The 144,179-nt window shown below is 47.3% G+C and overlaps 1 protein-coding gene across 1 annotated transcript; it reads right to left on the reverse strand.

The window, feature by feature from the left end:
- Positions 1 to 554: 554 nt before the first annotated feature.
- THUMPD3 (THUMP domain 3 tRNA guanosine methyltransferase) lies at positions 555 to 98,533 on the reverse strand. Its single transcript, XM_085624481.1, has 10 exons — positions 98,405 to 98,533; positions 74,453 to 74,764; positions 74,169 to 74,246; positions 55,209 to 55,688; positions 47,379 to 47,509; positions 43,085 to 43,154; positions 40,619 to 40,734; positions 38,955 to 39,065; positions 11,906 to 12,029; positions 555 to 1,273 (listed from the first exon to the last, which is right to left on the reverse strand). Exons 2-10 carry the CDS (start codon positions 74,723 to 74,725, stop codon positions 1,082 to 1,084), a joined length of 1,575 nt encoding a protein of 524 aa, XP_085480607.1. The 5' UTR covers positions 74,726 to 74,764; positions 98,405 to 98,533; the 3' UTR covers positions 555 to 1,081.
- Between the last annotated feature and the right edge of the window lie 45,646 nt (positions 98,534 to 144,179).

Genomic DNA, 144,179 nt, shown 5'->3' on the forward strand with positions numbered 1-144,179 from the left:
TCTTTGCCATTGATGGCTTTATGGGCGATGCAGAGGTTCTTTAAGTTCAACGTCTAGCGTGGGAAACCAATGAATTGCTTCTAAGGCTGGTTAGATGTAGCTGCGTAGATAAGTGTGTAGCTGTTGTAGTGCCGAGGCTTTCAGGATTCTTTGTAATCCCTACAATACAGTGATTGAGGACTGCTCCCTTCCCCCCCTCTATAGTTTGTATAGTCAAGGCATGACAGTACAGGCACTTCCATTGTTTCTTCCCTCGTTCCTCCTTTTGCTTCTGCAGGAAACCTAGATGCAGGCAAATTTGTTTTACACTAAGCGTAGAGTAGAAAGTATTATTGTGACCTGGCCTATTTGGGGGAATGTGATATTCCAGCATGTTAAAGATACGAAAACTGTAAAGAGGTCTGAACTGGACTGGAGCGGAGGATGTCAAAGGGAGTTTTTCCACAACTCGCTATCACACCAGAAGCCACTGAAAGAAGTCCACAGAAAGGTTTGAACTGCAAAACATCGAGTGGTTGCTATTTTCTGACCGGTCTACACAAGTATACAAAAGACACGTTGCACAATAAACTTTTAATTTCAATTCCAGAACAAAAAGTAGAACTGTCTGACATACAGAACTGTACTGAAAGTCTACATGAGCCAGGGCGAGCGTTTTTTTCTGCAAATACCAGAAAGTCTACACACGAAGATGAGTGACCACCTCGTTTGAAGTTGTTTTTAAATATAATGTAAAAATTGTGTTAATCATAAAAAACGTTTTTTAAATGCGAAATCTTTAGATCACCATGAGCATGAGGTGTTTTCCTAGAGAATAACCTTTTTTGTTTGTTAAGTGTTTAGCCCCTAAAACACGTTTTTCAATCTGAAACAAAATAAGACCAAAAATAAATATTATTTGTTAAGAAATAAATGAAAATTGTAACGGCTTGCTTAACAGTGTTTTTGGCATTTAGCAACTTTTTAAACTTCCTCTGTTCTGTACATGTTGCTTTTCTCCAAATAAGTTCAGAGGATATCCGGAAAAAAGCGCGGGCCTTTGCGCTGAATACAGCAACATCTGATTTAGCACACAGGGCACCTACTCATCGGCTTTGTCACCTTCGCCATCTTGTACTGGGACCACTGGAGCTTTCTTCTCCTGCTTTCCTGTGCTGCCACCAGTGGGACTGTTGCCAGTGCGCCTCAGAAGAAAAACGCCCGCGTGAAGACCACCAACGTTCACCCAGACGGTATGAGACTTGCGCCATAAGTGTACAGTCTGGGACAAGGCCTGCAAAAACAACCAGGCGGACAGTTAGATGAAAGAAATTGAAAGAAAAAAGGCACATCACACTTTATGTACTCTTCCTCTAACCACTAGGGCTTCCCATATAGGGCACACTATCAGCATACCACAATCATGCACAATAGTAGGGTAGCCTCTACCCTCATTACCCATGACTGCGCTTCAGGGACACACCAGTGGTATCTAGTGCTGTACAAATATTACACACAACAAAACTAGTAAAAAAAAAGGATTGAGTCTGCAACCATGGATTGATTGAGGGAAATTAATTCATTATTCCATTGCCAGATTTCTGGAAAGCATCAGCCATGCAGCACTGGAAGCAACAGGGAGTTAATGAGGAAGAAGCATTGTACATACTAAGAGTACTAGGATAGTAAGAAATCCTACACGCAACTGCAGGGCACAGGTGATTCTGTAGCAGCTGAACTCCTAGCATAATAGTGAGCGTTACTAGATGAAGCGGCAGCACACCCAACAATACATTTGCATGATCTGAAGTTCTATTTTGAAGTTAGATAATTTTGTAACCTTGAATTAAAGCTTTGGCCATCTGGTCACAAAACAAACCTGGCAGGATTTGATCTTCCCTTTTCAAACTATTTGCTCTTCAATTTCAAGGTACAAGCGTGAAGATGGGAAGGCAGCAAACACTCAAGTCCATGTGCATTCTGGAATCAACTGCAATCAATTGTGCTTTGAGAATTTAGACGCGCTAGACTAGTTAAGTTGTATACCTACTATACATATGAGCAAGACGTCACCTGGAAAGCTGTATGATGGTGAAAGTAAGGTTGTGTGCAGTATGAGGAAGGTAAGGAACGAAGGGCCACCTGATCAGATTCATTCAAACTTCAATAACTTCTGTAAGAGTTAATGGATGCCTGACTTTCTCAGCGAAGCTGTTACCATAGATAAGGATTTGAGAACCCCTGAGATCAAATGGGAAAACTCCGAATAGATAATGTTCTTTAACAGTGTATCTTAAGGATCAAATAATTTACTTACCTTTATCCGCAGTTCTTCGATGTTGGTATGTTTCACAGACTTACATGTTCTGATTATTCCCCAATGTTAAGTGGGAATCCCACAGGAATATTTCCATAGCAGTTCAAAGGAATTCCTTTAAAAGCTCTCAAAACCATGACAATTTACTAGCACACCTACCTCATTAGAAAAGACCCACACTTTAGCCAAAGCGATGAGAGCGCACTAATCTCCCCTCACATTGAGGCTTTCATACTTCCAATTTCTATAGCACTAGTGTGGAAGGATACAAACACCTCCGAGAATGGAGGATTGCATGTGATTTATGAAGGATACTAACCAGTGCTTAATTTGTAAAAGAATAAGTGCTGGAGCCCAAACCTTAGCTCAGGTCCTGAGCCATCAAAAGTTGGGCTGCCAAATACCAAGGCTGCATAGTCTTGATTCTACCTCATGCCTCTTTAATCTACCACTAGAAACTCACTAATTCTTTAACTCACTCTGGCAGGTTCTTTTTCAACCATACTTTCTCTTTTGTCATTCTTTATCCATCTTTTTCTGTCTCTTTCTCCCTTTTGTATTTTTCTCTCTGTGGCTCTGGATGAAAGTTTGTGGAGTAAAAATAAGTGACAGTCCCCATAAATGTGTGCTGTGGACGTGGGCTTCTCTTGCAACCACCGGCTCAAATTGAGCACTAGCAACACAGGCTGTTGCCTTCTGCTAGGGCTACTATTTGAGTTTCAGGTCTGAGAGCCGCTCGTGGGATAAGTTCTAGCCTAAGCATCCAACCCCTGCCGTTTATGGAAGTAGACCGGTTGGCATACGCCATAATCCAGCCCACCAGCTGCACAGGGTTGGAAACATGTGTTGTTTTAGGGCAAAATAATAAACAGTTCACAGGGATAAATGATTTTATGGTTAGCAATCCAAATTACAAGCAATGTTTCCATTTACCCGCATTTTATACTGCAAGGCAAATATGTGATAATATTTTCAATGCATATTTAATTTTTTTTTTTTTTATTTAAAAAAGGAACATATATGCTTTTTAAAATTAAATAAATATATTGAACCACATTCTGCCAGCAAAGTGTTAAAAGTCAGCTTACAACTTCTTCGTTTAAATAAAAACTGTCATGCATTTTAATTTGTTCATTGTTTTGGGATTGAGACATGGAGGAACCTTAAGGTTTCGATTTATATATCTTTTCCCTTTTAGTAAATGGATCAAATGACTTTGTGTCTGTTATGATGTGCTCTTTATGAAAATACAGAATATATTGGTCTCCTTTGCTTGGTTTATTATTCATCTCACAAGGTGAGTATGTGCGTATATATACATATTTGCACTAAGTTCTCCTGGCGCTGTCTGCGTCATTTAAAGCTTTTTTTAAAAACTGTTCTTAACCAATTTTAATTTATCACTGCATAGTCCCTTACCTGGCTCCACTCACGCTGAATTTCTCTGGGGGAGCGGGGAACAGTGGTGGGTGTGTTTCAGTGGCGGGCGGACTAATTAGGCTCTTCCGAGACTCGTGTGGAGTCGGGAAGCCATCTTGGGGGAAATCTAGGTCAGCGGACTAGTTCCCTGGACCTATAAAACCCAAACGCTGGCGCGACAGCGCGCAGCTGGTGCGCCAAAGGCAAGCCCGTCTGCGCCCGTCCGCGTACCACCCATGCTCAGCGCCAGCGCCCCTGCCCGTCGCAATCCCGCAGGGACAGATACCCGGGGATACACCAGATCCCAACTCATGGGACTGAAGCCAGTTGGTAAGAGCTCTGGATGTTTTTGCCTGACATTTGACTCAAGGCCTGGGTCCACCAGGGTCACCTGCCCCAACTGTAATGCCTCTCTGCCGATATTTAGTTACCAACTCATTAAATCTATTAAAGCTAAAACCCTCAAATCAAAAGCAGAGGACAACACCACTATGTTCAAATGCATACTGCTGAACGCCAGGTCCATGGTGAAGCACAGCGTTGAATGTGCCTCACTTATAGAGGGAGAGGACATTCAAATTGCGTTTAATACTGAAACCTGGACAGATGACAGTTCAGGACCAGACATTGTGCTAGCTACCCTACCAGGGTATCTTTGCCATCACCTGAATAGACCATTAAAAAAAGGGGGGGGGTTAGCCATAATTTACCACAACTCGCTCAAGGCTTACTTTCACTCAGCCCCAATCTGGCCTGTGAGGCACTTGCCTTCAGTCTCGGATTATCACATCACCACACTTTCAAGGGCATCTTAGTGTATAGACCCCCGGGACCTAGGTGTACGGTCCCTTCCTCCATTGGGAACCTACTGGAAGAGGCCCTGTGTTCCGACTCCTTTACAATCCTGGAAGACTTCAATTACCATCTGGAATTACTGGAGGAACCTGACACAGTGGCCCTCTCAGACCTGATGAAGAGTGCGGACCTGACTCAGCAGGTGACGGGCCCCACGCACCTGGCAAGACACGCTCTAGATGGTATCTTCTCAAATCACCCGAACTTGCAGTTCATGGGCGCACTGCCTCTGACCTGGACTGACCATGTGGGAGTTCAATTTGAGATTCTCCTAGCTACCCATAACAGGGCAGATAAAGGCCCAAAAATCCAGATTCAAGGCAGAGCTTGGAACAGAATTAAGAGTACCGACCTACAGGCCGTACTCATGGCTTCTGTTGGCCTGTTACCATCTGATCCAGAAGAGGCGGTTACTCAGTATAGGTCTTGGGTGGAATCAGCCTGTAACATACTAGCTCCAGCTAAAACGCCACTGGAGTCAAGCTATCCTGGCTGAAGAGAGGTGAAACCCCGAAACCGGTCCTAGGATGCTTGATTCCGGTCCAGGGAAGACATGGCGTGGCAGTTTGGGCTGGACTGTTCCCATGAGGCACAGGGTCAAGACTGATTTGCATATGGCCATGTCTGAACTGGGGTGGCGTGGTGAGCAAAATAACAATGGATTAAACCCAGATCTGTGACTGGGAGTGAATGTTTTGCCAATGTGCAACATTCCGTCCATCCTCTTGTGTGTTTTGACATACCAGGAAGCACTCTGAAGGACAGGTACATTTATTTGAAATAAGTGTAGGGCCCACAGGGGAGAAAACAATTCTATAGCCCAGGACCTGTGAAAAAAGTGCCACTGCTGAACACCAGAAACCACCTGCAGAAATTAAGCACGGATACCAATGCTGTAGAAAATAACTTGTTTTTCTCCAGAATTGAATTTCTCATAGATTCACATGACTGACCCAGAATAACAAGCTAGATTCGGTGTATATATAATCCATATACATTACATGCATAGCATACTGTGATATTAGTAAATCGATTTTACATTTATTCAATAAGAGGATCCCTATAATGGGGATGATGCAAAGCCACCTGACTGACGATTGATTCTCGGTAAGAATCTGCATCCAAGTTTTGTAAATATGCAGTGACTCTTGCATGTTTCAGACCTGCAAATGTCTGACAGAAGAGCCCTGGCCTGCCACTGCACTAGAACACGCTGCCACACTAGACTGTAACTGATGACCAACCTTTTCGTGACAGACTACACCAGCAGCAGCACTAAATATTGCTATTCCTTGTTTTAAGAACAAAAGGCTGTGGGAAGCCAAAAGTCATGAAGACATGGTTCGACTGACAGACTTGGTGTGGCCCGTGCAAAATTTGAAGCATCTACGGATGTCTAAGAAAAGCAGTACTCGTTCCACCATTGTGATCTAATTTTAAAAGAATGCTTTGAGCATATACAGGTAATTTACATGACAGTCCGGAAGCAATTACATTTTGGATTGGTGTGCAGGCGCACACTGGCTTTACAGAAGCACAAAAACAGATTTCAGTGTGAAAACATTAAATTCACTGTCTCGTCTAATGGACGGCAAGTATTAAACTCCCTTCGGTGGGTCTGAACACCCCTCTAAGAAACAAATTTGTGATCCTTGTTGACAGCAGAGACGAAGATTCAGGAGTGGTCAAAATCTGGCGATAGCTGGCAAGTGTATCCTAATGGAAGCTTACTTGAGGCCTGACTGTGCGATGCATAGGAAATAAGATTATAGTTGATGCGGCTGAACCGATATTTGGGTGAAAAACATTTTTTCTAGGGGTAGACAGCATATGTTACCAATCAATAGAAACCTAACCTCAAAATCTGGGTATTCTGGAGCCACGTATATAAGCTCATTGAGGGTGGGTTGTGGTGCAGCATTAGACTGCTACCCTGGACAGTAGACTGTAGCATGTCCCAGAGGTATGGATGGAGCTTCAGAGCAGTGTTAAAGGTTAGAGAGACAATACAGGAGGGTCATGCAGAGCATACAAGGATCAGCCACCAGGGCTCTCTCTCTCGTCTTTACTAAGAACTCTCATGATGAAGGGAAGTGGTGTAAGGGCGTAATCAAAGTTCTTGAACCATGAGATCAATCAAAAATGTATTGGCCCGTGATCCCGGATCCCAATGAGTGCTGGTTAAATACCGGCATTTATTGTTTGACTGTGTCGCATATTGGTCTAATTATGGGTGACCCGGTTGCTAAATCTAATAAAGAATGCAAGGCTGTCTCACACTCACATGTAGTCAGGCAATCAGGCGCCTTCTGAGGCCTTAGCATCTGACAGAAATGACGTAATGATGTTAGGCTTACCATTGTTGCAGCCCTTCACCTTCACTTGAGTGGGTGCTGTAGTTGAGCACGGCAGAGGCACAGCTGCTTGTTACTGCCTCAGGCGTTGTAGGAAGAAGCCCTGCATGAGGCTTCACGTCACATATCCCATAAGCCTCCTCGCTGGGCTTCTGCCAGGCGCTGCCTTTGTGGGGTGGACTATAGTAGACAGTGCGTGTGATATTTTTGCAGAAACCGAAAACTCAATGTGCAACTGAGTACAGACTGTGAATCCTTTTGCAGGTCACATTTAGAGACTGCCTCGCTTGAACGACTTGTTAGCTGTTAAGTGAACAGCACAGAGTGTGAGTTAAATGTGGACTGATCTGACCCATCTACAGCTGGCAGCCTGTCGCACCAAGACCGGAGTATGTCAAGTATAGAACAAAAGAAAATGTTGCAACGCTGCTACAGTTTTGCCACTTTGTTGGTTTCAGCTACGTTAACCACAAGGCACTGCCCTACCAAGGTATAGAGGATTGCTACCTATTATGTTGTGTGCCCTGTGTTCCACCACTTTACTTTCCATGTGTTCAAATTATTCTTATATGTGAAATAGTGCTTTTTAATTGGGCCGGTGTACACTGCATTGGCAAAATTGATCTTAAGAGTGCAGGTTTCATGTGTTCATAGTGAAAGTACAGGATGTCTGCTGCCTCTTCACCTGCATGAAAGAGGGCTCAGACCAATAATTAAATTATTGTTGTTTCTGGAGTTAATTTTGCATTAGAGCTCCTGCTGCAGCAATGCTAATGGCACTGTCGTAAGTGCAGGTGAGGGCATGAATGTTTCTCTTGTTTAAAATTATTATTTTACCAAAAACCTCTCAAAGCTGTAATATAATGTGGTGTACTACAGCGAAACATTTACACATGTTAACAAAAGACACTTTTTTGTTGTTGAAAGGACTCTAATGTTTAGATGGTGCTTGCCGCATGATTTACATTCATAATATATTGATGGCCTGGCACATACACGGGCTGTTAAAAGTTAACAGCCCGTGAACTAGATGGCACCAATTCACAACTAACTGGTCTGTCCATTGAATAATTCTTAGAGATGTGAGCTGTTGTACATTTAGAACACACCGCTAGGAACTCCATCAGACGTTGTGTATTTGACAACTTCTTGCGCCAGGGCTATAATTTCGCTACCACAGATATGACACTTAAGCAAATCAGCCATAAGGAACTGACGCCTAACCTGTCCATTTGATTCTGCTTTGTATTTTAAATCAATATGTATGTGGTATGTTTCTCAAAGAACATTCCCTACCGGGACTGTACACTTAATGTACACCAGCAATGTCGCATGTAAATGTCACGACCGACATTGCGTAAAACAGTCATGTCATGTGTAAACTTTCCTTGTGTACTGTATACCACTCAAATTTAATCTTTTTCAACTACAAGAACAAGCACTGCTAATTTTTCTCTTCCTGTATTTGGAACTATCATTGCAGAGTCCCTCAAGGACCAATGGATTATAGTGATATACCAGATTCAGCATCTTTTTAACAGCCAGGGATACGTAGCAGCATTCCCTTTTCTCTTTGAATACACACGATTTTTACACGCTTCCATTTGAAATGCCTTCTTTTCAGTTACCGCTTAACAGTAAACATTCACGATCGTTCGCATTATCCCTTGACGTTTGCCGGCACCTCTCTGATTGGACAGCCCCATACGAGTCCCAGAGCAGCATCAAGCTGCTGTACACTGTAATACGCGCGCGCCACGCTGTCATCACTTTTAAGCATGAGCTTTGGCAGCCATATTCATCTCTGAGCCCATCGACCGTGTAGGAGGTAAGCGCTTCGTAAGCAATCCGTAATAACTGTCTTTAAAATGTTTGCTGCTATGCGACCTTTGTGGGACGTGCTGCTGAGAGCGCACTAGATAATGGGGTGATCTGGATGCCCATAGCTATCGTAATGATTGACCAGACACTCAAAGTGCCCTTTGATGTTTCTTTCGGTCAGCGCTAATGAATTTATTACTCTCATAGCGTGATCCTCGGCAGCCACATACCTGAGCCTATTAGCAGCACACAAGTTAAACGTTTTAACAGCGGCACGCAACAACTGCCGATTAATCTTATTATTAAGGGCCCTCCTTTAGTAGACGCCACTGCGATCTTACCCACAACGGGATGTTCTTTTGATATGCCGGGGTGAATGTTTTTTTAAATGTTTTCAATGGTCATCGCCATAATTTCCAATAATTATATTGTTATCGCATAGATTGTGCCGCTCAGATGTATTTTGTTAAGTCTGCGACAATTTTTATTGTACATTTGATGGTAACAGGGGTTCGTAGGCAATCGACTTGGATTACCTCCAGCTAGGCACCAGGTTTTCTCTCCTGCCCCATTGTGTGTTTTTAACATGAACACGTGGGGCATTCATGACATCACCTGCAGGCCCGGGCTCACTAGTGAGGCACTCCCATCTTTAATTTGTTTTACTTTCCTCACAGAGCTTTTATTTGACGAGCCCCTTCTTTGTATTTCCTCCTTGTATTAGATTGAAAGTGGATTAATTCCCTAACTGTCAGTGACTTGTCTTCAGCAGTACTTTTCTAAGTAAGTTTTACATTGAGTGCCACCTTCGAACTTAATGAAGCTTGTGATTAGAGATCACTGACTGTACTCTCATGTGCTTTCCCTCTGACTCCTAACAGCTACGTACGAGCCATCCGCGTCCCTGAATGTACAGCATAGTCACACTGCTGTTGCCATAAATAGGTATTATATACCATACTTTTTTAGCGCCAATCCCCTTATGTTTACAGTTCCCTCTCTCACACACACACTTTGATTATTCACAGGTGCTCATGTCCTGATGAAGACCCCATCGTGAGGACTAATCTACCCTCTACCACAGGGGTCAAAACGTTGACAGTCCAAACCTCAACACAAACTCTAAAGACAAATTTGTACAATAAACATGTTCATTAGAGTTATGTATCTATTCAGGAACAATTGACCCGTGTTAGGCCGGAAAGGTCCTATACTATGTACAAATGATGTATATATGTCACAATACCTTTTCCTTGTCCTTCACTCACATATTCACCACCTTCTACCCACTTCTCTTCCCCCTTTCCTAAAACACCAAGAGCACTGTAAATATTTTGCATCGTAACATACTGGAGCAACTGTGTTGCCACTACTGAAATGCTTTGAATTTGAATCGCATTTGAATGCCTTTGAAAATACTATTAAATTTGATTAAGGCATCAAGCAACTAAAAAGTGTTGATTGCGCTTTTCTATTTTGTTTGTTCGTAAGAAATTTCTACCACAACCATCAGTTTATTGTACTGTAATATTGACCCAGGTCGTGTAGTTTTTGTGGGCCACCCCATTGAAACTCAACACGTTAAAAGGTAAGAGCCAGAGGGAAATTGTAATGACAAATGCAACATTTTCTCTGTTACTAAAAACCCCAAGAAGGAGCCACTTCTCTCTCCATCCAGTTCCCCAAACTACCAGATATGGACTTGTTTGCATGGTGAAAACTGGGGCATGGGTTCATGCCCCACTACTTTAAAAGTTCATCAGCCACCACTGCTAGATGGAATCGCTGAACGTATACAACGCTATTTTCACATCCTTGCCCTGCCTGCCTACCTCATTTCCTTCATTCAGGGGAAGGCTGGTACAGGCCTTCACGGACAATATCTCTGCCATGTGGTATTGCATGAAACAGGGTGGAGTGGGGTCATGGACCCTTTCTCAAGAGGCACAGTGCCTCTGGATATGGCTAGAAAGTCCGGGAATTTCTCTATTAGTTCAACACCTGCCGGGCTCCCTGAGCACCAGGGCAGACAAGCTCCGCTATCGATGCCTAGTGAATCATAAATGGCACCTCCATCCAGAGGTGGCACAAGTTCTCTTCCAAGAATGGGGAGAGCCTGGTTTGGATCTGTTCGCCTCCGTTGAGAACATGCAATGTCAGCAGTTTTGCATATAGGCGTTTCAAAGGCTGCTCTCACTCAGAGACGCTTTTAGTACAACTTTCCACCCATACCACTCCTGCCCAGAATTCCAAGAAGATTAGGAACGACCAAGTCCAAGTCTTTCTTGTGGCTCTGGATTAGGCATGGAGAGGATGGTATTCCGAGCTGTTGAGCATGGGTCCTCCGATGAGGCTGCCTCTTCGGGAAGATCTTCTGTCACAATAACAGCACAGGGTTCTGCACCCCAGCCCGAAAACGCTTCGCCAACATGCGTTGATATTGAGCAGCGACAGTTGACAGCTTCTGCCTGAAGTCTGCAATGTTGGAACTCTACTATATGTTAACCTAAAAGAAAGGGAGGTAGCTGTACTGTATCCCAAGCAATATCAAATGGAGCTGTACTGTGTTTAACAATACCACATGGAGCTACAATATATACCAAAAACATAAAAGAAAGGGAACTGTAATGTATCTACACAACACAGCATACAGCTATACTGTATCCTTAGCAGTACCATAGCGAGCTATACTATAACCAAATCTGAAAGAAAGGAGCTATACTGTATCCACACAACACCGCATACAGCTGTACTTAGTCCTTAACGGTACTGCAGGGAGCTCTACTATGAGTCAACCTAAAAGAAAGGGATCTGTGCTGTATCCACACAATACCAAAAGGAGCTGTACTATATTAGTATCACTAGAAGCTGTACTGTTTGTCAACCTGAAAAATAGAGAACGGTACGGTATGCCTCACTCCCGGTTTTAGAGCACCTGGAGCAAACCAAACCTGAAAGACTACTGTAAAATAGTCAAGCAGTAACGAGAAACATACAAACAAAAAACACAATCGATGCACCTGGCAAGCAAAGGAAAGGGAAGATTAACCAAAAACTGTAAAATGGAAAACAAACCAGCAAATGTCATACTAAAAAGGGAACGTTAAAGACAGTTCCATCTGATAGTTGAATATTCAGAAATCCACGCAGGAGCAGTTACCTTGACAAAACACTTCTTGTCGTGCGTAAGCAGCACAGCGCGCCCTGTTCTGGGTCTGCAGATACGGCTCATTTCTCGGAGGAAGGCGGGATACAGGTCCCAGTTTTTCTTTTTTGATCCTACCCTGGAAAAACAATTAGACGGCGACAGGCAATTAAATGCAATTTGTGACAGAGTTTCTTATAAAATTAAGACAGCCACCACATTTTTATATGACAGTTGAAGTAAGACTGCCCTTTGTCAATAGAAATCAGTTACTGAACCGGATGTCTTAGGTTGACTCAAACCAAATACGAGAACGCACTCTTAAATCCATGGGCTGAAAATTGAGGTCTGGGCTAATAAGGTCCAGACAACTAATCAAATGATGCAATAAAGCTTGAAGTTTAGCAAGCAATAGACAAATGCCCCCCTAGATGTGTGTACAGATCACATCACAGGGCATGTTACTCGCATTATACCTGTAAGATAGCTCAGCACCATAAGAGATGCCAGGGTGGCGGAGTATTTAATCCTTCTGAGGTTTACAAAAAGAGTACATAGTATGAACTGGCAAAGAGCCTTAGATAAAAAAACTAGATCAGAAAATAATTGAATGGTTCGCTTACAAAACATTAAAGAAACTAACATTAATTAGATAATTTACTTATGCAACAATAATTTTATGTCATGACCGGAGGCGAGGATTATGCTTTCTTCATTCACATTATTATAACATTTCAACATACAGCAGCCATTTTTAATATCAACAAAAATTAATCTACTGTTCCCAGCAACACAAGGGAACCATAAAAAGTCCATTATCCATCCAGGAGTCCCAATCATAGCCCCTCTTTCTTTGTTGCTCAGCAGCCCCAGTTAAGCCACTTTTCCTGCTCTCTGTGTTTCATTGTGTAGATATTATATATTGCTGGTATAGACCTGCATGTAATAACTGTCAATGATTCATTTCCTTTTTAGATTCCTTTATTCAGGCTGCGAGACCACAAAAGCGCTCCTTACGCAACATATTTCCCGGGTTATCGCAGATACCGTAGTGCGGTCTGCCTCCTACTAGAGAGAGCTGTGGGCAGCGCGTCTCTGCGACGCACGTCTCTCACCACATTGGATTCCAATACGTTCCGCCAGAGCCTCCAGACCTGCCGAAGCCTTGTCCACCTTGCCTGGGTGATGTCCCCAAAAGGGGTCTGTATTTCCCCAGTAATTGCTCTCGGATGGCCCTCCTCCCTCCCCCGTGTCCTTATTTGCCTAATTTGTGAGGCCCTGTATGAGCGGCCATGCAGGCCAGGTTCGGGACATGGTTCCCAGGCAAGTCCTCATTTAAAATTATGGGGAGAGTGTCCCTGGAGCTGAAGCCCTCACAATTGTGGGGCCACCGGGCCACCTACATCTACTGGGTCCCCCCTTGCCACATCAGCACGCGCTGCGTGAACCTCAGACCCCTGCTATAACTGAAAACACCAGTTTAGTGCAGACAGCACAACACTGTTAAAGACCCCAATTCCTGGGCTAACATCATGCAGGCCTCCCAGAGCGCCTACCACAAGGAGGACTTCCTGTCCTTCCTGCAGTGGTATGAGGAGTTATATGAGGCAGTAGATGCCTCCATTTACCAGGCTGTCAATGAGGCCATGAGTCCCCTAGAGTAGTGCCTTGCACAGCAGATTGCGTACGAATGAGCCAAGATACCAAGGTCTGATCCCCCAACTTCGATCACCCTGCCCTAAAAGAGAAAATGTGACACAGGGGTGGATCAGGACGCGTTAGCGCGCCTCAAGAGGGCTCCATCGAAGGGCCAGTTGAGCCTCCCGACGCCTACCCAGGGCCTTCATGACAGGATTCCCCGGACCAGCAGACCAGGGGGATTCCCACAGGGACTCAGATGACAACGCAGGCCCATCCAGGCCCTGCGCCCGATTCCGTTCCAAGCTCCGAGGTCGCGTCGGACATGTGCGATTACATCATTCATCCCAGATCTGTGGGTCCCAGCAGATAAGGCTGCAAAATATGTGGCAGGGTGCCTGTGCAAACCCTTAGAAGAGGATGCCCTCAGTCATCTTAGGGCGGACTGTTCCCATCCCTCTTTAGAGGAAAGGTTGCCCTGACCCTGGCCATAGAAACCAGGATGGCCACTTTCTTGGCCAAATTTAAGAAAGATCCCAAAAAGGGCATCGATAAGTAGTGGCATTCATACCAGGGCAAATTATTAGATGCCATAGGTCCCATGACAAAGATAGTGGATATGGCAGAAGAGGCTAAGGCCTCGGGCTCCCTCATCCCTCCTGATGTCCTCTCTGGGTAGGCACAGCACGCAATTATATTCTTAGGAAATGTGAACTGCGCACTGCCCACAGAGCACCGCAGATTGTTGTTAATCAAAGCTAACCTCCAAATTAGGAGACCTAGCCTCCTCGGAGGCAGGCGCAGTGGCCCAGGGAGGACTTTGGTGACCCCTTCGTGAAGAAGTTGGGGAAATTTGTGGCCACATTTACAACACTTGACAAAGCGCAGATCAACATCAAGCGTTTCTTTAGCCTGCAGATTTCCCAAGGGGCCTGTCATGGTAGGGGCACCACAACCAGCTGTTTCTCCTCTTCAAACCTGACCAGGGGACAAGGCTTATGGCATGGTCAGTGGCAAAATAGCATGTTTCACCTCCATCTACCCCACGAGAGCTCAGTGCTTCCGCGGACTAAGTGGTTTCAAGGGCCAAGCCGGCAACTCCTCTACCAAGGTAATTGTTCTCCCTTCTTACTGACAAATGGTAGGGGGTCATCTGACACTTTTTCTCCAAGCATGGGTCTCTATCACCACAGATGCATGGATCTTGCAAACAGTACAAGGTTCATACATAGAGTTTTATGGGTCTCGCCAACATGAGTCCTGGCCGGGGCCCATCTGGTTTTACCAACACACGAGGAAGAAGAAAGGGGCCATCTGTTGGTCGGTAACTCACTCCAACTGTTTTCTTAGCAATCTTTTCCTAGTGGACAAGACCGACGACGGAGGACAGAGACTGGTAATAAACCTTGGGAATTCAACGAGTGCTGGTCTACTGCTACTTCAAGATAGAGGACATTCACCTCCTCTCAGAAGTTTTTATTTCCACCGGACTGAATGGTGCATTTGGATGTAAATGATGCTTTCCTGACAGTTCCTGTCTTTCCACTTCATCGTCTGTTTCTCGAATTTGTTTGGCATTCCCACACCTTCGATGCTACACACTCCTGTTTGGCACGAAGGTCCTCAAGCTGGTGGTAGAGTATCTTCGTGTGCAAGGGATGAGGCTCATTGTCTATTTAGATAACTTTCTCCTTTTTCCACAGCTACCCTTTCAACTCCAGAGGGCGGAGAATCTTTTACAGGGTCTGGGGTTTGTCATCAACGAGAAAAAAAAAAAACGCTTCTGTCCCCCTCTCAGAGACCGGCTTTCCTAGGGCCCCTGATCGATTCTAACATGGCCTCTCTGAGCCTTCCATCTCAAAAGATGGCGATGATCCAATACAAGTTATGTCAAACTCTGGCCAAACCTTACGTCTCTCAGGCAGATGGTGCGCCTTGTAGGCCTTCTTTCATCCTCGATGCAAGCGATTTTCCAGGGCCCTCTTTACTATTGGGTTCTCCAGCGGCTCAAAGCGCACCACCTGCGGAAAGGTCTAACCTATTTTCAGTTGGTGCCACTGTCGGATGAAGCCAAGGAAGAAATAAACTGGTGGCTTGCTCACTTGGCAGCATGGAATAGGCGGAAGATCTTTGGTTCCACCATGACTTGGTCATAGAGTCGGATGCCAGCAGGTCAAGCTTGGGTGCCAGGTGTGAGGACTTCTCCACCAGAGGAAGTTGGTCACCACAAGAACCGAGTTTACATATGAATTTTTGGGAGCTCCTTTCCAGGTCATTCGCGGTGCGGTATTTGACAAAGGACAGGATTCAATCTTGCGTCCTTCTAAAGATGGACAACGTTTCCGCAGTGGGTTATATCAACCACCTGGGCGGCACCAGATACAGAACTCTGGCAGAATTGGCGAAGAATTTTTTGCACTTTTGTGTGGCAAAGAACAAGTTACTTACCTTCGGTAACGATGTATCTGTAAGAAACATTAGTTAGTTAGATTCCTCACCTTAGAATATCCCCAGGCGTCAGACTGGATCCGGAAGATTTTTCGTCAGCAATACCCCTTGCGCGTCGCTAGGCGTCGTCTGCGGCTCCGCGTCCGTCGTCGGCGTCGGAATGACGTCGGAGTACTTAGACGCCACCCTCGCGCGCTGACGTCAGTTCTTGTACATAGCTTTCCGCGCCAGGAACGCAGAGCCATGCAAAGACCGACACTGGTGCCAAAAATAAAATCTAGGGGCCTGAAAAGGATAACCTTAACCCTAGATGTCAGTTCGCAGAACGGGGAGGATGGGTGGGTCGGTGAGGAATCTAACTAACTAATGTTTCTTACAGATACATCGTTACCGAAGGTAAGTAACTTGTTCATCTGAAAGAAACACGTTAGTTAGATTCCTCACCTTAGAATAGATACCCAAGCAATACCATCCCCGGTGGTGGGTCTGCGAACCAAGATCACACCAGAAAGTCCTGGAGGACAGAACGGCCAAAGAAGCCATCCCTCCGGACTTGGCTGTCAAGGCAATAATGCCTGGCAAACGTGTGTAGCGAAGCCCACGTCGCCGCCTGACAGATGTCCTGCAAAGGGACACCCCGTCCCAAAGCAGTAGTAGCCGCTGTGGCCCGAGTGGAATGGGCGCGCAGCCCAACAGGAGGGTCCTTTTTTGCCAAGGAGTAACAAATTTTGATGCACAAAACGACCCACCGAGAGATGGTCCGTTTGTGCACAGCCTTCCCCTTCTTAGCACCCACGTATCCAATGAAAAGTTGGTCGTCCACCCGGAACTGCTTTGTGCGGTCCAAATAAAAGGAGAGCGCACGTTTTGGGTCCAGACGGTGGAGCCTCTCTTCCTCTTTGGAAGGATGCGGAGGCGGAAAGAAGGTGGGCAAGGTGACAGACTGCCCAAGATGAAATGGAGTCACCACTTTCGGAAGAAAGGAGGGACGAGGCCGAAGGACAACCTTGTCCGGATGAACAGACAGAAAAGGAGGCTTTGAAGATAAAGCCTGGAGCTCACCCACCCGTCTAGCCGAGGTGATGGCTACCAGAAAAGCAGTTTTAAGAGTCAGAAGACGAAGAGGACAATTGTGAAGAGGCTCGAAGGGAGCGCACATCAGGAATGTCAAGACAAGATTCAAGTCCCACTGAGGCATTACAAAAGGGACAGGAGGGAACGTGTGAGTAATGCCTTTTAGAAAGCGTGTAACTACAGGGGACTTGAAAAGAGAAGGCTGATCAGGAAGCCGCAAGAAGGCAGAGATGGCAGCAAGATAACCTTTCAGGGTGCCCAGGGCAGAGCCCTGCCGGGCCAAAGAAAGAAGAAACAGTAGAACCTCAGAAAGAGGGGCGGAAAGGGGATCCACAGCCTTTGCTGTGCACCATGCCACAAATTTGTTCCACCGGCAGGCGTATACCGTCTTTGTGGAGGGACGCCTGGCTGCCAGAATGATATCACAGACTTCAGGAGGCAAGTCAAATGGCATCAACTGCCGCCGCTCAATCTCCACGCATGGAGGTGGAGGCTGGACAGGTTTGGGTGGAGGACCGCCCCCTGCTGCTGCGACAGAAGATCCTCCCGAAGGGGCAGACGTATCGGAGGATCGGTCAACATACTGAGTAGCTCGGGATACCAGTACCTTCGTGCCCAATCCGGAGCCACCAAGATGACTTGGGCCCGGTCGTGCCTGATCTTCTTCAGCACTCTGGGCAGAAGTGGTATAGGCGGAAAGGCGTACAACAGACCGCAACTCCACTCGTGACGAAAAGCGTCGCCGAGCGAGTGCCGCCTTGGAAATTCCATCGCGCAGAACTGCTGACATTGCGCGTTCTGTTCGGTGGCGAATAGATCTAACCAAGGCTCTCCCCACTGCTGAAAGAGACCTTGCGCCACTTCGGAGTTCAGACGCCATTCGTGATCCATCATGCACCGGCGGCTGAGTTCGTCTGCTCTGGCGTTCAGAGAGCCCGCCAGATGTTGAACCACTAGGGTGACGCCCTGGTGTTCCAGCCACGTCCAGAGGCGCAGAGCCTCCTGACAAAGGGTCCACGACCCCACCCCGCCCTGTTTGTTGCAATACCACATGGCGGTGGTGTTGTCCGTGAACACCTGCACGACACTGCCCCTGACAGAGGGAAGGAAGGCTTTCAGTGCAAGCCGGATCGCTCTCAACTCCAACAGGTTGATGTGGAGACGAGACTCCGCCGGAGACCAGAGGCCTCTGATCTCCGCCTCTCCCATACGGCCACCCCATCCCAGGAGGGACGCATCCGTCACTACGACATGCTCCGGTTGGGGAAGGGAGAGGCTTCTGCCCATGACCCAATCGCGGTCCGTGAGCCACCACTGCAACTGCTGTGCAGTGCCCTCCGAGATCAAGACATGGTCGGACAGGTTGCCGTGATGCTGGGCCCACTGAAACTTCAGGTCCCACTGCAGAGCCCGCATGCGCCGCCTGGCGTGATGCACTAGTAGGATGCAGGAGGCCATCAGCCCCAGAAGCCGCAACACTAGCCTGACCGAAACCCAGGATAGAGGCCGAAAGATGGGAATCAGGGCCTGAATATCCCGGACCCGCTGTTCCGGTGGATAGACCCAGAACTGCGCCGAATCGAGAACTGCTCCGATGAAGAGGAGCGTCTGAGAGGGACTCAAGTGTGACTTCGGCACGTTGATGGAAAATCCCAGCAAATGCAGGAGATCCGCCGTAGTCTGGAGGTGGGAGACGACTGTCTGGGGCGAGCCCGCCTTCAACAACCAGTCGTCGAGATAGGGGAAGACTGGAACCCCTGATCTGCGCAGATGAGCTGCGACCACCGCCATCACTTTCGTGAACACCCGAGGGGCACTGGTGAGGCCGAAGGGGAGCACGGTAAACTGAAAGTGCTCTTGGCCCACCGTGAACCGCAGGTAACGCCGGTGGGCCGGCATGACGGGGATGTGGAAATATGCGTCCTGCAAGTCCAACGCTACCATCCAGTCTCCAGGGTCGAGGGCAGCCAGAACCTGAGCCAAAGTTAACATCTTGAACCTCTCCTTCCGGAGGAAGGCATTGACGTTCCGGAGGTCCAAGATAGGGCGTAGGCCCCCTTTGCCCTTCTTGGGAACCAGAAAGTAGTGGGAATAACAACCACGACCTACTTCAGGGCTCGGAACGCGCTCGACGGCCCCCTTGGCCAAGAGGGCCGAAACTTCCTCGTGGAGAAGATTCAAATGATCCCCCGAGATACGGTGGTGCTGCGGTGGCATGGCTGGAGGGGTCGTCTCGAAGGGGAGGGAGTAGCCCCTTCGGACAATTTGCAGCACCCACCTGTCCGATGTGATGGACCGCCAGTGGAGCAGGTGATGGCGAACTCTGCCGCCCACTGGCGTGGAATGGGCCTGAAAGCTCGGACTAGGAAGGTTTAGAGGCGGATGCTGCCGGGGTGGATGTGGGCTGACCGCGTCGTCCTCCAGAACCGCCTCGGCGGAAACCACGTCCGCGACCGCGCGCAGGTTGGTTCTGCGGCTGGTGGCTAGGCGCACGTGAGGAGGCACCCCTTCCTTGGCCACGAAAGGGGCGAAAAGCGGAAGTTTGCGATCGCTGGGCCGAGAGGTCCAAGGACTTGGCCGTAGCCAGGGAGTCCTTAAAGCGATTCAGCGCACTGTCCGCTTTCTCGCCAAAAAGGCGAGTGCCATCAAAGGGCATGTCCATGAGAGTGCTCTGAACATCGCCCGAAAATGACGTGGACCGCAGCCAGGCGTGACGTCTAAGCGCCACTGTGGTAGAAATTGCCCTACCCAGCGAGTCCGTAGTGTCAAGCCCACATCGGATAGCGTGCCGTGCTGCATCCCTCCCATCGGCCAGAGCCTGGGTAAGTCGTGTCTGGACCTCCTCCGGACACAGGGGCAGCACGTCCTCCACCGCATCCCACAGAGAGTGGGAATAATGGTCCAAGAGACAGGCGGTGTTCAAAGACCGCAGGCCCAAACTAAGGGAAGAGAACAGCTTCTTGCCAAACTGTTCCAGTCTCTTGGAATCCCGGTCCGGCGGAGCGGTCGGGAAGGAGGATTGGGAGGTAGAGGCCTGGATAACCAGGCTCTCGGGGGAAGGGTGTTGGGACAGAAAACTGGGGTCGCCCGGAGCAGGGCGGTGGCGCCTGGCGACGTTCCTGTCCACAGGAGGAACTGTGGAGGGCTTGGACCAGGTGCCCTGCAGAACGTCAATGAGGGCCTCATTGAATTGCAGCAGAGGCTCAGTGGAGCTTGCTGCAGACTGAAGCACCTCAGTGAGGACGTTAGTCCTCACAGCCACGGCAGGTAGCTTGAGCCCAAGGGCTGCGGCCGCCTTGTGCAACACCACAGAGAAAGCTGCGCCCTCCTCCGAAGCCACAGTCGGAGGAGAGACGAATCCAGTGTCCGGAGAGGTATCCAGGCCACTGGCCTCCCCCAGTTCATCTGCCCAGTCCTGTGACATTTGAGCCTGAGCGGCCATAGGATCCTCGGATCCCTCCCAGTTGTTCCCATCATCCGATTCCTGGTATACAGGAGGAAGGTACGGAGCCGGGCGGTAGACATAATGTGTCTCTAGCGGCGCCGAACGCGGCGTCCATCGACGCCGTAGCGGCGCCGGGCCCGGAGCGGGACTGAACTGGGGCTCGACGTCGAGCGGAGTCGGCGTCGGGGGTGGTACCGGTGTCGACGCCGGCGGTGGAGGCGTGACGAGGTCGACCGGCGTCGGCGGGGACTCGGGAACGGGTCCCTCGGGCGCTTGCGGCGTCGAGGCCGGAGCCGTCGACGGCGCCGGAGCCGCCGGCAGGCAAGGCAGCCCTGTCGGGTCCGCGGGGCCCGAAGGCGCGCCAGCGGGCGTCGACGGCGGAGCCAGGCTCCTCATGGCCGAGAGGAAGGCACTGACCTCCGTCGGCATCGCGTTAGTCCCAGGGACCGGCGGGTATGGGGACTTGCGCGGCGCCTGCGGCTCCGCCGGAGGCGCGGGGGTGGAACCGACCCTGACCCTCGGCCGAGTCGCGCGACCGGCGAGGGGAGTCCGAAGAGCGGTGTCGCCTCTTGGACTTCTTGGAATGCTTCGACTTACCCGAAGACTTGGATCCCGACGACCGATGGTGACGTCGGCTGCGGCTCCGCGACCGATCCTTGGACCTCCTCCTGGACTGGGATCAAGAGGCGCGCGGAGCCGAGTGGCGAATCTCGAGAAGCTTACGGGACCGCTCCCGTCTAGCCTTCGAGGTCAGGGCCTTGCAGTCCGAACACGACTCCGCGTCGTGGTCGAGGCCCAAGCAGTAAAGGCACCGGCGGTGATGGTCCGTAACCGACATCAGGTGGTTACAGTCAGCACAGGCTTTAAAACCAGGCATCCTACCGGCACCAGAGTCGAGACAAGATCAAAAAGGATCGAAAAAGTTAGTCAAAAAGTGACTAAAGGGGTAGCTCTCCCGGATTTGCGCTTACTGGCGCGGAAAAAAGAAGAACTGACGTCAGCGCGCGAGGGCGGCGTCTAAGTACTCCGACGACGTCATTCCGGCGCACGACGCCGACGACGGACGCGGAGCCACAGACGACGCCTAGCGACGCGCAAGGGGTATTGCTGATGAAAAATCTTCCGGATCCAGTCTGACGCCTGGGGATATTCTAAGGTGAGGAATCTAACTAACGTGTTTCTTTCAGATTCATATATCTGTAACAGTAGAATATCTTCTAGGCCAGACGAACCAGGGGGCAGACTGGCACTCCCGACATTTGGGACTGGAGTCTGTCGAAGATGGACTCTGGTTTTCTTAATGCTCTCAAACAGGTGGGGTCCATTTTCAATAGACCTGTTTGCCTCCTGACTCAATCACCAGCTGGCCCTGTTCTTCAGCTGAAAGTCGGACCCGTCAGGTGGTGGCGATGGATGCGTTTCTCCAGGATTTTAGTCAAGAGAAGGGCTATATGTGTCCACCTTTGTCGATGAGCACCATCGCATCGGCCCAGGTGAGGCGACAACAAGCGCAGCTGGTCATGTTAATGACCTTGTGGAGGTCTCAAATGTAGTTGCCAGTTCTGAGCAAACTTTCTTGGGATTCTTCAATTCGATTCCCCCTATTTCTGAACATTCTGCTGCATGTGGAATTAGCTCCACACTGGTTGGTGATGGAGGAGTCCCTGTAGCTGATGGCTTGATGAATTACAGAAGACGCTAGATGCTCCCATCAATTTTGCAACAAGCTGAATTCCTCCTGTTCAAGGTCTGGGCTGTCGGACAGCATGACCAAACGATAAAGGTCGGCCTGGACACGATGGATGCGTTGGTCTTTGCGTCAGGGTGTGGATCCTGTGGGCACAGCTTTAGTTCAGGTGCTCAATTTTTTGTCCAGCCTGGCTGAGGAAGGGCTTGTCTATTGATTCATTAATGCCTTTCGGTCGGCCATTTCAGGGGATCATGCTCCCATCCATGACGCCCCGGTGGAGAAGCATCCTTTTTTTTGCTGGTTGCTTAAAGGAATTTGCCTTTCCCTTCCACCGGAACCCAGACATTCGACACTGTAGGATGTTACCAGGTGCAAAATCTTTTTCTGTCTTGGCAACCAAACAGATTCTTATCTCGGAAAGAGCTGTCGGCAAAATTGGCAATGCTCCTTTTTCTGGTTTCGTGCAATGTGTTTCCAATGTGAGAGACCTTGACTTTTTAGTAGGGAGTTTTCCCCTGATGGGGTTTCCTTTACTGTAAGCAGACAAACCAAATCAAACACTTACATAATCTCTTACCGAGCTTTTCAGGATGTTCGTAAATTGTATGTGGTTCAGTGTTTCAAGGCTTATGAGATGATAATGGAAGAAGTCAGCCCTCCCGGCCAAAAACAATTGTTCTTTGCACTATGAAAACAGTCAGAAAGCGGTGTTCTCTCCTACCATAGCCCGACAGGTTTGTTGGGTAATGCAGGAGACTGGTATTGATAGCAAGATATTTGGGGCACATTCAGTTAGAAGGACAATGGCTTCAAAAGCTTTTTGATTGGATGCGCATTTGGAGGACAAAATGAATGCAACGGACCGGTCCTCAGACTCCACCTTCAAGAGGTTTTATTTGAAATCCGTTATTGGATGTGGTGGGGAGTACGCTTTGAACTAGCATAATCCTCGCCTCTGGTCCTGACATAGAATGAGGCGAGGATTATCCCACCCGGTGATGAATACCATAAGCTTTCCCTTCCCGTTCTGGAGTAAATCATTCATTTTTAAGATTGGTTGACATTTATTTATGAGATTTATATACCTTGTACGATCATGTTTACTTTCCTCATAGTTTGGTTTACTCTTGTGATATGATGATGGTTATGGTTATGTTAGAAAACCACACTTCCACTCTGAAAGGGTGGTGGTGGTCTTCCGGACACACTGTGGTAGCTTGGCTCGAGTGGTCAGGAATCAGGCTCCGTGCTAAGCATACGTCATACCCAAACAATAACCATGCGTGCATCCGTTCCAAAAACGACTCTACACCGTAAAAATTATGAAAATATCTTTCTTTATCTTCTTTTTCTCTTAGTTGCTGATTGGATAAAATAAATAACAATCACAATATACAAACTTTTTAGAAAGTGCAGGTCAAATAAATACTGGCTTAATGATTCAATAAATAGGGGTGATCATAAATACTGAAGGCATAAATAAAAGTGCTATACATACAGGCAATTAAATATTCTGAGGCAATAAATACTGTAAACCAATAGATATTGTGCATCAATAAATACTGTGGACCAATAAATACAGTGCCCCTAATAAATACTTAAAAGCTGACAGTGACACTCATGGAATCAGATCACTTTTGAATTCCTAAGGGCTGATTTGGCCCAGGCACAGCTTGTGGGGATGTGGAAGGCTTGGGGGTGTCTACTCCCTGGCTTGGACAAGGCTGAGGCCTAAACGGAGTTAGATCAAGGGGGGAATACCAGAGACCTGGCTCTCTCCCTCCACACAACTTCTCTAGATTAGTCCCAGCTCACCCCTGGCACAGTCAGGTTGGTTCCAGCACCTCCCTAGCCCCTTAGAGCAGTCTCTCAGGTCTCCACAGGGCCTTAGGCGCCCTCTACTCCACTTACTGCCCTTTTTCTGATGCTCCGACGCCGCTGGAGTCGTGTCGACGCCGTGAGGCGGTTCCAGTTCGATGTCGGCGGCCTCGGCACAATGTCAGTTCTTTGACGACGCCGGTAGGCGGCTCCGGTCTCGATGTCGGCGGCCTCGGCTCGATCTCGACCTCCGATTCGATGGCGTCGGGCAGTCTTTACTCGATGTCGACTTCGGGCGGCTCCGGTCCGATGGCGACCTCTGATTCGATGACGTCGGCCGGCCTTGCCTCGATGTCGACTTCCGGCGGCTCCGGGGTGCGATCCTCACTCCCGACCTCCGGTGCTCCTCTCCTCAGGTTTCCGGCGACTCCGGAGTGCGACCTCCACTCCCGACCTCCGGTACGATTCTCACAGATTCCGGCGACTCCGGAGTGCGATCCTCACTCCCGACCTCCGTTACACTTCACCTCGGTCTCCGACGACTCCGGAGGGCGGACTTCACTCCTCCGATGACGCCGCTCACTCGACCTCGGGTGACTTCCTCCTCGACCTCTGGTACTCCTCACGACCTCTGACGGCGCCCTCTCTCGACCTCCGGCGGCTCCGGGTACGACGTCTGCTTTTCCAGTCAGCGCCGCTTCTCCACCTCGGGCTCCAGGTCTCAGGCTACTCGACGTCGGACTCCAGGGAAACCAGTTTCCAGGTCAGGATCTTGCTGTTCTCTTGTTTCTAGGGCCTGTTCCTGCTGTCCAGGTCCTTAGGATGGTTTTTCTGACTTCTTCCCCCACAGGGCTCCAGGCTGGGCTCAGTCAGTAGGGACTAGTATCAAGGGGGGGTTTATGGACCCCACTCCAGGCACAAGTTTCCACCCCTGCTGCTTCACTCCTTCCTCCTTCAGGTTTTTGCTGCTCACTCTTCACCAGTCAGGTGCCAACTGCCAGCTCCAACTGCCAACTCTCTGTCTTAGCTTCCCAACATTCTAAACCGCCTCCAACTGTCACAGGGTTCTGGAATGTTCTGGAAGGGGCTAGCAGGTTCCAGTGGATGCTGGTGATGTCACAGGTGGTCACCATTTTGTGCTCCAGGCCCTCAGACAGAAGTTTCAGGGGTAGCTAAAATGGCTCCCTGAATCTGCATCAACATGAAAAATGAAAACAAAAGAGGGAAAAAGGGCCAAGTCCTACATAACCCCCTTCCAGCCAAAAGCCAGGGTAGACCGATCAATTCCTTGATGGACTTCCCTGCTTGGGGCGAGAAAAGGTGGACGCAGGCCCGCAACGGCAGGAGCACCCGCAAGTTCTCCTCCGCTCTGGAACCCAATGGTTCCCTAACGAACCTCCCTGGACCAACAAAACCACCCCACTGGGGCTCCCTAGCTAGTTGTGGCCAGGACCGGCCCCTGGGCCGTCCAGATGTCTCTGGCCCGGGTGATCTCGCGGAGTGGGGGGCAGTAGCCCCAGGCCTGTAGTGCCCGTTGACCACTCCGGTCCTCCTCCTTGCAGTCCTAAACTGCCTCTGGTCCTTCCTCCTGGGGTTCACACCCTTAGGCTGACCAGCCTTCAGGGGCGAGGCTCTCCTCCCCCTAACTCTCCTTCTGGGGTTCCTCACCCTACCCTGCGAGGCACCCTCAGACCAACACTTCCTCCTCAGTCTAGGGCCTTGACCCCTCAACTGATCCTTCAACCTAGGGTCTAAACCCTTAGGCTGAGTCGGTGCCCGAGGCGAGACCTTCCTCCCTCTGCACCCCCTTCCAGATTTCAGCACCCTCCTAACGGGAAAAGTACCCCTGGAAGTCAATTTCGGGGGGACCCGGTTAACAGAGGCCCCACCCGCCAGGTCAGGCAACCCCTGAGCCTGGCATCCCAGCCCAGGACCTAAACCCTGAAACTGGGCCAACCCCAGAACCTCAGGCGCGCTGGTTACAGTTGCCCTGGGTCCTCCTGACACTAGGGGTTCCCCTGCACTGGAGGGCACATCGGGACAGCCTAGGCTCCCAACCTGGGGCTCCCTTGCGGAACTCTCCAGGCCCTGAGACTTCGGTTGGGGCACCTCGGGACACCTCCCCGTCTCACGCCTTCCTACAGATAGGTCGTGAGGCCCTACAACCCTCTCTCCCTGGGACCTAGCTGGGCTATCTGCCACTTCTCCCACCTCGCTGGGTTGGGAGATCCCTGCACTACCCCCTTCAGGTTCCCACCCCAAGGCCTCCTCAGACACCCTGGTGATGTCATCCTGGGGTAAATAAACTTCTAGCTCCTGTGGAGCTTCCGGTATGCTGCCACCAGTGTCCTCGCTGGACACACTCATCTGGAGGGCACGCAGCTCCAACTCCTTCATCTGAAGCTCGTGCGCCATCCTTCTCTCCTCCATCTCTTTTTCCAGCCTTGCTAAGTCCCATGTGAGCTGTCTTTTCTCCCTCCGGTCTGTTAACTCCACTTTAGACAAGCCACCGCTAGAGGCACTGCTGCCCTTCCTAGAAATGGTTCTGGGCCCTGCTGACAGGTTCCCCACCTCAGGTTGGTACATCTCAGCCCCCTCGGTGTCAGGCTCTCCATCCCTGTCTTCCTCCTCAGCCTTGCTTTCTCGGCGTGCCTCCCCCCAAGCCCTTAAGCTGGTTTGGAGTGCACCCTTCTTTGCTCCTGGGGGACAGTACACCCCCTCCCGCTGGCAAAACTCCCTGAGTTGGGCCACAGTGTACGTTTCTAGATTTTCTAGTACAAACTCCATCTCGCCCACTCAGGTTAGAGGACAGGTTTTGTGCAGTAACTATACAGGGGGGTACCTTTAATAATACCTCCTCCCACCACCAGAGTAAATTTGGAAAAAACAAAAACCCACAATTAGGAAGGCCGCTTTGAGAAAACTCCCGGTGTAGGCCTATGGACTACCCACAGTTATTGTTGAGTATACGTAGGCACAGCTCTATCCCACCACTGAACACCAATTTATGTTAGAAAACCACACTCCCACTCTGAAAGGGTGGTGGTGGTCTTCCGGACACACTGTGGTAGCTTGGCTCGAGTGGTCAGGAATCAGGCTCCGTGCTAAGCATACGTCATACCCAAACAATAACCATGCGTGCATCCGTTCCAAAAACGACTCTACACCGTAAAAATTATGAAAATATCTTTCTTTATCTTCTTTTTCTCTTAGTTGCTGATTGGATAAAATAAATAACAATCACAATATACAAACTTTTTAGAAAGTGCAGGTCAAATAAATACTGGCTTAATGATTCAATAAATAGGGGTGATCATAAATACTGAAGGCATAAATAAAAGTGCTATACATACAGGCAATTAAATATTCTGAGGCAATAAATACTGTAAACCAATAGATATTGTGCATCAATAAATACTGTGGACCAATAAATACAGTGGAACAATAAATAGGTTAAATACAATAAATACAGTGCCCCTAATAAATACTTAAAAGCTGACAGTGACACTCATGGAATCAGATCACTTTTGAATTCCTAAGGGCTGATTTGGCCCAGGCACAGCTTGTGGGGATGTGGAAGGCTTGGGGTTGTCTACTCCCTGGCTTGGACAAGGCTGAGGCCTAAACTGAGGTAGATCAAGGGGAGAATACCAGAGACCTGGCTCTCTCCCTCCACACAACTTCTCTAGATTAGTCCCAGCTCACCCCTGGCACAGTCAGGTTGGTTCCAGCACCTCCCTAGCCCCTTAGAGCAGTCTCTCAGGTCTCCACAGGGCCTTAGGCGCCCTCTACTCCACTTACTGCCCTTTTTCTGATGCTCCGACGCCGCTGGAGTCGTGTCGACGCCGTGAGGCGGTTCCAGTTCGATGTCGGCGGCCTCGGCACAATGTCAGTTCTTTGACGACGCCGGTAGGCGGCTCCGGTCTCGATGTCGGCGGCCTCGGCTCGATCTCGACCTCCGATTCGATGGCGTCGGGCAGTCTTTACTCGATGTCGACTTCGGGCGGCTCCGGTCCGATGGCGACCTCGGATTCGATGACGTCGGCCGGCCTTGCCTCGATGTCGACTTCCGGCGGCTCCGGGGTGCGATCCTCACTCCCGACCTCCGGTGCTCCTCTCCTCAGGTTTCCGGCGACTCCGGAGTGCGACCTCCACTCCCGACCTCCGGTACGATTCTCACAGATTCCGGCGACTCCGGAGTGCGATCCTCACTCCCGACCTCCGTTACACTTCACCTCGGTCTCCGACGACTCCGGAGGGCGGACTTCACTCCTCCGATGACGCCGCTCACTCGACCTCGGGTGACTTCCTCCTCGACCTCTGGTACTCCTCACGACCTCTGACAGCGCCCTCTCTCGACCTCCGGCGGCTCCGGGTACGACGTCTGCTTTTCCAGTCAGCGCCGCTTCTCCACCTCGGGCTCCAGGTCTCAGGCTACTCGACTTCGGACTCCAGGGAAACCAGTTTCCAGGTCAGGATCTTGCTGTTCTCTTGTTTCTAGGGCCTGTTCCTGCTGTCCAGGTCCTTAGGATGGTTTTTCTGACTTCTTCCCCCACAGGGCTCCAGGCTGGGCTCAGTCAGTAGGGACTAGTATCAAGGGTGGGTTTATGGACCCCACTCCAGGCACAAGTTTCCACCCCTGCTGCTTCACTCCTTCCTCCTTCAGGTTTTTGCTGCTCACTCTTCACCAGTCAGGTGCCAACTGCCAGCTCCAACTGCCAACTCTCTGTCTTAGCTTCCCAACATTCTAAACCGCCTCCAACTGTCACAGGGTTCTGGAATGTTCTGGAAGGGGCTAGCAGGTTCCAGTGGATGCTGGTGATGTCACAGGTGGTCACCATTTTGTGCTCCAGGCCCTCAGACAGAAGTTTCAGGGGTAGCTAAAATGGCTCCCTGAATCTGCATCAACATGAAAAATGAAAACAAATGAGGGAAAAAGGGCCAAGTCCTACAGTTTGGTTTACTCTTGTGATATGATGATGGTTGTTCCTGAGAGCGGTCATTTACAGTGTTTATTTCTTCATAGAAACTGACGGTTCGAAACAGGACACGTGAATATCGATCTGTGGCGTGATTCGCGCAAAGAAAGAGTGAGTCTGGAACGCAACAATGGACTATGTCTGGTGCTCCTGTTGCCTGAGTGGATAATGGACTTGTTATGGTTCCCTGGTGTTTCTGGGAACAGTAGTTACATTTTTGTTGATATTGGAAATGGCTGCTGTTTGTTGAAATCTTATGTCAAAGTGAAGGAAGAAAGCACAATCATCGCCTCAGTGTCGTTAATAGAATTTAAACTTTCTGTTACAAAAGCTAGGCAAATTTACAGTAAATGCAGCTCACTCATTAGTGGAGCTAAGTGATATCGGTGGTCCACTTGCTGTGGGTCACGTGGTGGAGCTAGTGGGGAGCTGGTCACTTCTCTGGTAAATGTAAGGACTTTTTAGGTCTAAAGTGAATGGTAAACGGTCAACATATTACATATTCTAGAATTAGCTTAACTGACCTCACCTCCTTCAGCAACTACATTCTTTTGCTCAGAAACCTTTAGCCACTGATTTGAGAAACTGTCAATCATATTTTGGATTAGTCTTTGGAGTATTTTAGTCTCATCTTAGGTTTTGCCTACCAGGTGAAAACCTCCTGTTGACCATAGCAGAAACTTACAGTGGACTTAGAACCCGCCCACTGCTTACCATTGGGTGGCCTTATTGTCACTCATTTACTTGCTTCATATTCAATGGCTTGCCTTCCTCTTCTTATGTTTGACACAGCACAGCGCTCTCATCCTTTTTGTTGGTTGACTTGTATACTGCCACTGCTCACATTTAGGGAACTACTTTTTTCATTTTCATTTAGCACTCCATGAAAGTGCATGTGTTTTCTTGCTCTCGCCCTCATGTGATGCTTGCCCCCCTGTTTAAATATCCACCCCAGCCTAATGCTGTTCCCCACCTTCCTAACCGGTCTGTAAAAGCACAGCAACAAGGATAGAGAAGTCTGAACCCACTGGAACCAATTGTATGTGTCCCTTGATGTTTTGGAGCATTTCTGGTAAAAGAGGGACATCCAGTGGCCACATCTGGTAATGCACATAGAACACTACTTCAATAATGTGTTGGTGCTGCTACAATAAGCAACGCAGTTTCTCTGAAAGAAGCCTGTCGCTTTAAGCCACAGGATTAGGGTTTTACCAATGGTAAGTCCAGTATTCTTTACAGGCATCTATTTCTAATTCTTGAAAACTGAATTGCATAAGCTTGTGAGTACTCAGCCAAGGTTATAATTCAGATGCTCATATTAAGTCATTCTTAGAGATACTGTGTTTTGTATTACGGGGATATGCGATGTTTAGTGGAGTATGCAGAAGTAGTAGGGCTTGGATTTAATCTCTCTCCAGGGAATCTGAAATAAAGAGATTGTGATAGTATGAAATATTTAGAAAGTTCTGTCTTGCTAGTACACACTTCAGAGCTAAATGGCCTACAACAGGAATTTAGGAGTAAAGCCCTGGCCATACTAAACAGTGCCTGACCTCTGGAGGTTAGGGAACAAGGAACCAACCTGCTGTAAAGGGATAAGGGGCGGGGTAACGGAATCAAGATGCATGTATAATGAAAAAAGTACCTAGGTCCCAGTGTGAAGAGTATAAAGAGACTGCAGCACAGCTTCAGGCCTTTATGGGAGGCAAAAAAAAGAAACTTTGATGGAGACAAGTGTACATAAACAAATTGTCATGGAGGGGGGGGCCCCTTCCCACCTTAACATGGCTGTAGTTTAGAATCCTGTTTCAGAGTAGGACCAACCACCACAAGAGCAATCTGTCCCTAACAGAGCCGACGGACATATCAGCAGCTTGCCCTTTAATATGTTAGTCTTTGAAGGACAGTCACTTTTGCTTTGAAGTCACCCTTACCCTTCTACATGCTCTCCCCAGGTCCTTATTGTGGCTAAAAGTGAATGACTGCAAAATGTCTTCACATGATGTCCCATTACCAAACCCACATAACTGATAGAGAGATCATTTCCATGGCGATTACTGTACCATCCGCCATACCTTTCACTGACCGCCAGTGCTGACATTTGGAGCTGGAAAATGCTTTAAAGGTTCTCTGATCATGCCATGCACTGGTGCATGTGAGCTATCCTCATTATTCGGTTATCAACAACTCCCACAGCCAGTTCATACATGTTTTTTTCTGACAATCAAGGTTCTAGCACAGCGCCAGCTTACCAACTGGGTGAGTAATGTGAAAAGTGGACAACAAGGTAGAAGAACTTCTTTATAATGTCATTATGGTCTTCTTAGTAACCAGATGGCTAGAAATGTTAGCAGTTTCAGGGGTTCTGAGTTAGGGAAAGAATACAGAATATGCCTAATCAGGCTTCGAGCAAGCAAATGCATAGCTACTTGGTCAAAAGCCACATTGCACCTAAAAGAAGTACCAATGGTCTATGTGAAACATTTGACTAACGCTCAAAGTAGTTTGAAAGCTGGATTAGACTACCGCTGGCGCTAGGTTGGCGGGTCGCGCTCAGAAAATGGTCCTTCTCCCCAAGTTATTATACCTGTTCCAAAACATTCCACTATTCCGAATACAACACTGGAACCCTGAAAACTCCACTGAAGACAATGAAGTGGCTCAGGGTCGCTAATAGCTGGTATAGGCCTTCTGGCATAACGTCCTAACGTTTGTCCTTCTTTTGCTCCCTTTTCTTTTTTAAACAGTCTACCCTCAGTGGGTGGAATTTTCTAATAGCTCTATAGCCCTTGTGCCTAGGCCTCTACTAGTTAAAGATCCTCTTCCTCATTATAGGCCATCGCTTGCAGCTCTGGGATATAACTCAGGTTCAGGGCCTTTAACAGGTATAACCTTCGACACTGGGCTATAAGGCTAAAATAAGGCCTTCTTTAGTCATCTGATTGTTACTGGTGAAACTGGCCTGGGCTGATAGACAGCCTAGGATTGCTTGGAATAAGATCCAATTTCTATGTGATAGGTAGGAGCTTTGAAGTGCTCAGTTTTGAACTCTCTAATTTAATTCCACAAGCCCAGTTTGCACATCATTGGTTCCATTCCACATCGAGATCTGGAGGCGGGCATTGCTGCTCCTATCCCGCAGAGTAGATGATAGGAAGGTTTCTGTACTAACTTGAGGGTGTGTCCTAAATTTACTATATGTAGCACCCAGGGCTTAGTTATTATAGACTCCCAAGCCAGGGCAAAAAGGGAGACCTAAATCTCTTCCGGTTGTCCTTGCAAGGCTGAAAAGCACCTTCTTCTTTCCAGGTGTTTTCCCATTGGTTTGCCTGTAACCTATATTGGCTAAATAACCGCGGTCATATCCACTTGCCTGGAAGGTTATAGGATCACCTATGACTCCCCCCATATTGGGTGAAGCCTCCCTCATATGCTTGTGAGTGTCTGGAGTCATGCGAAATGGTTGAACCAGGGCAAGAGTCCTGCAAGGCCCATAGGAAGTGTGACATGCCAGTTTTCATATTTTGTATGAAATCATCCACATGATTCTCAAACAGTGTTTGCCCATAAAAGGCCATGTCCAAAATCTTGCACAGAAATTCTGGGTGGAAGGCTCTTGAGCGAAACCACCCGAGTTGTCTTAAAACCACACCCATTGCCGGTTGGCAAAAGCCGCATTAGACATTTCCATAGCCGTATTTATGTTGCCAGCTGATGTATTCTTTTTTTTCCTAAACAATGGCCTTGGATTCCTAACTCCTGTCTTCTGAAATTAAATATATCAATGGCAAGTAGTCATGACACATTCGGCTATCGTGACGGACAACAATGGCCAACGCATTTGCAGCTTTGATGGAAACTGCCATCACAGAACTAACCCTGCACATAGGTTATGTATTCTTCAACCATTTCTGTTGGGTGGTGCTGAAGACAGTGTGATAGGATTTTTAGAACATCTTTGGGCTGCTCCCACGATGATGGAGTCCAGCATCGAACGGCCTGTCAAATATTCCCCAGACAGGACATCATTGCATGTACTGTTGCGGTTTGTGTTAATTTAAGGCCTTTGAACCTCACAAAGGCCAATATCAGAATTTACTTTATGCCTCACAAGGTTTTTCTTTAGTCATTAGGAAAGCACTGCTGCGCCACTGATGCCATGAGGAACTAGAAATGGTTGTCACCTTTTGTACCAGTACATGAAAACAGGCAAGGTTGTCCTTAGGAGACTCTGGCTGCATGCTGCCCTTCCTTGGTAGGCCATTTTCAAAGTCCTCTTGCTCATCTTCTTGTATCTCAATCTCTGCTCCATATCAAATAGTTGATTAGAATCTTCTGTCTCCTGTTCACCTGTGTCCTTAGCTGTGGAGGAAAAGTGAATGAAATCAGGGCTGTCCCTGGAAAAGACTGCAGAGGAGGGACCTTCAACATCGGAGGAAGTGCAGGTAGCATTGGTATGTCTGCTGGTGGTGGTGGCGTGGGTGGTCCAAGAGGTTGGCAAATTGAAGGATGTTTAGCATGCTGTTGAGGAAGCAACTTTTGAAGAGTGTCCATCTTTTATTGCAGTGCAGCTATGAACATAACAGGCACTTGCACAGCTTCATGAACTTTACAGTAGTGTTGAGAGCTATAGGATGGCTCATAACCTGTAGGAGGATTTACAGCTGTAAAAGTAGGAGTATATCCTTAATATTCATCCTTGTAAGCCTCCACTTCAAATTATGGCACGTGGTGCACAGTTATGCCGAGCTATACACGGCATCTGAACCATGCTCCTGATAACTAACGTCAGCGTCTATTGCAGACTCCAGAGTTTAAGAAGGCAAGTGAGAAGTCATGTTCAAGAGAATGCAAGAAGTGGAATTTCCATTATCAACGAGGTTGGTCTTAGAGTTGACTGTGAAGAAGGCTCTTCATTGATTAGGGTATGATGGTTGACGGTGCCTTCCTCCTCAAAGAGGGTCTGGCTGTCAACGGTGTTCTTTTGGCTGCAGTTGATGGAGCAGGTACAACGGACTTCAATGTCACTGTCGACAAACAGAAAATGTAGGACTTCCACAGAGCAGGGTTTTTGTGAAATTTTTCAAAGAGATTGATCTTTGCCCTTTTTGAAGCGTTTTCCAGAGGAAACACCAGATCTTTATATTGAGGAGGTGAATGCAGGTACTCCAGATGAAATGTCCAGCTCAGGAACAGGTTTCCTTTTCTGCATTGCCTTTGTAACAGTTCTTAGTGAGATACTTTCCACAGAATCACCCCCAGAGAAAAGGGTTTCCTACTTCAGGTAAAAATTGCCCTAAATGTTTTATAAGTAAGCGACAGATGTAGGAACATTAGCAATAGCGATGACCAAATAGCGATTTTATGCAAATTGCAATTTGGTAATCACTATTACTAATGTACTAAAGTGGAATCTGGCCATGATTTCCAAATTAGCGATTCCAATGGGAAGCAAATAGACTAAATTCAAGAATATTTTTGAGGTAGGTCGCAATTTGTGACCTACTAGGATACGCTGCCATCACATTGACCACCATGTCTGTGATTGCTTTTAAATAAAAGCAACCTCCCCCTCCTCAAACACACATCAAACGCAGCCCATTTTCCTCAAAGAAAATTAGGATGTGTTTCAAAAGAAAAATGAAATGTTTTATTTTTTAAGAGAAGGCAGTGGTCCGTGTGACCACTGCCTGATCTGAAAATATATTTTTGAAACCTTCTCAAAGGGAAAGGCATCCCACGGGGATCCTTTCCCATTTGCAAATGGGTTACCACCAACTTTCAATTGGTGGTAACATGCAAATGTTTTGTAACTGCGTTTCAGTCGCAAAACATTTGTACATACCATTCTGATTCCCTATTAGGAAGGGACTCCGAAAACATGCCCCTTCAAAATAGCGATTCTGTTTTTGTTCGCAAATCCAAACTATGATTCCGTAACCGTACACCGCAATTTTGTACATTACACAAAGCATTTTTGCCATCGCAAACGGCCCGATTCTGTGAATTGGGCGATTTGCGACAGCAAACATTCTTTTTATATCAAACCCTAAAAGTCTTACAAACCCAGATGTCTTCTGAGCAGGGTAAAGACAGTGAATACATTAATCATTAGGGTCATCAGTGTATATCTTCTTTTGCCCACAGACAGATTTGAAAAGAGATCTCTTTTCTTTGTCAGTTGGTAACAGGAAAGGCTCCCTCTAGCTAGGAAAGTGGTGATGTTCCCCAAAACAAATCCATGAAAACTTGAATTACCCTGAAAGCTGAAGTTAGGGCTCACTGAAGTTCAGGAAAGAAGCAAGAAATATCATAATGAAGTCAGGATGATAGTTACACACAAGGCAGAGCACAGCCCGTCTCGGGTGCTCCCTCACACCTGACATGCGACAGGAAACTGGTCTATGGTGGTGCAAGGAAATGGCTCTTTTTGCTTGGACTGACATAGCTGGTTTTCCGTCTCGGAGTCCTGCTAACCAGACCACTGTGTCAATGCTCTGACCCGTAAAAGTGTATGTTTAAGCGGCTTATAACCAACTGGATTAAGTTAACTTACTTACATGTACCTAGTATATGGAGCCTGGGTTACCCCTGGCCTGTAAGTTAAAGTGTCCCTCAGGGACTGCAGCACTTATTGTGCCACCCTGAGTGTGACAACGTAAAACTTGTCTGCCACTGCAGACTGGTAAAGCAGTTGTAAACTGCTAACTCGACTTTGCCATTTAAAACAATGACTTAGCCCAAACCTCCCCTTTTAATATATATGTCACCCCTACAGCAGGTCTATCGAGTCCTAAGGCAGGGTGCTGTATATTAAAAAGAAGGACATGTGTTTTTTGTGTCTTAATGGTAGGAACACCAAACTGTTGATGGTACTGTGGAAAGGCTAGTAGCCCTATATGCAATGGCAGAGTTACACGCTGATAACTCAGATGTGCTAACTTCAGAATGGAACAACTAACGTTTGTACTTAAAGGTATGAAAATAATTGTCACATTAAACCCGACTTGATGCCCAAGTCGAATTCAATGTAACGTTTAAGCAAATGCAACTTTTAGAAAGTTGGCACTCTGGTGCCAAAGCTTTCCAGTGGCCATTTGCAAATGCTGCCCACAAGACAGCCTTCTGCCCTTCTGGGGAGAAGTGGGACCGACTCTCAGGAAAAAGAACAATAGAGGCCTGCTGTTGGAAGAGGTGGTACCTTTCCCTGACAGGAAGTCACACATGGTGTGTACCCAGTAGGCGAGCTTCAAAGGGGAAGCCGCCTATGAAGGGTAAATGGTGGACACACATGAGAGGGGTTACTCTTTTGTTCTGGTAGATGGTTGGTGTTGGGGATATCAGTTGCCAAACCGTATTTTTCTGTGGGCATGTAGCCCCCAGGCAGCCACACCTCTAGAGTGGGATACCCAGCTCCACAGACTGAGAGAGAGGTTCAGCCATCTTGGGAGTGAGTGCACTTTGGGTTAGTTGAATGCCACACACTGCAGGAAGTTGTCATCAGGCGAGAAAGGGTCTGTAAGCACATTGACCAGCAACCGCCACATTCCCAGAGGGCACATTCTGAGCATAAATATGGCACCCAGACCTCAGATCTCATCTGGAATGGAGAGAATACTTGAGAGAGGACTGAAAAGAAGACTGAAGAAGGACTTCCCTGCTGTTCCCTGGACCTGGCAAGAGAAGCTGCACCGAAGTCTGGACTGCTCCTGCTGATCCTTGGGCTAGGAAAGACGGGATTGTGCCTTTGGTGCAGAAAAATCTCTCGTAAGCCCCAGAAAGAAGAGGTGACCGCCAAGAGCTTCCGGTTGCCGCTTCAGGGCCACAAAACCTAAAGCAGCCTGCCTTGGAAAGTCAGTAGCCAAAAATGCTTGACCGTCACTGATTGCTGACTGGGAGCTGAAGCTCAAAAACGTGCACTCAAATCTGCTGGACCTGGAAAAGTCATGGGAGTGCAGTTTGTTTGCCCAGCATAGACACTAGCCTTCACCAAAGGGAGACGCAGGTTTTGTTGTGACTGGAGACCAATAGTTCAGTGGCAACTGGACTTTTTCTGGACCCACCAGGAGTTTGAGGGACATCGACCCCTGTGGCTAAAGTTGCCCCACCAAGACACCAAGACAATGGACCGAGGTATAGCCCTAGAAAGACCATCGTCAACTGGACAGCATCCTCAGCATTCTGTATGCGGTGCATCAGGACCAATCCATTGGTGTTTAATGCGGTTCGCCCATAGAGCCTGGACTTAAGGCAGCTGTTCTACAAACCCTTACTGGCCCCCTTGACCTGCTCCCTGCCGAGTTGGCCATCCAAAGTGGGCTAGAGTACCCAAACACAACTTTACAAAAAGTTTCCATTAAACACTGTAGTTACCAATGCTTGTTGACTTTTTTGAGTGAAAAGCAGTGATGTATCTTTTATTTAAAAATCCATATCTCCTGAACCCTCCGGTGGATGTTCAAAGAGTCGCAAAACTATGGTCTATTTTTATAAAATGTTGTAGGATTTCTTTTGTGTTGTGTGACTTTCTAACTTCGTTATTTTGGTACTTCAAAATGCTTTACACTTGTTCCTTTGTTTAAACCTTACTGCTCTATGCCACAGCTATCCAGAGATTAGATAAAAGGTTTACGAATGAGACTGACTGGACCCAAGATGGTGCTGTGATTGTAGTACGAGGTGAAGTCTCATGATCACACCATTATAATTATATACCACTTTCCTCACAGGTGGCCTCTAGAGGGAGTAGGAGAGCTCAACACTCTAATCTACTGGCTGAAGTTGGGTTGCTTAAAATGAGCTGGATGTGCTGCTAAACAAACCCTATTGTTGGGCCTATGGCCATTATACCACTGATTACAGGTATTTAAAGTCACTAAGGATTTCAAGTCTGAAGAAGTGGAATCATTCAAACCCGTGAAAATATGAAAGATCCAGTGCTGCAGAAACACACTAGTGCGTGAGCCTAGGAAGCGGAGAGGGTCCCTGGAACAGGGAGCTGCATCTCTTGCCTCCAGCAATAAGTATTGCTGAGAGCACTCGATAACTAGTCTCTCTCAGCAATCTGGAACAGTTCCCATACAGTTCCTGTTCCCTCTTGTACAGTAACAGGATATCGGATCTCTCCGTTAACTCACATGAACTTATGTGGAAAAGACACAACACATACAAAGTAGGTTTCTGTTGGCAGGCCATCATGAACTCCTTGGTGTATAGAATGTGCTTTCTGAAGCTTGTCCTACATGGCTCGCACCGCAAAAGAAGGCAGGTTCTTTGAAGAAAAACAGGCACCTTCCAGAAACAGTAGACAGTGAAAGAATATACACTAGCATGCAAGAAAGGGAAAGCAGAGAAGCTAATCCCTTAGCCCTGCCCAAAAAGTAACAAAACTGGGAGGGGGGGGGGGGTGAAATGGTGACACACAGTAAGGGGTGAAGCTATCACATGTAGAGTGAAGTTCAGTAATGGAGGACTCCAAAACTGTTTAAAGCGACAGCTTTCTTTTTAGAGTAGCTGAACGCTGGCACATGCAATTCACAATAATCTGGGAAGGAGGGGAAGCAGGATGCCAGAATACATGGGGCTGCCACTTTTGTTGACACCTGAATGCCAGCTGAGATGGCTAAGGCGAAAGTCAATATGATCAATTTTGGCCCAGTCCAACTGCACAGGCACACAAATGATGCATCTGGGAAGAAGGTTTGGGGTATTATCCACAAATCTACCTGAACCTTCACTGTCCAAGAACAAAAACACTGTTCTGCTTAAGAGTGCTGAAGTGTTGTAAACACTACTATCAGACGTATTTCATAAACAGGGATGCAAAAATCCATCAATACCAAGCATATATTTTAAATAAATAAAACTCACTATTGCAACATTGGAGTGACAAAACAACATTGACTATAGAACCGCTTTGGATAAGAATTGAAGTGAACACTAGACATTTAAAATTGGTTAAATGGCTCCAACCTCTTGCCGAAGGGCATGTCCGTCACAATGACATCCACAGATCCAGTCCTTAAGGGGAGGTTGAAAATATCCCAGTGTATTACATCAATTGGCAAACCCCACGAAGTCTGACTGCAAAGTGAGTAAAGAAATCAAAAATGAGTCAGACAAGCTGTAGGATATGTTGGAGCCACCAATGTGCAGTAACAAACACTGAAGCTTACATGTTTTGCTACAAGCTGTAGGATATGCTGGGCCACCAATGTGCAGTAACACAAACACTGAAGAGCTTTCTCAACTTCTCATGCTACATGTGTTGCAACAAGCTGTAGGATATGCTGGGCCACCAATGTGCAGTAACACAAACACTGAAGAGCTTTCTCAACTTCTCATGCTACATGTGTTGCAACAAGCTGTAGGATATGCTGGGCCACCAATGTGCAGTAACACAAACACTGAAGAGCTTTCTCAACTTCTCATGCTACATGTGTTGCAACAAGCTGTAGGATATGCTGGGCCACCAATGTGCAGTAACACAAACACTGAAGAGCTTTCTCAACTTCTGATGCTTCATGTTTTACTGTTAACATCCAGAGGTGGTTCGCATTATCGCCCCAGGCAAACCCATATCAGTTTTGCATTCAGACACTTTCATATTCCCTTAATGAGATTGGCACATTTTACAGTATTGTTTATTTCAAAATTATTACCTTCACTTACATACATGTGGGTGCAGAGATCGGAAGTGTCACTAGACCATGGGTCCATGGGATATCTGGAATGTAGCCTTAATGCGGATTACCGCCCTACACAGGTATAAGATTAATGGCTCAATGCTCTAATAATGTTAATGGGCATGGACATTAATGTCGCCTTAGAAGAAATGAATGCCCTCATAGAATGTCCATATTATGTAATGTGCATTAATGTCCTCAGGCAGCAATAAACTCAATGATCATAAGGGAAAGGAGACGATAAAGGCTCCATAGCCCTAGGCAGTACCAAGCAACACAATGTTCAAGAAGCATTAATATTGACTCAAGGCAAATCAATGTTGCTAGCCAGTCATATGATTAATATGCTTGGGCTCTTAATATGCATCAATGATCCTAGGCATGAATCTGCATCAATTACCTCACGCAGTAATGAATATCAATGGCACTCAACAGCACCATTAATGAGCTTCAATGGCCCAGCAATAGTGGCCTTAAGGACCTCAAGCAGTACTGAGCATGTATGTCTCCATGGAGTAATGAGCATCAATGGCCGCAGTGAGTAATGAACATCAATGGTGCCAAACAGGAACAATGTAGAAATGCGGTAGCATTGATGGGCTTCAATGGCCCCAGCACCAGTAAGCCTTAATTGCCCCGAGTAGTAATGAACATGACGTGCTCTAAGCAGTAAGGATCATAAACTGCCCAATACAGTATCCTTCTAGCCTGGGAAAGGCCTGGAAGGGGACATTTTCTGTCACCCTGCCCCACTCCAACTGTGCCTTGTCTAATTTAGGGGTAGGGAACTGCAACCTCCTCTCATTCCTCGCCCAAGGATATGATGATTGTCCCTTACTTGTTTTAAGTTGGAAAGGCTGTGCTCCATTACCCCATGCCAGCAAATAAAGACCCCTTACATAAATGTCTCATTTACCGCAGAACACTCCCAGTGGGTTGCTAGTCTCTTACCTCTCTTTGCTCTGACGTTTTCGCAACAGGGACTCTATGTTATGTGCTGTTCTGTTGACGGCTGAAGGGTTGTTGTCCGCAGCCATATGAAAACAGGCAGGCCATTCAGAGACTCCCTTAAAAATGGAGGCCGTTAATTAGGGTTTCATGGAGGATAAAGGGGCACAGTAAGAGAAGAATGCATGAGATATATATAACAATTGAGGGAATTGGCCTCACAGTCAGTGAACATGAGCTCTAAGCACTGGCCCAGGCTGCAGGGCCAGCAAGCGATGGCGGTTTTTCTTACTCCTGGCTGAGCCCCATGCCCTAGACTTCCAGTTCGCCCATTAAAAACGAGAGGCAGAGGCATGCCCACCAGCTACCACTGCCAACATAATCACCCTAACAATTTACACAGTTAAAATAGAAAGAAGAGATAAAAACCAGAAACATCTGACAGGCCTGAAAGGCAGCAAATGTGTTCCTGAAAATTATAGAGGTTGAACAAGAACGAAATTGTTCATCCATTCTCTTAGCAGTAAACACATAATATAGGCTGATTTAGAGAAGGACAGTTACACCAAACCTGGAAACAAATTGGGCATAACCAAGTGACTAACTGTTCCCTCTCTCACTGCAACGCCACTTGCGGGGACTTAATCAGCGGCATTGAGATTCTGAAACAACCACCAGATATGGTGGCAGATCAGACATGCACCTAGAGTGGTGGATTCACCAGGTGGGGTGCAGGCAGCTTTGTTAAAGATCACCATGGAAATAATGGCAGAGTTTAACAGAAATATGTGTACGGTGGCCCTAACAGGCTGGAGGCTTTCCTCTAACAGGTCAGAGAGACGAGGTATGCCTATTGTGGTGGCAGAAATTCCACCTTAGGGACAGGCGCTTGTGGATTATCTGCTATTGGCCTGTCTTATGGCAGATCTCCCACTTTGGTGAAGGAACCTCTGGTACACTTTTACCACTGCCTTGGTCGGTGTACGACTCCTGCCCCATGTGGGCCGAAAGTCTGCAAAACTCTAATTAAGCCCCTTAGCTGTCTGTAACGCTAGGAAAATGAAAGTTCATGAAGAAACGTTTCTCCATGGATCTAAAGAGCTAAAAAAACAATAACTAATGTCAACGTACCTCAAGCTGAGAGACACCCTTTTCAAAAGCTAAACAAGAACTGGCAAAACCAACAGGCCTGGCTTTAAAAACACTGCGGCAGTGGAAAAACACAAGTCTTTGTTATTTCTGTATACATTACATACATAAAATTAAGCGATGAATGTGTGATGATTCAGAGAACATTTGAGATGATAAAATAGTCCCTCATTAAATGCAAATCATGCACTCTGGAGGAGTCAATAATATGAACTTCGAAAGAAATACTCTTAATATATTTTGAAGAATTTGTAACAATAGTTTGAATGGACAAGAGCGCTGTCAATCCAGATGCAAACAGGGTATAGTCATGGGTCTGTAGATGTAAAGTCTATTATTTTGGCGGATGTCACAGTTTAACGTGTACACTAAAGGCAATCCTTTGCATAGCAAGCACCTGTGGAAACATGCTAGTGATTTCATACTGGAGGACATTCTTGGCATGAGGGGCACCCTTGGCAAAATGTTGGTTGTACATTGCAGGTAATTCTTGTCACAAAGGAGGACAACCAAGACATCTGGAAGGGGGAACCATGACAAAAAGCTGTCCCTGACAATCCAGGGGACAATGTGGACCTAAAGGTCACTTCTGATATATGCATGGCATTATTAGCAAACTTCTTGACATAAGGGGCATCACTGGCATGTGAGTGGCACCACTGATACAATGCGGGCCCTGGCACACTGGAGGTCATTTGTGACAAATGGGGGCATCCAATTCAGATTTTGAGCAAAACAATTGGATCAACTCATTGTGGGTATCTGGTTTCACAGGCTTGGTAAACTACTGAAAGGACTTGAATATTTAATCAGTGCCCTTTCAGAGTATACGGAGTTTTAGTACATTTATGTGAAAATTACACTTTAAAATCCACTGTTTAATCCCATATTTTTCAAAATGTTCTCGCAGAGAGAACCACTCAACCACCCTAGAAGAAGTCTGTCTCAATCGCTTTACCTGTTCGCTACAATTTAGGGCAAGTATTGGCCCTCACCACTACCAAAAATCATGTCAGTACCCTAATATGGGGTGGTATCTTAAACAGACATTTCTCTGTGATGTGAAGTTATATTAATCGTGCTGTTATTATATAACTTTACCAGTGTTCATTTTAGTGCTGTCCCCAGGTTTAAAGTACTGTGACATCACTTCCTGGAGTCATAATATGTCACTTCCTGTGATTCCATGTGTGATGTCACCCCTCCGCCCCCCACCACACACACACCTCTGGCATTTTGGCCACTCGTGGTCCATGTTAACATGTTAGTCTTTGTTGAAATGAAAGACAGGATTTGAGAACTGCTCAAGACAGTACACACCTCAATTGGTATCGCTCCAGTACCACACATTGGATCAATGATGATATCAGCAGGTCCGGGATCGCAAAGCCTACAGAAGAGGGACAAACGCATCAAGATTAGCATTAATAACAAAGCAAACACTCCTAGTAGAGACAGACATATTTACTTACCGGTAAATCTCAATAGGACTTATTATCTACGGGCTTACTGGTAATACTTCTTCAACGCAACATCGCCATCTAATGGCTGACTGCTGTGTAAATGAAATCAGTTATCAACAGGAAGAAAGAAATGTAATCTCAGGCAGTAGGTGGATGGATTCCACCTCTGCCTTAGAAGGTCAGATTGGGTTCTTACAGCACACACAGATAATATAATCACCCATGCATGCTTAGTGCCCGAGCAACAAAGTCACAATAAGCATACAAAACAGTGATGGGTGGAATGCTTGAATTAATCTCAGCCACTGGCAATCACTGAGGCCGCAACCCAATCCATTGATATTTTGCACGCCATACCACCTCAGTTTGTACCCAGCCATATGTAAAGTCTTGATCCTGCTCCAATGGCAACTGTCCTGCCTGAACTGCCAGGCCAGGTCCTCCCTGAACCGAAACACAAGCACCCAGGACCGGTTTCACCCTTGTTATGGGCTCATCAGCTGAGTACAGTTTAGTTCCGATGAGGTCAAGCACCAAATCAATTTGTGCAAGAAAGGAACCAATTTAGTTTTAAAAACTATATATTTAAAATTTGTATATAGCGTACATGGGCACTTCATGTGAAAAAGTAAGCTACATTAGGTAGAAGCTGGGAGTTTTCAATTTTAAAATCAGAAATAAAGCAGTAAACAGTACGTTCTGGAAATAGTAATCTTGGGAGGATCTAGTTGGAAGTCAGTGTAGAAATTTCTGGAAGAGGTTTATGGAGAGATTATTTCTAAGCAAGGACTATAATCATAATTCCAGGGCAGAGCATTTCAAGCTGTGGCTGCAGCGCCGGTGAGGGTTTGCTTCAGTGCAGAAGAGGCTCTGAATTTGGGAACTTTGACCGACAGTCTCCCACCTTTGAAGGTCTCTCGAACCACCAGAGATGGACAGCAGATCCGGCTGATATGGGTGGTTGCTATTGCGTTTAGCCTCATTTGCAAGTTCTCCTTGATGGGGAAGCCAATGGAGGTAGCAAAGTATGGGAGTCAGGTGCTCGAATTATCTAGCCATGGTAACAAGCCTTCAATTACACGTGAGTAACTTATTTTTAATAAGCAATTGATCTTTAATATCTTACCCAACTTTGCATAGAATAAAAAGCAGTGATTATATAGGAAGGCTGGATGAAGACCCACCAATGAAAAACTACTTACTACGGCCTGCGCACTAGATTCACCGGGCTGGCATCAAGGTCAGTTTTATCACATTTCATGTTCTCTCATGTTCCCATGATTCCAGATGAATGAGTTGTGACTGTTCCTGACAAGCTCCTTTCTCTTTTCAGGTAACAGAGCTGCTAGACACTGATGTTGTCCGTGCCGAGCCTTCTTGACAGCAATGGAACGTTTATTTGGGATGTTGGTCTCCATGTTGCTATGTTATCCACATTAAGTAACCCTCGATGCTTTTATCACCTTTGCAGTCCTTCACTTCAAGAGCCTAATATATTCTTGAAAAAAATCTGACTTATTTATGAGCAACCATCATACATAGTAAGCTGCAATATTCAGATGTTCCTGACTGTCTCCCACGTAACGGAGTCTAATGAAACAACCGTGGCTAAGCTTAATGGACGACTGTAGCATAGGAGGACAACTCCGAAGACAAGGGACCTTCAGAGGACTAAGAAATCCCCTTCAAGAAATGGATGTAGGCCATTTACGTTCTGCAAAGCCAAGAGCAATCCCACTTTCAGGCGGTTCTGTAGGAAGGCGGTGATTAATGGGACTGTCATCCTCCTCCTGCTGGAAATTGTACAGCATCCAGATCTGGTCAGAAGATATCTGAAAATACGGCAAAAGGCCTGGTTCTAGTAAGTTTCTTCATGAGTGATATACCCTTTTACTTGCACCAGAGCAAAGATAAAAATGCTAAAGCCGTTGCTATGGAAACCCATGTTTTTGTCTTCAAAAGGCAAGTGCAGTGTCTTAAAACATTTGCCATCGAGAGGTTTGTGTCTGGGGATATCATGATGGAAGGAGGAAGGGTTGGGTCGTTCCGGCTCAAGGCAGAGTATACTCAAGATGACATTCATGGAGGACTTACTAGTCAGAGGTAATTTCTCTCTGCTTGTGCAAGTATTCCCCCAACTGGGATGTTGTTGCACTTCATAATGAAGCACTCAGAGCAGTTGGTGATGGCCAGATGGAAAAAGATGAAGATTGTGCTAGCTGACAACTAACTCCTGACTGACTCGTTCTGCAGGATGAACATGAATATTGCAATGTTTAAAGAGGTAGTTATGGGTTCCTATGTTTGCGATATAAAGTTTGTGCCGGAGATGTCAGTCCAAGAACTTGAGCTGTGGCCCAGCTTTTATGGGGATGCTCTAATAAGCTATTGGCTTTTTACCAAAAAAGGGAGTTGGGCATCATAGGGTAGTGGAATATGTCTAACCTGGATGGCTCTAGGAAACCCGGTGCATCTAGCCAGGCACGGTGCCACAGAACACCAAATCCCACGGATCCTGCACTGAGCCAACTGTATCACGACAATTTCCATGACTAGTCTTGCTAGCTCTACTACACCAATCAGGAACTGAGAATAAGAATCTCTTCGGTGTTTTGGCAGGTATGGAGTAGCCATCTCTCCCATCTACTACAATGTAAGACATTTAGTACCATAAAATATGCAATATTGCGCATTTTAAGAAAGAACCTGCCTGAGGCAAATCCCTTATGGCAAGAGGGGTCAATATACATGAGTGCCCCCTCTAAAGAGATCAAGGGAAAAGTTCTGAGCTTTAGCTTGTCTCATGGGGTTTGATCGAGTCTGTCATCCGTGGGATTCGAGGATGGAAAGGAGATATCGAATGGTGTTAGCTTCAGGTTCCTGGTTGCCTGCCTACTAAATGCTTGAGCTGAACGAGCCTTAGCTCACACAGATTAAATTGTCTCCAATGCAGTCAAATTAAAAGACAAAATTGGTTCACATTCATATTGGCTGTCAGGGCATCGGTGACGAGATTAGATCTGGAGTAAGCTGTATTGGCAGCTTCAGAATTGGAAATGGATAAGTTGAAGAAGTATCCAAAGGTTCCTACATCTTCTTTTTCCTACACTTAGTGAAAAAGGAAAGAAGCATCAGATCCCAGTGTTTATAAGGCAAAGGAAGAAAAGTAGCAGCATCACTGGCGCACACAAGTGATTTTCTGGTGCTCCTACTTTAGAGTAGCAATTTTAGCCTTTGCTACGAGCGGGATAGGTTTGGGCATGACGATCAAGAATTGCTCATGGAGATAGGTTGTCTCAGCATTTCTACTATTTTGACAGATACTTTAGGGTGATGTATAAACAAGCTACTTTTAGCACATTTGGCACTGATGCAGCATGACCCCTAGACAAACCAGTCACGCATCCATTCATCGTCCTAGTAGGTACCGTGCCTTGAGCAGAACGACATTTGGTAAAAAAGCACAAATCCAGTCTCCAAAAAGCACATCAAATTCTATGCTGTTATAATTCTTCGGAGCTACATTCAAAATGTAAGCTACTTAGTGTATTGAGACAAAGTCCGCCTCTATGTTTCAGCTGCAAGGATTTGAAGATCCAGTTGCGTTAACAGGAATTATTGAGATTATTGCTAATTCAAATACTATACAATAATCAAATATGTTTCTAAATGCAGTGGACTCGTGAGAGAAACAAATACTAGTGAGGGGATTCAAACACTGCAATATGTCTGCCCATGTTCAAAACTTAAAAAGGTGCCTGAAAGATAATAAAAAACGTACATTTTTTTCATATCTCGATTAAATTAGTCAATAACATATTTTTGTGAGCAAGTTTACAATAACAAATGCCACCTTGCCTCTGGGCCCTGGCACAATTGCAGAGTTAAACGGTTAGTAGAAGGGATACTGTAAGCGAGAAAACAGATGTAAATAGCCATATATGACATGTCATTAGAACGGTAAGCACTGTTGGAAGAGGCATTTAATCAGAACTCTCACATACAATAAATACCAGAGCTATCTCTCCCAGGACAGCAGCCTTGCACACAAGAGTTTGAAGAATGTGTTTACTAAAATTATGACAAGAAAGACAAGTGCATACATTTTCTGCATCCATCTGCGCACTGTAAAAAAACATACGCTTACTGACCTGAGCATCCCATATGCCAGGGTTGATCGGAGGGTGGTGGGCCCAAAATGAGTGATATTCCTTCTGTGTAGACTTTCCTCTGTCAGTGCAATTCCTACCACCACCTCATTATTGTGAATATTTAAAAGAACCTAATAAAACAATACAACAGCGGACAAAAGGAAATAATGAAAACATACGCAAGCATCAGGTGGCTAGATTACATTCTGAGAATTTCAAGAACATTTCTTTTTAATTTGCTAAAGGGAAAGAGTCCAGGGGTGGAATCAGGAGAATATTAAACTGGGGTGGAATCAGGAGTATATTAAACTGGGTTTTTAGCCTAGATCCATAATACATGAGCTACATTTATAGTAAGATAAACAGTCTATGTTTGGAAGAGAATTTCTCACTTGGCATGAGATGCAGTCGGGTTGCCAGACCAGACAGCTACTAGGCAGTATTCGACTACCGTGCCATACATGGCTCCACAGGCTTACTAAGGAATGCAATGCATGAGTTCACACTGGCAACGATAACACAACAGAACAAAAATGGTACTTACTGCTGTTTCTTAGAATTTCATGTTATTAACTTTTGTAACCCCATAAACAATACCTACTGATGTAACTGCTTGAAGACAGTGGACGTGCACATTTGCACAGATCTACCAAACCTTCACCAACAACTTTTACCCCATAACTGTTTGGTAGGAGAGTTACATCCTGCCCAGAGCTGAATCTAAAATCTTTGAACCTTTGTAAGGGGGAGCAGCTTGCGCATAATGCTGGGGGTTGTGGGGAGCTGCACGCATTCCAGTTTACTGTAATGTTGCTATTTTGCCTTCCTCTAGGATGTTGGTCTCAGAGCTGCATTTGGGCACCATCAGTGTGCACCGCAGAGTCTGGGCCTACATCAGTCAGCTGAAGGAGAAGAGGCCAACACCCATATCATACATTTTCCAGTTCTCTCCGGTATGCCCTGAAAGGGGTTCTCAGGAAGCTGGCTAAACACATACGTTTTTGCATGTGTGGTAAGTCAAGGGTCCATTGGAGGGGGGCGGGAGGGTATACAAAAGTTTAGAAACGGGTGAAGAAGCATAGGGATGCAGTAGCGCCATATAGCGGAGTAAAGGAGCAGAAAACCACCAGGTATAGGCCCAAAGAAGCCCCATACGATTATTTTTGACACCGTCGTCCTGTTATACAGACACTGGACACACCATCATTGTAATGGCGGTGTGGGGAGACAAACTCAGCGCAACACAGAGGGCCTCGGAAGAGTAGCTGCAGGTGTGCATCTCAGCAATGCTGCAGACCGCCTTCCATGTGAGTACAGTTTAGTGTCACTGCTCCTCACTCTTGGCATCCTGGACTGCCCTTTGGCAACTTACCCATCCAACACCACTGGCCCCATAGAAGGCTTGCCAGCTTTGGAAAGCCTTCTGGAGGTTCATCGATAACCATGACATCTTATTTTCCACAGCGATGAGGAGTTTCTGAAAGGTCAAGCACTGACCAAGCTGAATGAATGGATCTGGTGCACTAGTGAGCTAAGAATGGGAGCCCATACCAAAGCATTCTTTGACTCCCGCCCAATGGAACTCGTATATCACATTGAGTCCCCACACAGGTGATGGCCATCTTTCCAGCAGAACTTCCCAAACACTAGACCACTACTAGAGAATGCCCACAGCCCATGAAGATCTCATTTGAAATCTTGTGCGATCGACTGCAGACATTTGTGGGGGCCTACTAGACGACAGACTTCTCGGCAAACTACAGATCAAGGCTTTCTTCATCAACCAATGGAGCTATATCCCGCCCGAGTTTTTTTAAATATTAAATGTATGAGTTGATTTCATCCCATCAAGCTCCCGCTTGATTACTTACCTCTTTGTTCCTACCTGCGCCATGCACACTGCCCAACACCAGTGCCTGCTCATGCAGAACATTAGAGGGTACCAGCCACATAAATTTACTTCTGCTTCCTATGGAGCCCACCGTTGGCATTGGCCACAGTGGGGCAGCTCACTAACCTTATTAACTGATCTTACCCAAATATTATCCCCTGTACGTTAAAGATTGCGCTCTTACCACCGCCTTCTGCACAACAAGCAGTCAGCAATCCCACCCTACATTGCAATAAGGAAGCTGCCTAGCTTCACTCCCCACACCCACAGAAAGCACAGTGAGTGCTAGGGGAACCAACAGACTCCATTTACTAAGCGTAGATCGGGAGAGAGTATCCTTCACGTACTCTACAACCTCAAACTACAAAAATGTCAGAAAAAAGTATGACTCTTGAGATCTAACACAGAAACCATCAGTCTATACAACTCGAGGACAAAATTGCACAAGCTCGACTTCCTCTTCTTCACCACTAATCCAGAAGCCAGGTCCAAACACCTTCAAGTCAGACTGTGCATAAGAAAGCTCTGAGAAATTCAAGGCGCCAAGGGCTTGACACCGACCCTGGAAACTCACTATCAACATGTTCTATAATGACACCATTGTGAGACAAGACAACAACAAGGACTTGTTAGTTTTCCAAGTGATGTTCTACAGCTTCAAAAATGTTAAACAGTGCATTGTTGGATCAACCCTTCCGGCCAAATGAAACCATTCATCAGTTACTCACCACACCTCCCCCAAAATCAGGAAACTTTGCACTGTTGAGCACTACAGTACAACCCCTTGTCCCATTAACACCCCTGCAGCAAACCTTCACCAATTAGCTTCCCAATAGCATCCCTGGCCCGCTGCCACCAATCATTTCTAACTGCTCGTCCCAATCTGACCTTTATAGAACCCCACAAAGCGGAGGCTTTGCTGCCTGGACGATGCAACTCTCCTCGACCTGCCCCATGTCTAGTCCTCACACTTTAACTTGGACTAATGAACATACATTTAGCCCTGAGGGGCATCCTTGGTATCGATAAGCTTGTATCTGAATCTTACCATCAAATAGCTTCCTTCTCTGAAACACGGTTTGGAGACAATACTATCAACTTCCTCATAGATCTCCTTTCTCCACCACAAACTATTACTGAGGTATAGAGAAGGAAGAAGGTGGGGTTGAGCTAGCTGAACCTACCAAAATGTCTTGCTTGGCAATTCCCAACATTACATTACTATCATTTGAATGCATAGATACCAGTTGTACCACTAACCCCAATAATTCCTTCATCGCAGTAGCCATCTACTGTGCCAATGATACACCCCTTCCTTACAGAGTGAATGTATTGAACTCTTCTTCATCTAAGGTCCAAAGCTATTAAAGTGCAGAATATGGGCGACTGTATCCTCTGGGGCGACAAACTTGATGCCAAATCTGCTATAGCCCGCCTCAACAACATGCAAGCCCTCGGCTTCAACCTAGTGATGGGCAGCCCTACAGATACAAATGGGCGCACTATGGACTTCACATTCAAACATGTAAAACTGCTGACTTAACAGTGCAAACCCAGATATTGCTGGATAGGTCCTTTGGTTCTAAGATCTTACACACCTATTACCCACTACCAGTCACAGTGGTTTAGCACCCACTACCAGTCACACTTTCCCTACCCACATAAGAAACATTAGAGTAGAGGTTTTGGGTCAACCTTTATTAGCATCAAAAATAATCACTCCACACCAACCGACTTAGAAACACTACTGAACAATATCCACTTCAAAACAGACTCTGTTCTAGATAGTCTAGCTTCCACCAAATCCAGAAAATCAAAGATGGACCTTGCCCACTAAGAATGTTTCACTGAGGATCTTGCTGAATAGAACTCATCAACCCAAAACAAGAGAAGCAATGGCATTCATCACAGACTGATGAAAAAATCTGTTACAAGAGCCATAAACTGATGAGGACAAAATGTTACATGATAATACCATTATAGAGCTTTCAATGGAGACAAAATGGTCTACTTTGCACAAAACATGCAGGAGGCACAGAATCAGGCGAAGGATATATTCATCCTCTACCAGGACCTTTCCAACCCAAAATGCCTTAAAAGTGATCCTTGAGTTACTTGAGGCCCTGATCTCTAAAGACCACAAGGCCATTGTCTACCCCCCAGAAGGACCCCTACTGCACCTAGCTAACTACAGTCTTCCTTCATACTGATCAAAACTAAAGAGAGTTTGATTTAGGCCATCAAAACAAAAATATATAAACCACATAGTCAACCATGCCTCATAATTCTTTCAACCACTTGCAGACACAACAAACCCAATCAATGCATTCATTCTCTCTGGCATACTTCCTGGTCCTCTTTAACATGGCATTTAGCCACCCCGCTGATGCCCCACTCCCCAAAAAACATATACTGACCAAAAATCCTAGCCTACTACTAATCTTTTTCAATTCTCTCATTTATCAGTAAAATCATCGGAAGAGAGGTGACAAGACAGCTTCAAGACTTAGAGGTGGGGAATTCCTTTTGTCCGATGTACAAGACATTTTGTTTGTGGTCAAGGACAACACGTTTTCACATTTATTTGATTCTCTGGGCAAGTATGCCCAATCTCCGGCAGCACAATCACTTTGACAACTAGGTTACAGTACCACATCATGGATCTGTGAAAGAGGTCTGTATGTCGTTACGCCAAGGTTTGCATCCATATGTATAAACTGTCCAAACCTGTATATGATTCATTAATGCACAGCCTTTTCTGTTAGGGAGAGCCCTGTAATGAAATGGTGACAGCAGATCCAGTATAAACATGTGTACACATGTGCATACTGCTTGTTTAGTCAACCGTTAAAAATACTGAATACCATACAATCCTGCTTGGCTTAGACACTGGGCAAGCATACGTTGGCCTACACCTCAATAAGCCCCTTTGTTTCCAACCAATCAAAGCTAAAGAGTAAACATAGGGTAATTTGATTTATTGACACACCAGTGTCTTTTGTTATCCTAAGGAATCATCCCTTTTGTGCTTTTTCTGTATGCTCCAGGACTTCGCTCCCAAAGCAGTACGAGGTAAACTTCCAAAGTTAAGCCGGCGATACACAACTCCACAACAACCTGGAAAACTGACCAGACATCAAATCCAACATCACCTCCTGCCTGTACCTCATTTCCCACTGGAAGCAGGAGAGCTTACTGTGCAGTGGATGGTGACAAGGCTAATTATCCAGAAACATGAAATCCCTAGTCAGTCTCACTACCATTCGACTTACCCTCAAGTCTTGCAAACCTTTTCACTTCACCGAAAGTAAATAACCTAGGCACTGTCATAGCTGGTGGCCTCTTGTTTGCTTCCCAAATCAACACTGTGGCAAAGTGCTTAAACAAGCAGTTACGTCTTCATCAAGACAATTCTCACTCCATCCCACACAAACCAAAGGCTAACTGACGACGAGCTAAAGACCTTACATATTGTAAAAGAAAGTTAATCGTAAAATGGGACTCCAAGAAGGATTATATGCTTGCAAATTGTTGGCAAGGAAGGTAATCTCCATGCTTCAGTAGAGTAAGAAGTTGGTTGAAAAAAGCCCACTCCTCAAGATAATTTGCTGACTACATTGCCTGTATTGGGCACCATTCGTTTTGATCCAAGGCTCCAGAAGCAATACAAATATATAAAAAACACCAAAGTTAAATCTCAAATTTGTGATGTCAAACATTTTAGGTGCTGCTGGCCTTGTAATTCCCACATTTTGTGTAGGCTTCCCCCACATTTCTAACTGTAGACTTGCTGATAGTTGGTTGGCCAGCACCCACCTATGAATGAACAATGGAAGGTCGACCATACAAAAGGGGCATTTTTTTATTCCGGAATGTTCCATCAGAGGTTTTCACATTCTCCAAACCTTTCCCCTCTATGTTCCTAAAACCTCCTCTTACTTGTACAGTTTTAGTGCATACCTGGTACATATAACTTTTCCATAATTGCATCATTTGGTCTGTTTCTATTTTGTCTTTATGTTTATATCTATGTTGTTCTTTTGTGCCCATGTGAGCGCATGCCAGTTTGTCTAAATGCAAATAAAACACTGCTATATCTTTCAAAATGCTAACCCTGCTGAAGTTATGGTGGAATGAGTACAGCATTTTAGGTGTTATGACAGTAAAAAAAGAATTTCGAATAAATGAGCAATGGAAGCTTGAGAAACATACATGTATTGAGTATTTTCATTAAAAGGCGTGAGAACCCTGAGAAATTTAGCACACAATGTGGTTTAGGCAACACAGTATCTAAGAACTCCAGAATGAGAAATCCTTATGGATTTAGAGTGAGGCTTATGGAAAAGAGACCGAAGCAATGGTCTGAATGATCTGGAAATGTTAGATACCTTTGAAATGAAGGAAGATTCAGTGTTTTTATGAAAACCACTTTACAGTTCACAAGCAGAAGGAACTAAGCAACCTATAAAAATAATTAGTCTTCAATTACAGAAATACTCAAAGCCCAAATACATAAAATGAAGAGCAAATTAACTACACAGAGCATGCACAGCAATAATAAGGGATACTGATCAATGTTATGAGTTGGTTTCCATATTTAAAGTCATTTCTGCCATTTGTGAATATTTAATTGAATACACCATTTTAGTACCTCTCCTTGTGTGGGTCCTTGATGTTCCTTCTGTACAGTTTGTTACTACAAAGAACGTTCTGAAAAGGTTCACCCATGGCGCCCTGACACTATTGCGCTGGAGACACACATCGTAAACTTCATACCCCCGCTCTCGGAGACAGACATTTCACTATTGACAAGTACGACACTGCTTAAGAGATAAACTCAGGCGGGATCCGACTCATCTCCCGGCTTTGCAGATTCTAAACTACCACAGGTTGCGGGGCTTTACCAAGGGAGGAGTGTCAAACATGTAACAAATACTCAATGAAAATCTCTACTCACATGATACCAGCACTGTGGCTAAATCCTACTAGCAGGAGTGACTGAGTGTAGAGTATTCGGAGGGCGACTAGAGAGAAATCCTAGAGTATCATGATTGCTCGCTCAGAGAAGTGCGCTCAAAGTACGCCTGTTTCGAAATCCTCCATAATTGGTATTGATCTCCTTTCGAATTATATTAGGCACGCTTGGGTCCTAGTGCGGTATGTAGGAGGTGTCTAGATATTTCATGTGATTTGTAGCAGACACTTTGGTCATGCCCTGCATTGAATATCTATTGGTGCAATGTATGGGAGATGCTACGCTCAAATAGTCATTCCTTTTGAGGAGTCGGACAAGCTGGCTGTGTTGCATGATTTTGTTGCTTTGGATAGTGCAACAAATCATTGGCGTAGATGGTGTGTAAGATCTGCATATAGTGGCACTGGTGTACAGCACAGGTACCCTCACATCAAGAATGGCTAGCCGAACTTTACCAGTTAGCTACATATAAACGCAGGATTTACAAGGTTCAAGATCAAATACCAGGTATTCAATGAGATTTGGGGTCCATTTTTGAGCCTATGCGAACTCTGTCTTTATCTTGCAATGAAGTATACTACTTAACTGTGATGGTGAGTGAAGTGTTTTCATCTGTGATCTGAGTCTGGAATGAACCGTTTGAGGCTGGTGACAATTTCTTTGCTTTTAGGTTGTATCTTTTGTGTAGGAAAAGGTTACCTCAGGCATTGCTTAAACTGTGTTTGTTAAGCGAGAGGGCTCTTTTGTTCCTTAATGGCTTTTTGTTCCTTTTTTGGGATCTTATTTAGTATAATACTTTTGTCAGAGTGGAGTAGTTGGTATTTCATTACACCAGTTTCTCACGTATAATGAAAAGAAATATATATTTTTTTAAATAAACATTTGGAGGAACCACTTCCATCAGGAGTTTGTTAGCAATATAGGTGCCTAATCATGATGTACACATCACACTAACGTTTCTTACCTCCACATCAAACTTGGTCATGTCTGCCTTCCACTGAAAGTGTTCTTGTACTGCCCCACCAAAGTCCCTAGCTGCCTCGTTGGATGAGAAGCTGTGTTTCTCCCCTACTCGGTTGCAGGTGACACGAAATTTGAGCACTTGGGAATTGGTGTCACCTCCTTCATTCTCTTTGGTTTCCTCTTCTTCACCTATAATCTCTGGCCCTTCATTCAAGTGCAATGTCTCTTCCTGAAGTTTGCTTCCAACAGGCACATCATCAACAGGTATATTAAGTGTAGTGTCACCTTGTTCAGCAGTTTTCACATCTGATGATTCATCTTTTCCAGGTTCCTGCTTGCCCTTGGCACAGTCATTACCTTGGTTGGGCTTCTTACGCCTGGTTTTCTTTTTCTTTACACTGTTGTTGAGCCTCCAGACTTCCAAAGCTCTTTCCCAAGGAAGTTTGCTGGCCAACTGTTGTAGATCCTCTAATGCAGCTTCCTGCCAACAGAAAACAAAGTAGGGCATAGCACAATGGGAGCGAAGTTGAATTTAGGAAGTAAAAAAGATTGTTATATGAAAACATTGCAGACCAACGTGTAGCTTTTATATGCAATCCCATTTTCAAATATATTTTAAATGTTGCTCCAATCAAACTGCTCAAATATAATGTGCACTTAATACCCCACGGTCCACAGTGTTCACCCTTCACAAAATTCAAGTATGCTAGATTTGTTCAAAACCAAAAAAACTCCACTTGCCGCCACAAACTCTAGGAACAGAAGTAAAATATTCTGAAATACAACAAAAATATCTTGCCATAACACGCTGAACGTGCAAGTGTTGCCCAAAATACGTTCTATAGATACCTTGTTTAGAACCATGAGAAACCATGTTCTTACGAGCTAAGCTTTATAGGTAACTAAATGGAACCCTCTTTGATTGTTTAATACCCCAATAAAAGGTCTTCTGAATGCAAGATAGGTGGAACTACTGCAATCAGATTGCAATTTCTGCTTGCAAGGTTTAGTAGTCACAAAAATGAGTGTATATGGAAGCGTGCCGGATAATGAAAAATGTGTTGCTGGCACATCGGCCTCTAAGAGGAGGGTTACATGTATCTATTATCTGGGATATCATACCTAAACTGAAATTATTTTAAGGTTACACACAAAGGATTACCATTTTTAAAGGTAAGACTCATTTCACTTTGACAAACATAGTCTTGTCTTGGGAGAAGAGAGCAAGGAGGTTGGAATCCAGCTGTAAGGATTTAATGAGGTTTTGGAATGTATATTGGTCATCAGTGACATATGTGGGATCTGGAATGTTGAGAAGACAGAAGGTGGACTGTGTCAGCTGGGGATGCTGTTTGAATTCAACCTGGAACATTAAATTTGGATTTGAATTCAATTTATAAGAGTATTGACCATCTTTACATTGGCGACGAGTTGAAGAACAACAAAAGAAGATACTCAAGACTTGACTGTGCAGGGAACAGTATCTGCATCCTCACCCTGGAAAACAATGGTGGAAAACAATTGTAACGAAGCGAACAAAGAAAAGGAAAAGACGAACTAAAGCAGCGGAGGGAAGCGGAGGCAAGCGGAGGCACGTGAAGATTTATGCTGATTTCAATTGACATTTTAAATAAGCTCTTAATGACTATTTTCGTATGAATTTAAACGGATGAGCGCGTGGTCTTGAGCTAATGCCGGCGCATGCGAACTGTTAGCGCGTGACTGCCACCATCTAGAATTCTGAACAGCGCGTGTTCCTCAATGGATGCCAGCGCGAGATAATTCCCAAGTGAATTATCTAGCGCGTGACTGCCACCGTCTGGAATTCTCTGATCAAACACGCGCGTGCGAACAGCGCGTGTTCCTGAATGGATGCCAGCGCAAGATAATTATCAGCTGAATTCGTCATAGTACAGAGCGCGTGTAGCTGAATAGAGAGTGCTTGTTAGCACGAAACTATTTCCAAGCGAAATCGGCATAAATACAAAGCGCGTACAAAGCGCGTAGCTGTAGTCTGTGCAGTGAACTGCAAACAAAGACGCGTCTCTGTAAATTAATGAAATAATGTGGTCTCCAACACGTATATATGCCTGAAAGAAGAGTTTATTTTAAGTAATTCTGCTGCCATTGAGCACATGTGAAAATTGCTGCCTCCTCAGTGATGAATTGTTAAGCTACTGCCACAAGGTACTGCTTTCATAAATAAATAAATAAGGCACATACCTGTCATTAACAATTCCAATACTGAAGCAAATCAGAAGAAGCGACCAAGGGATCAACTCAAGAAGACACGTTTTCAAGAGGAAAATTTAAAAAAAAAAAAAAACTTTGCGGAGAAAAGATTAGCCAAAGAATATAGATCATGGGTGATCAAACAATGGCCTCACCTCCACCTTTCTTATCATCTCCTGGTGAACCACCTGTACCTTGGAAGCAGTGGAAAAAACTCTTTGTGACTTATCTTTTAGCAATAGGTGGTGATCGCTACGGACCTCTCAGACGTCAAGCAATACTCCTACATCATCTGGGAATAGAAGGCAGACGCATATACGAAGACTTGCCTGAAGTATCATTGGGCATTGGCGATGGACAACCAAACAATCTCTATGATATGTCTATGCAAATGCTCGAGATTCAATTCACCCCTAAAACGAATCTAGTGTTAGAACGCCATAAATTCTTTTCTAGGGTGCAAAAACAAGATGAGGATATAGCATCATATGTAGCTAGTCTAAGAGGTTTATCCTTGACGTGTAGGTTTGAACAGTTGACTGATTCTCTAATTAGAGATCAGATAGTCAGATGCACTAATAACAAAAGAATTAAGGAAAGATTATTGATGAAAGATCCAAACTTAGACGAAACTATTAAAATTGCTAAAGGGATGGAACATACTGCAGTATGGCTTAAAGAAATTGATGGTTCTAGTGCAGAAATTAAGGAAAGTTTGGTCGCAGAAGTAGGGGTAGTACGAAATAAGGAAAAAAACACCCAAAAAATAGGATTAGAGTCCAAAATGAAACAAGATGGGCAGGTTAAACAATCTAGCCAAGAGTGGAGAGAAATAAAATGCTATCTGTGGGAGCCGGCCTCGTGGCGTGGTCCTGTTTCGCCGCGCCCAGCCGCACGAGGTCCCATGCACATCGGGGCTCCTCCATCTTGGATTGCACGTCACTCCACGTGACCACCTGTATGACCCTGCTCTACCCGGCCTCGGTCCCAGCGAGGCCAGACATCGAGACGCCAACCCCTGGCTCGGGGGATACCAAGTGAGCCCTTCCCACTCTCGGCGGAGGGCAGTATCGATGGGACCCCCTACCGTCTCTCCACACCTAGGTGTGATCACTCCACAGCTCTCTGGGGCCTGGCGCTTCTCCTGCTGGGCGTCTGGCTGCTCCCTACCCGGCCTCTCCGCCCCCTCCGGGCGCCCGGGTCCGGACATCAAAGGGCTCCCGTCCTATATCTGGGGCGGCCCGACAACAGGGCAGTAGTTGTATCCTGGAGTCAAGAGCCATGCTGATCGGATCGCGGCTGACCCTACGGAAGAAGACTCACCCTGAACCACCACCTGAGCCCTGCTGACGACGTCGCGGCTCCACCGTGCTTAAAGACCTTCACGAACCTTTGGGGCCCTGCTGACGCCGTCGCGGCCCGACCTTGTTGAACCTTACCACCAGAGCCCAGCTGACCTCGTCGCGGCTCGACCTAAGCGGAACCACCATCCGAGCCCTGCAGAGGACGTCGCGGCTCTCCATGTCCGAGCCGCTCTGAGACCAGCATCCAAGGTCTGGCGCAGAGCCTCCCGTGCCTGGCTGGCACTAAGACTGTCCCGCTACCCTACCACCTTGAACGGACACTGAGACTCTGACAGGATCCCTCGATCCCACTGTAAATATTGCACGTATTACTGCCGATAAAGAATCTAATCTCGCAACAGCTATTGAGTCCTGTGTGGTGGTGTTACTGGGCCTAGTGCGATCATAGGAGCAAGACCTCCCCGAGGGGGCTTCTCAGCGGCGCTCTGCTATAACTTTGCGGTAGGAAGGTGCCGGAATAGTCTCCCCGACTACCCGGTGGGCCTCCCTCCAACATTTGGTGGCCAGCGACGGGATCCGAGCAAACGCAATCGTACAAGCAAGTAACGCAACCACTACCTAATCAGACGAGAAGAGAAAAAGGGAACCATGGATGGCCAAGAAGCAACCGTGGCCGCAACCTTCCAGTTGGAGAAACTGGAGGAATACACCCACAAGGAACTCAAACAATTCTGCAAAGACAAAGGGATCCCAACCACAGGATTGGGCACCAAGGAGGAAATGCAGAAAGCCCTGAAAGCCTGGGCAGAAACCGAGACCCCTCCACCCCGAGCCGAAGGGACCTTGGCCCGGGACGGAAACCTGCCGACCACGACCCCGACAAACGAGGGGCGAGCCATCCCAGACACCAGCCTTTCCCCCGAAGAGATACGAGAACGGGAAAGGGCCCGGACACACGAAATGGACCTTGCCCGGCTCCGGCTGGACGGTGAGCTCCTACTGGCGGAGAAAAAGATAGCCCTGGAACAACTACGACTACAAGAAGAAATCGAGGAGAAGAAAAGACATCGGGAGCTGGAGGAGAGACGGCTAACCCTCGAGCACGAGAGGAGCCTTAAAGAACTTGAACTAAAAGCTAAAACTGGGGAGACCAGCAACCCCGGAGCCCGGGACGCTCTGCCCCCGACCGAGCCAAAGGTTCACATCCCCAAGGATGTCGTCAAGGAGTACTATAAAAATGACGACATCCAGCAATGGTTCCGAGCGTACGAAGTCGCCTTGACCTCCCATCGGGTACCCCGGAAGGATTGGGGCGCCGGCCTATGGGGGAGGTTCCTCAGCGAGGGACGGGATACCCTGCTGCAACTCCCCGACGCAGTGATGACCTCGTACGACCACATGAAGGAAGCCCTACTCACACGCTACGGACTGTCGGCCGAGATGTACCGGCAACGCTTCCGGGACTGCAAGAAGATCCCCGGTACCACGTGGGTCGAATACGTGGACTTCTTCAGTCGAGCGTTGGAAGGATGGATCAAGGGGAGCAAGGTCACCTCATATAACGAACTGTTCGACCTCATTGTCTGGGAGCACCTCGCCAACAACTGCTTTGTGGAACTAAGGCAACACCTCCTGGACAGTAAACTGACCGAGCCCCGGAAGCTCGCCGCCGAAGCGGACCGATGGGTCAACACCCGGGTCCCCCGGAACCCCGTGGGGGACTACCAACGGAGCACCACGGGACCTCCCCGCCAGCGCGGCGGAGGAGGGGGATCCCACCGCAGTCGAGAATTCCCAGTTGGACCGCCCAGAAGTCCGCCCCGAGGGCAAGCAACCAACTCCGCTTCCCCGACCCAGGGCCGAAGAGGGACCCCGATCGTCCGGTCTGGACCACGACCAACAGTAACCTGCTTCGGATGTCAACAGACCGGCCACTATGCAAGTGATCCGGCTTGCCCCGTGAACCGACGGAACGGGACCACGGGGCCACCTCCCCGACAAATTGCCGCCGCAGCCCTGGGGGAGGAAGAGGACGAGGAGGAGAACCACAACGACGGGTCCCCCGAGTGGGAACCAGCCGCCATGTCGCTTGTATGCCTAGGCTCCCGAGAAATGGTGCCCCGCGCCACCATCCCAAGCAACACCCAGAAGTACCAACAGTGGGTCACCATCAATGGGCGACGGGCCGAGGCCCTCCGGGACACTGGGGCCAGTGTGACAGCTGTCCGATGCCATCTGGTGACCCCCGAACAGATCCTGCCACATGTCCTCTGCCCTGTCAGGACCGCCGACAACACCGAGAGCATGTGCCGGATGGCCCGAATCCCCTTCGAGTGGGGAGGAGTGTCCGGCACCCTAAAAGTGACTGTCCGCGACGACGCCCCGGTGGACTGCCTCCTGGGGAACAACCTAGAAAGCTCCCCCTGGGCCGAGGTGGAACGCCAAGAGCATCTGGGGATGCTAGGACTACCCGAGTGGGCCTGCGCCACCACCCGGTCCATGACCGTCCAGCCAGCTGCGGCCCCGGCCCCCAAAGAACCGGCGGGCCCTGAACCATCCACCTCCTCCAGCCCGGAGGAACCTGACGAGGAGGCCGGGCCATTCGAACTTTCTTCCAATGAGGACGCTCCCCTCAGCGAGATCCCCGAGCTGGCCCAGTGGCGCCACGACGGGGGCCCCACCCGTGAACAATTCCAGCAAGAACAGAAGGGCGCCCGTCCCTCGAGGGGGCCCGACAGCAGGCGGCCGCCCAGGCTGCGGGGGACCCCTCGGGAACCCACTGGGTCTATTGGGACAATGACTTATTGTATAGCGAGCAGAAAGTCGCCGAACTAGGGGCCAGCCGGGTGCTGGTGGTCCCCCTCCGATTTCGAGAATTCCTCTTGAACCTGGCACATGACGTGCCCCTCGCCGGACATCTCGGGCGGGACAAGACTTACAGCCGCCTCGTAACCCATTTCTATTGGCCCCGAATGAGACGAGACGTGGACCAGCACTGCCGGTCCTGCCCGACCTGCCAAGCTAGCGGGAAGACTGGGGGACGAGTGAAAGCCCCCCTGCAACCATTTCCAGCCGTCCACATCCCGTTCGAACGAGTGGGGATAGACATCGTGGGGCCCCTCGACCCCCGAACCGCCCTGGGCCACTGCTTCATCCTGGTACTGGTCGACCACGCCACCCGGTACCCCGAAGCTGTCCCCCTCCGAACTGTGACCGCTCCAGTGGTGGGCCGGGCCCTGATGGGCATCTTCTCCCGGGTGGGGTTCCCCCGAGTAGTGGTGAGCGACAGGGGGACGAACTTTATCTCGAAGTACATGAGATCTCTCTGGCAACAATGTGGGGTCACCTATAAATTCACCACCCCTTACCACCCCCAGGGGAACGGATTGGTCGAACGGTTCAATCGAACCCTGAAGGGGATGATCAAGGGCCTGGAAGAGCCCCTCAGGAGGAGATGGTATGTCCTGTTGCCCTGCCTCCTGTTCGCCTACCAGGAGGTACCCCAGAAGTCCCTGGGCTTCAGCCCCTTCGAACTGTTGTATGGGCACCCCGTCCGAGGGCCCCTCAGCCTGGTCAAGGAGGGTTGGGAGGCGAACGTCCAAAGTGCCCCGCCCGACGTCTACCGGTACCTCTTGACCCTGCGGAACCAGACTCGAAAGTTCCGTGCCCTGGCAGAAGCCAACCTTGAAGCCAGCCAAGAAGATATGAAACGCTGGTATGACGAGAATGCCTCAGCCGTCGTTTGAGCCGGGCCAGCAAGTCTGGATCATGTCACCCGTGGACCCTTGCGCCCTGCAGGACAAGTGGACCGGGCCCTTCAAGATAGTCGAAAGAAAGAGCCCCGTCACGTACCTGGTCGACATGGAGTCTCCGAGGAACCCCCTCAGGGTCCTGCACGTCAACCGGCTCAAGCCCCATTTTGCCCGAACTGAACTAAGCTTACTACTGGCTACCGACGATGGGGGTGAGAGTGACTCCGAGCCCCTACCCGACCTCCTGGGGTCCTCGAGCCAAGACGGCTCCTTGGAGGGCGTCCACCTCTCTGCCTCCCTGACACCAGAACAGCGCCATGATTGCCAGAAGCTACTGCAACCCTTCGCGGCCCTCTTCTCTCTCACGCCCGGGGTAACCCCCTGGTGCGTCCACGACGTGGACACCGGGGATAGCCCCCCTGTACGACACCGCGCTTATAGAGTGCCTGACCGAGTCCGGGCCTGCATAAAGACAGAGGTCGCCAAGATGCTCGCCCTCGGAATCATCGAGCCTTCCGACAGCCCGTGGGCCAGCCCGGTGGTCTTGGTGCTGAAGGCCGCCGCCCCCGGCACAGCCCCCGAACTCAGATTCTGTGTCGACTACCGGGGCCTGAACGCAGTTACCAAGACCGATGCCCACCCTTTGCCACGAGCCGATGAGCTGATTGATCGCTTAGGGGCCGCCCGCTACCTAAGCACCTTTGATCTCACCGCTGGGTACTGGCAGATCAAGCTCACTCCCGGCGCACAAGAACGATCGGCTTTCTCTACCCCCAACGGCCACTACCACTTCCGGGTGATGCCCTTCGGCATGAAGAACGCCCCAGCGACCTTTCAGAGGCTGGTAAATAAGGTCCTGGCCGGTCTCGATGCCTTCAGCGCGGCCTACCTCGATCAGGGGTGGGGGAATCATATCGCCCGAACCAAGTTGTTTTTATCGGTGGGCAAGAAGATTTAATGTCTATTTCGTCCGACGGACAAGTAGACATTAAATCACGTAAATGAAACAGGCTGTGAGCACTATGGGGCTCACAGCCAATCAGAGAAGCGTGCCGGGAGCCTTTGGAGGCTTCTGATTGGCTGGCAGCCCATAACTGGGCTCTAGACAGTGATTGGCTGAGGGAGTGAAACGTCACTCAGTCTCTGCAAGTAGGAGTTTGTGGCCGCCGCGAGGTAAAATAAGGCGCACTAGCATAATGCCCGCCATAGCACTCGTAGAGTGTTCAAAAGGGTTATATTTTGCTCAGCTTGCAGATCGCTCCATAATTAGAATAGAACCGGAGTGCCTGCTGTGAGAGACCGTGTGTAACCTTGTGGTTCCAGAAAGCGCGGGCTCTCATCCCTGCTATTGGAGCGTGAGACGGAGCATAAAACGTGGGGGCGCTGAAGCAGAGGGCACAGTAAAGCAGTGCCGCAGTACCGGGGGATCCGCAAATAAATTGACATTCTGCCCCCACTTGTTTACACAAGGCCCCCGTTATGTTGCAGGACCCTGCCGCCGCCTCTACCTAGTCCTCCTGTCCCATGGGCACCCGGAGATCACTGCTGCCACCGGCTTCCGATCCTCATTGCTTCGGGGTTGAGTGAGCGAGAGCCGACTGTGGGGTTTTGGAGGGGCTGTGGCCGAAGCGCTAGCAGAGACCACTGTAAACATCACTGGTTTCCACTTCCAGAGAAGCCCGCCAAAGGATCCGGTTTACGCGGCATTTGCATCAACCACGGTAAGGTGGGAAGTCGGATCGGCCTTTCCAGCCTACAGCTCTTCACGCTGCTGCTCCTGTCTTATCGGTTCAGGTAGGAAAGTTCCATCTGTGTGCTTTGAGGCTGCAGCCCTACCCCCTGTCCCCCCAACCCCCTCTTCCACCTGGTGGATATTGCACTTCAACAGAGGCGCAACTAGAGCCAAATTTCGGGGGGGGGGGGGCTAAGAAAAAATTTCGGGGGGGCTGAAACTTTAAGCAATAGGCAGAGTGGAGCTGCAGGGGCACCTAGAAGGGGTGAAACAACAGCGAGGCCTCATTAACATGCAAATGGTCTTTTAAAGACCTGTGAATTGCTCGGGTGCGGCTGTGTGACTGCCCGGGAAGCTGTCTCATCCCGGGCTGCCACACGCGACGGGGGGGGGGGGGCTGAAGCCCTGTGAGTCCAATGGGTGTTGCGCGCCTGCACTTCAAAGATTATCGGGTTTCAAGCCTGGCTTGACCATGAACCCACTGAGTTCCTATTATTGGGGCCCAGTCACTGCGTGTTTACTATGGCTTGTGACCTTTTACCAAATCCTCCCAGCACTACGCTGCCTCAGTTTGTAGGGTTTTGAATATTAATATATAGCTGTTAGCAGCACTTTCATTTCAACTTCCCTTCCCCCCCCCTCCCGTTTTGTGCTGTTGATAACATGTCAGGAAAGAGTGTCTTTGTTGCCCATGCTGTTTGGCGTCAGTGCCCTAGCTCCGGGAGCCCCAGAATTCAGTTAATTCCACACCTGAAGTACCAACAGATGTGACCAACCGTTGCTATTGTAGCCGTGCTGTAAGTCATGCCAACTTCGCACGTTTCCATTGCTATGCAGAGAGCTGATTAGAACCCCCGGGGACCCCCTTTCACACCAGATGTGTGACACAGAATTGCCATACTGGGCAATTTCCCTCACAAATGGGCGATATCTTTCCCATTTATGAGAGAAAATGCTCAATTGGCCGGTGCCTAGTATTTTAGTGTGTATAATTAAGTCCGTTGTACGCATTTCATTTAAGCTGCCGCAGCGCTGCAGTTTCTTTCTTGAGCTGCCAGGATTGCTTAAATGCTAACTTTAACTGTAAAAGGACACTGGATAATTAATAGGTAAAGAGGTTGTCCAGATTATACAACGTTGGTAAAGCGGGGACGAGAGCTTGGATTAGAAGGCGCATTTTCAGACTCTACAACCAAATGTCCCCTCTGCATAACACATTTGATTTACAGTGCAGTGGCGCCAATTTAATAGTGCTACTTAATAAGAAAAATAAATGAATGTGACAGTCCTTGTGTAAATGTAACTGGCGCTCATGTAAAGCGCTCCAATACCTTCAGATCGAATTCGCGCTCTATAAAACCTCAAAAAAATGCCATTCTTTTATTAGCACTCAAAGTCTTATGCAAGCGTATTCAGGCCATATTAAAATTCACATTGATCCATCGGGTGAAGAAAATGAATGTCCTGCATTTTTTAAGTGCGTGCGCACAACCTAACCGTGCAAGTGGCTGTGGGCACAGGCCATCCGCTCAGAGCATGGATACCCCTTTAAAAGCAAGACATTCTTTCCCTCCTTTATTGTGCCCCAAGGTGAGAGAACCGCACAGGGGGTCTGCATTAGGGACTGCATTTCTGCAAGCCTCACCGCCCACGGGTATTTCCACAATATCTGCACACAGCAACAGAAAAGGCGAAACTTGACCCAGGCGAGAACAGGCAGCGCAATGGCTCTATTTCCATTTCAAAAGGTTGAAGCTGTTTTTTCCTCACCTTCTTATCTGTAACTCAGTGGTGTGCTGAACCTTCCCCCACCCCCTCGCTCTGTCAGCTGGAAGAGGGAGTGAGGGCTACAACTGGGCCCCTCTTAGCCTGTCAACCTCAAAATAAAGAGCAATGAATTCTACTTATGTTTGATGTGTGGACGGGAGTAGGTGGGACAAGTGGATTTTACAGGACATGTAGATCTCAGTGGCATTTTGTCCCATGGACAAGTAGATTATTTTGAAAATTCCACACCCCTGCTCGATGACATTGCTGTCTTCAGCGACCACTGGGCCGCGCACCTCGGACACCTTGGGGAAGTCCTGGCTGCTCTCGTGGATATGGATAATGTAGTCGGACTACATTATCCATATCCACAACATCTATGTATAACATTCAATTTTTTCTCTTTTCATGTTACACTGCACATTCAATTGTTTATTTGTACTCCTTTTTATTGATTGTTTATATAAAAAGATCGGTGATTTTTTCACGAAAAAGATACCCCGTGTGTGTTGTATATCTTTGATTAATTCAGTCAAATAATGTGTGGTTGAGTATCAGTTCTGAACTCATTTACAAATTAATTTTCCAAAATCTACAAAAAGATACGCTCTGAGACCAGCATCCAAGGTCTGGCGCAGAGCCTCCCGTGCCTGGCTGGCACTAAGACTGTCCCGCTACCCTACCACCTTGAACGGACACTGAGACTCTGACAGGATCCCTCGATCCCACTGTAAATATTGCACGTATTACAGCCGATAAAGAATCTAATCTCGCAACAGCTTTTGAGTCCTGTGTGGTGGTGTTACTGGGCCTAGTACGATCATAGGAGCAAGACCTCCCCGAGGGGGCTTCTCAGCGGCGCTCGGCTATAACTTTGCGGTAGGAAGGTGCCGGAATAGTCTCCCCGACTACCCGGTGGGCCTCCCTCCAACACTATCGTTGTGGTGCTCCTGGACATATTGCGTCTAGTAGCAGATGTGCTGTAAGAAATTCCATTTGCAGAAAATGCGGTAGGAGGGGACACCTTGCAAAAATGTGTAAGACTAAAATAGATTATAAAAGAATTCAAGAGGTGGGAGCACATATGACTGATTCGTGTGACGAAGGTGGTGAACTGATCTCCACTGTAGAAGTTATTTCTATGGTGGATGCTCAAATAATAAAAGAGACATGTGATATCGGTCAGATACCTAGTTCGAAACCTGATGGGGTGAAACTAGAAAGTACTGGTAATTTAGAGAAGCCACATTGTCAAGTTCTCCTTGAGGGTGTTCCGGTGAGAGTGTTGGCGGATTCTGGGAGTTTATTTACCTTAATATCAAAGAAAGTATTTGAATTATCTTGGAATATTAATTTGTTATCCAAACCCGATATTAAAGCTGTAGGGTACGCTGGGAAAAGGATCGAGATTTTGGGTATGAGATGGCTAACTATCGATTTCAAGGGAGAAAAGGTATATGGCAGAGTGTACATTAGTGATTATGGTTCTAACTTATTAGGTTGGCGCCACCAGCGTGACTTGGGCATAATCATCAACACTAATGCCCCGGAGCCTGTAATGTTGTCAATTCAAGGGGAGGTAAAGGAGATTGATCTGGCTCTAAGTGAAGATCTTATTGATAAATATTCTGATGTATTCTCTGAAGATCTGGGTCTGTTAAAGGGTTTTTCACACAAAATAATACTAAAGAGCGGAGCGAAACCTGTGGTGCATAGGGTGAGAAATGTACCTAATGCCATGAAGGGTCTCTTGAAAGTGGAGTTAGATAAATTGTTGAAACAGGGAATTATTGAACCCATCGAAGCTTCTGAGTGGTTGGCACCGATTGTTGTGGCACCCAAACCGGAAGGCAAAATTCGCTTATGCATTGATCTTCGCGATCTAAACAAAGCAATTTGGGTAGATAGACACCCGCTTCCTAATATATCGGAAATGATGACGATGAATGGTGGTGGTACGGTTTTCAGTGTTCTGGACATGTCGTCCGCCTATCATCAAGTGGACTTGCATGAGGAGTCCAGGCATTTGACTTCTTTTGTAACGCCATTGGGGGCTTTTCGTTACAAGAGAATGCATTTTGGCCTGGCCTCGGCCTCTGCAGTGTTTCAGAGAATAATGGATAATATATTTGGAAATCTTAATCATGTGTTATGTTTCCAAGATGATATATTAATCATTGGTAAGAATAATTCTGAACACGATGTATTGTTTGAAGAAGTAATGTTAAGGTTACGTAAACATGTGATGACAATAAAGAAAGAGAAATGTCAGATTAGAAAAAATGAAGTACATTATCTTGGGCATACTATAAATGCCGAAGGAATAACTCCAAAGAAGAGCATTGTCAGTGCTATTGAAAAAGCAGGGAGACCATCTACCAAAGACAAATTGAAGTCGTTTTTGGGGTTGGCAGAATATTGTGCTAAATTTGTAAAAGGATTTACAGAAGTTGTGGAACCATTGAGGAAGTTGTTAAAGAAAGGAGTTGAGTTTGTTTGGTCTAATGAATGTGAAGAAGCGTTCATAAGTATAAAAGAATGCATTAGTCATGCTCCAACACTCGGACATTTTGATGTTAGTGCAAGGACGTATGTGACAACTGATGCTAGCAAGGTTGGGATTGGAGCAGTACTATCACAAGTTAAGGAAGGAGTTGAGAACATAATTGGATTTGCCTCTAGGAGACTACAAGGAGCAGAGTGTAATTATTCAGTTATTGAGAGAGAAGCTTTAGCTTGTTGTTGGGGTATCAACAGATTTAGATTTTATGTGTGGGGTATTCCTTTCAGGTTGAGGACAGATCACAAGCCATTGACATATATTTTTAAAGGAGGGAGAGGACTGGAAGGGAATGTGACACCGCGTATATCAAGATGGTTACTGTCAGTAATGGACTACAATTTTGAAATAGAGTTTGTGAAAGGATCAAAAAACGTGGTCGCGGATTTCTTATCAAGGGCTCCTGAAGATGGTGGAGATAATGAAATTGAAGAGATATCTAGTGGTGAGATGGCTGTAATGCCGGAGGAATGGATGGCAGCTAGAAGTACAGATCAGGAAATGGATGTCATTGAGGAAAAGGTTGTGCATGGGTGGAACAAGGAGGATGAAATGAATTCTAGATTAAGGGAATATTTCAGAGTCAAAGAGGAGTGGAGTATAGTTGATGGGAAATTAATGAGAAGGAATCAATTAATACCTCCAGTGGGCATCAGAAGTAGGATTCTTAACATCGTCCATGAGGGTCATTTGGGACGTGGTGTTGTCAAGAGAAAAGTTAGACAATCGTATTGGTGGCCAGGTATGGATCGGGATGTGGAGGAAAAAGTAAAAAATTGTTCGATTTGTGCTAATAGCGATAAATCTAAACAAGTTAAAGAACCTCCGTTGGAGATTGTAAGTTTTCCAGAGAAACCTTGGGAGGAATTGGCCATAGATATTTTGGGACCCATAGTAAAATTGGGTTCAAGGAGCAGATTTATTATCATCCTGGTGGATATTCACAGCAAATGGTTTGTGTTCAAGGATGTGGGAGAAGTAAAGAGTTCACATATAATTGAATTCTTGGAGGAAGTTTTTGTAGAGGAAGGCGTGCCAAGGAGAATTGTATCAGATAATGGAGCACAATTTGTGTCTAGGGAAATGAAAGAGTACCTATCAGGTATGGGAGTACAACATGATAAGGTGGCACTTTTCAGGCCTCAGGCTAATGGGGTTGTAGAAAGAGTTAACCGATTGGTGATGAGTAACATTCAGTTGTCTCTTGCTAATCATCTTCCGTGGAAGAGGGAATTGAGAAGAATGATATGGACACATAGGACTAGTCCTCATTCAACAACGGGGGTTTCTCCTTTCGTTTCTTTGAAAGGAAGGAATCCTGGAGTGAAAGAGTGCCCAATGTGGTTAAACAAGGCGGAAACTAGTGTGAGGGTTGACAGGGAGGAGATTCTAAGGAATGTGTTAAGATCACAAGTGAAAAACATGGAATACTATAACAGAAGGAACAGTGTGAAACGTTGTTCCGTTAAACCTGGAGATTTGGTAGTTGTCAGGTTAAGAAGATTTGTTCAAAAGGGTCAGAGCAAGTATTCTGATCCCTGCAAAGTGAAGGAAGTCAAGCGCAATGTGGTAGTTTTAGAAAATGGTACCACAAGAAGTATGTGTGATGTGTGTAAACTTTAGACTTAGTAAAATTAGATGCTTTTGGTAGCACAAGTAATATGTGTGTTGTGTGTAAAGTTTAGACTTAGTAAAATATTAGATGTTTTCTAATTATTTTGGTTTGTAATGTTAAGGGGGAAGATATGTAAGGATTTAATGATGTTTTGGAATGTATATTGGTCATCAGTGACATATGTGGGATCTGGAATGTTGAGAAGACAGAAGGTGGACTGTGTCAGCTGGGGATGCTGTTTGAATTCAACCTGGAACATTAAATTTGGATTTGAATTCAATTTATAAGAGTATTGACCATCTTTACACAGACAAACACTAAATTAGCCTTCATCATAGAGCTGGAGATATTACTTGCAGCCTGCAAATACCAGAGAAACTACAGGACGCTATGAGATAACTTTGTTTTTCCCTTCTAAAGAGGTTGATCATTCCAATCACATTTTATAAAGGATTAAAACTGAAGCAAGTAAAACGCATATAAAGCAATTTCTAGTTGCAATTCTTTTTAAACAGTATCTTAACTTAATGTTAAAGCCAAATTTTGCATAATCTAACCCATGGGAAGGGAACGCAGAGCACTGGGCTCCAAGGTGGCTGCACTGTGGTGTGGCTCTGGAGGTCAGGAGGAGCAATCCATTAAAATCATTATGTAGCAGTGACTGAGCAAAGCAATATGCTGGATGCATGCACTGCAGCACCAGTGAACTCCAAGGTTGCCCGAGGCTGCACTCTCAGATATCCAGAAACCTTGTTCGTCACTGTTCCCATTTGTTTGCAGCGGAGGGTGCACACAGCTACCTCACACCGAGACCACCATCGGGTGCACCTGCACTCCAAAGAAATCACACATCTTCTTAATTTTAGACACGGGTAACTGTTCTCTAGTTGGTAAAGAGATCTGAATTATAGTGGTTCCTCGCATCAGTTCTTCCATGACCTCCTTTTTGTGGTCTAGGGAAAAAAACAGGAATATCTACTGCTGAAAAAGAAACAGCAGCAGGCAGTGATGGATTACTCCATGCCATACCCCTGCCAGACAAACTGTTACTCCAGGGTAAACAACATGGCCCGCAGCAGGCATCTACCTTTCTAAATAAGAAGGGTTTCTGAACCTAGACATGCAAAGAATTCGGACAGTTCCTCCCAAGCAACCAAATTAAGCGAAACAGAATAACCGCTGGGGCCTGGTCTATATCTGGTGTGACTCAACACCAAAATCCCTCTCCCGCCTCTCAAAATAACTACAGTCCAGTAATATTACAGACCACCTCTTCCTATATCTTGTTACCCACAATATTGTGTCCCAGGATGTTATTACTGGGAGCATGCCCCATCTAGTAATGCAATGCAGATATTTGAAAGCCAGCACTGTTAGTGTATGTAAGTTTATCTTTTCGAAATGTTGCACACATTCTGTTCTAAAGGCCACGTCTGCTTCCTAGTGTGGAAATCGCAGATAATTGCTGTTAGCATGAGCTGAAGCCATTTTGGTTGTGGCATCCATTTTGTTAGCCTTGTGATTCTTCCGTCTTCACTGTTGCATGCCTTTCTATTCTGCTTGAGTCATCAACTGTAGTTAACTCCTTCAGTACTGAGCCAGAGCACTGTGTAAGCTCAGAAAGGCCTGTAGCTGCTAGAATGCACCTGTTCAAGAATGTAACTGTCAGGCTATTTCAACTGATGTAAGCAGTTCTGTCTCCCCTCCCACTTTGCTGACTATGTGTAATTGGTCTGACCATGTTAGTCGATAGCTATTCCCGTGTATGCTTGTGCCTTCTATTCCATGCTTACTGTGAAACAAACTGGGTATAAAAGGCCCATGGTCTATGTATTCAAGTCACTACCTCCTGGAACACTTGAGGGTGTTGTATGGACGTGGTCTCACTCATGAGTGAATAAACTTGTTATTTTGAATTCCAGCTTCAGTGCCAATCTCTTCTTTGTTGGTTTAAGGACCAGTGGATAGATAAGGGTGAACCCCTGCACCGGTGAGCCCCTACAAAGGCTCATTTCCACACTAGTTGAGTGTTTAGTGTGACCCACATGCTACTCCCTCTGGGGAAAAAAAACTTTTCAACTTGATAACATTAATAATGTTCTATGCAGGACTCTGGTCTTCACTATTAAGTTTGCAGTTGTTTGGTTGTTAATACCTTTATGTGCAAACAACTCCCCAAATGTACATTGCAATACATAACAGCCACTACACTGGGTCAGAGATTATCCCCAACAAACAGGTCAGACACATTGAAACATAACCTCACTCAGATGTTATAAGAGTTGGTTTCACTGTTTTCCTCACTTGGAATACTAGGGGTTTAAACAACCCCAAGACCAGACAAGTGCTTGCCTACTTTGACAGACGCCCCATCTGGGTCGCAATACAAAGGAAATCCATCTCATCAAAACAACTGTAGCAACAATAGCTAGATGTTGGGTCTCAATTAACCATTCATTCTCATCTTACTCGGGGGAGTAGTCACTGTAGTTAAGAAGGGCCCATCCTTCCACCCTACACACACAATATCGTATGGCCAAGAGAGATTTGCCACTGTGCAAGGCACTCTCTTTAGGAAACATACAACGGATGTGAACACGTACAGTCTGACTATAGATGGCCCAATTTACTATGAAGAATTATGGAACAAGGTACTCATGCAATCTCCTCGGACAATAATATGGGTATAGCTTTAATACTGTTTAAACCCTGCAGAGCATAGATCAAACACCTCAGAGAGGCACAGAGGGTGGCTGCTACAACACGTAATGATCAACTTGAGGTGCATAAATGTATTAGATCTACGGAGAAATAGGCACCCAACAGCACGGAGAGCCTGAGTTATGTCTTCTGTGCATGTCTCCTTGTCAAGGAGGGATGATTGGCTGACCACTAAGGACGTCAATACATGGATGTTATCTGTTCAAAACTTGGCGAAAACTCTATCACACCACTCACCCATTTTGTTGAGCTTGGAGTTGCCTGATACATATCACCTTGTTCACACAGAAGTTACACACTCGCGTGCCGACTGATGCACTATTTAGGGACGAAATCAGAGTAGACAACATGTGCACAATATGGGAAGCTTAAAAAGAGGTGGTAAGAGGTGCCTTTATAGCAAAGCAAAATGGGATCCTTCAAACACTCTTAGGGCACACATGAGGAAGCTAGACCAAAAGGCAAAAACTATTATCTAACACTGACCTACATGAATCGGATTATGGACAGGGTCACGATTAAGCCAGTTCAAAATGCTTAGTAAAACATTTTTTAATTAACATATCTAGAAATATCTAAAGAAACATCTTTTCAAGGAGCATCAAGTTCACTCATAAATTGCCCAGCTGAATTCTCTCACTTCCCTATATCTATGAACATAATCTTGACTTCTTCCCACCTCTGCCACGTATGTATTCCAATTGTCAGCCAGGTTTGCACACCACCAATACGCACACACGTCTTCTGTCTGTAAATTCACAACAGTAATATATTTCAGTACAAACTGTTGCAACAGTATCGTCAACATCAAAGGTGAAGTGACTGGTGATACCACTATGACCAACTGGAACGCATGGATCACAAAAATAACCATCAGGAATAAAAATAAGTATTGTAGGTTCCAAAAGTAGGATTTAAAATATCCATGTCAAAAAACAGTCTTCTCTGGATGTCCGGTTGCCCATGTGGTTATGACTGACCTTTTGACTTTTCAAAAGGACCAAAATATAAATCAGTAATTTACTTCTATAGGCTGTTATTCATTTGAGGCACATTTCCAGCTTTTTTAGAATTCAGAAATACTTGCCGGGTATCTGAGACAGTTGCAGAATCCCAAGAGTATTTGCATGCCTAATCAGGAATGAACACAAATATTTTACACGTGTACATTTGCACAGGTGAAGAAAGATCTGCAGCAGCCCAATATGTTCCAAAATGTGAGAAGCAAAATAAAATTATCCAAGATCTACGTTTTCAGATCAGCTGCAAGTAACTCACCTTGGTATCTTTGAACTGATAATCTGTAAACTCTTCCACAATAACAAAAAGGTTATCCACTGATCTTAGAAGATGGACCTGAATAAAAACAAAATGTTTGTTTTATTTAGCGTTGGACAGTATTGTTGGTTACTCTTTCAAACAATCAGAGTCCTAATACCAGCTAATAAACAACACACAAAGAAAAAGAAATAATTTTCAAAAGAGTACAGTTCGATCAGGCAGAAGATATGTAAGGAACGACAAATCCCAAGAGATGTGAAAATAAAAAGAATCATACTAACTTGTGAAAGACTTTCCGCAGAAATGTCAAAATAGATTTTTCCTCTGTCTTTGCTGATTTTGGAGACAGATCCCAGTTTCTCCTTAACTTCTTCAGCCGCCATGCTCTCAAAGCCGGTTGGAACTGTGGCACCAATAGTGACGGGACTGCTGTGGAGGCTATCTGGCTGTTTTTCCTCATGGTTCTCAGCTGCAGGTTCAGTGGTTTCATTCAGTGTCACTTCAGCTAACACATCAGTGGCTTCTTGAATGCCAGACATTTTGACCTCACACATTCAGTTAACCTCGAATGTGCAGACACTACAAATTGGACTCTGTATGAAAAAATATAGCAATGCAAAAGCAAGACAAGTAAAGTTTATGAAATATGAATAAATATGAAATCCCTATTGCAACAATAATATTTTGCTAGGGTACTGAAAGAAAAAGAATCAGCACCTATCTGAAATACAACAAAAATCAATATTGTCTATCATTTTCACATAAGAGAACTGGAGAATACTGCAGTAATTAATAGATCAAAACGTATTTATTTCACTGGAACCTGCATCCATTGCACACAAACTTATAGTAAATAACAGATACAAAGAAAACCTCTGTAATGTCAGAGGAATGAGTGGTGGGAAAGGTGACAGATATACACATTTTAAATAAAGGGAAAATTCAGAAAAAATGATTTTCTAAATGTTAATTTGTATTTGTAAAGCACTACTTCTGTCAATGTCTCGACTTTTAGCATTGAATTGTATATTGCAAAACAGAGTTTGTGTCCAATCTAGCACGCGCTTTCTTTTTTACTAATTTTTGTGTCTTCGTGACCAATTTTTATGCTGCGCTGATCTAATGTCCCCGTCGCCCGGTCCCTGAGCTTATATTATTTTATTTAAGACTCTCAGTCTGTCTATGTCCCATGAGATGGCACTCGCCTGTCGTTGACCGCCAAATGGTGGTACGGCGTCACACGCTTATTTGCCCGTGAGACTCCACATGAACCTCGTCTCCCAGCATCTCGCGACTCCTGGCCCCCGGTCCTTGGTCCCCGGCCCCTAGTTAGGGTGACCAGACATCCCAGAACAAGAACAAAGATGGGGTGAGAGCTCAGCAGTTAGACCCTATGAGGAAGTAGAGTGGGTTGTGCAATCGGTAGACATCTTCTCAGACATGGAATATGTTTTTAATAGATCATACATCTCATCTCTTTTGAAATCAATTCCACGATACCTTTTAAGGATATTTCTTTGGTGGTCCTCCCCAAGGCAAGTGAGGTGGCAGCATCATGGCCATGTGCCTGGGTTTATTTTTATTCCAGAATCATGTCGGATGAATTCATGGACTCAGTGGATGAACTCGGAAGGTCTGGCTTTGATGTATACGATTCATTTATTTAAAGGCCTGCAGCCCTCTGCAGTGTTAGCGACTCAGGTGAAGATCCAGAGGGGCAGATGGAGGGCCTGTATTGTATCAACATATGTATGTCTTCTTGTTGGGTGGTCCAGGGCCTGTAAGTCTGTATGAAAATATTCACATAATGAAATCTGAAAAGGGAAGTCAGATTTTTTCAAAACGGAGAAAAAAAACTGTAAAATAAGACGATAATGCTTTTGAATAGATTGTGGGGGAATAAGTGAAAAAAATTGTTTTCTAGACCCCTAATTTTTAGATCCTGATGATATAGGGGTAAATTTGGTTTCATAGAATATTGTAGGCCTGAAAAGAAATCTAGAATAATTGTATGGGGGTAGAAATGCTATGATCATGGCATTGCCGGAGACGTGGGAAGAGCACGAGGTGCGGATGAGTGATTATAAAGTGTTTAGTACCGGTGCTTGCAGTAATGATTAGTGTAAAATATGAGATTGAGGAGATAATGTTATTTCAAGAATACACAAATTTCCAGACAGTTTTAGTGAGTGGAATATTACCTCCTAACCAGGGTGCAAAGGAGGCAAAAGGCTGCTCAGATTTTATTTTAATTATTATTTTCACCCAAATAAAATATTCGATAACCAGTTGAAGGAGCTTATAGACTTGATAGATAGGGGGGAGTTTAAATTTCCCAAAATTGCCATCTTGATGATGGGAGATTTTAATTGCTAAAATTCCTTTTAACTTAGTAAAGGATTTGTTTCATAGGGAGAAAGAAAACACCCTGGGAATCCCACATCATCACTTGGAAGAGATGGGGGAGGGAGGAAACTTGGCCTGTTGCTTGACAGTTTAAATTTGACTATTGTGAATGGCAGATGTGAAGGGGATCAGCCTGCTCAGTGAACCTTTGACAATGGTAAAGTGGCTACATTAAAAGACTATGTCATGTGGCTTAGGCAAGATGGCCGACCGGACTTAATTCAAGTCGGCTCCCGCGCCACCCTGGTCTTACCCCGGTTGTAGAGCTGTCCCAGGGACCCCAGGCGGGTCTTCCTACCGCCAGCTGCCGCGCCCAACTGCAGAGCACACGTCGCCATGGCCCGAACTGGCTCCCGGGTCCTCTGAAGCGCCCGCAGCCTGACGGCCGCGGCTGGTTCCCGCAAGATGGCGGCCTCCAGGGCCTGGACCACATTCCATAACGGCTGCGGACGAGTCAGCAGAGATCGGCGGGCGGCCCTGCTCCTCCCGGGGTGCCTCCATTGTAGTACGAGGGCGGAGGAGAGAGCTGAGGGCTGATCATCTGCCCGCCGGTGTTCTCCGTGGCATACAGAGCGGTGACGCGGCAGAGATCCTCACCATGGCGGCCCTCGAGGCAGCAGCTGAAGTGACGGCCCGTCGGATTATTGGCGGCGGACGGTGAAGCGGGGTCCACGATTGACACTGCGGTGGCGACGCAGGAGAGGCTGAGAGAGCGGGGCTCCCTTCCGACCACGGCTTGAACTTCTGCCCGGGGGACTGGCTGGAGGAGGCGTCCCGGCCCATCGGGTGAGTGCTGCGCCTGCCCCTGCCGAGTTAAGGAGGCAACATCTGAGAACACTCGGTCCCCCTACGCTCTGTGCCTTCCCTCGGGGGGCTGGTGGAGTCCTCCGGCGGGGGGTGTGCACTTTCCGGTCGGGGAATTCCTGGGGGGCCCTGGATCGGCGGCGGGGACAGTGGTGGGGCCCTGTGAGTACTGCGGGACGCCCGGGAGGGCCCCGGGGACCGTGCCGGTGTGGCCTTGACTTCGGCGAGGGGGCTTGCTGACGCCTGAAGCGCAACCATGGAGTGAACTGGAGGCAGGAGTTGTGCTGGGGGCCCACCGGTGATCGCACCATTCCCACCTGGAACGTTCGGTGCGCCACCACGAGATAGTTGTGCGCCCGCCGGGGGACGCCCGCTTTCGTTGGAGGGGCACGGTGCCCGGCCGGGGGGGCCCTATGCCGGCCAAGAAGGGACCGGCCAAACGAAACGCACCGGTGACCGCCTTTTTCGGCCCAGCGCAGAGGGGACCTTCCAGGGCGGCGGGTGCCCCATCGGGGGCGATGGCCCTGACCAAGGAGGACCTCCTGGCCTCTCTGAAAGTCTTCAAGGCCGTACTGCGGGAGGAGATTGGCCGGGATGTGCAGCGCTCCATCGACCAACTGCGCTCGGACATTCAGGACAAACTGTCAGGCCTCCGGCAGGATGTAGACGCAGTGGGCACGCGGGTGATGGACCTAGAGGCTCAACACCAGGACTTGGGTGGCAAGTCCTCGGACCACTCGAGACAGATCCAGGCCCTCCAGGAACAACTAACACAGACGCAGCTCAAGGCCGAGGACCTGGGGAACCGCGCCCGGCGCGATAACATCCGCGTGCGTCACCTGGAGGAGCGAGCGGAGGGCCCGGATCTCGAGGCGTTCTTGGAGGGCCTTTTCGCAGAGGTGGTGAAGCCACAAACTCTCAAAATCAAGCTCGACCGTGCTCACAGGGTGGGCTTCCTGGCACCAGGTGATAGACGACGGCCGAGGGATATCTTGGCTAAATTCCACTCCTATAAAGTCAAGGAGGCAGTCCTGACAGCGGCCAGGTCGTCCCCGGAGGTCTCATTTCAGGGCTTCACGTGTTCATTGTTTCAGGACCTATCACCGGCCACGCTGGCGAGACGACAATCCTTTAGGCCACTGACTACCAAGTTAAGAGCTGAGCGCATCAGATATCGATGGACTTTCCCCTTTGGCCTCTCTTTCGAATACAAAAACAAGCAGCGGACAGTGGTGGACCTCGCGGCCGGCCAGGCCTTATTGGGACTTTCCCCCTCAGGAGGCGAGCAGGAGGACGCTGGAGACATGGCGGCCGGCGGCCTTGGGGCAACAGCCGGGGAGTGGGCCACGGCGGGTCGCTCTCCTCCCTGATGATTCCGCGAGGGAGGCCACTTTGAGGCGAACTTAACTACAGAGGGGGGTTCTGTGTGCCGGCTGAGGACCCTGTTGGCTCCGTGTGGCGGGTGTGCGGCGGGGGGTTGCTGCTGGTAATGAGAGGAGGGTCACTCTGGGCAACGGTTTACATGATCCGGCTTTGTCTGGGACCTGGGTTCAGCATTGGTGGAAGTTTCCATCTTTCTCTTTCCTATTTTGAATTATGCAACCGGGGTGGGCGGGTTGTCACGGCCCTCCCAGACCCCTGCTCTTAGATGGGATGTGATCTTGGGGTTGTTCTGATGTTCTTTTTTCTCTTTTCTTTCTTTTCTATCTCTCTTTCTCTTTTTCTATCTAGGGGAGAGGGGGGCTCTATACGAGGGATGGAGGGGGACGGGGGAACGAGGACACGGGCCTTGAGACATGCTTATGCCGGAGGGTTGCTACCAGATCCAAGATGGCTGTGACCTTAGGTTCCTGGAATGTGCAAGGGCTTAATTCACCCCAGAAACGCCAGAGGGTGCTGAAATACATATCCGACCACCAACTGGATGTAGTTGCCCTCCAGGAAACACACCTTCGTAAGGGGGATGAACATAGGCTCAGACATAGGTCATACCCACTCACATACAGTTCCTCAGCCACCACTAAGCAGAGGGGTGTGGTGTTGATGTTCCATGGCGGGGTGAAGTTCCAGCCCTTAGATGTGCGCTCTGACAGGGAGGGGCGATGGGTGTGCTCTGACAGGGAGGGGCGATGGGTGATGGTGAAGGGGATTATCAGGGGTCAGAAATGCACTTTCATCGCGATATACGCACCTAACACGGGTCAGGCGGGGTTTCTGGCCACCGTGTGCACAAAATTGGAGCAGTTTGCGGAAGGCTCGGTCGTCTTGATGGGGGACTTTAATCTGGTATGGCGAGCGGACCTTGACAGTTCTCACGCGCAGAGGGCGGAATTGGGTTCCTTCTCCCTAGCTACCAAACAACGTTTCTCGGACCTTGGCTTATGTGATACATGGCGCACACTACACTCCTCCACAAAAGATTATACACATTTTTCCCATGTCCATCAATCTTACTCCCGTCTGGACTACGTTTTCGTTAGTTGCTTTCTGTCGGGTTCTTTGAGAGACGCGCGGATTCTCCCCCTCTCTATCTCTGACCATAGTCTGGTCGCCGTCACCCTCCAGTGGGATGGCCCACGGGATCGCCAACCCAAGTGGTTCTTTCCCGCCTCTCTCACTAGAGACATTGTGCTGCGCAAGTCGCTGCGCGAGGCCATTGACGAATTCTTCGCCCTTAATGACGCGGAGGCGACTTCGGAGCTGACACGGTGGGATGCCTTTAAGGCGGTGATTCGGGGCAAGTGCATTGCACTTAACTCTGCGCTCAACCGCCTGCGAGCGGCGGAGCGGGAACGCTCGGAAGCGGAGCTGTTAGCGGCGGAGCAGGTCCATAAGGCCAAGCCCTCCCGCCTTACCTTGCGGCCCCTTACAGCCTTAAGGGGCAAACTGAAGTCGATATACGCAAACGGGGCCGAACATACTCTCTTGCGCCTGCGCCAAACCTCATATGCTCAGGGGAACAAAATTGGGAGGCATCTGGCCCGCCAGCTCCGCGTTAAAAGGGATAAAGAATATATAGAGGGGATAAGAAACGCGGGAGATACGGTCATACACTCCGATAAGGGGAAGGCAGACTGTTTTCGATCCTTCTACAGCAAGCTCTATACTTCTGACGCTCGAGGCCTCGCTGCAGACTGAATACCTGCAGGGTTTGACGCTCCCCAAGGTTCCCGCCTCTGTCAATGCAGACCTCTGCGCCCCCATCTCATTAGAGGAAGTCACCAAAGCTATTATGGCGCTCAAACTCAATAAAGCACCGGGCCTGATGGCTTCATGGCCCTCTTTTATCGCACCTTCGCGCCGGACCTGGCTCCGCGCCTACAGTCTCTTTTTAATGCCGTAATCGCCCAGGGAGCGGTTTCGCCCTCCATGGCAGAGGCCGTCATTACGGTCATCCCGAAACCGGGGAAACGCAAAGATCAGTGTCTTCCTACCGGCCTATCGCACTCCTGAACCTAGACGCTAAACTGTACTCCGCTATTCTGGCCCGAAGGCTCAATCCCCTTATGGCAGCACTGTTACACCCCGACCAATCGGGTTTCATTCCAGGGAGGCAAACTCATGATAACACACGCCGTATAGTACATTTGATAGAAAAAACCTCTAAAAGGCGCATGCCGGCCCTCCTGGTCGGTCTTGATGCTGAAAAAGCGTTCGACCGGGTGGACTGGGGATTCTTATTCTCCACTATGCGACAGATGGGCTTTGCAGACCCCTTCATTGCAATGATTCAGGCCAACTATCGGATTCCTACCTCACACGTCCAGGTCAACGGGACTTGTTCGGCGCCTTTTACCATTTCTAGAGGCACGATTGCTCCCTTTCCCCACTTTTGTTTGCCCTGAGCATCGAACCCCTAGCGCTGCCCTTACGTCACAATCCACAGATATCGGGAATTCCGTTTGCGGGGGAGGAACACAAGATTTCCCTTTTCGCGGACGACGTCCTTCTCTCCCTCACTCACCCTTCCACGTCCCTCTCGACCCTGCATGCAGAGCTGCAGCGCTTTGAACGGGTAGCGGGATTTAAGATCAACTTAGACAAATCCTATATTCTCAACCTTACGATACCCAAGGAGGAGCTCCCGAGGCTGCAGCAGTGCACGACCTTCTGCTGGGAGACTGAATCTCTTCAATACCTGGGTGTTCGACTTACACCGTTGGTGGAGGATCTATATAGGGCTAATTCCCCCCCCCCTACTTGCTCATATCAAGGCTGATCTGGCGCGCTGGAAACCATTGTTTATCTCCTGGCTGGGGCGCATCCACTCGCTTAAAATGACGATCTTGCCGAAGCTGCTCCACTTATTTCAGGCCCTCCCTGTGGAGGTTCCTCTCTCCTTCTTCTCAACCGTGCGCTCTCTCTGTTCCCGCTATATCTGGCAGGGGGGGGGGGGGGAGCCCGCCTGTCGTATTCTCTGTTTCGGAGGCCCGCTCTGCGGGCGGAGTGGGCCTTCCCGACTTCCACCTCTACTACAAGGCGGCGCAGCTGCGGGTGTTGACTGAGTGGTCTAAAAGAGAGTCAGATAAACACTGGTTACACATGGATAGGTCGATTGCGGGACGGACGATTTGGGATCTGGTCTGGCGTCCTAACTGCGATAGGCCAGATAATACATACATTAGTACGCCCACTAGAACGACGCTACGGGTCTGGGATACTCTATCCCACGACGATCGATGGACCACTTTTCCTTCCACTCACACCCCCATCCACGGACACGCGGCCTTCCCGCCGGCGCTCACCAGGGGGCCTTTCAATGCATGGGAGGAGGGAGGATGCTTAATGGTTGGGCATTTATTCAGAGGTACTAGGTTGATGACATTCTCAGAATGTAGGTCTGACTTTAGCCTTCCGCAAACTGAACACTACAGATATCTCCAATTACGTCACTGGCTCCAATCGCCTGCCATGCAGGGGGCGATCAATAGACCCCAGACCCCGTTTGAGAAATTCATACGAGCTACCACTACCATGAAGGGGGTAATTTCTTTCTTATACGGTCATCTCCTGGCCACTGTGGTCTCCCCGACCCCACGTTTCAAGGCTACATGGGAAGAGGTGGTGAATAGGCCGATTGAGGAGCGGGACTGGGAGGCGCTATGGTCCGACATCGCAAAACACAACCACTCCATAGAACTAAGGGAAGCGCATATGAAAGTGATGGGAGATTGGTACCTATACCCAGCCAAACTGAGGCGCATCTTCCCGGGCACCTCTGACCACTGCTGGAGAGGGTGCGAGCTACTGGGGGACTTTAAGCACATCTGGTGGACCTGTCCGACTATTCGCCCTTTTTGGGAAGAGATACTGGCGCAAATAAAGACTAAGTTGGGCTATCCGATCCCCTCATCTATTGAGACTGCGCTGTTGGGCCTTCGAGACCCCTCCCTGCGCTATCAGACCAGAGCAGACAAGGCCATTATGTGGCTTTGCTTGGGGGCGGCGAAGGTGGCTATCGCTGCCAACTGGAAGAAACAGGCAGCTCCCACGGCCTCGATGTGGCATTCCCGCCTTTGGAGGCTTCTAAGTCTAGAGAGAATGGCGGATATCTTTAGAGATGACTATCCGGCATTCAAACTCAACTGGGGTCCACTGGTGACGTTCCTCTCTCGGGGTCTGCCGGCGGCTGTTTGCCCGCCCCAGATTAGGGTGTTGCGGCTGTTCCAACTGTAGCCTACTGAGGGCGCCGCTAGGGGGTCCCCCTGGTGGTCCCTTTCGGGGACACGGTGCTGCCTGGCTGAGGCATCGCCCGGCCTCCCGCCCTTGATGGATATGCCTCCGACCCTGGATCTCCGGATTCCCTCCTCAAGCTTCTCCTCTTCTTCTCTCTCTATGGTTCTTCCTTTTCTTTCTGTTCTTTCTCTCTTTTTCCTAATAGGGGGTGGGGAGGGGGGGATTTGTGGGGAGTTGGGTTTTCTATAAAATCAGTTTGATGTTCCTTGGCACGGAGACTGCGGCTGGAATGGACTCTTATTCTCTACCTAGACTGTGGACACCGGACTATTGGTCTATGGGGTTTGCCCATGGGGGATCTCCGGGGCACAGTTTTGGGGCCTGCTACGCCTCATCTTTTCGCACAGCTGTACACCTACTTTGGCATATATTACTAGTGGTGAAGCTTGCCTCGTCTACGTCCGGGTTTGGGTCTGGGTCTGTACCTTTCTCTTTCCTATTCTTCGCTTGCCGGTCCATTCCGTGATATTACCAGTGTCATGACCTGTATACAACTTTGACAACAACAAAAAAAAAAAGACTATGTCATGCTCTCTTCCGAAAGTTTCGGTTTAATAAAGGACCTAGGGGTAGGAGGTTTAAAAGGTAGCTATCATAAACCAATAACTCTGACTCTGCAAAGGGATGTATGTTTTAGGAGGTAAATGAAAAATAGTTCTGCTATATAAATGCAGGCCTTTTTTGGACAGGCAAGTTGAAAAGCTACACACAAAATAGAATTAAGGAAGTATTGCAAGTACAATCCTCTCTGACGCCACAGCTTATAGTACATGAATACGAGACACTAATCACATTCATAAGCTAAATAGCAGCAGAAGATACAAAAGGTGGAAGGGGTTGAAAGGATCCGGTGGACTCTGCCAAAAACCAGGCTATGGTAGAATTAAATAAGAACATAAGAGAGGCTTATAAAGGAGGTGGGGTAAACAGTGAATATATAAATAAAGGCTACAAGAGAACTTATAGAAAAAAGATTAGAAGAATTGCTTAGAAAGAGAAGGAGAATAGATGGATTAAAACAATAATTTTGTTGGGAGGGTGAAATACAAAGGGTTTTTGAACCATAGTTAATAGAGTGCTGGGGGTGACAAAAGGTATCGTAGCCACCACGGTACTCAAAGAAACCTGGGTAAGCTACTTATCGGAAGTGTAGAAAGTTACAGAGGCCGAAAAGGATGGGGTATGGGGCAGGTGGGTTGAGGTGCTGCAGCAAGGGGAAGAGGTTTGCCTCTGGATTCTGTAAATTATGAAGATAGGCCCAGGGTCCGGATGGCCTCTCCTCGGATACAATTAAACTTGATTTAAAATTGTGGGCTCAAGTATTAGCACCAGTTTTTGGAGCTATAGTAAACGGTCAGGGTATTCCAGCAACCTGGAAATGTAGTATAAGGGTCCCGCTCTTTAAAAAAGGGAAACAGGATCCACTGTCAAGTTATTGTATGATCACGTTACTGGATATTCTCAGTAAGGTATATGCAAAACATCCCCAGGTTTGTTAGAGAACTGGGTAAGCAAACCTACTATTCTCCCAAGAGTCCTAATTGGGTTTTGAAAAGGCTATTCAACAATGGATGGTTGTCTTGTATAACATCTTTTAGCTGAAAAATAATCCTTTTAGAAAAAGCAACTTTTGTGCATGTCGTATAATGATTTGTCAACAGCATTTGACATGGTTAATAAACACTTACTTTGAGAGAATATGGTGAAGTTGGAGTGTCCATCAGGTCTGCTAAAACTGATTATCCAAGTACATGAAGGCTCATGGACAAGAGTGGAATTGGGGGGGAAATGGTGCATTATCAAGAAAATTAGATTCCCCTAATGGGTTATGGCAGGGGTGTATGTTGGTCTCGAGATATATATATATATATATGACCCGTGATCAAGTTGCGGCTGCACCGAAACGCGTCGGGCGTTTGACTTGCTACATGCCATATTGAAATAAATTCTTTTGCGTATATGGAATTGGGCTGGATCATCCTTTTGTCACCATTGACGAGAAACTTACTGTTATATATATATATATATATATATATAAAATGCCAATTCTATGATAGAATTGAGTGTGGGCCAAGCATTTCCGTCAAAACTTGGAAATTAGGCCACTCCAGTAATGTTTTATGTCGATGATACGGTTTTGTTGGATTTGACCCCGGTGTGCCTGCAGAGACAATTGGATGCATTTGCTGAGTATAGCAGGTCCAAGTTTTTGAAAATATATAGGGCTAAGACTAAGGTAATGATTTTTTCGAAAGGGGGGGGAGGGGGGGACTGAAAAAAAGGCCTAATTGGTGGCTAAATGGAGCTCTGTTAGAGTAGGTAAAAGAATATTTCTATCTTGGCCTTCTTTTTAGATATAATCTTAATTTTACGCCGCATAGAGATATACAGGAAGGGAGGGTTAAGGCCATTGCAGGCGCATTATTTAGGATGGATGTTGCACTGGGTCATAAATCCATCGAAGTGCTCAGAGAGACATACAATGCAAAAATAGTGAGTTTGCTACTGTATGGGTGTGAGGTTTTCCCTCTTAAGATTTGCAAGAAGAATACAAGTCATCGAAATGAATGTATGGAAGAAATGTTTGGGCCTACCCAAAGGAACTGTAAACAGTGCACTGAGACTTGAATTGGGCGTAACAAATGCCCTATTTAAGTATAACCAATGGCTCCTTAGTTATTGGCTTGGACTCCTTAGAGCCGAAGAGGGTTCCTTAAGGCAAATTATAAAATCCAGCCTGCCGGAAAAGTATGCAGACAGGTGGGTGGCTAACCTACTGGATATTAAGGCTTCATTAGATGTTACAGGAGAGAAGAAACTCCCAACGGCTGTCCGTAACGCAACAGAAGCAAATAGTAAAGCATTTAGTTATGGAGGGCTCTAGGAGGAGTGATTCAGAAGATGTGTGTAAGAAAGATAACCTGTGCCATTAAAAGGATGTAAGGTATGGGGGCATATCCAATCTCACTTGTGGGATATAAAGAGCACACACATAAGGAGGTGGGCCTTAAAGGTTAGATTGGGGCAAGTAACAGCTTTTGAACCCGGGATGGAGCAAGCCATGACTACCTTCTGTTTAAGGGGACCATTGGCCTTTTTGCATTTACTTATAATCTGCTCCGGTTTTGCATCTAGCAGAAGAACATTGTTGCTACTGACCTCTTGCAAGTGGATGCTACCTTTTCAGGCTATCAGGTGACCTATGACGAATCCAAAATAATGAAAAGGTCCCTACTACAGATGCTGTCCTGTCTAAATTCAGTTTTAAGTATACCCCTGGCATGAGACACACTAATGATACTATTTGGGGACTTATACAGTTGTCAAGTCATATGAATAATGAGAAAAGTATTGATTAGTAATGTGTTTTTTCAGGCGGGAAATATGTTATCATGTCATGAAGCCCTTATAGATATGAGCTTCTGGGCGCGGGTGCTCTCAAATCACTGTTCTATGGAAAGCAAAGGGTTTAGATCTCGCTGGAAGTCTAGCACGGCTGTCATTTTACTAAAGCAAGTACTAGGTTAATCAGTGGGGCACTAGGTGGCGCACAACCAAGAGGGCCGCACGCCTGTGAGGCTCCGGGCGCTTGGCTCTTCTAATCATCATTTATCCTGGGTTAACCTACTGCTCTAACTACTGTGGGCATTGGCGGCGACTCCTGACATTTGCTGCTGCCAGGCGATGGTGAAGACGCCTTCCGATATTGCCGTCTGATGCTGCACTAGCGCTGGAGAGATCTGCCCGAGACAAGAGCAGAGCCTTGCAGTGACTGGCGGGCGGCTGCGTTGGTCAGATGAGCTCGAGGGCTCCCACGTGGCGCCTGGGCCGCTCAGCCTGCGGCTGCGATCCGCCCTTCGCCTTTCACTACTGCTTTGGGCGCTGTGCAGTGGACTGCCGCTGAGGCCGTACGCTGGAATCTCCAGGGCCGTAACTTGTACAGACGACGGGCGAGTTGCAGATCACCCGACGAAGGACTCCATTACGGTGAGGCCGCGGGCGCTCCTTCATACCTGTTTGGGGCGAAGCCCCCTCCTCTGGCCCGACACCTTCGCCGCCTACTCTCCCACCTCATCGGCAGCCGCCGTTCTCCTCAGCGTTACTCCCCCTGCCCCCAACCTTAGACTTGACGCTCCTGAATGGTCTGTGGACTTCGAGGGGCTGGGGGCCGGGAATGGACTGCAGGCGCCTTGGCGGACTAGCGGCAAGACCCAACCCTGAGATTAGCGCCATCGCTGGAGATACGGGGTGCTGGGAGGCGGCTCCCCCCCCTCGGGGACCTGTTAGTTGTGCGCAGCGGCCTCGCGTCTGGCCTGGTGAGGCGGGTGGTGTAGCCCTGCTGGACGGTGGGTCTCCAGGGAGTGTCCTACAACGTTGCTACGGCAATATCCTACAGGAGCACCTGCGTCAAGCTGTGATTTCTCCTGGGCAGCCTTCGCAGTGCCCAGCCAAGGGCTCGGAGGTGACCATTTCCACAGGAGCGGCCCGAGCTCCTTTCTGCTGCTGAGACGTTTTAATCCACACCACCATTTCTCTTGTTGAATCCCGGACCTCCGCCCCATCATAATATCCCCTTCACTCGGGGAAGTTTTGGCCTGTCCTCATTGCTCTTCTCCCCTGGCGCACTGGCTCTTCTTGACCTCTCACTTCTACTACCATCAAGCCTATTGTCACTTGCTTCACTCTGGGAAGGCGAAGACCCTCAGTGACTGACTGCTTGGCGTCATTGACCCTCTTTCACTGTTAATTGTGTCTCTCTTGTCGGAGTTGCTGAAATATCCTCCTGCGTGGCCCACTCTCTGACCGGTAGGGTCTATTCCACTCTCTCACTGTTGGAGCACCCTCCCCAGTACGTCTTTTCATCATGGTGAAATCCGACAGTCGCCAAACTAAACTCCCTTTTGATGCAAAGAGAGTTGTCACCCGCTCCAATGCTGATGAAACTGACCTGCCGGCGAACATGGCGTCATCCCTCCCACCGTCCGCTCCTATGGATGAGGTTAAAACTCTTCTGCTGGCAATGCAGCACAGCTTGAGGGACCTTTCTAATAAGATGGACTCCATGAATACCCGCATGGATTATATAGTTCTGAAAGTGGAGAAACATGACGAACAACTTAAGGAAGCAGAAAGGCGCATTTCAGACACGGAGGACGCCACATCGCAGGTGACACAACAAGTGGCGCAAATGGATAAACTTCTTAAAGTAATCGCAGCCAAGAACGAGGACTTGGAGGCCCGAAGTCAGCGCAATAATATCCGCGTCACTGGAATCCCCGAAAGTGCAAATACGGGCCGAATGGAAGATTTTGTTGAACGCCTCTTACGTACCACCTTTGGAGCGGACGCTTTCTCCACCCAATTCATCGTGGAGCGTGCTCATCGATATCCGGGAGCCGATCCACGGCCGATTGTCGCGCGACTCCTAAACTATAGAGACTGCGACTCGCCAGGGACCACAAAAACCTGCAATTTGAAGGTGCCAACTTCTCCATATATCCTGACTTCACGATGGCGGTACAGGAAGCCCGGCGTAAGTTCTTGCCAGTCAAGCAGAAACTTTGCAAGTTGCAGATCGAGTATGCCCTATTATATCCATCTCGCATGAGGGTCACTTACCGCGACAAGCATAATTTCTTTACCAACAACCAGCAAGTGGATGACTTTCTCCCCACCGTCAGGAAAAGCACTCCATCTAGGGAGACTCCAGATCGCCTTTCCCAATCTCCATCGCTGAGTGCTGACTGACTGCACCGAACTCTGCGATGGCGTTCTGTCTCTAACGGGAGCACTTGTTTTCCACTGATGCTCCTACTTCCCACTCAGGAGCGTTGTTTGAGTTGCTGTGTTTTTGACTTCATTTTGCTGCTGCTCTGGACATGAGGTAGAGACACGTGCCTTCCCGGTATTTTCCACTTGGTAAGATCGGAGACTCTTTTCAGTATTACCACAGCTTGCAGACAAGCGCCGAGAATAGGTGCTCTACAGGTCCATAGTTTTTATAGTGAATGTTACTGTTGATACATTTTTCTAAAATTACATGATTGTCACTTGGTCTACATCCTTTATGCTCTCTGGTGCATTGCTAAAAGCGTGTATTTTAACCTGCACATCATGGTATGCCAAGCAACACTCCCCCCTTCTTTATGGGCACCCTATCTCCCCGGTCCACTGGGAAAGGGTCCCTAGGAATTAAATGGGGGAGGTTCTTCATAGCCCACCAGCGTACCGCCACACGGGAGTTCCCCCCCGAGGAAAATTTCTTGTGTTATGTTTGACTCCTTATTGCACTGTTGCAATGGGTTAGTGGTTTGGGGTAATGAGGGCAATAGCCGGCACGTTTGGGGTGCCGTCGTGGGTGGGTTCGAAGTGTTTGTTTGTATTGTTTTTTCTCTCTCCACAGGCAGAAGCAGGCCGTCCATTGCACGAAGCTTTTTACACTGAGTTGTCCAAGGCATGTTACATTCTCCCTAACATAAATTGGCATTTCATCACATACAGAGCCTGTACTCCTTAACCTAATCCCCTGGAATGTCAGAGGCCTCTGAGACCCCCGGAAATGCAGGTAGATCCTTGCATATCTGGACAGGCATCATGTGCACCTGGCAGTGTTGCAGGAAACTCACCTGGACCCTGCCCGCTCTCCTACGTTTGCCAGTAAATGGGCCTCCACACGAGTTTTCTCTTCCTATTCCACGTACTCTAGGGGTGTAGCAATACTTGTAAAACGGAATACTCCCTTCATTCTGGGGGGCACACAGCAAGACCCCTTGGGGCAAACCTGTATACTTTGGGGTGTGCTGGGTACTCAGTAGGTCACAGTGGTTTGTTGTTACCGGCCAAATACTGACGACCCTGATTTCTACACCACACTATGGGAACGCATACTGCAGGTGGCATCAACTGTTATCTGGGGGGAGATTTTAATACCGCTTTTAACCCGGCTATAGATAGATCTAACCCCTCCCCCTTGCACTATACGAAAACGCACAAGGCTCTGCAGGGGATACTCACGGCCCACAGATGCGTGGCGACACAATCACCCTGACAGGAAGGAGGGAACTCATTATACTGCTCTACATGCTTCCTGGGCCCGTCTGGATTACTGGGTGGTGTCCAGGGGGGCAGTTCCCTGGCTTCGCCAGGTCAAACACCTTGCCAGAACCTACTCAGACCACTCTCCGGTGCTGATAACAATTGCCCTGCCCAGCTTGCTTTCCACCCCTAGAATTTGGAGACTAAGGCCAGAGGCACTGCTTGACACTGTATTCAGGTCCGAGGTCGAAGAGGAAATCACTAACTTTTTTCAGACCAACATGAACTCTGTCTCCTCGATAGGCGTAGTCTGGGAGGCCTTTAAAGTCACGACCCGAGGGGTTTGCATGGCCAAGAGCGTTGGGGATTTGCGAGACATCCGTCGCACTCTTCACAGGCTAGAGGGTGAACTCAAGCAGCTGGAGGCTAACCTTTGGGGAGGATGACTCGGGCTCATGCCTCGCTTCCTTTAGAGATAAGCTCACGGAATAGAAGGAGACTGCTGACTCAGAGGCACGCTTTCAGGGAAAATATCATGTCGGGCGCAGATACGGGGAGGGCGAGCGCCCTGGTCAGCTGCTAGCACATACTATTCGCCAACCTAGATTTTCTTATTACGTTCTTGAGATTAATGACTCCGACGGGGTACGCACAGAGACAGTCAAGACATTCTTCATACCTTTACTGAATTCTGTACTAGCCTGTATGGCACATGCAGAGATGCACCCCCCAATTTTGGCCCGTTTTTGCGGGACATTTCGCCCTCGGATGGCTTGGCAATTCGCAGCGAGAGTTCCTTGCTGCGCCCTTTGAAAATGACGAAATCCATGAGGCGATCATGCAAATGAGGTCTGGTAAGGCCCCAGGCTCTGACGGCTTCCCTATCGACTTCTATTAGGCCTATATTACTCAATTAATACCAGTCCTCCAACTTGTTTTTAATGAAGCACAGGAGCTGGGCTGTCTCCCGCCATCTATGAGGTTGGCCTTGATTTCGTCTCTCCTGAAGCCTGGAAAGCCAGCAGATAGCTGTGACTCCTACAGACCCCTATCCTTGCTCAATACGGACACAAAGATCCTCGCAAAGATCCTCGCTAATTGCCTCAGTTTATTAATGGAAAAATTGGTCCTTCCGGACCATGCTGGATTTATCCCTGGCCAGGCGACCTCACATAATCTTCGCACGCTCTTCTCCGCTCTCTGCACGGTAGACCCAAAGATACCATTGGCTGCTGTGTTTCTCGACGCCACTAAGGCGTTCGATTCTGTGGAGTGGGACTTCCTGTTTGTAGTACTTCAAAACATGGGCATGCCGAAGGGTTTTCTATCTTGGGTTCGCCTACTTTACACCGGTCCCGAGGCTAAGGTACTCACTCCTCACCTTCCATTCCCATCTCCGGTGGTACCCGGCGTGGGTGCCCGCTCTCACCCCTTCTGTTCGCCTTGGCGGTTGAACCTCTTGCTGCCAAGATTCGACAATACCACCACGACAAGGCCCTCCGATGCCCACTTCGGCACATTTTGATATCACTATATGTGGACGACATCACGCTCTGTCAAGGAACCCCAAGTTAATCTAAACCCGCTACTTTGCGAGTTTGTGAGATTTGGGGAGCTATCCGGGATACATATCAATTGGTCTAAGTCTCAAATCTTTGCCCTCACCACATCGGTCACGGAGTTTGCCCCAGACTTCCCCATAGCCTGGTGCCCCGTAGAGGTTAAATATCTAGGTATACACGTCACCGTGAATCGCGAAGAATTGCTGCGGCTCAATTACGGGACAATGTTACCCGCTGGATTGCCCTACCGCTTTCCATCACTGGACGCATTTCCCTGATCAAAATGGTTATTCTCCCTAAACTCCTTTACTTATTTCTGAACATACCTTACGATCTGGGGAAAGCATTCTTTATGATGCTACGCACAGAGTTAATTCGCCTCACCTGGGGTGGTAATCAACCTAGAATACAATGGGACGCCCTTACTAGACCATACTCGCAAGGGGATTCGACATACCAAATTTTGAACTTTAATACACATGTACACAGGCTCGCTACGCCCACTTCTGGTTTCACCCCCCCAGGTACATGGCGCAGGTGGCCGCCAAGCACTGGCTATCCAATCCCATCCCAATGGGGGGCGCCATATTTACTGCTGTTGCACCGCGTGATGCCAACTCATCCCCCATCACCAGCACGGTAAAGGCATGGCAAAACATTGTTACGAGAATCCAAGCCCCCATGATAGATTCACCCCTGCTCCCCCTAGCATATCACCCGAACATGCCCGTACTCCAGGAAGGAGTCTTCAAGAAGCCCCAAGCCAAATATGGTATTAAAACTTGGGGGATCTTTATCTTCATGGCACATTCCGCACATCGCAGCAACTTTTCTCCACATTGCCACCCTCCCCTATGGACATCTTTTTATGTATCCGATTGCGCAAGGGACTCAAAGAACACACCCCTACCTACCCTCGGGAGTCCCCGGAGGTCCCTCCCTCTGCGCCTATTATTACACAGGGACGCGGCACCTCATCTGGTTTCTTTCCTATACCGCACTCTGTATGCCACTCAGAGCATTACACAGAACACTACCAGAGACAAGTGGTCCGCAGAATTGGGGCTGGCTATTACTGACGAATAATGGAAATACTGTTACACTCAGATGGAACAAAGCACATCTAGTAACCATCTCCGCATTCTACATTATAAATTCCTTCACCAAACATATTATACACCAGCTCAGCTTCATCGTTTCAAATTGCGCGACAATGATAAATGCGACCGTTGTGGGGCTGCAGGAGCTGACTTCTTACACCTGGCATGGACTGCAATGCTGTGCAGGAATATTGGCTCATGGTCCTCGAAGCCCTGGGCCAAATGACGTCGCTATACCTTCCGTACACTCCCCTCTTTGCTCTCCTTGGTTTTACCAAGCCGCTAGCTGTTACACACCGGAAATTCATCTCCTTCAGTCTCCTCCTCGCCAAACGGCACATAGCATGTAGGTGGGGTCGGGGCAGAGTACTAAAATGTAAGGATTGGATCCGAGACATGGTATTCTGGCAGGAACAAATGTACGCTTTTGCTGAGTTGCTCCCCCTTGCATCCCGTCCTCGTGACAATTGGGGGCCCCCTACGACATACCTACTTGCTCATCCCCTCGATGGGCCCGTCAACACACCGACCAATACCGTGATGCCTGATGGAACCTCTCTAGGTACATTATAGGATTTCTGTACTCCCGTCCTTCTCTCCCCCCCCCCCCTCCCCCTCCCTTTTTTTTCTGGACTCACTTCAACGACCGAACACTGTGACTGTTTGCGAACTGGGGTCGCCGACACTGTGCCGCCTCTGATGTTTTGTATTGCTTCATCGCTCACTGTACCGTTCTCGTTTTAATGCCTGCTCCGTTATGTCATTGTATTTGTATAAGCCTGTACGCTCATCATGACACAATGCCTGTACTGGTTACTGCCTTCATTGTTTTTTTTTAAACAAATAAATAAATAATAATTTTTTTTTAAGTAATAGGTTAATCAACCTTCTGAACCTCTGGCAGCTTCTATGCCTGGGAATTATTTCCTGGACTGGTGCCTTGTTTTTTTTCCCTCCCCAAGATCGTCTTCGATATCAGGACATATACATAAGTATTTTTATTTACAGTTTCCAATGTTTTATATGGGCTTCCTTTCCAAGAATGAATCAAATCTGCTGTTGAGTGGCTTAGTGAAACTTTTCCCCCTTATTTGTTTTATTTGCACAACTATGAAGTTTATGTTTTGTGTGACTTCTTTATTACTCAATACCTGTGAAATGTCAAGCTCCCTTTATACCTGCAATATTTTACGTAGTATTTGCGTCATGCATATGTTTGCTATACATTTTATCAACAGTTTACATTCAAAACATGTGATCTATGAGAATGCAAAAAAACAAAAATGGCATAAAAGCAAATCACTTTTTAATAACTATAGCTTTTATGTTTATCTAGTGCTCTTTTGCCCCAAGCACTGTAAATCACAGACATTACTATTACTCCGTCGAACACTCCTTGTGATATGTACAGCACAGCATATGACTGAAATGGCACATGTGAACGCAGGGTGGACACAGGGAGACTTAGCCTTAACAGAAAATAAGTCACAAGACCAGACACCTCATCCAATCCAGGTTTTTACTTCGCATTCTGGGACTTGTACTCCTGGTTTTAATATAGAAGGGCAACAAGTTTCAGAACGCAAAGCAAAAAAACTGCACTGGTTGAGCTTCTCCTGCTTGGTCGCAGGAATCTTGAGATCTTTTTTTTTTAGCCTTAGTTTCTGTGAAGACACACGGTGGCAGCCGACCTTGGCTTTGAAAACAGAAGCCCTAAAATGCTTTCACAACCTGCATTTGTATGTATTTCATGCCGCAGCCTGTTCACCTGAGCCTTGAATGAAATTGCTTTACCTCTAATGAAAGCTTTACAGGCGCTCCATACAGCGAAAGTTGAAGCCTTCCCTAAATTTCTCTTTAAAAAGTGCTCTAGCTCAACGCGCATTTGCGATACCCATCTGTGAGTAGGGATTTATCAAGCTGCCAATGCGGATGTGATGTCTTCTTGGTGTGCACTATCACGTAGAGGAAAGGAGCCTGATGGTCCAAAAAAGGGATTTGCCAAGATACCAGAACTCACTATAATGCATTTGTGAGAAATTAGAAAAAAGTCAATGTGTGAAGCGGAGTTGAATCGCTTAGAATAGCAAGTATACTCCTGCCTGTTTGGAAAGTCCATGCCCCAAGGATCAATTAAGGCAAAATCCTTACACATGTGTGCTAAAAAGGTAGGCGGTTTAGGCTTATTTGGAAGCTTGTTCTTTTGAGAGCAGTCTCGGTGCACCTCTGGTGCAATATTAAAATCGCCCCCAATGATCACTAGGCCTTACAGAGGGAATAGTAGGTCATAAACTTCTCTTAGAGTGGAAATGTCATCCTCTATAGGGTAATTCGGGATCCGGGGCGGCCCAGTCTGGTATTTCAAGCAAGTCTCCTGAAGTAAAATTATTTGAGCTTTGGAGAAATGTACACATGCTAAAATTACTCTAAACTTTGTGCGATTATTAATACTATTAACATTACAAATGTTATTCATGTAGTGCTCATACTGAGGGGACTCATTTCATCAAGCTACTGACTTGGCCACCCTGCTGAGCTAGAGTTGTTTGCTCTGGTGGTGTTCCCATTATCCGCTGAATGCCTTGACTTGTCCTCTCTTCAACAATATTTTTAGAACTTGCTCTTATTAGCCTACCTATCTGACTTTTAAGCTTCAGAGCTCACCCCCGCTTAACCCTTCTGCTCCCTCATCCTTAGAGCCCCTCACTCCCGCATTGGGCTCCCTAGTGGAGCACCCACCCACCGTCCTGCCTGTCTGCCCCTCCATGCCACCCACTCTCCTACCTCCGTCTTTCCCAGACCCCCTGAGTTTAAAAGATCGCTATATCTCCCCTGAAGTAATAAACCAGTGATAGTGCTTTCAAATTCAAAAAGAACAGATGATGGACAGAATGCTGAAACAATCGAACATTCACCCCAGTCACAGATCTGGGTTAAATCCATCTTTTTTTGCACGCCACGCCATTCCAGTTTAGACCCAGCCATATGCAAATCAGTCTAGCCTGAACTGCCAGGCCAAGTCCTCTGTGGACCAGAAACAAGCATCCTAGAACCGGTTTTGGGGTTTCACCCCTCATCAGCCAGGATAGCTTAAATCTGATGGCGTAGCAAGCAAAGGGACCCACGTCTGGGCATACCCTTTCCACTTAGGGCGACAAATGCAAAAAGAACAGATGATGGACGGAATACTGAATCAATCGAACATTCACATTTCAGACATACTGTGAAGAAAGTGAACACGCAGGGCACTTCTTGACGTGGTCTATTAAACGCAAATAAAATCGTGAAGTCATTAAGTCCCTCTTTGATGAAACGAGCAACACTATTATTACACAATCCGAGGCCATTGGACACAGTTTTCTTGCGCACTGTGCAAGCCTTTATACTCTGCAGAGTTTTACTCCGGAGTATCGAATAGCAAATTTCCTTCGCTTAATTGAGCTCTAGCTTTTAAATCAGGAGCTTCAAGCCTCAATCATTGCCCCTAATTCATTGACGGAAGTTAGGGCGGCCATTCAATCCCTGCCAAATGCCTAAGCATCTGGTAAGGATGGTTTACAAGGTTAGATGTATAAAATATTCCAGGAGAAAGTCACAACATTTTTGGTGGTTTTATGTAATGAAATACTAGCAGGATGTGCAAGATCACACTATTTTCCTGAGGCAGATCTCGTCAGCTTCCTTAAAAAGGACAAACCACCCGAACAACCGGGCTCATATAGACCGATCGGTTTATTAAATATTGATTATAAATTACTTACTAAAATTCTAGCGGCTAGATTAGCCCCAGCAGCCCACGCCATAGTGCATAGCTGCCAAAGTGTTTTTATACCCACAAGAATAGTTTCATATAATACAAATTATTTAGTCCAGGCATTAGATTACCCTACACAGACACAGCAGCTGCGATTATCATGTTCAATGCTGAGAAAGCATTTGACCTAGTACAGTGGGAGGTATTATTTGCTATTCTCAAACGCTTTGGGTTCCCCCCCCCCAAAGTTTGTCTCACTGCTGCAAAATGTATATGGGGAAGCTGAGGCGGAAATGGTAATCAATTCACAGGTGGCAGGACACATTATAATTAGAAGACACACAAGACAGGGTTGTCCCCGTGTCACAACTCCCTTTTGCTCTCTTCATCGAGCCTCTAGCTGCGGCAATGTGGCAGGATCCACCTATTGAAGCCCCTTTAGGGAGAATCACCCAAAATCAAACTTTATGCAGACATGATTCTCTACGTAGCAGTCACTGAACAAAATATTTGTAATGCATTTGCAAGGCGTCAGACATTTACCAACATTAGGGGATAGAAGGGCAACAATAGCAAGTCTGAAGTGCTACTCTTTTTTGCTCCCCTCAAATAATGCCCATAGAAATACGACAGCATTATTCTGCTACTCGCCCAATAGGATACTTGGGTATTTATGTCTCGGATGATTTCAGAGAAATCTGTTCTTTAAATTATATTGCAACCTGGAATAAAGCACAGGCACTTTTATTGAAAAGGCATAATACCGCTTTCCATCAACAGCCGTGTAGCAGTAATTAAAATGGCAATATTGCTGTTGGTTTTATTTATTTTTTGCATTTATTAATAAAAGTTAAACCCCAGTTTTTTACGAGATCGATCAAGCATTTCGACACTCAGTGTTACCGCTTCTCAGGCTCAATTTCAAGAAGTTTCTTTGGATGAGATTTGTAGAGTTGGTAACTGGGTTTCAGAACACACTTTTATAAAACCTTATACACTTCAGAGAATATAGAATGTTCAGAAAAACTTTGGGTTTGGTATATTACAATCTGCAAAACTATGGTTTACATGGCTTTTACATTTTAGATGGATCTAATCACTGTTACTGCAATTAAGTCCCTGTGTTTTGCATTTAGTGTTTGTTTGTCAAAGGCATTATCATTATCGCTTTGTTATACTTCATTAGTAATGATGAGGACGAGATGCCGAGACATTACTTTTAGTCCTACATGTCCCAATCATTACAACCAGCGCACCCCCTTAAGTTCCTCCCTTTGCAAGAGTTTTGGATTACCAGATGTTCTAAGTGAACGCCATTTCTTATAGTACACAGCTGAGGGTTGGTGGGCTAAGTGTCAAAACATTCTTGATTTGTTTTCGGTCGTGAGACTGGAGTCTATCCTAAGTAATTAAAGGGACGAGGACAAGTAGGACTTTGAGCAATGAAGAGAACTGATGAGCAGTCAATACTCTAGACCGGCTGGCAGTTCGCTGCACATTTCGGTAGCGACGCTTCCACTAACAGAGCAATTAGAATCTCGGATACTCAAGGCTGGATATTTCAACTTTATTTCTAAACACGTATTGACCTGCTTGCCATGTCCCGCAAATTTTCAACGCACAAGGTACATCAAATTCAAATAAAAACACACAATAAATTAGAACGACACGTGTGCTTACTAAAAACTCTGCAGAAATGAAAGCTTGTAAACTAGAAACTACATACGTTTACTAAAAACTTAGCAGGTTTACAAATCTGTGGGAAGGCACAATGACGAGCATACATGCCTGCAGACTTCCTGAACAAAGCGGCAGTTTCTCAAAATTGGGCCTTACCTCCCGGCACAGAACTTCACCAAAATCCGATTGCCTCAGCCTTGCCGGCTCTAACCGACTTCCATTACAGGACACAGAGAGAGGCAATCGGAAAGCTAGTGCACGATGATTGAGACAGAAGGGACAAAGTAGGAGGGGCTTGGCAGATGCACCGCCCACTTGTTATGTGATTGGTTAGAAAAACGACCGAACTGGTACAGACTCACCGCACGGAGGCGAGCGCCTGCCGCCCCGGAAGTGATTGTCCTGCAGCGCGTGAGCTTTCCTGTTTATTACGCAGGCTCGTCACAACTGTCACAGGCAGCTACTGATATTGTTGCTCAGGGAACGCGTAGGAGAGGTCTTCAAATGGGTTGGGTGGGCAGCAGGCGGGCAACTAGAGCCAAATTTCGGGGGGGGGCTGAAAAAGATTTCGGGGGAGTGTGGCTGTTAGGAGGAGTGAAACCACAACAAAAGCCTCATTTACGAGTAAATGGTCTTTTAAAGACCTGTGAAGTACTCGGGTGCGGCTGCAATTAGATGGACGCCAGCCCGCGAGGCGGTCTCAGCCGGGCTGACACACAGGGGGGGGGGGGGGGGGGGGGCTGAAGCCCGGTGAGCCCAATGGGTGTTGCGCGCCTGGTGGACAGAGGCATCTCGAGCCTGGAAAATATTTCTGCTGGAGACAGACATGCACATTAACTTGCATTGGGGGGAAGGCAAATTCAGGAAAGAAGAAGTTAACTATTGTTAGGTTTTAAAAGTCGAGAGGCTATTACCTAAACAAGAACCATTGGCAGGTATTTCTAGACGAAGTACCAGGGCACAAGTCCTAAAAAAAGAAGTGGGGGGACTAACCTAGTTTGGGTGTATGCAAGTGACATCACAGCGCGAGGCATCACACCATCACACATGGCATCACAGGAATTTACATCATTAGAAAGTGGCATCACAAGCCACGACTTTACAGGAAGTGGCATCACAAGAAGTGACATCAGATCTAAAGCCTTCACATATATGTTTAGCAGGTCTATCATGTGTACGTTTAAGCGCATTGTGTGTATAACAGCACAGTGAGCTTTGGAAGATGATATGTGATTTCTACACCTTGCAATCCCCCAGTTTTATGTAATACTGTAATATGTTGTATATATTTCTAGTTTGACATGATTAGAGTTTACTTTATGTTCACGAGCTGCATTCTATGTTCACAAGCTTTCATTGTCTTCACGAGCTCATCTCAGTAGAAACATTCTATTAATTGCATGCGCGCAATTGCTGTTATGCGCGCATGCTGTGTAATTATGATTTAAATAAGCATTTATTAAATAAGCATTCCCGTGCGTTCAATCTCCTCCCTGAAGTATGAACGGTCACTCTCAACAGATTCCGTTTGGACTTCGGAGAGGAAGGACGCACTCCAGTGGTGTCATCACTTTATCTTGAATAAATAATCAAAACTACTTCTACTTGTTTTCCATTGGATTTACTTTATTCATAAGAAGATTCAACATTTCATTTGGTGACGATTTATCTTCTTTTCCTCTTTCAACACCACAAACCTTGTGCCTCCTACCTTCACTGAATCAGCTGATTTGCCAATGGTCTTCAGTCAAGGCACCGTTCCTCTGCAACACATATTTCTTCATCGATTTATAGCTGAGGCATGTGGGCTCTGTTGTCCCCCTAAGGAAACTCCTCTTCTGAACGCAGTCTCGAACTGGCTTAAGAGGCAGGTTTCCAGATTAGCGCAGGACTTCCTCTCCTTTCAGTGACGTACCTCTCGCAGGGTGAGTTCCGCTTTTGGCATGATAACCTCTCAATCCGGAAGCATAGGATTGATTGGTCGATGCATCCAACAACTCCCTTTTCTTTTAAACGTGCACTGTGATTGACCTCACTCGCGCACACTCCCCTTGCATATTTATTGGAGCCTGATCTCTGAACTCTTCTTGGGACATTAACTGTAAGTTTTAACATACTCCACACGCGTGCAACGTTTTCTTGCTATTTATTGCTCATAAAATTTGGCAAACACCTTGTGACACTTAACCACCTCTTTTATCACAACCAGCTCTTTATTATTACAAGTACTGCTTATTTGAATGGCTTCTCAGCAAATCTTTCAGTTGGATAATTTTCTACCAAGACCAGGCACACCCAAAAAAACATGGAAACTTTGGTTTAAATCTTTTGAAAATTATTTGGTTGCTATAGATGCTGAAAGTTATTCACCCAAACGCAAGTTAGCAATTCTTTACAACTTTTTAGGCAGTGCTGGTCGTGAAACTTTTGATAATTTTCCAGTTACTATTTCACCACCAGGTGAAGGAGATGGATGGAACGTATACACTGATGCTGTTAACAGGTTGAACAAAAAATTCTTGGAACAACCAAGTGTAATGCTGGAGAGACTTAACTTTATGAAAAGGAAGCAAGATTCAGATGAGTCTATTGAGGACTATATTTCAGTTCTAAGAAATTTAGCTTCAAACTGTAACTTTGGGGCTGAGCTAGATTCTTATATAAGGGATCAATTTGTCTACAGCTGCTTTCATAAGAAGATTCAGGAACGAATACTCAGCTGCAGAGATCCTTCTTTATCTGAGGTCATTGACATTGCCAAAGGCATTGAAAGATCAATTATCACCTCAAAATGTTTAAGTAATGACAATGTCTCTCCCGTTAACATGATTCAACATGATTCTCCCATTAACAGTATTTCTTACAGGTCTAAATTTGTCAAACCTTCTCCACAGAATCAAAACAAAACAAACTCATTTTGTTATAGGTGTGGTTCAAAGTCACATTTAGGTGATATTCCTGTTTGTCTGGCATTGGGTACAAAATGTACCAGATGTGGAAAAATTGGTCATTTTTGTACAGTTTGCAGAAGCAAGAAAGTTGTCAGAGTCAGTAGTCTAGAGACTGATGAAGGTTCAAACAATCTTAGTATTGAATCTAATTAGTTACTCTCTGACAACCTTGAGAGACTTCTGCTTTCTATTAACTCTCAAGATTTGACTCTTTCTGTACAAAAAGTCAAGGAACCATTATGTGAAGTTATTATTGGTGATGTTAAACTTGACATGATGTCTGATTCTGGAGCACCAGTCACCATTATCTCAGACACACTTTTGGAAGAGCGTTGGGCCTTTAAGAAACCTTTACAAGCAATAGATATCATTCCAAAAGCATATGCTGGCCATATTATTGAAATGCTTGGATATTTTACTGAATTCATTACATGTCTAGAACGCAAACTTTTTACTAAGGTGTAAGTGGCTCCTAAAGGTAAGAATATTGTTGGATGGCAGGATCTAGCAAAAATGGGCTCGAAGTTGGTTCCTGGCTCTGAAAATCCTACTCAAGTTAATACCGATATCTCTATTTCTTCTGTTTCTGGTAATAATTTGCCTGACTTTACAAATATTGCTACAACCATGTTTACAGAATTTCCTGAAGTGTTTACTCCAAATATAGGTAAAATGACAAAGGTGGAGCATGTTATTAAACTAAAAGACAATGCTATACCCATTTCACACAAAGCTAGACCTATTCCCCTAAGTGTTAGAAATGACCTTAAGGTTTTACTAGACAAACTGGTCAATGAAGGGATTATAAAAACTACTGAATCATCAGAATGGGTCAGTCCCATTGTGATAGTAAGAAAAAAAGACAATTCAATTCGCTTATGTGCCGACTTGCGCACACTTAACAAAAACATTATAGTGGATTGTCATCCCTTACCGAAGATTCAGGATTTATTATCTAATATTGCTGGTGCGACCTGTTTTACCATTCTTGACTTAAGGTCAGCGTATCATCAGATACCGTTATCCAATTCATCCACTGATCTCACCACATTTGTCACACCTTTTGGGGCATATAAGTATCTTAGACTGCCATTTGGCTTAGCCTCAGCGGCAAGTGTTTTTCAGAGATTTATGGACTATATGTTAGAAGGTATTGAGTCAGTACAAGCCTATCAGGATGATGTTTTAATTTATTCAAAAAATAAAGCTGATCACATATTCACTCTAAGGAAGGTTCTTAACAAGTTCAAATAATTTTGGGTTACTTTAGGCACTGATAAATGCAAATTCATGGTGGAGTCACTTGATTACCTAGGTCACACTATTTCAGCTTCAGGAATTAGTCCCAAATTCTCTCTTACTCAAGCCATAGATGAAGCTGTTGTACCCAAAAATAAAGATCTTCTCAGAACATTTTTGGGTATGACTGAGTACTATTCTAGATTTATTTCTAATTATGCTCAGGTGGTTCAACCTCTGCGTGTTATGTTGAAGAAGAATACACATTTTTCATGGAGTAATGAAGCACAAAAAGCTTTTGAGTTAATTAAAAAACTCATTCTTCAAGCTCCTGCACTCTCACCGTTTTCACCTGGACATAAGTGTATTTTATCTGTTGATGCAAGTCAAAATGGCTTAGGAGCAGTTCTTTGCCAATGGATCAATGGTAAGGAGAATACAGTGGCTTTTTCTTCTAGATCCCTCTCTATTGCAGAATCCAATTACAGCACAATTGAGAGGGAAGCACTTGCTTGCACATGGGCTGTAAAGAAATTTAGAACATTCATTTGGGGCACGCAATTTGAAGTTTTTTCTGACCATAAACCTTTGATACACTTATTAAATGGGAATGGGACAGGCAAAGCTTCCTCAAGACTTGTTCGCTTACTCTCACGTTTGCATGAATACAACTTTATTATAAAGTATATACCTGGAGGTCGCAATGCAAGGGCAGATTGTCTGTCCAGGTTGTCATTGGAGGATAACTCTTTACCTTCCTGGTTTGATGATGTGGAATGTGTTGTAGCTTCTGTTGAGGATTTTATTACTGAATTACCTCATATTACTCAAGAAGCTTCTCAGGAAGATTCTGTTCTTTTGGCAGTCAAAAACATGATTGTGTGGTTGGCCTAAAGAACGTTCTCTACCTTCCCCTTTAAAATCTTTTGCACAAGTTAATCAAGAACTTTCTCTGGTTGAAGGTTTGGTCATGCGTGGTGATCTTGCAGTTCCCCCCACATCTTTACGCATGAACATTTTTAAAATAGCACATGAAGGGCATTTAGGTATAGGTGCTACCTCAAGGAGGTTGAAAGAACATTTTTGGTGGGCCGGTTTGGAATCAGATGTTACAAATTGGACAAATTCTTGCGAAACATGTCTTGTATCTGATAAACACTGGAAAACCATAAAAACACCTTTACATAATGTTCCAGTTCCAGAAGAGGCTTGGACAAAATTAGCTCTGGATTTTGCAGGACCGTTTGATGTACTTTCTAATGATAAGAAATACATATTAGTATTAGTAGATTATTTTTCAAAATGGGTGGAGTTTGAATTTTGTTCTTCTCCCAGCTCATCATCTGTGATTGATTTTCTCTCTAGAATTTTTCTTTCTGAAGGATTTCCAAGAGAATTGGTCACAGATAATGGTTAGCATTTTACTTCAAATTTAATGGAGAATTTTTTGTCCGTTCAAGGCATTAAACATTTAAAAGTTGCTTTATATTCTCCTTCGGCCAATGGCTTGGTGGAACGAACGAATAGGTTTATAAAAGAAGGCATTCAATCGGCTTTATCTGTTAACCCCTTGGATGCTCATGACGGAGCGGTTCCGTCATGAGCATCGGCTGAGCTGTGCTCATGACGGAACCGCTCCGTCATGAGCACAACCCCTGGGGGAAGCGCTGGCGCTCCCCCCCTGGGGCATCGATCGTGCCCCCACAGAGGGGGATGGCAGCGGAAGAGCTTCCGCTGCCACCCCGAGCCCCCCCACGCTTCCTGATGACGTCAGCGCGCACAGCGCGCGCCGGCGTCATCAGGAAGCGTTGGACGCGCTGTAATTCATTTCTTCCAGCGCGTCCAACGGGGAGGGTGAGTGTTTTCTTGCGGTGTTGCGGGGGGGCCGAATTCCAGTGCCTTGAGGCATCGGGGGAGAGGAAAGAGTATTTCCTCTCCCCTGATGTCTCAATACTGGGCATTCCTGTCCCACGATCGCGCACAGCGTCGCGATCGTGGAACAGGAATGCCCCCACTAGACCCCAGGGATCTATTATTTGGCCATTTTGGGAGCGACCCCTTGGGCAAGGGTCGCTCCCCTGGGGGAGAATATGCGACAGACTTTTCTGCCCCCCTGGGGGCAGATCGGTCCACTTTCGGTCCGTTTCTGCCCCCAGGGGGGGGCAGAAAAGCCCACTAGCCACCAGGGATTTATTTATTGTTGTATGGGAAGCGACCCCTTGGGCAAGGGTCACTTCCCTGGGGGCTAATTTTTGGACAGACTTTTCTGCCCCCCCTGGGGGCAGATCGGTCCACTTTCGGTCCGTTTCTGCCCCCAGGGGGGGCAGAAAAGCCCACTAGCCACCAGGGATTTATTTATTGTATGGGAAGCGACCCCTTGGGCAAGGGTCGCTTCCCTGGGGGATATTTTTTTAACAGACTTTTCTGCCCCCCCTGGGGGCAGATCGGTCCACTTTCGGTCCGTTTCTGCCCCCAGGGGGGGCAGAAAAGCCCACTAGCCACCAGGGATTTAGTTATTGTTGTATGGGAAGCAACTCCTTGGGCAAGGGTCGCTTCCCTGGGGGATATTTTTTGCTCAGACTTTTCTGCCCCCCCTGGGGGGCAGATCGGTCCACTTTCGGTCCGTTTCTGGCCCCGGGGGGGGGGGGGGGGCAGAAATGCCCACTAGACACCAGGGAAGTAAATAAAAATGGAAGTGACCCCTTTTGCAAGTGTCGCTTCCAGGGGGCAATTTTTATAATATGTATTTGGCCCACCCGCCCTGGGACAGAGTAGCCTTTTTTTTCCTGCTGTTTTCTGCCCCACCTGGCACATAACCCGATTGACCATTTGGGTAGTTACATAGCATGTTGTAATGTTTATTGTTATATTTTTTGTGAATTGCAATAGTAATGTGTTTTTTTTTACTTTTTTGTTCTAGGTGAAGGCTTTTGCTCTTTTCAGTTTGCCGTGTTGTTACTGGTGGTTCTGCTGTTTGTGTAGTTTGGTAAGAGACTCTTTTTTGTACAATGTAAATGTGTTTGATTTCAATGCATGAATTTTTTTTGCAAATGGTGTAATAATAGCAGTATGTTTGTTTTTTGAGTGTCAAAAACTTTTTGCATTGGTGCTCGATGTGTATTTTGTTGTCTTGTGAGTAATTTGTTTTTTTTTTCTTCTTTCTAGTTTGATATCGTTGGGTTTTGCTGTGTCACTGCAGAGTTGGTTTCTGGTGAGTGCAGCTGTCTCTTGTAATTGGATTGTATAGTTTTTGAGTACATTGATCTTTGTGATAAAGGTACACATTTCTTTACTTACTTGGTTTGCACATTGTTGGTTGTTGTTGACTTGTTTGTGCAGTCTTCTATCTTAGTAAGTATAATGGCTAGCCGCAGGATTACTGCTCAGCAGGTTGTTGGTTTGCTGTTTGAGTCTTCCTCTGACCATGGTTCAGAGACTGACTCTGCATCTGAGGGAGAGGAGGCAGGGGACGATTCTGGCAGTGAGTTTTCTCTCCGTATGGGTTCATCGGATGATGAAGATACTCTTAGTGCGGATGAAGTGCCTGTGTTAGAGGAGGAGACTGATGTGCCGATAGTGCGGCAAGAGGCATCTGGGCTGCCGCCTGGGCCTGCAAGGCTTCCCGTTGGTGTAGTGCGGCAAGAGGCTTCTGGGCTGCAGCCTGCGGCTGCAAGGCTTCCCGTTGGTGTAGTGCGGCAAGAGGCATCTGGGCTGCAGGCTGGGGCTGCAAGGCTTCCCGTTGGTGTAGTGCGGCAAGAGGCATCTGGGCTGCAGGCTGGGGCTGCAAGGCTTCCCTTTGAAAGTGATGACCTCTGGGTTGCCCCTGGCATGGTGCAGCCGGCATTGCCAGAGTTTACTGGTGTTTCAGGGTCTAGAGTGAATACTGAAAACTTTTTGCCGGTAAATTTTTTTCAGTTGTTTATGGACGATGTGTTTTTGGCAGAGATTGTTGAGCAGACTAATTTGTATGCCGAACAGTTTTTGAGGGACAACAGTGCCAGTCTTAAGCCATACTCTAGAGCTACCCGGTGGACTCCCACAAATGTTGAAGAGATGAAGAAGTTCTTGGGTTTAACTTTTTTGATGGGCTTGCTAAGGAAGCCATCAATGTCTTCATATTGGTCTAGCAGTCCCTTGATGGCAACGTCTATTTTTCCGGCAGTCATGACTCGTGACAGGTATTTGCTTCTGCTTCGGATGGTGCATTTTGTTGATAATGGTTTAGCGTTGCCACGAGATCACCCTGACTGTGACCGTCTTTTTAAGATTAGGCCTGTCCTTGATCACTTTGTTGATCGATTTTCTGAGATTTATGCCCCTGGAAAAGAAATTGCAGTGGATGAGTCTTTGGTGTTGTTCAAGGGCCGCTTGGTTTTTAGGCAATACATTCCTAGTAAGAGGGCACGCTATGGAATAAAGCTGTATATGCTGTGTGACAGTAGGACTGGATATGTCTCTAATTTCAGGGTGTACACCGGTAAGGAATCTAGGATTAACCCCCCTGGTTGTCCGTCCACTTTTGGAGTGAATGAGAAAATTGTTTGGGAACTTGGTAGAGGATTTTTTAACAAAGGCCACCATTTATATGTAGATAACTTCTACACTGGTGTGCGGTTGTTCAGGGAATTGGCCAAAGTGGACACTCTTGCTTGTGGCACAATCCGCTCTAACCGTAATGGTTTCCCGAAAGAACTGGTTTGTCAAAAGCTTGGGCGGGGACAGTGCAGTGCGTTGCGTTGCCAGGAGCTTCTTGCTGTGAAGTTTACAGACAGGAGAGATGTCTACATGCTGACTACCATCCATGATGAAAGCACTGCACCTGTGACTGTTTGGGGTCAGGTCGCTGAAGCGCGCAAACCTGTGTGCATTTTAGACTATAATAGGCACATGGGTGGTGTTGACAGAGTAGATCAGAGGTTGGAACCTTACACTGCTCTTCGTAAGGCTTACATTTGGTACAAGAAGTTGGCTATCCATCTTTTCCACTTGGCAATGTTTAATGCTTTTGTTGTGTTCCAGGATTCTTGCCCTGAGTCAAAGATGACTTTTGCTAAGTTTCAGGAGTCTGTAATAGGCAGCCTTGTTGTAGTGGAACAGGCAAGTGTTCCTAGAGTTGGAGTGGTGGAGGATGTTGCTAGATTGAAAGAACGCCACTTTCCAGATCACATTCCTCCCACACCCGCAAAAGATTTTCCCAGTAGGAGATGTAGAGTCTGTTGGCGAAGAGGTTCGCGGAAGGAGAGTCGTATGTACTGCCCCGACTGTCCTTCTCATCCTGCACTGTGTCTCCCTGCTTGTTTTAGAGCGTACCACACGCGAAAAATTGTTTGGGAGCATTCATGAGTGGTAAAGTGAACTGCCTGGTCTGTATTCTTTGGATAATTTGATTCTGTTTCAAGGTTGGTGTTAGTGCAATGTATTTAGTTGCTGATTTTCTGTTAGAAGATTTGTATCTATTTGCGATTTGTTTTTGTTTTTATTTTTTTCTAAAAAAATCCTAAATGTGATGGCGGTGTGTGTAGGCTTGCGCTTGGCTGTTGGTGTGTGTGGACTGGCACTTGGTTGGTGGTGTGCGTGGAATGGTGCTTGGCTGGCGGTGTGCGTGGTCTGGCGGTGTGCATGGACTGGTGGTCTGCGTGGACTGGTGCGTGGCTGGTGGTGTGCGTGGACTGGAGCTTGGCTGGCGGTGTGCGTGGAATGGTGCTTGGCTGGCGGTGTGCGTGGACTGGTACTTGGCTGGCGGTGTGCGTGGACTGTCGGTGTGTGTGGACTGGTGCTTGGCTGGTGGTGTCCGTGGACTGGAGCTTGGCTGGTGGTGTGCGTGGACTGGAGCTTGGCTGGCGGTGTGCGTGGAATGGTGCTTGGCCGGTGGTGTGTGCGGACTGGTGCTTGGCTGGTGGTGTCCGTGGACTGGAGCTTGGCTGGCGGTGTGCGTGGATTGGCGATTGGCTGCCGGTGTGCCTGGACTGGCGATTGGCTGGCGGTGTGCCTGGACTGGCGATTGGCTAGCGGTGTGCGTGGACTGGTGTTTGCCTAGCGGTGTGTGTGGACTGGTGCTCGGCTGGCTGTGTGTGAGTAGTGACTTTCTGCTGGTCACTACACACACTGCTAGCTGAGTGCCACTCCACGCAATCCATCAGCCTGTGTACTTGCTGTGTCTGGATTGTGGGCGTGTGAAAGTGATGGGCCCTTGAATGGCGCTGTGTGCTGGTGTGAGTTTTGTTATGTGATGGGCCCGCGGCTGGCCGTGTGAATGGTTTTGTATGTCTCACACGTATGAAAGGTGGATGAATGGCCTGTAAAGAGGTTGGTGCCTTGTCGTGGCTTTACAGCTCACGAGCTGTGAGTCAATGGTTCAGTTTCTCGCCCTTTCAATTATTACCAGTGCATTTCATTTCTGTGAAATCACTTGCTAATACAATTGTATCTACTGAACCATCACTCACCCTCGTGCCAAATCCAACCAGTATGTGTGTGTGCTTGCGGATTAGATGGCTGTGCAGTAATATTTGTCTTTCTGAAGCAGGGTGTACCTTGTCCCTTTTTGGTGAATTTTGTAATGTGTTGCTTTTGTGCCTGGTGGTGCGAATGGTCTTGTTTGTATCACGTATGAAAGTTGTGTGAATGGCCTGTAAAGTGGTTGGTGCCTTGACGTGGCTTTACAGCTCACGAGCTGCGAGTCATTGGTTTGGTTTTTTGTGAATTTAATTATTGACAGTGCATTTCATTTTTGTGAAATCTCTTGTTAATAAAATTTAATACACTGAACCATGACTCGCCCTCGTGCCAAATCCAACCAGTATGTGTGTGTGTTTGAGGAATAGATGGTTGTGCAGGAATCTTTGTCTTTAGTTTCTCTGCCAAGTTACACTTCCCATGCAAGAATAACCCACTGTTAGACCTGTCAGCCCTTTGGGTGGTCCCTCCTCATCATTATTTATTTTGGCCCACTTTTGCCTCAAACTCTGTTGGTATTTTTCCTTTTTTTTTGGGAACCACCAGACTTTTTCGTGTTGCTGCAGATTCAGGGAGCCATTTTACCTACCCCTGAAACTTCTGTCTGAGGGCCTGGAGCACAAAATGGTGGCCACCTGTGACATCACCAGCATCCACTGGAACCTGCTAGCACCTTCCAGAACATTCCAGAACCCTGTGACAGTTGGAGGCGGTTTAGAATGTTGGGAAGCTAAGAGAGAGAGTTGGCAGTTGGAGCTGGCAGTTGGCACCTGACTGGTGAAGAGTGAGCAGCAAAAACGTGAAGGAGGAAGGAGTGAAGCAGCAGGGGTGGAAACTTGTGCCTGGAGTGGGGTCCATAAACCCACCCTTGATACTAGTCCCTACTGACGGAGCCCAGCCTAGAGCCCTGTGTGGGAAGAAGTCAGAAAAACCATCCTGAGGACCTGGACAGCAGGAACAGGCCTTAGAAACAAGAGAACAGCAAGATCCTGACCTGGAAGCTGGTTTCCCTGAAGTCCGACGTCGAGTAGCCTAAGACCTGGAGCCCGAGGTGGAGAAGCGGCGCTGACTGGAAAAGCAGACGTCGTGCCCGGAGCCGCCAGAGGTCGAGAGAGGGCGCCGTCAGAGGTCGTGAGGAATACCAGAGGTCGAGGAGGAAGTCACCCGAGGTCGAGTGAGCGGCGTCATCGGAGGAGTGATGTCCGCCCTCCGGAGTCGTCGGAGACCGAGGTGAAGGGTAACGGAGGTCGGGAGTGGAGGTCGCACTCCGGAGTCGCCGGAAACCTGTGAGGAGCACCGGAGGTCGAGAGTGAGGATCGCACTCCGGAGCCGCCGGAAGTCGACATCGAGGCAAGGCCGGCCGACGTCATCGAAGCCGAGGTCGCCATCGGACCGGAGCCGCCCGAAGTCGACATCGAGTAAGACTGCCCGACGCCATCGAATCGGAGGTCGAGATCGAACCGAGGCCGCTGACATCGAGACCGGATCCGCCTGCCGGCGTCGTCAAAGAACTGACATTGTGCCGAGGCCGCCGACATCGAACCGGAACCGCCCCACGGCATCGATACGACTCCAGCGGCGTCGGAGCATCAGAAAAAGGGCAGTAAGTGGAGTAGAGGGCGCCTAAGGCCCTGTGGAGACCTGAGAGACTGCTCTAAGGGGCTAGGGAGGTGCTGGAACCAACCCGACTGTGCCAGGGGTGAACTGGGACTAATCTAGAGAAGTTGTGTGGAGAGAGAGAGCCAGGTCTCTGGTATTTTCCCCCTTTACCTACCTCAGTTTAGGCCTCAGCCTTGACCAAGCCAGGGAGTAGACACCCCCAAGCCTTCCACATCCCCACAAGCTGTGCCTGGGCCAAATCAGCCCTTAGGAATTCAAAAGTGATCTGAATCCATGAATGTCACTGTCAGCTTTTAAGTATTTATTAGGGGCACTGTATTTATTGTATTTAACCTATTTATTGTTCCACTGTATTTATTGGTCCACAGTATTTATTAATGCACAATATTTATTGGTTACAGTATTTATTGCCTCAGAATATTTAATTGCCTGTCTGTATTGCACTTTTATTTATGCCTTCAGTATTTATGATCACCCCTATTTATTGAATCAGTAAGCCAGTATTTATTTGTCCTGCACTTTCTAAAAAGTTTGTATATTGTGATTGTTATTTATTTTCTCCAATCAGCAACTAAGAGAAAAAGCAGATAAAGTTATTTTCATAATTTTTACGGTGTAGAGTCGTTTTTGGAACGGATGCACGCATGGTTATTGTTTGGGTATGTTGTATGCTTAGCACGGAGCCTGATTCCTGACCACTCGAGCCAAGCTACCACAGTGTGTCCGGAAGACCACCACCACCCCTTCTAGTGTGGGAGTGGTTTTCCAACATAAATTGGTGTTCAGTGGTGGGATAGAGCTGTGCCTACGCATACTCAACAATAACTGTGGGTAGTCCATAGGCCTACACCGGGAGTTTTCTCAAAGCGGCCTTCCTAATTGTGGGTTTTTGTTTTTTCCAAATTTACTCTGGTGGTGGGAGGAGGTATTATTAAAGGTACCCCCCTGCATAGTTACTGCACAAAACCTGTCCTCTAACCTGAGTGGGCAAGATGGAGTTTGTACTAGAAAATCTAGAAACGTACACTGTGGCCCAACTCAGGGAGTTTTGCCAGCGGGAAGGGGTGTACTGTCCCCCAGGAGCAAAGAAGGGTGCACTCCAAACCAGCTTAAGGGCTTGGGGGGAGGCACGCCGAGAAAGCAAGGCTGAGGAGGAGGACAGGGATAGAGAGCCTGACACCGAGGGGGCTGAGATGTACCAACCTGAGGTGGGGAACCTGTCAGCGGGGCCCGGAACCATTTCTAGGAAGGGCAGCAGTGCCTCTAGCGGTGGCTTGTCTGAAGTGGAGTTAACAGACCGGAGGGAGAAAAGACAGCTCACATGGGACTTAGCAAGGCTGGAAAAGGAGAAGGAGGAGCAGAGGATGGCCCATGAATTACGACTGAAAGAAATAGATCTTCAGATCTTGAGAATCGGGGCACAACCTGTTCCTAATGGTGGCAGCCAAACCCAAGGGATCACCAGGGAACCTAAACCATATCTGCCAAAGGACATAGTAGCTAGCTATGGAGTGGGCGACGACATCGCCAAGTGGCTAGCGGCCTATGAGGTCTCGTTGAGGGCCCATGGGGTTCCAGAGAAGTACTGGGGAGGGGGATTGTACAAGTACATGCCTCCAGCTGGTAGGGATGCTTTATTGGCCCTCGAGGAGGATGAGCAGACCCACTACCCCACCATGAAACTGGCGCTCATCAGAAAGTTTGGACTAACACCTGAAAAGTACAGACAGAAGTTCAGGGGTAGTCACAAACTGGGCACGCAGAATTGGGTGGACTTCCTGGACTATGCAAAGAAGGCACTTGAAGGTTGGATTCAGGGCAGTGAAGTGAGGAACTACGAGGGGTTGTTTGACCTAGTACTGAAGGAACACCTGCTCGAGAAATGTTTCCCTGAACTGCGGCAACACCTGGTGGATAGCAAGCTGACCAGTCCCCGGAAGCTTGCTGAGGAGGCGGACATTTGGGCTAGTACCCGGGTGTCCACAAGGGGGACTGGAGGGGATACTCAAAAGGCCGGACAGGGCGCCCCCCAGAAGAAAGAGGGAGGGGAAAAGAAAAAGGAGTTCTCCAAAGGCCCCCAAAATAACTTCCAAGGGAAGGGAACAGGATTCACCCCTAAGGCTAACCCGCCCAGAAACCCTAATCCTGGCCAGAGTCAGCAGCCAAGGGTTGTCCATTGCTACGAGTGCGGTGGCGTTGGACACTATAAAGGAGATCCGAAGTGCTTGAAACGACCACCCCCTCCCACTGGAGGAAAGACCCCCGGAGTAGCTAGTGTAGTGCTCGGGGAGGAGATGCCCTTAACTAAGGGAAGGGAGTGGGCGGGTGTCACTTTAGTGTCCCTGGGAGAACGGGAGATGGTTCCTAAGATCCAGGTGCCCGCAAATACCGCAAAGTATGGGCAATGGGTCACCATCAACGGCCAAAGAGGGGAGGCTCTGAGAGACACAGGAGCCAGTATGACTATGGTGCGTAGCCAACTGGTGTCTCCAGAGCAGGTAATTCCCGATGTACTCCACCCAGCCGCGATGGCTGACGGCAGAACAGGCCACTATCCAGTGGCCGAGGTTCCCTTTGAATGGGGGGGGGTTGCAGGTTCACTTCGAGTTGCCGTAAGCCCTGCCGTGCCAGTCGATTGTCTGCTGGGGAATGACATGGAGCACAACGCTTGGAAGGAGGTGGAATACCGGACTCACACCGAGATGCTGGGTACACCTGACTGGGCCTGTGTTAGCACAAGGTCCGCGACTACCCGAAGAGGGAGTTCGTTTCGGCTGGAGCCTGGAACAAAGGCCCAGCCAGCTGCCAGTCAAGGGAAGAACCGAGGACAGGAGGAGCCTGCCTCGGCGTCCCCACCCCGTAGGACGGATAGGCCACCGGAGGTGGTGGACCAGGAGTCTGCGGTGGGGGACGTTACCAACCTGGAGGACCTACCCATCCCGGCCGAGTGGCACGTGGAGGGAGGCCCGTCCAGGGAGGAATTCTGCCAGGGCCAGAGGGAGTGCCCTACCCTTGAGGGGCTAAGGCGACAGGCCGAAGCCCAGGCAGCAGGGAACGTTGAAGGGAACTACAGTGTTTACTGGGAGGATGGCCTCCTCTACAGTGAACCCAAGGCACCCCTACATGGATCGTCACGAGCCTTGGTAGTTCCTCAACGTTATCGAGCCTTCCTTTTGGAGTTGGCTCACGAGATACCATTGGCAGGACACCTGGGGCAAGACAAGACCTTCGCCCGTCTTGTCCCACACTTTTATTGGCCTCAGATGAAAGTGTCGTCCGATACCTACTGCCGGACATGTGTGTCTTGCCAAGCCAGTGGGAAAACAGGGGTGAAGCTGAAAGCTCCCCTGGAACCACTTCCTGTCGTTAGCACCCCCTTTGAAAGGGTGGGCATCGACATTGTGGGTCCGTTAGATCCGCCAACGACAGCTGGTCACAGGTTTATCCTGGTTCTGGTGGATCATGCCACACGGTACCCAGAGGCAATACCTCTGAGGACCATAACAGCACCTGTTGTGGCAAGGGCCCTGATGGGAATCTTTACCCGAGTGGGTTTTCCCAAGGAAGTTGTGTCCGACAGGGGGACCAACTTCATGTCAGCGTATATGCGGGCAATGTGGAAGGAGTGTGGAGTGACATACCGGTTCACAACTCCTTACCACCCCCAGACCAATGGTCTGGTGGAGAGGTTTAATAAAACCTTGAAGGGCATGATCAGAAGTCTGCCTGAAAGCCTGCGGAGGAAATGGGACGTCCTCCTACCCTGTTTACTTTTTTCCTACAGGGAAGTGCCACAGAAGGGAGTGGGCTTCAGCCCCTTCGAGCTTCTGTATGGGCACCCTGTACGTGGACCTCTCAACCTGGTGAGAGACGGATGGGAAAGAACTCCCAGAAAGCTTCCCCAGGATGTGGTGAGCTACATGCTGGCCTTCCGGAGCCAAATGGCTAAGTTGTGGAAGCAAGCTTCTGACAACTTGGAAGCCAGCCAAGCAGTGATGAAGGCGTGGTATGACCACAATGCTCACCCGGTGGAGTTGGAGCCTGGCCAGAAGGTGTGGGTGATCGAACCGGGAGAGCTTAGTGCCCTCCAGGATCGCTGGTCAGGACCCTTTGAGGTGTTGGAGAAGAAGGGTAAGGCTACCTACTTGGTGGACCTGAAGACCCCTCGTCAGCCCCTGCGGGTGCTGCATGCCAACCGCCTCAAACCCCACCACGAGAGGCCCGAAGTCATCTTGATGATGGTGACTGACGGAGGAGAGGACGTGGAAAGCGAGCCTCTCCCCGATTTGTTTGCGTCTCAAGAAAAGGATGGGTCGGTGGAGGGAGTGATTCTCTCCCCATCTCTAACTCCTGAACAGCAGGAGGACTGTCGCCAGGTCCTGGGGCAGTACTCTTCGTTGTTCTCCCTTGTTCCGGGTAGGACTCACCTGTGCGTCCATGACGTGGACACAGGAGACAGCCCACTTGTGAAGTCCAAGATCTACCGGATGTCAGACAAGGTGAAGGCCAGCATTCATAGTGAAGTCACTAAGATGCTGGAGCTAGGAGTGATCGAACCTTCTAGCAGCCCCTGGTCCAGTCCGGTGGTGTTAGTACCAAAAGCTGCACCACCGGGTGCCCAACCAGAACTGAGGTTCTGTGTGGACTACCGGGGACTGAATTCAGTGACCAAAACTGATGCTCATCCGATCCCTAGGGCGGATGAATTGATTGACCGGCTGGGAGCTGCCCAATATCTAAGTACCTTTGACCTTACTTCAGGGTACTGGCAGATCTCTTTGACTGATGGAGCAAGGGAAAGGTCAGCCTTCTCCACGCCCAATGGCCACTACCAGTTCTGTGTGATGCCCTTTGGGCTCAAGAACGCACCTGCCACGTTTCAGCGCCTGGTAAACCAGATCCTCACCGGAATGGAGAGTTTCTCCGCTGCTTATCTGGATGACATAGCCGTCTTCAGTAACAGCTGGGAGGATCACTTGCGTCACCTGCAAGCTGTTCTCCAGGCCCTGAGACAAGCTGGATTGACGATCAAGGCCAGCAAGTGCCAGATCGGGCAGGGGTCGGTAGTGTACCTTGGACACTTGGTGGGTAGGGGAGCGGTGCAACCCCTCCAGGCGAAGATCGAGGCCATCATGGCCTGGGAACCCCCCAAGACTCAGACTGAGGTCCGAGCATTTTTGGGCCTCACGGGATACTACCGCCGCTTCGTGAAGGGGTACGGTACCATCGTAGCCCCCCTCACGGAGCTCACGTCCAAGAAACAACCTCGACGGGTAGTCTGGACGGAGGCTTGTCAGCAAGCCTTTGAGAGATTGAAGAAAGCCATGTGCGAGGCCCCGGTCTTAAGGGCCCCAGACTTTTCCAAGGAGTTCATTGTCCAGACAGATGCATCAGAACATGGCATTGGGGCAGTGTTATCGCAACTCAACGAAGAGGGTCTGGATCAACCCGTGGTCTTCCTATCCCGGAGACTACTTCCCAGGGAACAGAAGTGGAGTGCAATAGAGCGTGAAGCCTTTGCCGTGGTATGGGCTCTGAAGAAGTTGCGGCCATACCTGTTTGGCTCGCACTTCCTTGTTCAGACCGACCACAGACCCCTTCGTTGGCTGATGCAAATGAAGGGGGAGAATCCCAAGTTGTTGAGGTGGTCTATCTCCCTACAGGGAATGGACTTTCAGGTGGAACATCGGCCTGGAGTGGACCACGCCAATGCAGACGGTCTCTCAAGGTATTTCCGCCTTAGTGATGAGAACTCCCAAGGGGTTCGGTAGCTCTCCCCACTTTCAGCTGGGGGGGACGCGTGTTAGACCTGTCAGCCCTTTGGGTGGTCCCTCCTCATCATTATTTATTTTGGCCCACTTTTGCCTCAAACCCTGTTGGTATTTTTCCTTTTTTTTTGGGAACCACCAGACTTTTTCGTTTTGCTGCAGATTCAGGGAGCCATTTTACCTACCCCTGAAACTTCTGTCTGAGGGCCTGGAGCACAAAATGGTGGCCACCTGTGACATCACCAGCATCCACTGGAACCTGCTAGCACCTTCCAGAACATTCCAGAACCCTGTGACAGTTGGAGGCGGTTTAGAATGTTGGGAAGCTAAGAGAGAGAGTTGGCAGTTGGAGCTGGCAGTTGGCACCTGACTGGTGAAGAGTGAGCAGCAAAAACGTGAAGGAGGAAGGAGTGAAGCAGCAGGGGTGGAAACTTGTGCCTGGAGTGGGATCCATAAACCCACCCTTGATACTAGTCCCTACTGACGGAGCCCAGCCTAGAGCCCTGTGTGGGAAGAAGTCAGAAAAACCATCCTGAGGACCTGGACAGCAGGAACAGGCCTTAGAAACAAGAGAACAGCAAGATCCTGACCTGGAAGCTGGTTTCCCTGAAGTCCGACGTCGAGTAGCCTAAGACCTGGAGCCCGAGGTGGAGAAGCGGCGCTGACTGGAAAAGCAGACGTCGTGCCCGGAGCCGCCAGAGGTCGAGAGAGGGCGCCGTCAGAGGTCGTGAGGAATACCAGAGGTCGAGGAGGAAGTCACCCGAGGTCGAGTGAGCGGCGTCATCGGAGGAGTGAAGTCCGCCCTCCGGAGTCGTCGGAGACCGAGGTGAAGTGTAACGGAGGTCGGGAGTGAGGATCGCACTCCGGAGTCGCCGGAAACCTGTGAGGAGCACCGGAGGTCGGGAGTGAGGATCGCACTCCGGAGCCGCCGGAAGTCGACATCGAGGCAAGGCCGGCCGACGTCATCGAAGCCGAGGTCGCCATCGGACCGGAGCCGCCCGAAGTCGACATCGAGTAAGACTGCCCGACGCCATCGAATCGGAGGTCGAGATCGAACCGAGGCCGCTGACATCGAGACCGGATCCGCCTGCCGGCGTCGTCAAAGAACTGACATTGTGCCGAGGCCGCCGACATCGAACCGGAACCGCCCCACGGCATCGATACGACTCCAGCGGCGTCGGAGCATCAGAAAAAGGGCAGTAAGTGGAGTAGAGGGCGCCTAAGGCCCTGTGGAGACCTGAGAGACTGCTCTAAGGGGCTAGGGAGGTGCTGGAACCAACCCGACTGTGCCAGGGGTGAACTGGGACTAATCTAGAGAAGTTGTGTGGAGAGAGAGAGCCAGGTCTCTGGTATTTTCCCCCTTTACCTACCTCAGTTTAGGCCTCAGCCTTGACCAAGCCAGGGAGTAGACACCCCCAAGCCTTCCACATCCCCACAAGCTGTGCCTGGGCCAAATCAGCCCTTAGGAATTCAAAAGTGATCTGAATCCATGAATGTCACTGTCAGCTTTTAAGTATTTATTAGGGGCACTGTATTTATTGTATTTAACCTATTTATTGTTCCACTGTATTTATTGGTCCACAGTATTTATTGATGCACAATATTTATTGGTTACAGTATTTATTGCCTCAGAATATTTAATTGCCTGTCTGTATTGCACTTTTATTTATGACTTCAGTATTTATGATCACCCCTATTTATTGAATCAGTAAGCCAGTATTTATTTGTCCTGCACTTTCTAAAAAGTTTGTATATTGTGATTGTTATTTATTTTCTCCAATCAGCAACTAAGAGAAAAAGCAGATAAAGAAAGTTATTTTCATAATTTTTACGGTGTAGAGTCGTTTTTGGAACGGATGCACGCATGGTTATTGTTTGGGTATGTTGTATGCTTAGCACGGAGCCTGATTCCTGACCACTCGAGCCAAGCTACCACAGTGTGTCCGGAAGACCACCACCACCCCTTCTAGTGTGGGAGTGGTTTTCCAACACCCACCAACTGTAGATATTGTCGGAAACCCATGGGAGTTCATGGTGATGTCTCTATTGTGAATTACACATTTTTTTTTATCCCCGATGTCCTGCAAACCTCAAAATGTCTGCCACATTTTCTTTGCAATATTATTCCAAAATTCTCACGCTGTAGGAACAATAGATAATCTGGTTTTGCAAGGGGGGTCACTTTGGTTTTTGGCCCGGTGCTCGGCGGCCATCTAGGGAAACCTACCAAACCCACGCATTTCTGAAAACTAGACACCCGGCGTCTTCCAGGGAGGTATGGCTTGCGTGGATCCCCCAACGTTTCCTTACCCAGAATCCCCTGCAAACCTCAATTTTTGCTGAAAAAATCACTTTTTCACACATTTTGGGGTGGGAAAGTAGTGGCATCACCGGGCTCACACAAATTTACCACCACCCAGCGTTCCCCCAGGTCTCCCGGTAAAAATGGTGCCTCACTTGTGTGGGAGGCCCAAGTACCCGCGGCAGGCAAGGGCCCAAAACGTAGTGAGGCGACATCAAAATGGCCTATCGCAAAACCACCTGGTTTTGCAAGGGGGGTCACTTTGGTTTTTGGCCCGGTGCTCGGCGGCCATCTAGGGAAACCTACCAAACCCACGCATTTCTGAAAACTAGACACCCGGCGGCTTCCAGGGAGGTATGGCTTGCGTGGATCCCCCAACGTTTCCTTACCCAGAATCCCCTGCAAACCTCATTTTTTGCTGAAAAAATCACTTTTTTCACACATTTTGGGGTGGGAAAGTAGTGGCATCACCGGGCTCACACAAATTTACCACCACCCAGCGTTCCCCCAGGTCTCCCGGTAAAAATGGTGCCTCACTTGTGTGGGAGGCCCAAGTACCCGCGGCAGGCAAGGGCCCAAAACGTAGTGAGGCGACATCAAAATGGCCTATGGCAAAACCACCTGGTTTTGCAAGGGGGGTCACTTTGGTTTTTGGCCCGGTGCTCGGCGGCCATCTAGGGAAACCTACCAAACCCACGCATTTCTGAAAACTAGACACCCGGCGGCTTCCAGGGAGGTATGGCTTGCGTGGATCCCCCAACGTTTCCTTACCCAGAATCCCCTGCAAACCTCAATTTTTGCTGAAAAAATCACTTTTTTTACACATTTTGGGGTGGGAAAGTAGTGGCATCACCGGGCTCACAAAAATTTACCACCACCCAGCGTTCCCCCAGGTCTCCCGGTAAAAATGGTGCCTCACTTGTGTGGGAGGCCCAAGTACCCGTGGCAGGCAAGGGCCCAAAACGTAGTGAGGCGACATCAAAATGGCCTATGGCAAAACCACCTGGTTTTGCAAGGGGGGTCACTTTGGTTTTTGGCCCGGTGCTCGGCGGCCATCTGGGGAAACCTACCAAACCCACTCATTTCTGAAAACTAGCCACCCGGCGGCTTCCAGGGAGGTATGGCTTGCGTGGATCCCCCAACGTTTCCTTACCCAGAATCCCCTGCAAACCTCATTTTTTGCTGAAAAAATCACTTTTTTCACACATTTTGGGGTGGGAAAGTAGTGGCATCACCGGGCTCACACAAATTTACCACCACCCAGCGTTCCCCCAGGTCTCCCGGTAAAAATGGTGCCTCACTTGTGTGGGAGGCCCAAGTACCCGCGGCAGGCAAGGGCCCAAAACGTAGTGAGGCGACATCAAAATGGCCTATGGCAAAACCACCTGGTTTTGCAAGGGGGGTCACTTTGGTATTTGGCCCGGTGCTCGGCGGCCATCTAGGGAAACCTACCAAACCCACGCATTTCTGAAAACTAGACACCCCGCGGCTTCCAGGGAGGTATGGCTTGCGTGGATCCCCCAACGTTTCCTTACCCAGAATCCCCTGCAAACCTCAATTTTTGCTGAAAAAATCACTTTTTTTACACATTTTAGGGTGGGAAAGTAGTGGCATCACCGGGCTCACAAAAATTTACCACCACCCAGCGTTCCCCCAGGTCTCCCGGTAAAAATGGTGCCTCACTTGTGTGGGAGGCCCAAGTACCCGCGGCAGGCAAGGGCCCAAAACGTAGTGATGGGACATTTGGAATAGGCAATGTTGATGTCGCCTCACTACGTTTTGGGCCCTTGCCTGCCGCGGGTACTTGGGCCTCCCACACAAGTGAGGCACCATTTTTACCGGGAGAGCTGGGGGAACGCTGGCTGGTGGTAAATTTGTGTGAGCCCGGTGATGCCACTACTTTACCACCCCAAAATGTGTGAAAAAAGTGATTTTTTCAGCAAAAATTGAGGTTTGCAGGGGATTCTGGGTAAGGAAACGTTGGGGGATCCACGCAAGCCATACCTCCCTGGAAGCCGCCGGGTTTCTAGTTTTCAGAAATGCGTGGGTTTGGTAGGTTTCCCTAGATGGCCGCCGAGCACCGGGCCAAAAACCAAAGTGACCCCCCTTGCAAAACCAGGTGGTTTTGCCATAGGCCATTTTGATGTCGCCTCACTACGTTTTGGGCCCTTGCCTGCCGCGGGTACTTGGGCCTCCCACACAAGTGAGGCACCATTTTTACCGGGAGACCTGGGGGAACGCTGGGTGGTGGTAAATTTGTGTGAGCCCGGTGATGCCACTACTTTCCCACCCCAAAATGTGTGAAAAAAGTGATTTTTTTCAGCAAAAATTGAGGTTTGCAGGGGATTCTGGGTAAGGAAACGTTGGGGGATCCACGCAAGCCATACCTCCCTGGAAGCCGCCGGGTGTCTAGTTTTCAGAAATGCGTGGGTTTGGTAGGTTTCCCTAGATGGCCGCCGAGCACCGGGCCAAAAACCAAAGTGACCCCCCTTGCAAAACCAGGTGGTTTTGCCATAGGCCATTTTGATGTCGCCTCACTACGTTTTGGGCCCTTGCCTGCCGCGGGTACTGGGCCTCCCACACAAGTGAGGCACCATTTTTACCGGGAGACCTGGGGGAACGCTGGGTGGTGGTAAATTTGTGTGAGCCCGGTGATGCCACTACTTTCCCACCCCAAAATGTGTGAAAAAAGTTATTTTTTCAGCAAAAATTGAGGTTTGCAGGGGATTCTGGGTAAGGAAACGTTGGGGGATCCACGCAAGCCATACCTCCCTGGAATCCGCCGGGTGTCTAGTTTTCAGAAATGCGTGGGTTTGGTAGGTTTCCCTAGATGGCCGCCGAGCACCGGGCCAAAAACCAAAGTGACCCCCCTTGCAAAACCAGGTGGTTTTGCGATAGGCCATTTTGATGTCGCCTCACTACGTTTTGGGCCCTTGCCTGCCGCGGGTACTTGGGCCTCCCACACAAGTGAGGCACCATTTTTACCGGGAGACCTGGGGGAACGCTGGGTGGTGGTAAATTTGTGTGAGCCCGGTGATGCCACTACTTTCCCACCCCAAAATGTGTGAAAAAAGTGATTTTTTCAGCAAAAATTGAGGTTTGCAGGGGATTCTGGGTAAGGAAACGTTGGGGGATCCACGCAAGCCATACCTCCCTGGAAGCCGCCGGGTGTCTAGTTTTCAGAAATGCGTGGGTTTGGTAGGTTTCCCTAGATGGCCGCCGAGCACCGGGTCAAAAACCAAAGTGACCCCCCTTGCAAAACCAGGTGGTTTTGCGATAGGCCATTTTGATGTCGCCTCACTACGTTTTGGGCCCTTGCCTGCCGGGGGTACTTGGGCCTCCCACACAAGTGAGGCACCATTTTTTTTACCGGGAGACCTGGGGGAACGCTGGGTGGTGGTAAATTTGTGTGAGCCCGGTGATGCCACAACTTTCCCACCCCAAAATGTGTGAAAAAAGTGATTTTTTCAGCAAAAAATGAGGTTTGCAGGGGATTCTGGGTAAGGAAACTTTGGGGGATCCACGCAAGCCATACCTCCCTGGAAGCGGCCGGGTGTCTAGTTTTCAGAAATGCGTGGGTTTGGTAGGTTTCCCTAGATGGCCGCCGAGCACCGGGTCAAAAACCAAAGTGACCCCCCTTGCAAAACCAGGTGGTTTTGCGATAGGCCATTTTGATGTCGCCTCACTACGTTTTGGGCCCTTGCCTGCCGCGGGTACTTGGGCCTCCCACACAAGTGAGGCACCATTTTTACCGGGAGACCTGGGGGATTGCTGGGTGGTGGTAAATTTGTGTGAGCCCGGTGATGCCACAACTTTCCCACCCCAAAATGTGTGAAAAAAGTGATTTTTTCAGCAAACAATGAGGTTTGCAGGGGATTCTGGGTACGGAAACGTTGGGGGATCCACGCAAGCCATACCTCCCTGGAAGCGGCCGGGTGTCTAGTTTTCAGAAATGCGTGGGTTTGGTAGGTTTCCCTAGATGGCCGCCGAGCACCGGGTCAAAAACCAAAGTGACCCCCCTTGCAAAACCAGGTGGTTTTGCGATAGGCCATTTTGATGTCGCCTCACTACGTTTTGGGCCCTTGCCTGCCGCGGGTACTTGGGCCTCCCACACAAGTGAGGCACCATTTTTACCGGGAGACCTGGGGGAACGCTGGGTGGTGGTAAATTTGTGTGAGCCCGGTGATGCCACTACTTTCCCACCCCAAAATGTGTGAAAAAAGTGATTTTTTCAGCAAACAATGAGGTTTGCAGGGGATTCTGGGTAAGGAAACGTTGGGGAATCCACGCAAGCCATACCTCCCTGGAAGCCTCCGGGTGTCTAGTTTTCAGAAATGTGTGGGTTTGGTAGGTTTCCCTAGGTGCCGGCAGGGCTCGGGTTCAAAAACTACAGCTAGTCACTTTGCCAAAAAAGGGTCATTTTTCACTGCAAAATTGAGGTGTCACCACGTTGCGTTTTGCGCCGTTTCCTGTTGCGGGCACTAGGCCGACCCGCACAAGTGAGGTACCATTTTTCTCGTAGGACTTTGGGGAACGCGGGGTGGGTGGAAATTTGTGGATCCACGCAGATTCCAGAACTTTCCATCACAGAAATGTGGGGAAAATGTGGTTTTTTTGTCAATTGTTTACGTTTGCAAGGGATTCTGGGTAACAGACCATGGTGGGAGGCAGTCAAGTCACCCCATCCTGGATTCCCCTGGGTGTCTAGTTTTCAAAAATGTATAGGTTTGCTAGGTTTCCCTAGGTGCCGGCAGGGCTAGGGTTGAAAATCTACAGCTAGTCACTTTGCCAAAAAAAGGGTCATTTTTCACTGCAAAACCACGTTGCATTTTGCGCCGTTTCCTGTCGCGGGCACTAGGCCGACCTGCACAAGTGAGGTACCATTTTTCTCGTAGGACTTTGGGGAACGCGGGGTGGGTGGAAATTTGTGGATCCACGCAGATTCCAGAACTTTCCATCACAGAAATGTGGGGAAAATGTGTTTTTTTTGTCAATATTTTACGCTTGCAAGGGATTCTGGGTAACTGACCATGGTGGAAGGCAGTCAAGTCACCCCATCCTGGATTCCCCTGGGCGTCTAGTTTTCAAAAATGTATAGGTTTGCTAGGTTTCCCTAGGTGCCGGCAGGGCTAGGGTTCAAAATCTACAGCTAGTCACTTTGCCAAAAAAAGGGTCATTTTTCACTGCAAAACCACGTTGCGTTTTGCGACGTTTCCTGTCGCGGGCACTAGGCCGACCAGCACAAGTGAGGTACCATTTTTCTCGTAGGACTTTGGGGAACGCGGGGTGGGTGGAAATTTGGGGATCCACGCAGATTTTAGAACTTTCCATCACAGAAATGTGGGGAAAATGTGTTTTTTTTGTCAATTTTTTACGTTTGCAAGGGATTCTGGGTAACAGACCATGGTGGGAGGCAGTCCAGTCACCCCATCCTGGATTCCCCTGGGTGTCTAGTTTTCAAAAATGTATAGGTTTGCTAGGTTTCCCTAAGTGCCGGCAGGGCTAGGGTTAAAAAACTACAGCTAGTCACTTTGCCAAAAAAGGGTCATTTTTCACTGCAGAATTGAGGTGTGACCACGTTGCGTTTTGCGCCGTTTCCTGTCGCGGGCACTAGGCCGACCTGCACAAGTGAGGTACCATTTTTCTCGTAGGACTTTGGGGAACGCGGGGTGGGTGAAAATTTGTGGATCCACGCAGATTCCAGAACTTTCCATCACAGAAATGTGGGGAAAATGGTTTTTTTTTGTCAATTTTTTACGCTTGCAAGGGATTCTGGGTAACAGACCATGGTGGGAGGCAGTCAAGTCACCCCATCCTGGATTCCCCTGGGTGTCTAGTTTTCAAAAATGTATAGGTTTGCTAGGTTTCCCTAGGTGCCGGCAGGGCTAGGGTTCAAAATCTACAGCTAGTCACTTTGCCAAAAAAAGGGTCATTTTTCACTGCAAAACCACGTTGCGTTTTGCGCCGTTTCCAGTCGCGGGCACTAGGCCGACCCGCACAAGTGAGGTACCATTTTTCTTGTAGGACTTTGGGGAACGCGGGGTGGGTGGAAATTTGTGGATCCACGCAGATTCCAGAACTTTCCATCACAGAAATGTGGGGAAAATGTGTTTTTTTTGTCAATTTTTTACGTTTGCAAGGGATTCTGGGTAACAGACCATGGTGGGAGGCAGTAAATTTGTGTGAGCCCGGTGATGCCACTACTTTCCCACCCCAAAATGTGTGAAAAAAGTGATTTTTTCAGCAAACAATGAGGTTTGCAGGGGATTCTGGGTAAGGAAACGTTGGGGAATCCACGCAAGCCATACCTCCCTGGAAGCCTCCGGGTGTCTAGTTTTCAGAAATGTGTGGGTTTGGTAGGTTTCCCTAGGTGCCGGCAGGGCTCGGGTTCAAAAACTACAGCTAGTCACTTTGCCAAAAAAGGGTCATTTTTCACTGCAAAATTGAGGTGTCACCACGTTGCGTTTTGCGCCGTTTCCTGTTGCGGGCACTAGGCCGACCCGCACAAGTGAGGTACCATTTTTCTCGTAGGACTTTGGGGAACGCGGGGTGGGTGGAAATTTGTGGATCCACGCAGATTCCAGAACTTTCCATCACAGAAATGTGGGGAAAATGTGGTTTTTTTGTCAATTGTTTACGTTTGCAAGGGATTCTGGGTAACAGACCATGGTGGGAGGCAGTCAAGTCACCCCATCCTGGATTCCCCTGGGTGTCTAGTTTTCAAAAATGTATAGGTTTGCTAGGTTTCCCTAGGTGCCGGCAGGGCTAGGGTTGAAAATCTACAGCTAGTCACTTTGCCAAAAAAAGGGTCATTTTTCACTGCAAAACCACGTTGCATTTTGCGCCGTTTCCTGTCGCGGGCACTAGGCCGACCTGCACAAGTGAGGTACCATTTTTCTCGTAGGACTTTGGGGAAAGCGGGGTGGGTGGAAATTTGTGGATCCACGCAGATTCCAGAACTTTCCATCACAGAAATGTGGGGAAAATGTGTTTTTTTTGTCAATATTTTACGCTTGCAAGGGATTCTGGGTAACTGACCATGGTGGAAGGCAGTCAAGTCACCCCATCCTGGATTCCCCTGGGTGTCTAGTTTTCAAAAATGTATAGGTTTGCTAGGTTTCCCTAGGTGCCGGCAGGGCTAGGGTTCAAAATCTACAGCTAGTCACTTTGCCAAAAAAAGGGTCATTTTTCACTGCAAAACCACGTTGCGTTTTGCGACGTTTCCTGTCGCGGGCACTAGGCCGACCAGCACAAGTGAGGTACCATTTTTCTCGTAGGACTTTGGGGAACGCGGGGTGGGTGGAAATTTGGGGATCCACGCAGATTTTAGAACTTTCCATCACAGAAATGTGGGGAAAATGTGTTTTTTTTGTCAATTTTTTACGTTTGCAAGGGATTCTGGGTAACAGACCATGGTGGGAGGCAGTCCAGTCACCCCATCCTGGATTCCCCTGGGTGTCTAGTTTTCAAAAATGTATAGGTTTGCTAGGTTTCCCTAAGTGCCGGCAGGGCTAGGGTTAAAAAACTACAGCTAGTCACTTTGCCAAAAAAGGGTCATTTTTCACTGCAGAATTGAGGTGTGACCACGTTGCGTTTTGCGCCGTTTCCTGTCGCGGGCACTAGGCCGACCTGCACAAGTGAGGTACCATTTTTCTCGTAGGACTTTGGGGAACGCGGGGTGGGTGAAAATTTGTGGATCCACGCAGATTCCAGAACTTTCCATCACAGAAATGTGGGGAAAATGGTTTTTTTTTGTCAATTTTTTACGCTTGCAAGGGATTCTGGGTAACAGACCATGGTGGGAGGCAGTCAAGTCACCCCATCCTGGATTCCCCTGGGTGTCTAGTTTTCAAAAATGTATAGGTTTGCTAGGTTTCCCTAGGTGCCGGCAGGGCTAGGGTTCAAAATCTACAGCTAGTCACTTTGCCAAAAAAAGGGTCATTTTTCACTGCAAAACCACGTTGCGTTTTGCGCCGTTTCCAGTCGCGGGCACTAGGCCGACCCGCACAAGTGAGGTACCATTTTTCTTGTAGGACTTTGGGGAACGCGGGGTGGGTGGAAATTTGTGGATCCACGCAGATTCCAGAACTTTCCATCACAGAAATGTGGGGAAAATGTGTTTTTTTTGTCAATTTTTTACGTTTGCAAGGGATTCTGGGTAACAGACCATGGTGGGAGGCAGTCAAGTCACCCCATCCTGGATTACCCTGGGTGTCTAGTTTTAAAAAATGTATAGGTTTGCTAGGTTTCCCTAGGTGCCGGCAGGGCTAGGGTTCAAAATCTACAGCTAGTCACTTTGCCAAAAAAAGGGTCATTTTTCACTGCAAAACCACGTTGCGTTTTGCGCCATTTCCTGTCGCGGGCACTAGGCCGACCCGCACAAGTGAGGTACCATTTTTCTCGTAGGACTTTGGGGAACGCGGGGTGGGTAGAAATTTGTGGATCCACGCAGATTCTAGAACTTTCCATCACAGAAATGTGGAGAAAATGTGTTTTTTTTGTAAATTTTTTACGCTTGCAAGGGATTCTGGGTAACAGACCATGGTGGGAGGCAGTCAAGTCACCCCATCCTGGATTCCCCTGGGTGTCTAGTTTTCAAAAATGTATAGGTTTGCTAGGTTTCCCTAGGTGCCGGCAGGGCTAGGGTTCAAAATCTACAGCTAGTCACTTTGCCAAAAAAAGGGTCATTTTTCACTGCAAAACCACGTTGCGTTTTGCGCCGTTTCCTGTCGCGGGCACTAGGCCGACCCGCACAAGTGAGGTACCATTTTTCTCGTAGGACTTTGGGGAACGCGGGGTGGGTGGAAATTTGTGGATCCACGCAGATTCCAGAACTTTCCATCACAGAAATGTGGGGAAAATGTGTTTTTTTTGTCAATTTTTTTTGTTTGCAAGGGATTCTGGGTAACAGACCATGGTGGGAGGCAGTCAAGTCACCCCATCCTGGATTCCCCTGGGTGTCTAGTTTTCAAAAATGTATAGGTTTGCTAGGTTTCCCTAGGTGCCGGCAGGGCTAGGGTTCAAAATCTACAGCTAGTCACTTTGCCAAAAAAAGGATCATTTTTCACTGCAAAATTGAGGTGTGACCACGTTGCGTTTTGCGCCGTTTCCTGTCGCGGGCACTAGGCCGACCCGCACAAGTGAGGTACCATTTTTCTCGTAGGACTTTGGGGAACGCGGGGTGGGTGGAAATTTGTGGATCCACGCAGATTCCAGAACTTTCCATCACAGAAATGTGGGGAAAATGTGTTTTTTTTGTCAATTTTTTACGTTTGCAAGGGATTCTGGGTAACAGACCATGGTGGGAGGCAGTCAAGTCACCCCATCCTGGATTCCCCTGGGTGTCTAGTTTTTAAAAATGTATAGGTTTGCTAGGTTTTCCTAGGTGCCGGCAGGGCTAGGGTTCAAAATCTACAGCTAGTCACTTTGCCAAAAAAAAGGGTCATTTTTCACTGCAAAACCACGTTGCGTTTTGCACCGTTTCCTGTCGCGGGCACTAGGCCGACCCGCACAAGTGAGGTACCATTTTTCTCGTAGGACTTTGGGGAACGCGGGGTGGGTGGAAATTTGTGGATCCACGCAGATTCCAGAACTTTCCATCGCAGAAATGTGGGGAAAATGTGTTTTTTTTGTCAATTTTGTACGCTTGGAAGGGATTCTGGGTAACAGACCATGGTGGGAGGCAGTCAAGTCACCCCATCCTGGATTCCCCTGGGTGTCTAGTTTTCAAAAATGTATAGGTTTGCTAGGTTTCCCTAGGTGCCGGCAGGGCTAGGGTTCAAAATCTACAGCTAGTCACTTTGCCAAACAAAGGGTCATTTTTCACTGCAAAACCATGTTTCGTTTTGCGCCGTTTCCTGTCGCGGGGACTAGGCCGACCCGCACACGTGAGGTACCATTTTTCTTGTAGGACTTTGGGGAACGTGGGGTGGGTGGAAATTTGTGGATCCACGCAGATTCCAGAACTTTCCATCACAGAAATGTGGGGAAAATGTGTTTTTTTTGTCAATTTTTTACATTTGCAAGGGATTCTGGGTAACAGACCATGGTGGGAGGCAGTCAAGTCACCCCATCCTGGATTCCCCTGGGTGTCTAGTTTTCAAAAATGTATAGGTTTGCTAGGTTTCCCTAGGTGCCGGCAGGGCTAGGGTTCAAAATCTACAGCTAGTCACTTTGCCAAACAAAGGGTCATTTTTCACTGCAAAACCATGTTTCGTTTTGCGCCGTTTCCTGTCGCGGGGACTAGGCCGACCCGCACAAGTGAGGTACCATTTTTCTCGTAGGACTTTGGGGAACGCGGGGTGGGTGAAAATTTGTGGATCCACGCAGATTCCAGAACTTTCCATCACAGAAATGTGGGGAAAATGTTTTTTTTTTGTCAATTTTTTACGCTTGCAAGGGATTCTGGGTAACAGACCATGGTGGGAGGCAGTCAAGTTACCCCATCCTGGATTCCCCTGGGTGTCTAGTTTTCAAAAATGTATAGGTTTGCTAGGTTTCCCTAGGTGCCGGCAGGGCTAGGGTTCAAAATCTACAGCTAGTCACTTTGCCAAAAAAAGGGTCATTTTTCACTGCAAAACCACGTTGCGTTTTGCGCCGTTTCCAGTCGCGGGCACTAGGCCGACCCGCACAAGTGAGGTACCATTTTTCTTGTAGGACTTTGGGGAACGCGGGGTGGGTGGAAATTTGTGGATCCACGCAGATTCCAGAACTTTCCATCACAGAAATGTGGGGAAAATGTGTTTTTTTTGTCAATTTTTTACGTTTGCAAGGGATTCTGGGTAACTGACCATGGTGGGAGGCAGTCAAGTCACCCCATCCTGGATTACCCTGGGTGTCTAGTTTTAAAAAATGTATAGGTTTGCTAGGTTTCCCTAGGTGCCGGCAGGGCTAGGGTTCAAAATCTACAGCTAGTCACTTTGCCAAAAAAAGGGTCATTTTTCACTGCAAAACCACGTTGCGTTTTGCGCCATTTCCTGTCGCGGGCACTAGGCCGACCCGCACAAGTGAGGTACCATTTTTCTCGTAGGACTTTGGGGAACGCGGGGTGGGTGGAAATTTGTGGATCCACGCAGATTCTAGAACTTTCCATCACAGAAATGTGGGGAAAATGTGTTTTTTTTGTAAATTTTTTACGCTTGCAAGGGATTCTGGGTAACAGACCATGGTGGGAGGCAGTCAAGTCACCCCATCCTGGATTCCCCTGGGTGTCTAGTTTTCAAAAATGTATAGGTTTGCTAGGTTTCCCTAGGTGCCGGCAGGGCTAGGGTTCAAAATCTACAGCTAGTCACTTTGCCAAAAAAAGGGTCATTTTTCACTGCAAAACCACGTTGCGTTTTGCGCCGTTTCCTGTCGCGGGCACTAGGCCGACCCGCACAAGTGAGGTACCATTTTTCTCGTAGGACTTTGGGGAACGCGGGGTGGGTGGAAATTTGTGGATCCACGCAGATTCCAGAACTTTCCATCACAGAAATGTGGGGAAAATGTGTTTTTTTTGTCAATTTTTTACGTTTGCAAGGGATTCTGGGTAACAGACCATGGTGGGAGGCAGTCAAGTCACCCCATCCTGGATTCCCCTGGGTGTCTAGTTTTAAAAAATGTATAGGTTTGCTAGGTTTCCCTAGGTGCCGGCAGGGCTAGGGTTCAAAATCTACAGCTAGTCACTTTGCCAAAAAAAGGATCATTTTTCACTGCAAAATTGAGGTGTGACCACGTTGCGTTTTGCGCCGTTTCTTGTCGCGGGCACTAGGCCGACCCGCACAAGTGAGGTACCATTTTTCTCGTAGGACTTTGGGAAACGCGGGGTGGGTGGAAATTTGTGGATCCACGCAGATTCCAGAACTTTCCATCACAGAAATGTGGGGAAAATGTGTTTTTTTTGTCAATTTTTTACGTTTGCAAGGGATTCTGGGTAACAGACCATGGTGGGAGGCAGTCAAGTCACCCTATCCTGGATTCCCCTGGGTGTCTAGTTTTTAAAAATGTATAGGTTTGCTAGGTTTCCCTAGGTGCCGGCAGGGCTAGGGTTCAAAATCTACAGCTAGTCACTTTGCCAAAAAAAAGGGTCATTTTTCACTGCAAAACCACGTTGCGTTTTGCGCCGTTTCCTGTCGCGGGCACTAGGCCGACCCGCACAAGTGAGGTACCATTTTTCTCGTAGGACTTTGGGGAACGCGGGGTGGGTGGAAATTTGTGGATCCACGCAGATTCCAGAACTTTCCATCGCAGAAATGTGGGGAAAATGTGTTTTTTTTGTCAATTTTGTACGCTTGGAAGGGATTCTGGGTAACAGACCATGGTGGGAGGCAGTCAAGTCACCCCATCCTGGATTCCCCTGGGTGTCTAGTTTTCAAAAATGTATAGGTTTGCTAGGTTTCCCTAGGTGCCGGCAGGGCTAGGGTTCAAAATCTACAGCTAGTCACTTTGCCAAACAAAGGGTCATTTTTCACTGCAAAACCATGTTTCGTTTTGCGCCGTTTCCTGTCGCGGGGACTAGGCCGACCCGCACAAGTGAGGTACCATTTTTCTCGTAGGACTTTGGGGAACGTGGGGTGGGTGGAAATTTGTGGATCCACGCAGATTCCAGAACTTTCCATCACAGAAATGTGGGGAAAATGTGTTTTTTTTGTCAATTTTTTACATTTGCAAGGGATTCTGGGTAACAGACCATGGTGGGAGGCAGTCAAGTCACCCCATCCTGGATTTCCCTGGGTGTCTAGTTTTCAAAAATGTATAGGTTTGCTAGGTTTCCCTAGGTGCCGGCAGGGCTAGGGTTCAAAATCTACAGCTAGTTACTTTGCCAAACAAAGGGTCATTTTTCACTGCAAAACCATGTTGCGTTTTGCGCCGTTTCCTGTCGCGGGCACTAGGCCGACCCGCACAAGTGAGGTACCATTTTTCTCGTAGGACTTTGGGGAACGTGGGGTGGGTGGAAATTTGTGGATCCACGCAGATTCCAGAACTTTCCATCACAGAAATGTGGGGAAAATGTGTTTTTTTTGTCAATTTTTTACATTTGCAAGGGATTCTGGGTAACAGACCATGGTGGGAGGCAGTCAAGTCACCCCATCCTGGATTTCCCTGGGTGTCTAGTTTTCAAAAATGTATAGGTTTGCTAGGTTTCCCTAGGTGCCGGCAGGGCTAGGGTTCAAAATCTACATCTAGTCACTTTGCCAAAAAAAGGGTCATTTTTCACTGCAAAACCATGTTGCGTTTTGCGCCGTTTCCTGTCGTGGGCACTAGGCCGACCCGCACAAGTGAGGTACCATTTTTCTCGTAGGACTTTGGGGAACGCGGGGTGGGTGGAAATTTGTGGATCCACGCAGATTCCAGAACTTTCCATCACAGAAATGTGGGGAAAATGTGTTTTTTTTGTCAATTTTTTACGTTTGCAAGGGATTCTGGGTAACAGACCATGGTGGGAGGCAGTCAAGTCACCCCATCCTGGATTCCCCTGGGTGTTTAGTTTTCAAAAATGTATAGGTTTGCTAGGTTTCCCTAGGTGCCGGCCGGGCTAGGGTTCAAAAACTACAGCTAGACTCTTCGCAAAAAAAGTGTAAATTTTCAGTGTGAAAATATGGTGCGTTCACCTTAGGTTTTGAGCCACTTCCTGTCGTGGGCACTATGCCTACCCACACAAGTGAGGTACCATTTTTATCGGGAGACTTAGGGTAGTTCAGATTTGTAAAGCAACTGTTATTACCTATTGATTTTTGATGCATTTCTCCCTTCCAAATGAAAGACATTGTGTAAAAAAAAAGTCATTTTGAAAAATGACCAATAATTGTCATGCAAATATGAGTATTCCCAATTTCGAAAATGTGCAAATATGCACTGTTTCTAAACTCTGTAATTTGTTCCCATTTCAGAAATACATAGGTGTCTTTCATACCGATTTTTCCATGTATACATTTTCCCACAATAATTGCTATATACCCGGAACAAAAAAAAAAAAATTACAAAATGCTGCTCAGTTTTCTACTCTGGGTTCGTTGGGCTCTTGGTGAACCTACAAGTCCTATATGTCCCCACAACCAGGAAGGTCCACCGGATGTAACGGTACATTGCTTTCAAAGAGATGTCATAATTCGAAGAAGTTACAGGTGAAAACGTTGACTCAAAAGGCTGCTTTTTTCAACAAATGTTTAATTTTTCCTATATTTACCTGTAAGTTTCTATAAAGAAACCTTGATGGATCTACACAAATGACCCCTTGCTAAATTCAGAATTTTGTCTACTTTTCAAAAATTTATAGCTTTCCATGATCCATTATTGTTTTCGTACCCATTTCTACCATTAACTGGAAGGAGGTTGAAAGCACAAAAAATAGCAAAAATAGGGTATGTCCCAAAAAAATGCCAAAACTGTGTAAAAAATGTTGGTTTTCTAACAAAATTCTGTCATTCCCTAAAAGCTGGAGAAATGGTGATTTCAGCCCCACAAACCCTTTTTTGATACCATTTGCAGAGAAAAACCCAGAAGCTTTCAATTGCAGCCCGTTTTTCCCATTTTTCACAAAAAAAACAAAATTTTGCTGTATTTTGACTAATTTCTGGGAACCCTCTAGCAGAATCCATAAACCCTGGGTACCTTTAGAATCCCCAAGATGTTGGAAGAAAAGGACGCAAATTTGGCGTGGATACCTAATGTGGTCAAAAAGTTACAGGGGCCTAAGCGCGCACTACCCCAAATAGCCCAAAAAAGGCTTAGCACAGGAGGGGAAAAGGCCTAGCTGCGAAGGGGTTAATGAACCTGTTGACATGTTTAAAAAGAAAAGATCTGTTCATATCTCATTATTCCTCATACTTCAACTGGAGTTTCTCCCTTTAGGCTTCGGAAAAAGAGAGATCCAAATGACACACTTTGTCCTTCTTGGATAAAAATGTTGAGAAAGAATGATAATTCATGTTTGGTTTGCAAAGATAAACAAAACATGCTGAAAAATGTTGCGGTTCAACAATCTATACAAAAGAAAAAGTTTGATACAAAAGGTTGCAATTATACTCATGATTTCAAAATTGGAGACTGGGTTATGATTAAATCTCCAAAGAAAGTTAAGAAGGGTCTTTCAAAACTATTACTTCCAGTACAAATTCTTAAATTGCCAAAAGGTTCTTTGTTTCTGGGTCATAAAGGTTGGTGGAGCAAGAGAACGTTGGTCAAATTAACACCAGATCAAGCTCGTTAAATGTTATCAAAGAAAAAGAATGTTTATCAAGATGATTTACATTTTTCATACTTTTCAAATGATTCTACCACAGGTGAATATTTGATGTCATCTAGAAATTATTTTCAAGTACAAGATGTAACTGATTCTGTGTCAAACTCTTTATTAGCTAATGACTCTCCACATATTGTTGATTCTATGATTCCTGACCCTGTTTCAGTAAGACCTACTCGGAATTGCACATTTCCTTCAAGATACAAGGATTTTTCTTTGTCTAATATTTATTTCTGTTTTTCGTTTGTGAAATGAGAAGGGTGATGTAATATGATGTATACATTTCTAGTTTGACATGATTAGAGTTTACTTTATGTTCACGAGCTGCATTCTATGTTCACAAGCTTATGTCTGTAGAAACATTCTGTTAATTGCATGCGCTCAATTGCTGTTATGCGCGCATGCTGTGTAATTATGATTTAAATGAGCATTTATTAAATAAGCATTCCCGTGCGTTCAACCTCCTCCGTGAAGTATGAACGGTCTCTCACAACATGTTCCGTTTGGACTTCGGAGAGGAAGGACGCACTCCAGTGGTGTCATCACTTTATCTTGAATAAATCATCAAAACTACTTCTACTTGTTTTCCATTGGATTTACTTTATTCATAAGAAGATTCAACATTTCAAATACATCCTGTCCATTCATTTGAAAACTTATATAATTTATTGAATATGTAATATGCAAGTGTTGTTGTAAAGAGCTTTGACACCCTGCATTGGAAGGGGTAGGGCTATACAAGTGGTACTAGCTTTATTTCAACGCCTTCTCAGGGGAAGTAAGCTCTATATAAATGCAATTTGCTTTTATTTAAATACCGAGAAAGACCAACACATCTGATATTCTTACAGTGCATGTATATCTCCTAAACAGGGACTGACTGAAGTGAAAAGCTACCTCTCTTAAGTAGTGTGAAGAGCTAACAAGGTTTGAGCCTTTGTTTCCCCTTCGCTTCATTTGCATCAGGTGTGAGGCTCCTGACTGCTCCCAGCCAAGAGACTCGAACAAAAGGAGGCCTGATGACCCCTCATATTCGGGTTTTGTTATGGGCCCAGTAGGAGTCTTAAATAGGAAAGCCCCGTCTGCACGTTGTTGCTTGTTGCAGATGGAAAGCAGACAATGTGCAGGCGCTGCTCAAAGTCTCCTGGTGTTTGGAAATTACACCGGGACGAGTTCAGCACATTATTCAGTGTTGCCCAAATTCTTGGCAGGGTAGACGACGTTCACCCTGTGAAAAAGGGGAGAGAAGTTGGCCTAAGGGCGGTCGACATTGAATCTGGAGAACCGGATTCGAGTCTCGGCAATGACCCTGAACATCCTGTGATTCTGGGCAAATCACTTAATCTCCTTGTGACTAACAAAAATTAATATGTCCTCATGTAACGCAACTGATGCTCTGTAAAGCGCTCTGATACCCGATACGTTTGGGTCAAGTTGGTGCTATATAAAACTCCGTAAAAGAAAAAAAGCGGGTGGACACCGTACACCCGCATGTACCCCCTATGCGTGCCCTGCAAAGTACTAACCATAGTGTCAGTTTCTTCTCGGATTAGTGGGCCACATAAGAGTCTCGGTGAGTGGCCTGAGCAATATCGGTCTGACTAGTGTGTCCGGGTAGAGGTTAGACGAATTGTTGGGAAAACATTAGGGCCGCAGCAGGCTGTCAGCAACTAAGACGCATTGGCAAAGCCAGTACGCTTTACCTTTGGGAACTATTTGTATTGCAGTGTCCACTTTTATTTTTTAGTGGTTGGGGGAAGTAACAAGAAGAGCGGGGCAGGAAGCAACACGGAGGGTGCGGGGAAGGATCATGGAGGACGGGGGTCTGAAGTAACATGAAAGGTGGCAAAGAAGTACACAAGGGTGCGAGAGAGCAATGTGGTGCTCAGGGGAACAGTAGCACACACAAGGCTTTATTTTGAAGCTTCAAAGTGCATTTATGTAGTTTCTGCTTCAGCCTTCAAAATCAATCCATTGTATACTTGTAAATCTTGACAAGAAAAAAATATAGACCATTTTTTCTCAGGCTCACATATGCAGTACCATTATAAAGTTTTGAAGGGCTGAAAGTCACACTAGCATTTAGTTATTTCCTGGATCCAACAACTATCGGAAGCTATTGGTCTTATCACATTTTGCCTCCCCTCTTAACATTTAGGATAACTTTAGTCATGTTGAGCACTATTCAGTGTTTCACACAATATGGGTCCTATTACATGATTACTGCTTGGTCATTTTGTAATGATTTCTATTCCAGTTTCTCATGTGGAAGACCACGTCAGCAAGTTTCTGTCAGACGTACGAAAAGGACCTCCACGCAGCACACAGAGGCTAGAGTCCATATCAGTTATCGCAGTGACACCTGTTCTGATCCCATTTGTTCAGCAGTCAATAAAACGTTGAGAACTTGAGGCAGGCCTACTATACATTAATAGAGCAATTATGAAAACAAATATTGTCAATTGCCATTTTTAATTTAGTGTTTTAAATTTAAGTTACCTTGTTTGTGAAGTTAGAAACTAGCTAAACAGACTTTTTTTTTTTTTTTTTTTTTAACTTTGTTTATCTTTTGTAGACAAATCAACAAGAAGATCTCCACAATGGTTACATTAGTCGTAGGTGCGCAATGTACATTTCGAGGACAACACAACTGTCTCCTGTTAATAATATATAGTCCAACCTCTTGAAGGCAATCTCGTAGTCTTTATAACAGCAGTACCAGCCAGAGCTCAAGTAATCTATCTATGCATCACTGATCCTCCACACGTTCATCCAAAGTAGCTAAACAGACTTCAGCTCAGTAAACCAAAAAACGCTTGTGGCTTTGTGTGCTTGTAGGGCAGGGCTTGGGATGGAGTTTTTCAGAATGAAGGGCGCTGAACATGAATGGTATCAGAAGGTTTGTCTCATTCAATGTAGAGCTATACGAATATTTTGATTTGATGAACCGTTGAAAAAGGAAATAGCTTACTCTCTTTCTGCCCATCCTTGGCACACCCTCTTTAAACTTCTTTAGTCCCTTCCCCCTACCCATTATTTGCAGGTATTCTGGAACCCTCTCTTGTCTTTTAAGCCACATGCTCAAGGGGTTGAGGCTGCTAACAGCATACAGCTGCTATTTGCTCTATTGGAAAGATGAGACACAATGCGAGCCAGGTTACATCACATAGCGTATATTATAGATAACCACACAGAGGCACACAGTCACTCCGGGTACTGATAAGCGCGAAACCCTGAGCTCCACCAATGTTCCCTGAAGCACGAAAAGATTGCTTGAGGGTAACTCGCCCACCCGAGATGTTTCTAGGAATTGTGTGCAAGTTGTTGTGTACATTCTCTCCCACTAGGGATACTGACCACGAGATATCTGAACTCCTCATCAAACTGCTCTGGGTTTTATCTTTATCAATCCAGTCCTGTGCAAGGAGGATTGAATGCATTGAGCAAGAGATGCCCCCACTCTGGATTGCAGGGCAAGGCAAACAAATGGCACAGTAAAGTGGGCACCAGTCAGGCAAGTGAGAGAAGGCCGCATATTACTGAGCAGGACAGTATTCTGATTAACAAAAACACATGATATCTTATTCCAAAAAAAACCATGTCTAACAGCAGGCAGCCCTGTATTTGTTGGTGTGGGTGGTTGGGGAATGGCGGAGGAAATATTGAAGTGTTGATTTCCAGTTCCACCAAGCATGCACTGAAACTGGAGTTCCAATATCCAGCACATGGCAGACTCCACACTAAGAGCTTCTTTCCCACCATTCTTTTGGTCTGATATAGCAGTAATACACAGAAAAACCCATGTGTCAAAACCTTTCTCCCTTTGTTAGAGGGATTTCCTGGGGCCATTTTCACATCCCTTCTGGTTTGCTTTGCAGGATTCTATGAGGCTCTGTGCTAACCCAACCCACCCGGTTGGTTCACAGCTTCCTTTAAGCTCCTTTTTGAAATTGACTAGTTTCCACTGTGCATCGTGGGTAGCTGCCTGGTGCAAAGATTCTGCAATCAATTTTGCTCGTTCTGCTTCACGCATATTAATTAGAATGTATTTCTGATCATCCACTAATAATTCATACTTCTCTTATGCTTTATACAACAGCTTTTTCAGGCAGTATGTTATTTTTCTGATTGCATGTTTTTCATTTGAAATAAAAATCCTACTAGTTTGTGTAAATCAGGGGTCTCCAACCTTTTTTGTAGTGAGAGCTACTTCTGATCAGAGAAAATCATGGTGAGCTACTGTAGTCTAAACAACTTGCCTATTGTTACCAGACACCCCCACCCCCAGCTTCATTGACTTTAAGCCTAATGTCCATAGAGTCCATAGAGACAGATACTATGGTTTCAACAGAATACTTTGACTAGGGGTAATATGACAGTGCTGCCATGTATGCCATTGAGACAAATGCATAACGAACTATTGATGGACAGAATGCAGAACAATGTCATACATCCACCCCAGTACAGAGATCTGGGCCTAAATCCATCGTTTTTTTGCTCACCATGCCATTCCTGTTTGGACCCAGCCATATGCAAATCAGTCTTGACCCTGTGCCCAATGGGAACAGTCCAGCCCAAACTGCCAGGCCAGGTCCTCTCTGGACTGGAAACAAGCATCCTAGGACCGGTTTCGGGGTTTCACCCCTCTTCAGCCAGGATAGCTTGATTCCAGTGGCACAGTGAGCCCAGGACCCACGTCTGGGCATACCTGGTGCACTTAGGGCGAGAAAGCAAAAGACACACAACTGTTGTTTTTGCATTTGTTACCCCGAGTGGGACAGGTACGCCCAGACGTGGGTCTCGTGCTCTCCATGCCATTGGAATCAAGCTATCCTGGCTGAAGAGGGGTGAAACCCCGAAACCAGTCCTAGGAATGCTTATTTCCAGTCCAGGGAGGACCTGGCTTGGCAGTTCGGGCTCGATTCCACAGCAACCACAGCACCGAAACCGCCCTCATCGCCGCCACCGATGACATCAGGGCCCTGCTGGACAAAGGCGAAACCGCGGCCCTCTTCCTCCTGGACCTATCAGCCGCCTTCTACACTGTCTGCCACCGCACCCTACAAACACGCCTCCACAACGCAGGGATCCGAGAAAAGGCTCTGGAATGGACCGCCTCCTTCCTCTCCGGCAGAACCCAGAGCGTCCGCCTCCCCCCTTTCCGTTCCGAAGCCTCCAAGATCATCTGTGGCGTACACCAAGGATCATCCCTCAGCCCGACATTGTTCAACATCTACATGGCCCCGCTCGCCCACGTCGCCAGACTGCATGACCACAACATCATCTCCCAGCTGATGATACACAGCTGATCCTCTCCCTCACCAAGGACCCCCTCACCGCCAAAACCAACCTCCACGAAGGAATGAAAGCCATCGCCGAATGGATGAAGAACAGCCGTCTGAAGCTGAACTCGGACAAGATGGAGGTCCTCATCTTCGGCTCCACCCCCTCAGCCTGGGACGACTCCTGGTGGCCGACCGCCCTGGGAGCAGCACCAACACCCACCGACCACGCACTCAACCTGGGGTTCATCCTCAACTCAACACTCTCCATGACCAAGCAAGTCAACGCCGTCTCATCCTCCTGCTTCAACACCCTCCGCATGCTCCGAAAGATCTAAAGGTGGATCCCCACCGACACAAGAAGAACGGTCACCCAGGCCCTCGTCAGCAGCAGGCTGGACTGCGGAAACGCCCTTTACGTGGGAGCCCCGACCAAACTGCTGAAACGACTGCAACGCATACAGAGTGCCTGATCCTCAACATCCCTCGACACAGCCACATCACACACCTGAGAGACATGCACTGGCTTCCCGTCAACAAGAGGATCACCTTCAAGCTCCTCACCCACGCTCACAAGGCACTCCACGACACCAGACCAGCATACCTCAACAGACGACTCACCTTCTACACCCCGAACCGCCATCTCCGCTCCGCCGACCACGCCCTCGCTACCGTCCCCCGCATCCGAAGAGTAACCTCTGGGAGCAGATCGTTCTCCCACCTCGCCTCCAAGACCTGGAACACCCTCCCCACCCTCCTACAACAGACCCGGGACCTACTAACCTTCAGGCGACTACTCAAGACCTGGCTCTTCGAGCAGTAGCAGCACCCCCCCATGTGCCTTGAGACCCTCACGGGTGAGTAGTGCGTTTTACAAATTTCATGATTGATTGATTGATTGATTGATTGACTGTTCCCATGAGGCACAGGGTCAAGACTGATTTGCATATGGCTGGGTTCAAACTGGAACGGCATGGTGAGCAAAGCAACGATGGATTTAGGCCCAGATCTCTGTACTGGGGTGAATGTATGACATTGTTCTGCATTTTGTCCATCAACTGTTGTTTTTGCATTTGTCACCCCGGGTGGGACGGGTATGCCCAGACGTGGGTCCCCTGCTCTCCATGCCACTGGAATCAAGCAATCCTGGCTAAAGAGGGGTGAAACCCCGAAACCGGTCCTAGGATGCTTGTTTCCAGTCCAGGGAGGGCCTGGCTTGGCAGTTCAGGCTGGACTGTTCCCATGAGGCACAGGGTCAAGACCGATTTACATATGGCTGGGTTCAAACTGGAATGGCATGGTGAGCAAAAAAACCTGATGGATTTAGGCCCAGATCTCTGTACTGGGGTGAATGTATGACATTGTTCTGCATTCTGTCCATCAACTGTTGTTTTTGTATTTTTCAGTTAGGCATATGGCACAGGGTCAATTGGCCACTGGGAACAAGAAGCCTGCTGTTTGTAAATGCGACACTCTGAAATGGGGGAAACATTAAAATGAAGAGTTAACTTAATCATTCAGGTAACTTTTCATTTTGATGGTCTTCCATTTCAAATAATTAAAAAATATAATTTTGTTCTCAGGCTCCAATATTGAGTTGATAAGGACTTTTATTTAAAGGTTAAATACCTCAGTGCTTCAGTTCTTCACCTCTTACCTGATAGATGGAATGCTGAACAAAGCAAACATTCACCCCAGTCACAAAGATCTGGGTTTAATCCATCAGTTTCTTTTGCTGACTACGCCACCCCAATTTGGACCCAGCCATCTGCAAATCAGTCTTGACCCTGCTCCCCAAAGGAACAGTCCTAACTGCCAGGCCAGGTAATCCCTGGACCGGACACAAGACGTGAGTCCTGTGCTCACTGGGCCACTGGATTCAAGCTAGCTTGGCTGATGAGGAGTGATACCCCAAAATTGGTCCAAGGATGCTTGTTTCCCATCCAGGGAGGACCTAGTTTGGCAGTTTGGGCTGGACTGTTCCCATGAAGAGCATGGTCAAGACTGATTTGCACATGGCTGAGTCCAAACTGGGATTGCGTGGTGGGCAAAAGAACAATGGATTAAACCCAGATCTGTTGAGTGGGGTGAATGTTTGCATTGTTCAGCATTTTGTCCATCATCTATTCTTTTTGCTTTTGCCAAGCCCCAGTCTAGGTTATAAATCGGACTGAGCACTACTTATCATTAGGCCCAGCTATCTGCAGCCTGATGATAATAATGTAAAATAAACACAGCCTCCTCTTAACTTTAGAAGGAAAATGGGACCCTGTGTTTATTTAAAAATGAACTCAAGGCTGCAAGCTACTCTGAAGGTGTCTGGGAGCTACTGGTAGCTCGTGATCAACTGGTTGAAGACACCTGGGGGTAAAGAGTACATTAAGCAAAAAGGTCAAAGTTTCCAGGTTTCATGATCTTTCAGTGGACCCCCTGCCTACCTGTGATCCACCACTGGCTGGTACTCTGGCAGTGGCTAGGATTGCCTCACCAGCTCATATATGTACCACTTTGTGACAGTGGAGCTTGCCTCTGAATTGATTATCTAGGGCCTGTAGGGCTTAAATACCACAGGAAGTGTATGGTCAAACATTAGGGACACAAAAACAAGTTGGTGGAGGTTGGCAAAAATGTGCTAATAGTGTCTATCTTGTTAACTCTGCCTGGGATGTTTGAGCATTTCTAAATAAAGGCTATATCCATCTCTGGGCCTAATGTCTTTGCATGATTATCCTATAGTACAGAGGAATGTCCCATGCAGTGTGACTTTTAAACAGAGGCTGTCTTACTGTGCTGCTGCTCTGTCCCTTTATGTGGTTACTGATTCACATCAATGCCATTGCCTCAATCTCTGCAGGAGGCTAATGTTCCCAGCATCATGGTTCCAAATTAAATAGACCTAAGAGATCATGACTTTATCTTGAAAATGTGTTGCTAATGTGTTCTGGTATGTTAAGCAAATCGGGGTCTCATGTTCCCTGTGCCATAGCTGAAATAGGTCTAATTTGGTCTGGATTGCTTGTATTCCCATATGGAGGAGACCTGGGCTGGCAGTTCCATATGGACTCTTCCTATTGGTGCAGGACAAAGGCTGATTTGCATATGTCTGGGCCTCTAGAGAGGCAAAACTGGCAAAAAATCAGTGGACTGGAATGTAGACCCGTATAATTACCAGCGGATGAGTTAAATTCAAGTATTCCTCCCATCATCTTTTTGTTTACTTCAGTGTGATGCTCTAAGTATGACAGGTAGGCCCAGATGTATGTCCTTTGCTTTTTGTGCCACATATATCAGACTATCCTTCACTGATGAGCTCTTAATTGGCCAGAACTTGGCCAGGGTTGTCTATGTTTCCATCAGAAGGGGGAACTGGTGTAGTCGTTGGACTGGACTGTTCATATTGGAGCATGACGAATGGCTGAGTCACACATGCCAGTCTAAATTGTCATAGTGAGCAAAAAACAATTGAAGGGAATGCGTCCCCAAGTAATTGCCAGTGGCTGATATTAAATCAAGCATTCCAAACATTATATTTTTGTTTTTCATAGTGGAAGATAGAACAAGGGCACCTGTAGTTATGTCAGATACGCAACTGCAAGATTTGTGCTTCAGAGGAGAAACGTATGTAGCTTAATATCTATAGCTGAGCTTGCTAGTAGGCAAAAAGAGTTCATCTGACATCGGCCTAGCCCTAATCTCCTTCTCAGTCTATCTCCTCAACAGCAGAATTGCTGTGTTTCGTTCTGGATATACAGCTGCTGTTTGGGGTCCTTCTTCTTAAAGAGTGGCTAGAGTGCCTACCCAGGCCTGGATCACTAGTGAAAGGAAAAACCTTGACACTGGTACAGACCCACCTGCAGAAGAATGGAAAACCATTCCCGATGAGGACAACACAACTTCCAAAATTACACTTGCCTCCTGATATTAACTAATACGTAATGAAGGGGACCTTTTGGCCAATTCAGGCATCTGAACCCCATACATTGGTATCTGTATGTCAGTGGTGCTGCTAAAAAGAGATCTAAAGGAGGATTTCTGACCTGTAAGATCGTAATGTCTACTTTCACAGAGGTACTGTTTTATTTATTCTTGGATGTGAGATGGTGAAAGGAAGAGTACAAGAAGAGACTCTTAAGACTCAGATTTACAGCCACTTTCCAGATATTTCAAGCGGGAGTTCCTCTGGTTTGATTTTAGTTTGAGTTACCATGCTGTCTTTTCTGATGATGACTGACTTGTAGAAGACCTACTGGTGAAAGACCTGTGAGGGTAGGTAACACCCCTTTTTGTTCCTCTTGAACATCAAGCTCCTTCCAAGGAAGACCTCTTACTGGGAACCTCCATGTATAGCAATAATAGACCCTGATTACAATCCTCTGAGGAGTGGGGATGTAGCAGGCATCCTTTTTAAAAAGATTGCCTGAAGCTATCCATAATAGTAATTCCTTTTTAAACCTTTAAATAGGAAGCAGATTCTGAATTGTCTGAGATCTTAGGGACCTGTGCTCAAGGAGTAGCACACTACCATGTGCCCTTGTAGACGCAGCCATTCGGTTGCTGATGCTGATTGCAAATATAGAAACTTGACAACAGCTTTCTAAGTATGTTGAAGGAACTCGGGCATTGGAGGTGCAGAACTGAACCACTAAGGATCTCACACCCTGCAATTTAATCATAAGGCATTTGGTCTTGTTTATCAGAAACCCATGATCATGTAGAGTCTCACAACCTCTTATATTACCCTTCTCTAGTCCGTGCTCTGCCATTAGAAGAAGTTAGTTAGGCAGGTTTGGAAACATGGACGACCTAGATTGTATATTGGGGTTACTTATAGGTGCCACGATCTTTGAATAACATTTGTGAGAACTTTAAGCTAAAAGGAATCCCAAAGAATTGAACATATTGGTAATAAATTACAAACGTGACAAGTTTTTGATGGTTCCATCTGGGCATACACAGCCACCAGAACCAAACATGCACGAAAGCACCTTGGAGAGATCAAAAGCATTGTGCACTGAAGAACCTCTGTCTTCTACTAAAATGATTGAATTGATTTCTTTGACTGATAGAAGTCCAGGATCAGCCCCCTGCAACCC

Source organism: Triturus cristatus, chromosome 9, assembly GCF_964204655.1.
Source record: "Triturus cristatus chromosome 9, aTriCri1.1, whole genome shotgun sequence".
Lineage (NCBI taxonomy): Eukaryota > Metazoa > Chordata > Amphibia > Caudata > Salamandridae > Triturus > Triturus cristatus.

What these genes read in the sequence shown, in the direction of transcription:
- THUMPD3 (XM_085624481.1), bottom strand. Translation starts at nt 74,725, where the DNA reads ATGTGTGAGGTCAAAATGTCTGGCATTCAAGAAGCCACTGATGTGTTA. An exon ending in CTGGAGCGATACCAATTGAG is followed by an intron (nt 40,735 to 43,084) that starts GTGTGTACTGTC and finishes TCCATTTTTAAG; the next exon opens with GGAGTCTCTGAATGGCCTGC. An exon ending in ACAAGAAGTGTTTTGTCAAG is followed by an intron (nt 1,274 to 11,905) that starts GTAACTGCTCCT and finishes TTGTTTTTGCAG; the next exon opens with GCCTTGTCCCAGACTGTACA.